Source organism: Callithrix jacchus, chromosome 1, assembly GCF_049354715.1.
Source record: "Callithrix jacchus isolate 240 chromosome 1, calJac240_pri, whole genome shotgun sequence".
Classification (NCBI taxonomy): domain Eukaryota; kingdom Metazoa; phylum Chordata; class Mammalia; order Primates; family Cebidae; genus Callithrix; species Callithrix jacchus.
Window position 1 is genome coordinate 128,486,235 of NC_133502.1, and position 144,179 is coordinate 128,630,413.

A 144,179-nucleotide genomic window follows, 5' to 3' on the forward strand; every position below is an offset into this window, starting at 1 on the left:
TTTTTTGCAAAGCTAAGCAATTAGATAGAACATATTTCCAAAGAATGCAAACCACGAAGGTGGCTTGCTTCCAAGTAACTACATCATTTTCCTGTAATGCCATCCCAGTTTGTTTCCTCATGCATGCTTGATGATTCTCCTCACTATGGATCTTTTTGGACTTCTAGATTTTGACTCCTCAACTTAGCAAATTATCTTTATTGGCATTTTTCTAATTTGCATATCATAAGGCATTATGTAATCATTGTAAGGCAAATACTCTGTTACTCACTGATATAAACTGAGAATCTGAAGGTTTTCTAGACTATTTAAGGGCTTCTGCTTTTGTTGGATACATGCAGATTATGTGCCTGCTCTGAGTGTAAACTGCCACTAATTGGCAATATCTTAAAAAAAAAATACACCTGCCCAGATACTTACTCAAATACTCAGATTGACTAATGAACTTATAATGAACTTTCTTACCATTCACCAACTGGGCTTTACTCTCAAGGACATAAGAAGTACAGTCTTTACATCTGGGAAATATTAGTAGTTCTTAACAGTAAAAATACATGACCATATATGTAGTTCATGGGCAAAACCCTAACTCCCTTTAAACTAAAATTTTCTTCATCTAAGAATAATACCTAACCATACTTATGAAACTGAACCATGCATTCAAGAAACTTAGGTAACATCTAATGTGTCCTCTATAAAGTCTTCCCCAGCTACACAACAGATGGATCTTGCTTACTCACACTCCTATTAGATTTCCTGAAGTTTGGCTACTTGAGCACCACTTTCACAATTTTTGTCATATTCCTTGACTATAAACATCTTAATGTCTTATTTGAATTAATTTTTTAAACATTAAAACAAACTTACTTTTAAAAGGAGATACTATGTATTTTTCTAATATATAGCATTAAATAAATACACAAAATATTTATAAATAAATAAGAATATCATCTAAGTTTCAGTGAAAACTGAAAATTCTTTGGTTTTAATGGTTTTGTTTTGTTTTACAAGACAGGGTCTTGCTATGTTAATCAGGCTGGCCTAAATTCCTGGGATGCAGCCATCCTCCTGCCCCAGCCTCCAGAGTAGCTGGGATTATAAGTGTGTGCTACTGTTCCTGGCTTTAATGTGGTTTTAAGACAAGTGGTGATTCAATAGGAAATCCATTGTAGTGGATCCTCTCAGCCTGCCCACATTTCTGCTTCTGCATTCCTAGATGAGATAGCTGAAAGGACATGGTCTCAACACACAAATCTATCATTCTAGCTGCTACAAATATAACAGAAAACGATGAAAATTCTACAAATTAAAACAGCATAGCCAGGCTTAGAAAAAAAATATTTTAATTTTTTAAAAATTTTAATTATTTCAAAAGCAAACTTTTGTAGGAATGAAAGGAAAGAAGGAGGGTTGAGCAGAATTTATAAACCATATCTTAGAACTTTTACTTTGGCATAGCCAGGCTTAGAATAAAATATTTTAATTTTAAAAAAATTTTAATGATCTCAAAAGCAAACTTTTGTAGGAATGAAAGGAAAGAGGGAGGGTTGAGAAGAATTTATAAACCATATCTTAGAACTTTTCCTTGCATAGCTTCTTACCATTCTCAAAGCAGTTTTATATATTTTACCTGTTTTGAATTTCATAACAAGCCAATATGAGTCATAGAATAATTATCATTGTATTCTAGGCTTTTAAATAGAGTAAGAGAAGCAGGACCTTTCCTCAATATAAAACTAAAATACCACATTTCTTCTGTTTTTGACTGGAATTAATTAGCAAATAAGTGATTCAGTTTGGCTGAGAACAAAGGTTATCTACCTTCTACCTAGACTCTGCTGTTTCTCACATTTAAGTTAGACAAAAACAATATAAAGCAGTAGGACATGGAAATAAATTTAAATACAATTACTTTAAAAAACATTTTTTTAACAAATTGTCTTCCAATTTGCTTACATAGTTTTCACAGCTGTATTTTGCTTTCCCTCTTTTCTTTCTAATATATGATATAAACTCTCCTGCTATTACCCCCAATTGACAAATAATAAAACAGATTAAATAATCTGTCCCAATTCATGCACAGGGCCAGAAAATGGCAGAACTGGGACTAGAACCCAGATCTTTGTGCATTTCATTCTGACACCCTATTATACCACACTACCTCATAAAGGAAAAGATATCTCAATTTTTTAAATCTGCAAGAATAAGTAATAGCTCAATTTATGATCCTTTAGTTTACAGAAAGACTTATCACAGTAAGAGTCACAAAAATTTTGAAAATTCCCCTTCTGCATTAATTAGACCTAGTCTGTAGCCCAAAGGAGCTCATATATCATTTACAATTTGACAAAAATCCCAGAGAAGGAAGACTATTTAGAGACAAAGGGTTTGGGTTAACATCAAGTCAATCACACACACAAAAAAAACTAAAACATTTTAAAAATTATAATATGGGCCAATGGAGAAAAAAATCATTGAAGTTAAAAACTCTGCAGAAACATATCACCATCACCTCATACATGGTGCAGTGAGTACTCCTGTGGATAGTTATAAGGCTGTTTATGTAAGAAACCTCAGAGTATGAAGCACAATTACAAAGCCTTGTTCCAGTTTTCCATAAGCACAGATACAGTGGGAAAGCAGGCTGCATTGACGACCACGACCAAGTTTTATATTGGGAATTGTACAAGATTTTAAAAAATCTGCCCGCTGACTAAGGACAGTATAGTTTTTGTTGTTGTTTGTTTTTAAGCTGGAGTCTTGCTCTGTCACCCAGGCTGAAGTGCAGTGGTATGATCTCAGCTCACCCAACCTCCCCTGGCTCAAGTCATTCTCCTGCCTTAGCCTCCCAAGTAGCTAAGATTACAGGCACATGTCAATGCACCTGGCTAATTTTTGTATTTTTAGTTGAGACAAGGGTTTCACCACGTCTGCCAGGCTTGTCTCGAACTCCTGACCTCAGGTGATCCACCTGTCTCACCTCCCAAAGTGTCGAGATTACAGGCGTGAGCCACCCCGCCCAGCCTCAAACTACAGTTCTTTGTCAAGCTGGATGAGAATCAATAGGAGGATTCTAATTAAAAATGAAGATTCTTGTCTCATACATCTCAGCCAAGATGTATTAAATCAGAATGTCTAGGGAATGGTTTGGGAATCTGCATTTCTAAACAAGCTCTTTAGGTGGCTGATAATACAACAATGAAGTTTAAAAACCACTGACTTCGAGAAGTTACTGGACACTTTAGAATATTAATTTTTAGTCTCTTACACTGATGTTCCCAAGTTTTAGGGATTTGGGTTTCTCTCCGCAAACACTGTTCACTTGGAATCGAAAAAGAAGCTTCAGGTGTTTAGTAATTAGAGTAAAACATATTCAGATGCGGAGGATTGTGCTTAGCAAGTAATGTTCATTTCCACACATGGAACCCTCTCATCAACTATGCTGGGGTCAAGAAGTCACTGGATATTTCTGTAACTGATGTAGGTGAGGGTATATGGAACTCTGCAAAAGGCAAAAAAAGCCCAAATAAACTCATGAAACAAGTTTTTAAAATTAAGTCATAGGTAAAATAAATAAATAAACCAGTTCTTGTAATAAACTGTATGTCCTGGCCAATTGACTCTGCAACAAATTATCTTTACTATCAAGATAAAGAAGGAATAAGGCACTATGAATCTCAATTTTCAGCTAGAGCTGTTTTGTGAGTTCTTTAAATTCTTCATAGGCAAGATCAGCTTGTACAACGATGTCTTTAAATGAATTATCCTTATATAAAGAGATGCTTATAAAAGTTGTAGACTAAAACTACCTCACTTTTGTGCTATACATTTTTGTTAAATTAACAGAATTATGTGCCAGGGGTTTCACCAATCACATTTGTAATGTGAAAAATATAAGTATTTGACATCTCTTTTGCATCAGAGTAGAGTTTCAAAAATATGTACTGAGAGCCTATGTGTCACACTCTACGGATGCAGTGGTTTTCCCTAACAAGGTCCCTGACCCTCAAGAAGCTTATATAGTAGTATGTGAGAAATGACACTAAACAAGTAAACAAATATGTTTCAGGGAGCACTAATGTTTCTGAAAAAAACATTATCAGAGTAATGGGATAAAGGATGACTGGAGTGCTGAGGATTTTAGATAGCATGGTTACAGAAGGCTTCTCTGAGGAGATAATGTCCTCACTAAGATTAATATACTCAAAAAAGGCATGAAATAATGGTATAATGTGATCTTTCTAATCCTCTAGGGTTAGTGGCTATTGTTCTGTATGTTCATTTCTAGCTAGTAACCTCAAGAATTAAAAGAACAAAACAAGGTGTTAAATATAGAAGCCAACAAGATTGAAACAATACATCTATATACACTTTAGATTAGGAAAGTACCTAATGCTACTTACAGTACTTAATTGTCATATTGGCTTTCAAATGATGCATTTAAATCAATTATCCTTATACAAACAGATGCTTATAAACATTGTAGATTTAAATTGCCACACTTTTGTGTTATACATTTTTGTTAAATTAGCAGCTTAGTTTAATATACTCTAAGAGGCATGAAATGATGGTATAATGTCATCTTTCTATATGTTTTAATTACCTCAGTAATAATAAATAATGACAACTGAGAATAGTGATTGCTATTTTATTTCTTGGAAAAACATTAAAATTAACAAGAAATTTTATTTATTAAAAGCAAATCTTTTTATTAAAACTTCAATGCTTAAAACATATCAAACAGTGTTTACCAAACATTAAAATACAATCATATTTATTGAACATTATTATTCTTTAAAGTGAATATATAAAAACTACTTTTAAAAGAAATCTACAGATAATTAGTAACTCTAGAAACAAAGGAAGATGAGGAATGTGAACTAACCAGGAGAAGAATATGAAATCCTTGACAATTAACTCCTTGATCTCTCCAGATTTCTATGTCTTTACAAAGAATTCCACACTTAGTATAGTTCTGGCATAGGATTTCCACACATTTCATGTAAAACACCTTGTCTCTAACTAAAGAAAGCTTTTTTCTTAGTAGTGAAATAATTAAATTTGTTGAGTGTCTACTAATATGCATATGTCAAGAATTTTAGAGACACTAAATTTTTAGACGTGATAAGAACCATCTGACTAAAGTACTTTATTTCCTTATCTCAAGGATCCTATGGGGTCAGTAGTAGTATTCTCATTTTACATTTGTGTAAACTGTGGCCCAGAGATTAAATGACTTAAGAGCGCATCAGTGATGGGGGGAGATCCAAGATGGCCAAAGAGAAACAGCTCCGGAGTGCAGCTCTCAGCGAGAACAGTGTGGAGGGTGAGTGCTCACTGCATTTCTAAACAAGTTTTCACTGCCCAAAGACCAGGATATTCCCCGGGCCAAAAAGCACCATGAGTTTTCAGCATGGTGGTTTCAGCCAGTGCCATGTTGGAGCCCTGAAATTCACACAAATCTGGGCAGCCATTTCAACAGGCACCTGGAATGCCTGGGAGACAGAGCCGCCCATTCAACTGAAAGGGAGGGGGCTGAGACAGGGAGCCAGGTGATCTGGCTCAGTGGGTAACTCCCCCACAAAACGAGTAATCTGAAATACCCTGGATTGAGAGTTTCACAGCAAGTGCAGCTGGACCCAGGACTGTCCAGCTCAGTGCAGGGAAGGGAGTTTCCCACTGCTGAGGCAGTCCGCCCCTACTGAGGCAGTTCACACAGCAGCTGGGCAGAACCTGTGGCAGCTCAGCAACACCTCTGCTGGCAGACTGTGACTAGACTACTCCGTGTGGGGCAGGACATCTATGAAAAAAGGCAGCAGCACAACTGGAACTTATAAATAAAGCCGACCTTCCTAGGACAGAGCACCTGGGAAAAGAGGCAGTTATGAGGACAGCTGCAGCAGACTTAAAGGTACCTGCTCAGCATCTCTGCATGGAACAGTAGAGCTCCCAGCACAGCACCTGAGCTCTTATAAGGGACAGACTGTCTCCTCAAGCAACTCCCTGACCCGGGTATGCCCAAAGAGATACCTCATAAAGGAGAGCTCAGGCCGATTTCTGGTGGGTAAGCTTTTGGGACAAGGATAGCAGAGGAAGAAACCCATGGCCACCATTGCTGTTCTGCAGCCCCCAGGTGATCCCCAGGTGAGCAGGGTCTGGAGTGGACCTCCAGCGGTCCTGCAGCAGAGGGGCCTGACTGTTAGGAGGAAAACTAAGAAGCAGAAAGAAATAGCTTCAACATCAACAAAAAGGACTTCCACTCTGAGACCCCAGATGAAAGTCACCAACTACAAAGACCACAGGTAGATAAAACCACTAAGATGTGAAGAAACCAGCACAAAAAGGATGAAAATGCCAAAAACCAGTATGCCTCTCCTCCTCCAAAGGATCACAACTCCTCACTAGCTAGGGATTAAAGATGGATGGAGAATGAATCTGATGAACTGAGAAACAGGCTTCAGAAGGTGGGTAATACTTCTCAGAACTAAAAGTACATGTGCTAACCCAATGCAAAGAAACTAAGAACCTAGAAAAAAAGTTTAGATGAGATGCTAACTAAAAGAAACAGCTTAGAGAAGAATATAAACAACTTGATGGAGCTGAAAAACACAGCATGAGAACTTTGTGAAGCATACATAAGCTTCAATAGCTGAATCAACCAACCAGAAGAAAGGATATCAGAGACTGAAGATCAACTCAATGAAATAAAAGAAGGCAAGATCAGAGAAAAAAGAGGAAAAAGAAAATAACAAAGCCTCCAAGAAATACGGGATTATGTGAAAAGACCTATCTAGGTTTGACAGGTGTATCTGAATGTGATGGAGAGAATGAATTCAAGCTGGAAAACACTCTTCAGGATATTATCCAGGAGAACTTCTCCAACCAAGCAAGGCAGGCCAACATTCAAGTCCAGGAAATACAGAGAACACCAGAAAGATATTCCTCAAGAAGATCAACTCTAAGGCACATATCATCAGATTCACCAGGGTTGAAATGAAGGAAAAAATGCTAAGGGCAGTCAGAGAGAAAGGTCGGGTTACCCACAAAGGGAAGCCCATCAGACTCACAGCAGATCTCTCAGCAGAAATGCTACAAGCCAGAAGAGAGTGGGGGCCAATATTCAACATCCTTAAACAAAAGAACTTTCAACCTAGAATTTCATATCCAGCCAAACTAAGCTTCATAAGAGAAGGAGAAAGAAAATCCTTTATGGACAAGCAATTGCTGATAGATTTCATCACCACCAGTCCTGCCTTACAAGAGCTCCTGGAAGAACTAAACGAGGAAACGAACAACCAGTATCAGCCACTCCAAAAATGTACCAAATGTTAAAGACCATCAACACAATGAAGAAAATGTGTCAACTAACAGGCAAAACAGCCAGCTAGCATCAAAATTGCAGGATCAAATTCACATATAACAGTATTAACCTTAAATGTAAATGGAATAAATGCCCCAATCAAAAAGACACAGACTGTCCAATTGGATACAAAGTCAAAATCTATCTGTGTGCTGTATTCAGGAAACCCAAGTCAGGTGCCAGGACACACATAGGCTCAAAATAAAGGGATGGAGGAAGATTTATCAAGCAAATGGAGAGTAAAACAAAGCAGGAGTTGCAATCCTAGTCTCCAATCAAATGGACTTTAAACAAACAAAGATCAAAAGAGACAAAGAAGGATATTACATAATGGTAAAAGGATCAATGTATCAAGAAGAACTAGCGATCCTTAATATATATGCACCCAATACAGGAGCACCCGGGTATTTAGAGCAAGTTCTTAATGACCTACAAAAAGGCTTAGAGTCCCACACAATAATAGCGGGAGACGTTAACACTCCACTGTCAATATTAGATTAGTGAGACAGAAAATTAACAAGGATATCCAGAACTTGAACTCCGATCTGGACCAAGCAGACCTAATAGACATCTACAAAAATCTCCACCCCCAAATCCACAGAATATACATTCTTCTCAGCACTGCATGGTATCTACTCCAAATTGACCACATAATTGGAAGTAAATCACTCCTCAGCAAATGCAAAAGAACGGAAATCGTAACTGTCTCTCAGATCACAGTGCACTCAAATTAGAATCCAGGATTAAGAAATTAACTCAGAACCACACAACTTTATGGAAACGAAACAACTGGATGTCGACTGGATAAACAATGAAATGAAGGCAGAAATAAAGATGTTCTTTGAAACCAATGAGAATGAAGACACAACGTACTGGAATCTCTGGGACACATTTAAAGCAGTCTCTACGGGAAAATATATAGCAGTAAGTGCCCACCAGAGAAGGGAGGAAAGATCCAAAATCGACACCCTATCATCAAAATTGAAAGATCTAGAGGAACAAGATCAAAAAAAAACCTCAAAAGCTAGCAGAAGACAAGAAATAACTATGATCAGATCAGAACTGATGGAGATAGAGACACACAATAAAAAATCATCAAAAAATCAATAAATCCAGGAGCTGGTTTTTTGAAAAGATCAACAAAATAGACAGACCGCTAGCCAGATTAACAAAAAAGAAAAGGGAGAAGAATCAAATAGATGCAATACAAAATGACAAAGGGGATATCACCACTGACTCCACAGGAATTCAAACCATCATCAGAGAATATTACAAACAACTCTATGCAGATAAACTAGTAAACCTGGAAGAAATAAATAGATTCCTGGACACTTGTGTCCTCCCAAGCCTAAACCAGGAAGAAGTTGAAACCATGAATAGACCAGTAACAAGATCTGATGTTGAGGCAGCAATTAAGAGCCTACCACACGCCAAAAGCCCAGGTCCAGATGGGTTCACAGCCAAATTCTACCAGACACACAAAAAGGAACTGTTACCATTCCTTCTGAAACTATTCCAAATAATCCAAAAAGAAGGAATCCTTCCCAATTCATTTTATGAGACCAACATCATTCTGATACCAAAACTCGGCAGAGGCTCAACAAGAAAAGAACACTTCAGGCCAATATCCATGATGAAAATAGATGCAAAAATCTTTAATAAAATACTGGCAAACCGATTGCAACAGCACATCAAAAAGCTTATCCACCATGATCAAGTAGAATTCATCCTGGGGATGCAAGGCTGGTTCAATATACACAAGTCTATATAAATAATTCACCACATAAACAGAACCAAAAACTAAAACCACATGATTATCAATTGACGCAGAGAAGGCCTATGACAAAATTCAACAGCCCTTTATGATAAAAACTCTCAATAAACTAGTTATTGATGAAACATATCTCAAAATAATAAAAGCTATTTACGACAAACCAACAGCCAATATCATACTGAATGGGCAAATATTGGAAGCATTCCCTTTGAAATCTGGCACTAGACAAGGATGCCCTCTCTCACCACTCCTATTCAACATAGCACTGGAAGTTCTAGCTAGAGCAATAAGGCAAGAAAAAGAAATAAAGGGTATTCAAATAGGAAAGGAGGAAGCCAAATTGTCTCTATTTGCAGATGACATGATAGTATATCTAGAAGACCCCATTGTCTCAGCCCGAAAACTCCTGAAACTGATAAGCAACTTCAGCAAAGTCTCAGGATACAAAACCAATGTGCAATAATCACAAGCATTCCTAAACACCAATAACAGACTTAAAGAGAGCCAAATCAAGAACGAACTGCCATTCACAATTGCTACAAAGAGAATAAAATACCTAGAAATACAACTAACAAGGAACGTAAAGGACCTTTTCAGGCAGAATGACAAACCACTGCTCAATGAAATAAGAGAGGACACAAACAGATGGAGAAATATTCCATGTTCATGGTTAGGAAGAATCAATATCGTGAAAATGGCCATACTGCCCAAAGTAATTTACAGATTCAACGCTATCCCCATCAAGCTACTAATGACCTTCTTCACAGAACTGGAAAAAACCACCTTAAACTTCATATGGAACCAAAAGAGAGTCCGCATAATTCTAAGCAAAAAGAACACCGCAGAAGGCAACATACTACCGGACTTCAAACTATACTGCAAGGCTACAGTAATCAAAACAGCATGGTACTGGTACCAAAACAGAGATGTAGACCAATGGAACAGAACAGAGGCATCGGAGGCAACACAACATATCTACAACCATACAATCTTTGATAACCCTGACAAAAACAAGCAATGGGGAAAGGATTCCCTGTTTAATAAATGGTGTTAGGAAAACTGGCTAGCCATGTGCAGAAAGCAGAAACTAGACCCCCTCCTGACACCTTACACTAAAATTAACTCCAGATGGATTAAAGACTTAAACATAAGACCCAACACCATAAAAACCCTAGAAGAAAATCTAGGCAAAACCATCCAGGACATAGGAGTAGGCAAAGACTTCATGACCAAAACACCAAAAGCATTGGCAACAAAAGCCAAAATAGACAAATGGGACCTAATCAAACTCCACAGCTTCTGCATGGCAAAAGAAACAGTCATTAGAGTGAATCGGCAACCAACAGAATGGGAAAAAAATTTTGCAGTTTACCCATCTGACAAAGGGCTGATATCCAGAATTTACAAAGAACTCAAACAGATTTACAAGAAAAACCCAAACAAGCCCATTCAAAAGTGGGCAAAGGATATGAACAGACACTTTAAAAAAGAAGACATATATCAGGCCAACAAACATATGAAAAAATGCTCATCCTCACTGGTCATTAGAGAAATGTAAATCAAAACTACATTGAGATACCATCTCACGCCAGTTAGAATGGCAATCATTAAAAAATCTGGAGACAACAGATGCTGGAGAGGATGTGGAGAAATAGGAACACTTACACTGCTGGTGGGAGTGTAAATTAGTTCAACCATTGTGGAAGACAGTGTGGCGATTACTCAAGGACCTAGAAATAGAAATTCCATTTGATCCAGCAATCCCATTACTGGGTATATATCCGACCGACTGTAAATCGTTCTACTATAAGGACACATGCACATGAATGTTCATTGCAGCACTGTTTACAATAGCAAAGACCTGGAACCAACCCAAATGTCCATTGATGATAGACTGGACTGGGAAAATGTGGCACATATATACCATGAAATATTATGCAGCAATCAAAAATGATGAGTTCGTGTCCTTTGTAAGGACATGGATGATCCTGGAGAACATCATTCTCAGCAAACTGACACAAGAACAGAAAATGAAATACCACATGTTCTCACTCATAGGCGGGTGATGAACAACGAGAACACATGGACACAGGGAGGGGAGCACTACACACTGGGGTCTGTTGGGGGGAATAGGGGAGGGACAGCAGGGGGAGAAGTTGGGGAGAAATAGCATGGGGAGAAATGCCAGATATAGGTAAAAAAGAGGAAGGCAGCAACTCACACTGCCACGTGTGTACCTATGCAACTATCTTGCATGTTCTTCACATGTACCCCAAAACCTAAAATGCAATTTAAAAAAAAGGTGATTGGAGTGCTGGAGTGTTTTAGATAGCATGGTTATAGAAGGCTTCTCTGAGGAGACGATGTCCTCATTGAGGTCCAAATGATGAATGAAAGGTAGGAAAGTTAAGAGGGAAGAATATTCTAGGTGTGCCCAAGGAACAGCCTTACAGGCCAATGTGGCTAGCATGGAATGAATTCATGGTAGGACTCAATGTATAGCAGGACAGGAGGTCAGGGAGGCGAGAAAGGCCATGTCATGGAAATCCACATCCAAGGAAGGGCTCAGGTACATAGCAATACACGAAGGACTGGCATACAGGTGGCTATGGCTGCTGTCAGACAGGAAAGATGGCAATATGTTGGCATAGCAGGTTCCCAGTTCAACAGCTATGCCAGCATCTTGCCTCCTCTCCAGTTCCAAGTTATAGGAGCAATACTATGTCTCTTCAGTGTTTTACTTTTCCAAAATTTTTCCTTTCACCTGAAGGAGGGAAAACACATTCATTAATTAAAAGCACAAACTTATTTCTGAACATAACAACAGAGTTTTCCTTAGAGTGTCCACTTTTGAAGATGTAGTTAGGCACAGGAAGTTTGTGGCTAGTTTAATTTTTTAATGGTCTTTGATCTAAAATGGACCCTGAGAATGTTTTTGGACTGCTTGTGAAACGACGGGGGGGAAATTCTGACAAAAATTTTAAGTCAATAATGTCTAAAGTTGATGAGAGTTAATTATAGGCTATTACCACCATATTTATAGTCCACAGAATATCCCAGTGACTCTCAGTACAATTTTATTTTTACTCTAATAACTTTACTTGGTCAAATTCTGCCACTCAGATATACTTAAACAATAACAAACTGTGGCTCAGCAGTGTGTAGTTAGTTCACTGCTTTCTGTGCTCTTAAATAAAATGTTATTTTTGTTTTTTTTTAAGATAGTCTTGCTCCATGTCTAAGATAGAGTGCAATGGTGCGACCATAGCTCACTGTAGCCTCAACCTCCGAGGCTCAAGCAATCCTCCTGCCCTAGCCTCCCAAGCAACTGGGACTACAGGTGTGTGCCACCACTCCTGAATTTTTTGTTTGTTTTGTATTCTAATAGAGACAAGGTCTCACTATGTTGCCCGAGCTGGTTTCAAACCCCTAAACCTAAGCCATCCTCCTGCCTCCGTCTCCCAAAGTGTTGAGATTACAGGCATGAGCTACCATGCCATGCCAAAAATAATCCTCTTTTGAGCCAAAAATTCCCTGCTAGAAACTTATTCCATAAGTACATTTGCAAAAGAACCACTCAGTTATATGTCCAAGGATATTAACTGCAACACTCTTTTTAATAGTAAAATATTAGAGACAACTTGAACACTCATCAATATGATTGATACAGGCTAAATAAATAATATAATTATACAACAGAGTATTTTGTGGTCCTTATAAAACATTAAGAGATAAGAATAATGACATTAGTATGATAACTTTTGTGCAAGCAAAAATGTATACATAGACACATACCTACCTGCTGGGGGGTAGACATAGACATTTTTTTCTAAAAGGATAAATGAATGATTATTTTAAATAAAATAATCGGACAGGATTTAAATTGTTTGTGTTCCTCTTTATATGTCTCTATTTGAAAACCAGTAATATGTATTATTTACCCCAAATAGAGTGTAAAGTGAACCTATATAGATAAAACATTTAGTTATATAGTGCTACCAAGGTATAGATAAGGAAGAAGCATACTCTCTTAAATATGATTCTAATATCAATTGCCTTTGCCAGAAACAGAAGTCCAGCATAACCTAAGCCTGGTACTGAGTGTACACATAAGCAGTCACTCACACATATACAATATGTGGTATCTGTTTGTCATAAGGGCAGGAACTTAAGAGTGTTCTATTGCACAAGAGCCTGTAACATCTTGTCCTGGGCCTAGGTAACTGGTGGAAGAGGTACTAATTGACTTCCTAGGATACAATTCAACTTCATTGCATAATCTATTCATGTAAGGGTATTTAGGAGTTTGGGAATCATTAAGTACAGAGCATTGAATCAAAATTAACGGCAAATGCAATACAGATTAGGTAACAAAATACTGAATTAAGAAGATTTAACTTAATAAAGCTTCTCCAATAAACTCATTCTTTTTAAAAACATTACTAATATCTGATATTCATAATTGAGAGGCAGGTAAAGACTGTATCATATTAGAATATATATGCTACATATTCAAAAACAGTAATTTCTTGTGACTATTTTTAGATCCATTTTGCACATAAAAATTTCAGATTCAAGGCCATGCATGGTTTTGAATATATCTCAGCACTTTTGAAGGCCAAGGTGAGAGGGTCACTTGAGGCCAGGAGTTCAAGACCAGCATGAGCAACATAGCAAGATTTCATCTCTACTAAAAATAAAAATAAATTACCCAGGTATGGTGGCATGCACCTATAGTCCCAGCTACTTGGGAGGCTGAGACAGGAGGATTGCTTAAGCACAGGAGTTTGAGGCTGTAGTAAGCTATGACTGCAGTATTGTACTCCATCATGGGTGATAGAGCAAGGCTGTATCTAAAAAAAAATTCAGATTCACTTTGTAAGAAAATTGAATAATGGCAATTATCTGATTTACCCATCAGATGTAGCAAATACTTGAATATTTAAAAGGAGTTAGAAAACTTACTTTTTAGGTTATCAAATAATTTCTCAATGTATAATTTAAAAGTCTAGAGAAAGACTGTACTCTATTGAAGAAACTGATGCTGTTGAAACTTGGGTCCATTTTTTAATTTCTCTGATGTATCCTGTGAATCATGGCTTCCAGCAGGTCACTGGTAAAACACACACCCTCACCATATATACCTCAAACAAATTACTTGCAAAAATCTAGCCTAACCAGGAAATGTTACAATGGGAAAACAAACAAACAAAATATATATACTGGATTATACCTCTTAGCAGTTAAGGTTAAACCTCGAAAAATGCTGACCAAAAAAAAAATGCCCTGGAGAGAAGGCAGGGCCTATTAATAATTTTTTCCTAAAAGAAGAAAATTTCTTTTATGTTTTAAACCTTTAGTAACGAACAAAATAAAGTTCAAAGGCTAGGATTCTTCAAATTATTCTAACTTTAAATTCATTTAGAATTAATAATCTGAGCTTCTAATTAACTGATATAAAACTATTCTGGCAGCAAATCTAGCATGTTCCAGACATGTGAATGGCAGGGGGCTGTTACCTATACCAGCCCCAATTAATACATGGACATAAAGAATAAGAACTTAACCAAATAACTGGAAAAAAACAGTGTTAATAACACTCACTGTGTCTTTTCAGAGCTGAAATGCCATCTACTTAATGCCTCATTTTAAAAAATGCATTTTCTAAAAATGGGTTGGGGTAGGGGTTGATTATATATAAAAAGCGAGAATGTCCTATTTTTCAAGTATAGTTTTATGAAAAAATTTGTGGTCCAATCAAGAACATAACTGTGGGGAAAAAATAACATTCACTGAATGTGTTGGTATTGCCTTCGGGAATAGACAATTTAATAGGATGTGCTCAAAGCTACTCCCTAAATTGATAGAAGCCATATGTGTCTCTGTCCTACATCTAGGGAGAAGGAGTTTGCAAGAAAGAAAGCAGTACAATTATATATACATATATTCAAATTATATACATATATACATATATATGTTCAAATGAATAAATATACCCTTATAAATTGGCAAAGACAACATTATAGCCACTGGAGGGACTCAAAACCTATGGAGAGCCCCATGTATTAATGCCATTCATTGTGCACTTGGTCACCATCTATATCGTACACAAATGTATCAATGAGGGGAAAGATTATTACTATAAAAATATTTTTTATTTATTTGTGCTTAAACAGTCATCTATAGTATTGTTGATGAGAAATACTGAAAGAATTGCAGATACTTTTAGAGTTTAAAAAAGTCAACTTACAGGAATGGCTAAGAAAAGGAATTCATAAAATCAAAGATTTTAAAAGTATCTTTACATTAGCAGCCTTGTATATGTATACATGTGTGTATACACAAATATAACATATGTAATTTTAATTTTATAAACTTTCATGGATGAAAAAGACCAATGACAAAATATAATGCTTTTAAATTTAGGAATACTAATAAAACACAACTGAATATCCATAACAGGCATCAGCAATGATCCCCAGGTTGCAACTACAAAGTACAGAAAAACTGAAAAAAAGAGTTAAGTTTTTATTCTCTGCCGCACCAGCCCTGTCTTGCCTGCTGGAAGACCTCACACACTCTTCTATCTGCCTATCCAACTCCCTGCACTCCCCATATACAGACACACCACAGTACGTACACCAGGCTTGTCCTCCCACAAAATGTCCCATTTCCCAAAATTCCACTCCACTACCCTTCTAAACTCCCTTTTCCTCTTCAACATATGTTGTCTATAGGAATGAGGAAGAGGAAATCTACCCTTTCATTATAGGAATTCAAGACAAACTACAAACTGTTAATAAGCTTAAGCATCCAAAAAAATCCCAATTTTTTAAGATGAGTATTATACTAAATTAGTAATTAGTAGAAAATGTGGAAGATATTTTGAATTGAGAGGTCTCTATTCTATAACCCCTTGCCAAAAATCAGCCAAAATTAAAACATTTCCTATTTTCCCAAATTCATAAAAACGCACTGAAAGGAGAAGGTGAGGGCAGGAGGGGAGAAGTAACCATCTTTTTTGAGTAAGCAGTATATACTTTTACTTTTTTCCCTACTTAATGCTCAGAAAAAATGGCAGTGGTAGATATTATTATTGCCTATTTATAAATGACTAAGCTGAGGCTGAGAAAGCTTAATTATCTCAAGTAAACAGCCCAAAGTCACCAACCTACTAATAATTCCATTAGTTTCATATTTGTTGGTCTTTTATTATATGCCAGGTGTCATGCTGAAGACAGGGCCTTTATCCATGATGGGTTTCCATTTGGGAGTTGGGAAAAGGTTAAACCCTTAAGACAGTATGTATTTCCACATAATTTGGTAAATTCTATGATCAAGTTATACACAAATGATAATAAGAACAAATATAGCATTATGATGCATTACAATGATGGCTCAATTCTTCCTGGATCCAAATCCTGGCCATTTGACTTTGCAGTACATATTCTGACTCTTGAGTCAGCTACACAATTTGTCTTGGTCAGCTTGTGATGTGAGCAAGGTATGTACAAACAGCTTAAAAAGCAATGGTGAGACTAGGCATGCCTGCTCTCTTCTTGATCCTTTGTCATCAATATGAGAGCATACCCAGACTACCTCTTGAAGAATAAGGCACAAAGAACATAGCCAAATCTCCCTAGTTATTCCCCAGCCAATGCCTATCTAGATCAGCCAAAAGCAAGTCAACTCCAACATGTGAGCAAAGCCAACCAAAATTAATAGAGCTGCTTAGATGACCCACTCCAGCTGTGTAAGTAGTAAACACTGCTGAACTTATTTGAGTTTTTTTTATTTGCTATACAGTATTACTGTAGAAAATAACTGATATAATGATTAAAACCATGTGCTTTGGATTTAGGCTAAGCAGGTCAAAATTATCATTAAAACAGCAAACAGGCGTGTATGTTCAAGTCACCCATTTCATTATATTTCAGTTTTTTCTGCACTGTGCTGATAAATCATAGGATTTCAATGAATATTTATAGATAAATGAGTAAACACTAAGAATCGCTTTGCTAGACTAAATGTTCCTTAAGGGTAGGAGGAAAGTCTTAGTTACCTCTGCATGCCCAGCATACACTTTGATGACAGGAACTTACAGAGACATCAGTCAGTACTGGTTGAATGAGAAAATACTATGTAGTTGGGTTATCTTACTAAAGGGCTTTAAGGAAGCCAAACAACAAGATTTGTGTTTGACAAGATTCCTTTGGCTGCTCTGGAGGGGTAAATGAACAATAGGGGCCAGAATGGATGCACAGAAACCATCTAGGAGCCACCAAGGCTGCCTGTGCAGAGATGGTATAAGGTTGGATTAGAAAAAAAAAAAAGCACATGGATTCAAGATATATTTGGGAAGCAGAAGAGAAAATTTGCTTGAGGCTTGAGGGCTTAAGAAAATGAAGAACCAAGAAAAAACAAAACAAAACAGTTTTCTGCTCTGTGACCCTACATGAGCAGTGGTGACTTTCACTAATAGGGAATTCAAAAACACAACAAATACTTTAAACATGCAGACTCATACTTAGAGAGACTCTGAGTTAATTCTAGTCTAAGGCCACCATTAGGAAAATCTATTCAGAGAATCTGTGACATCTATTTATTTGAAGAATGATGTTCCTGGAACAATAAAATCATACCCTTTTGCACTAGAAAGTTCATTTGTCTTGCGTGGCTGAAGTGACCTGAAGGAAGGCTGTGCTGAACCTTTGCTAGATGGCAAAATACAGCCCCACTGTGGAAACATCTTGAACTTTACTGAACCTTCTAAGGAAACTAAGCCTAAGAAGGAAAGAGGATATATATGACTAATTTAAAAACATCAGAGACTAAGGATAAATTCTTTCCTGCTTCATGATTTGCCACAACCCCCAAAATTGAATGAGACTTTAGAACACATACCTTATTACATTAGTTAATTCAAATGTTTATGCTCTACTAGAGCCATTTTTAAATTTACATATGAACATTCTACTTTCTCTGGATTTCATGGCCATGGACTGCCACCCAAATCCTAGTTAGACACCTTAAAAATGTGTGCTGTTGACCTTAAAGGAACTAGGGTGGTGAAAGAGTAGGGACAGATCCATGAAAACCCACCAACACTTCTAGAAAGAAACTAAAGCATTCTGAATGTGGGTGAGCAACATTTTCATGTGTGAAAATGTAGAGAATTTGGGACCATTATGAGTAACAGGAGGAACTCAGTGACTTACCAGTATTTATATGGTACTTTCTAAGGCCCAGGCAAGCAGTTTTTCATCAAAAAAGGACATTTCAAAAGGACTTTTTCATCACTGTATAGCCACCACACACAAGGATTTAGTACAGTGCTGCTTTAGTTTAAAAGATGGTGCTCCTCCAACATTTATGTTGAGACAATCCCCAATGCAACAGTATTAGGAGGTGTGGCCTCTGAAAGGTGATTAAGTCATGAGGATTCCACCCTCATGGACAGGATTCACATCCTTATAAAAGGGCTAGGGGTTGAAGGGAGCACTCTCTTGCCCTTCCACCTTCTGATTATGTGACTACACAGTGTCTATAGTCTCAGGAGGAGGCAACAAAAAGATGCCATCTTGGAAGTGGAGACCTGGCCCTCAGCAAACACCAAATCTGCCAGTGCCTTGATCTCCCTACTCCAGAACTATGAAAAATAAATTTCTCTTCTTTACAAATTACCTAGCTGTGGTATTTTGTTATAGCAGTACAAATGGACTATAACAAAAAATATTTGCAATTGTTGATGTACATATTAAATTCATATCGTATATCCTCCAAAGTCAGAACCAAAAGGAAGATGTATTTAGAATATATTGTCAAGAATTGTACATATATTCTTTTATTAAATCCTATCTCCAAACTGAAAAATTGTTGAGGAACTTTTTTTCCATTTTATAATATATAGCCGAGGAAACTAAATCTCAGAAAGGTTAAGTGATTAGTTCACAATCACACTGCTAGGAAATGTTAGAATTTGAATTCAGCATCTTTCCTCAGAGGCTGCATTCTATCTGTACCCTCAGACTAACTTCCAACATTACCACCATTATTTTCTACTGACCAACAGGGCTTCTCTCTGGGGCTGGAATCATCTCACTACCCTCTGGCACGATACTCCCACTTTGTTCAGACCATTTCTTCTGCCCTTGAAATATTCCTCTAAATGATCATTCTGCTTCATAATCCCCAAAGGAAGTATTCCGAACTCAAGAATAAAAAAAGATTCACCATGTTGATTCACAACAAAACTATAAAAGACTCCAGTCATTTTCCAGTTTTTCAATAAGCTTCAGAATACTGTCGAAACACATAAAATACAAAACATTTATATTATCAGGCTAATGGTTGCCTGTGCTCCAACTAAGACCAAAGTCAGACATAATGCACACGTATCAGAGGCAATTCCCAAGTAATCCAAAAGTCAAAGGCTTCTAGATATTTCCATCACTTACAAGTGGCATTCCCTTAGAATGCTAAGTCTTGAGCCCTTTGCAAGTGTTGTTCCCTAACTCTACAACACTTCCTGAACATGCCACTTGGTCTACCTGGCAAACCAGAATTGATTTTTACAACGATGGTTAGGTAGTGCTCCCTTCTTTCCATGTGTCTCTCTAATTCCACCACACACCTTGATGTGGTCCCTATTCTCATTGTGCACATATCTCTCCCACTAGCTTTTGAGCTCCTTGTGAACATGGACCATATTTTCTTACACTTTTTATCCCAAGGCCAACCAAATAAACTGCACATATGTCAAGCTCAGTAAATGCTGAATGGGCACACTCACGACCTACAGATATTGACACTGTGATTGAAAAACTTCTGGATTCAGGAATGGGTGTGTGTTTATAATATCCAGCCGAACATCAAAGGTCTAGAGAAGCTCCTACAGGCAGATCTTGGAGATACTGTGGGTCTGTTCAGTCCACCACAATAAAGTGAATGTCACAATAAAGCGAGTCACACAAATTTGCTTTCCAGTGCATATTAAAGTGATATTACATTATAGTCTATAAACTGTACACTAGCATGATGTCTAAATAAAAGTACATACCTTATTTTAAAAATGCTGCTAGTGATCAGCCTATTTTAAAAATGCTAACCATCAGTTGAGCCTCCAGCAACTTTTTGTTGGTAGAGTGTCTTACCTTGATCTTGACAGCTACTGACTGATCACCCAGTGGTGGTAGCTGCTGGGGTAACTCTGGCAATTTTTTTTTCTCATTATCTTTTTTTTTTTTAACATTTAAGTTCAGGAGTATATGTGCAGGTTTGCTATTTTGGTAAACCTCTGTCATGGGGGTTTGTTGTACATACTATTTAGTCACCAAAGTATTAAGCCAAGTACCCATTATTTTTCCTGATCTTCTCCCTCCTCCCAACCTTCATTCTCTAGTAAGCCCCAATATCTGTTGTTCCTTTCTATGTGTCCATGTGTTCTCATCATTTAGCTCCCAATTATACATGAAAACACCTGATATTTGGTTTTTTGTTCCTGTGTCAGTTTGCTAAGGATAAATGGCCTCCAGCTCCAGTCATGTTCCTACATGTTCTTTTTTATGGCTACATAGTATTCCAGGGTGTATCTATACCACATTTTCTATGTCAGTCTATGATTGATGAACATTTTGGTTCAATCCATGTCTTTCCTATTGTGAATAGTGCCACAATGAACATACATGTGCATGTGTCTTTATTACAAAATGATTTATATTCCTTTATGACAGAATGATTTATATCCCAGTAATGGGATTGCTGGGTCAAATGGTATTTCTGTTTTTAGGTCTTTGAGGTATCTGTCTTCCAGAATGGTTGAACTAATAATTTACATTCCCACCAACAGTGTATAAGCATTCCTTTTTCTTCACAACCTTGATAGCATCTATTACTTCTTGACTTTTTAATAACAGCCATTCTGACTAGTGTGAGACAGTATCTCACTGTTTTGATTTGCATTTCTCTAATGATCAGTGATGTTCAGCTTTTTTTCATATACCTGTTGGCTGAATGTATGTCTCCTTTTGAAAAGGGTCTGTTCACATTCTTTATTCAGTTTTAAAAAATTTTAAGTTCCAGGGTATATGTGCAGGTTTCTTACATAAATGTGTACCATGGTGGTTTGCTGCACCTATCAACCCATCACCTAAGTACTTAGCTCAGCATGCATTAGCTATTTTTCCTGATTGCTCCCTTTTCCTATCCTCACCTTGACAGGCCCCAGTGTGTGTTGTTCCCCTTCCTGTTTCCACGTGTTCTGATTGTTCAGCTCCCACCTATGAGCGAAATCATGCAGTGTTTGGTCTTCTGTTCCTGTGGTAGTTTGCTAAGGATAATGGCTTCCAATTCCTTCGACGTCCCTGCAAAGGACAGGATCTCGTTCCTTTTTTTTTTTTTGAATTGCATTTTAGGTTTTGGGGTACATGTGAAGAACATGCAAGATAGTTGCATAGGTACACACATGGCAGTGTGATTTGTTGCCTTCCTCTCCTTCACCTATATCTGGCATTTCTCCCCATGCTATCTCTCCCCAATTCCCCACCCCCCGCTGTCCCTCCCCTATTGGATCTCATTCCTTTTTATCCTTGTCCACTTTTTAATGTTTTTTTTCTTGTAAATTTGTTTAAGTTCCTTATAGATGCTAGATATTACATCTTTCTCAGATGCATTGTTTGCAAAATTTTTCTCCTACTCTGTAGATTGTCTGTTTACTCTGTTGACAGTTTCTTTTGCTGCTCAGAAACTCTTTAATTAGATCCCATTTGCCAGTTTTTTCTTTTGTTGAAATTGCTTTTGGTGTCTTCATCATAAGATCTTTCCCCATTCCTATGTCCAGAATAGTATTGCTTAGGTTGTCTTCCAGGATTTTTTAGAGCTTTCCAGTTAAGTCTTTAATCGATTTTTAGGTGATTTTTGTATACGGTACAAGGAAGGGGTCCAGTTCAGTCTTTTGCATATGGCTAGCTAGCTATTCCAGCACCATTTATTGAATAGGGAGTCCATTCCCCACTACTTATTCTTGTTAACTTTGCCAAAGGTGACATAGTTATAGGTGTAAGGCCTTATTTCTGGGCTCTCTACTCTGCTCCAAAGGTCTATGTATCTGTTTTTGTACTAGCACCATGCTATTTTGGTTATTATAGCCCTATAGTACACTTTAAAGTCAGGTAGCATAATACCCTTAGCTTTGTTCTTTTGCTTAGGATTGTCTTGCTTTTTGCAGTTTTTTTGGTTCCATATGATTTTTAAAAGTTTTTTCTAGTTATGTGAAGAATGTCATTGGTAATTTGACAGGAAAAGCATTGAATCTCTAAATTGCTTTGAGCAGTATGGCCATCTTAACAATACTGATTCTTCCTATCAATTGACATGAAATATTTTTCCATTTGTTGAATCTCTGATTTCTTTGAGCAGTGTTTTGTAGTTCTTCTTGTAGAGAGCTTTCACCACCCTGGTTAGCTGTATTCCTAGATATTTTATTCTTTTTGTGGCATTTGTAAATGGGATTGTATTCCTGATTTGACTCTTGGCTTGACTGTTGTTGGTCTAAAGTAATACTAGTGATTTTTGTACCATAATTTTGTATTCTGAGACTCTGAAGTTGTTTATCAGCTGAAGGAGCTTTCAGACCAAGATTATGAGGTATTCTAGATATAGAATCATGCTGTCTGCAAACAGAAAAAATATGCTTGTTAATTTTCTGTCTCAATCTAATATTGACAGTGGGGTGTTAAAGTCTTCCACTATTGTGTGGGAGTCTAAGTCTCTTCATAGGTCACAGGTCTCTATGTCCAAGTCTAAATCTTTTCAGAGGTCATAGGTCTCTAAGGACTTGCTTTATGAATCTGGATGTGCCTCTGTTGGATGCATATATATATTTAGAATAGTTAGGTCTTCTTGCTGAATTGAAGCCTTCATCATTATGTAATACCCTTTATTTAACCTTTGTTGGTTTAAGGTCTGTTTTGTCTAAAATTCAGATTGTTCTGTTTTCTGTTTGTTTGCTAGAGTTTTCTCTGGCTCTTTATTATATGCCTCTTAATTGGGGCATTTCACCTATTTTTTTTTTCTTTTTTTGAGAGGGAGTCTTGCTCTGTCACCCAGGCTAGAGTGCAGTGGTGCAATCTTGGCTCACTGCAACCTCCACCTCCCAGGTTCAAGCAATTCTCCTGCCTCAGCCTCCCAAGTAGCTGGGATTACAGGCACCCACCACCATGCCCAGCTATTTTTTGTATTTTTAGTAGAGACGGGGTTTTACCAAATTGGTCAGGCTGGTCTTGAACTCCCAACCTCGTGATCCACCCACTTCGGCATCCCAAAGTGCTGGGATTACAGATATGAGCCACCACACCTGGCCTTCACCCATTTTAAAAAATATTTTTGGGTTAAGTATTTTTTATTATAATTCTTCTAATTTTTCACTTTTAAGTTCAGAGGAACATGTGCAGGTTTGTTATATAGGTAAATTTATATCATGGGGGTTTCTTGTACAGATTATTTCATCACACAGGTATTAAGCCTAGTACTCATTTGTTATTTTTCCTGATCCTCTATTTCCTCATACCCTCCATCCTCCAACAAGTCCAAGTGTGACTTGCTCCCCTCTATGTGTCCACGTGTTCTCATCATTTGGCTCCAACTTATAAGTGGGAACATGCAGTATCTGGTTTTCTGTTCCTGTGTTAGTTTGCTAAAGACAATGGCCTCCAGGATCATCCATGTCTTTGCAAAGAATACAATCTCATTCTTTTTTATGGCTGCACAGTATATCATAGTGTCTATGTACCACATTTTCTTTAGGCAGTCTGTATGTGCATGTGTCTTTATGGCAGAATTATTTATATTCCTTTGGGTATATAACTGGTAATGCAATTGCTGGCTGAATGGTATTTGGTTTCAGGTCTTTGTGGAATTGGCACAGTCTTCTCCAATGGCTGAATTAATTTATACTCCCACCAACAGTGTATAAGCATTCCTTTGCCTCCACAACCTTGCTAGCATGTTATTTTTTGACCTTTTAATGATAGCCATTCTGATTGATAATTGTATCTCATTGTGGTTTTGATTCGCATTTTTCTAGTGATCAGTGATGTTTAGCTTTTTTTCATATGATTGTTGGCTGCATGTGTGTCTCCTTTTGAAAAATGTCTGTTCATGTCCTCTGGCCACTTTTTAATGTGGTTGTTTTTTTCTTGCAAGTTTGTTTAAGTTCGTTATATAAGCTGGATATCAGACCTTGTCAAATGCATAGTTTACAGAAATTTTCTCCATTCTGCAGGTTGTCTGTTTTCTCCGTTATAGTTTCTTGTGCTGTGCAGAAGCTCTTTCATTTTATTAGATTCCATTTGTTGATTTTTCATTTTGTTGCAATTGCTTTTGGCATCTTTGTCATGAAATCTTTGCCCATGCCTATGTCCTGAATGATGTTGCCTAGGTTGTCTTCCAGGGTTTTTACAGTTTTTGGTTTTATACTTAATCAATCTTAACTTTCTATATAGTATAAGGAAGGAGTCTAGTTTTAATCTTCTGAATATGCATTTAGCCCATGTACATTCAAGATCAGTATGGATATGTGTGGGTTTGATCCTGTCATTGTGATGTTAGCTGGGTATCATGCAAACTTGTTTGTGTGATTACTTTATAGCCTCACTGGCCTGTATACTTCTGTGTGTCTTTGTAGTGGCTGGTAGCAGTCTTTCCATATTTAGAGCTTCCTTCAGAAGCTCTTGTAAGGCAGGTCTCATGGTAATGAATTACATCAGCATTTGCTTGACAGGAAAGGATCTTATTTCTCCTTTGGTTATGAAGCTTGGTTTGACCAGATATGAAATTCTGGGTTAGAATTTTTTTTTTTTTTTAGGAATGTTGAATATTGGCCCCCTATCTCGTTTGGCTTGTAGACTTTCTGCTGAAAGGCCTTCTCTAAGCCTGATGGGCTTCCCTATGTAGGTGACCTGATCTTTCTCTCTAGGTGCTATTAATGTTTATTCTTTTATTTTGACCTTGGAGAATCTGATGATTATGTGTGTTGGTGATGATCTTCTTGTGAAGTATTTTACTAGGGTTCTCTGCATTTCCTGAATTTGAATGTTGGCTTCTCTAGCTAGGTTGGGAGTGTTTGCGTGGATGACACCGTGAAATATGTTTTTCAAGTTGTTTATACTTTCCCCATCTCTTTCAGGGACACCAATGGGTCACAGATTTTGTCGCTTTACACAACTCTGTATTTTTCAGAGGTTTTGTTCATTTATTCCAATTTTTTTTTCTCTATTCTTGTCTGTCTTAATTCAGAAAGCCAGTCTTCAAGCTTTGAGATTCTTTCATCTGCTTGTTCTATTCTGCTATTAATACTTGTGATTGCACTATGAAATTCTTCTAGTATGTCTGTCAGCCCTATCAGGCTGGTTCTGTTCTTTTTTCTTTTCTTTTTTTTTTTTTTTTTGAGACGAAGTTTTGCTCTCTCACCAGGCTGGAGTGTAGTGGTGCAATCTCAGCTTACTGCAACTTCTCTCACCCAGGTTCACATGATTCTCCTTCCTCAGCCTCCCAAGTACATCAGACTACAGGCACACACCACCATGCCCAGCTAATTTTTGTATTTTTAAGAGAGACAAGGCTTCATCATGTTGGCCAAGATAGTCTGGATCTTCTGACCTCATGATCCACCCACCTTGGCTTTCCAAAGTGCTGGGATTACAGGTGTGAGTCACTGCACCTGGCCTGCATGTGTCCTGAAGCCCAATGATCTTTGTTCCCATCAATATTTTGAATTTTATTTCTGTCATTTCAGCTACTCAGCCCAGTTCAGAACACTTGTAGTTGTTTAAAGGAAGGAAAGCACTCTGACTTTTGAGCTGTCAGAGTTCTTATGCTGGTTCTTTCTCATTTTTATGGGCTGGTGTTTCTTGCATCTTTGAAGTCGCTGACTGTTGGATGTTTCTATTTTCCTTTTATCTTATTTGATGATAAAGTTTGTGGTATAAAGTGGATTCAGCCTACTGGTTTGTTTCTGGAAGATTTTAGGGGGCCAACACTCAGCTCCCAACCTCAGGACTGTGTGCTTTTAACTCTGGGGGACTTGTATTGAGCCCTGACTTTCCTCTCCGCCTCCTTGAGGTTAGGAACCGACTGCACTGGGGGTGCTAAGGTGCTCCTGGGCCATTAGTCATGACACTGCAATGGGTGGTATCAGCCAAAGCATTTCATAGTGCAGTGGCAGTGACACCCTTCCTTATTTGCAGATGCCTGCAGCAGTGACAGCGCAGCAGGGTGTATGCTCATCAGCTGCAACAGGGTACCAGTGGGTTCCTGGGTGCCTGCCTCCGTGCAGGTGTGGAGACAGCAGGGTTCAGGAGGTTGGGGGTCCCCAGCTGGTGATTATTGCACATGACTGTGCTGGTGGTGGTATATGGGGGCAGGGTGCTGGTAGGTACAAGTCTGTATGCATTCTCTGTAAACCATATGTAGGGGTGGTTGCTCAGGGCAGAAGAGGGTCTGCTGTTCTCTGTGCCTGTTCCACTTCTGTGACAGTATTGGTGCAAGTGCACCATGCTAGTGGGAGTGGGGTTGGTTTTCCACGTGCCCACCAAGACTCTGACTGCAATGGTGGTCTGTCAGGGAAGGAGGAGCAGAGTGCACTCTCACTGCAGCAGTGGCAGAGCACGGTAGATGCACTCAGGCACCCTGACAGAACAAAGAAGACAAAACCTGCTCCCATACGCATGTGCCCACACAGCTATGTGGGGGGTTGCTATGGGCCCTGGGGAAGCTGCTGTGTGAGAAGGGCATGGGTGGGCTGGTGTGTAGCTACAGGGGCTGCTCTGCTGGAACTCTCCACCAGTCTGGCAGGCTCCGCCAGCGCATAAGATATGATATGGGCCCCCAGGGCTCCCAGGGCTGCCCTGCATGCAGGTATGGCCAGGCTCAGGCCCCAGGAGAGGCCAGCAGACCAAGTGGTGCCCAAACCAGACTGGCACCATCTGATGGACAAGACCACCCTGCAGAGTTCAGGTCCAATAGTTCCCCTAGGGTTAAGGTCTCCTATGGGAGCAAGTCGCGACTAGGGTGATGGGCTTCCCTGGTAGTGGTCTGCTACAGATACTCCCACACCAAGCCCTCTGGTCTCCACTTCAGCTGGCATGATGCTCCTACCACTTTTCTAAGCAGCCAGAGGCCTATAGTGAAACTGGCTTTTTCCTTGCCAGTTCAACTCACCCATTCCCCTGGAGTTGTTAGGGGCCAGGAATGAGTCCCAGCACATGGTTATCCTATGCAGAATTCCAAGCTTCCTCCCACTTCAACCCAGCTTCTGTGTCTTCCCTCCATCTACTCTCGGGGCCTTCCCTCTGAAGAGCTGTTATGAGTGTGCATCAGTGTCTCGGTCCTTCATTGGCAGCTGTTCTACCTGGCTGCATCTGGTTGTCCACTTGCCCTCTCCCTGAAATTTCTTAACTAAGACAGCAATGAAGTTTGCCATATCAATCAACTATCCTTTAAAGAAAGCTTTCTCTACAGCATGTGATCCTATTTAGCATTTTGCCCATAGTAAGATTTCCCTCAAAACTAGTCAATCTTCTCAAACACTATCACTGTTTTATCAACTAACTTTATGGAATATTCTAAATCCTTTACTGTCATTCCAACAATATTCACAGCATCTTCACCAGGAGTTATTCCACCTCAAGAAACTAACTTTCTTGGTCACCTATTAGAATCAACTCCTTATCTATTCAAGTTTTACTATACAATTGCAGCAATTCAGTCACATCTTCAGGCTCTACTTCTAATTCAAAATCACATCTGCAGTTACTTCCTCCACTGAAGTCTTGAACCAATCAAAGTCATCCATAAAAGCTGGAAAAACTTTTCCAAATGCCTGCTAATGTTGGTATTTTGACCCTCCCCCATGACTCCTAAATGTTCTTAATGGCATTTAGAAAGGTAAGTCCTTTCTAGAAGGCTTTCTATTTACTCAACTCAGATCTACCAGAGAAATCAGTATAAATGGCATCTATAGCCTTATAAAATGTAGTTCTTAAATAGTAACAATTGAAAGTCAAAATTAACCAGTGACCCATGGGCTACTGTGTTAGCATCCAGGAAAACAACATTCATCTCTTAGCACATCTCCATCAGAGCGCTTGGGTGATCAGGTACATTATCAATGAGCAGTAGTATTTAAAAAGAAATCTTTTTTTCTAAGCAGCTGGTCTCAACAGTGGGCTTAAAATACTCAGTAAATGATGCATAAACAGATGTGCTGTCATCCAGGAACATTGTTGTTCCAATGATAGAGCACAGGCAGAGTCAATTTAGCATAATGATTAGGGACCCTAGGATTTCTAGAATGGTAAATGAGCACTGGATTCAATTTAAAGTTATCAGCTGTATTAGCCCTATCAAAGACTCACCTTGTCCTTTGAAACTTGGAAATATGGTATTGACTTATCTCTAGCTATGAAAGTCCTAGATGGCATCCTCTTCCAGTAGAAGACTGTTTTGTCTACATTGAAAATCTACTGTTTAGTGTAGCCACCTTCGCCAATTATCTTAGCTATATCTTCTAGATAACTTGCTGTAGCTTCTACTTAAGCACCTGGTGCTTCACCATGCATTTTTACATTAGTCTCCTTAAGGCTCATTAAGCAACCTCTGCTAGCTTCAGACTTTTTTCCTGTAGCTTCCTTACCTCTAAGACTTGATATAGGTGAAGAGAGTTAGGGGCTAGCTCTGGATTAGGGTTTGGCTTAAGGGAATGTTATGGCTGGTTTGATCTGCCATCCAGACCCCTAAAACTTTCCACATATCAGCAATAAAGCTGTTTTGCTTTCTTATCATTCGTGTGTTCACTGGAGTAGCAATTTTAATTTGCTTCAATAACTTTTCCTTTATATTAAAAATCTGATTATTTGGGACAAGAGGCCTAGCTTTCAGTTTATCTTAGTGTTAGAGACGCCTTCTTCACTAAGCTTAATCACTTCTACCTTTTGATTTAAAGTGACAGATATATGTATGACTTTTTCTTCTATTTGAACACTCAAGAGGCCATTTTACGGTTATTAATCGGCTCAATTTCAATATCCTTGTGTCAAAAAATAGGAAGGCCCGAGGAGAGGAAAAAGAGGGAAACGGCTGGTCAGTTGTATAGTGAGAACACACACACATTTGTCAATTAAATTCCCTGTCTTATATGAGTGTGGTTCATGGAAACCAAAACAATTACAATAGTAATAGCAAAGAGTACAGATCCCCATAACAGATATAATAATAATAGTAAAGTATGAAATACTGTGAGAATTAACAAAACGCAACAGAGATACCCAGTGAGCACATGCTATTGGGAAAATGGTTCTGATAAACTTACTGGATGCAAGGTTGCCACAAACCTGCAATTTGTGAAAACCACAGTATCTGTGAGGTACAATAAAGTGAAGCACAATAAAACAAGGAATGCCTGTACATTTATTCACAGCTAAACAAATGTAGCTGTGAATAAATGAACGACGATGGTCAGCACTCACTAGAAAAACTGTGCGAATACATCTCTCTTACTTTGCAAACCACTGTGGCAGGGTATGCTAAACTCTACCCAGGCAGCAGAACCTTCTGTAGAGACTATGGGAGGATATGACACAGAAAAGAAACAAAGCAAAAAATCTCAAGAAGTGAATCCACAAAAAATTAAGGTACCAGAAATGAAAAATGAGAAACCAAGTGGAGACTAGGGATCCTATGGAAATAACATAATGATGACAAATTATTCTGTGTCTAAACCTTTGCGGATTTCTGGTTAGGATTACTTCTAATAGCAATACTTTGTGTGCTCATTCCTTTCTTCTTTTCATCTACTCAGAAATAGTACATCAAATTATTAAGCACAGAATAGTTAAAAATATGTTTAAAATCTAATAAGCTATTTGACAATTCAGGAACATGAAGTTGACCATTATCAATGTAATTACGTTAACCTTGTGCCAACTGAGTCTCCTCCTCCTTCCCATATGTCTCTCTTCATAGCGATTAGAGCTTTCCTTATTTTTTTAGTATGTGACTTACATCTGAGTTTCTCAATTTGTTTTGGCGGAGGGAATCAAAAAGTGAGTTTCTACATCCAATAAAATCTACCACTGAGCTTTTAAATATGATATTAAATTGAGAGGAAGAAAAAAGTGGAGGTGGTTTTGTCACGGCCTTGGAGAGGTTCAATCGGTACCTTGGCAGAGGCTCCCAGGTATCCTGGATTCTTTCCCTACCTTGGGAGTCTTGGCAAAATGCTGTACAGGTGATTCCCCTTAGTGGCTGAACTGGAGAGAGAATTTAAGCCAACTATGAACCTTAGACTGGAGAATAAAGACAAACAGCTATAAATATATAAGGTCTCTACCCCAGATGAATCAAAGTCATCCCATCACTTATAAGTGTCTTCTTAATATTCTGTGATATGGTGGTTTAGAGTAAAAGTTAATGACAGAAGATATATTCTCATCCCAGCCCTTACACATACTTGCACAATGTAAAATAAGCAAATCACTTAATTCACCTGAGTCTTGCTCTTCTATCTACCAAACGGGAAAATAATAACTACTCGATAGGGTTGTTGTGAGACTATAATTATATAAGACTAAACAAAATAATGTGTGTCAAGTTTGCCACAGCAGCAACTAGTAGATCTTCAGTACAACCTAACATGCAATCTATTTTATCCTTTTCCATTCTTTTGAATAATAAATGTTATCAAATAAATGATAATGATTATAAATATGATCATTTAGGACTGGATGTGTATGTCCCCCAAAAGCCATATTTTGAAGCCCTAACCCCCAGTGTAACTATATTTAAAGATGGGACCTCTAAGGAAGTGATTAGGGTTAAATTAGCTCTTAAGGGTGGGACATTGCTCTAATAAGATTGGCAGCCTTATAAGAAGAGACACCAGAGAGCATGTGCTCTCTCTCCTTCCTCATGCACACACTGAAAATAGGCAATGTGAGGACATAGTAAGAAAGTGGTCATCTGCAAACCAGGAAAGTAGAAACCAAATCAGCTGGCACGTTACTTTAGGGCTTTTAGCCTTTGGAACCATGAGAAAATAAATTAATGTTCTTTAAGCCACCCAGTTTATGCTATTTTGTTACAGTATTCTAAACATATGAAGAAAAATTGATGATAATGATAAATGCCTTATTCCAACAAAGGAATAGACTAGATAATGAATGGTAAATTATATTTACTGGATGTTTGCTTTTTGTTTGTTCCTCAATTTTCCCTTGCAGGTCATTTTCGTGTTACTGATGAAGGCATATTGGCAAACTGGGCCCAATCACTGTGTATTTTTGCAGAGGCTATTGTTCTAATTAAAATCTAATTCTCAGAGCCACTAATGATGACAGGATAGTTTTCAGGTCCAAGACTACAAAGCCTCCAGGAAGCACTAAATATTAGAGGGGGTTTCAGGAAGAAATATGTCCTGATCACATCAAGGAGACAGGTAAAAGTGAGAATGCACAGGCTACAGGTAATCTAGGTTGGGAGTGGAGAGGTAGACAGTCTGGAGGAGAGAAAAAAAGTAATAACAAGAACAGTGATGCTGGGTGTTGACAGGGCTGCTGTCTGGGCCACAGTAGCAATCTCATACTCATTCCCATACTGTCATCAATAGCCTTTTATGTTAATCTTTCTACCAGCATTTAGTAATCTGATATAACCAGAAGGAAACAGTGCTTATTCCCCCATACGGTGAGGAAGTCCTGACCTTTGGATTTTTGTTTGTCATAGAATTGAATATATGATCACAAATCTGTTTTTATTACAGTGAAGAGCCATTAACATATTCTTAGTTTGTTTCTGCTTGTATTGAGAGGAATTATCTTTTACCAAGAAGCCCAAAATAAAAACTACTTCCTGACAACAGACATTAAGTGGTTTAATTAACACATGGCATTCTAAGACAAACAAACATGTTACATTTTTACAACAGAAACGGAGAAAAAATATTTTCCTTATTAATTTATAATTAGTTTTCTCTTTTGGAGCTATAACTTCTGTTCGACTCTGAGCAAGAAAAAAAATACTTAAAAAGTAACAGAAAGTTCAATTTGGTTCTACCAGGTTTTATATCCAGAAGAAAATGCAAACTTCCACTGACTACACTGCAAAACATCTACTACTCTAAGGACAATGACAGTTTAAAAGCCTGAAATAAAGAATCAGAGTGGACCATACTTGAAGAAGCTAATAGGTAATAAGGAACTTTCAAACACAATGGGATGGTTAACATAAAATTAAATATGCACAGATTTCATAATTAATATTGGTAAAAAGAAAATGTAAATAAAAAGTAGAACTTACTGATCATTCATTTAAAACATTAGGTAACAAATTATAGAAATGTCTTCACATAATAAATTACAGTTTCATATTTAAACCTTCACAGCATTTATTTATTATAAAAGGAAAATTTATGTTTTTACAAATATTACTCTTTTTAAATTATGCCCAGAAATCCCACTAAAAATTTACTCTGTAACTTAAGATAATTCTACTGAGCTGTTTCAGAAATATTAAAAATATGACCAATCCTAGTTAAAATACATATTTCCCCCAAAAAACTTGTGTTAAGAACTATACTTGTTTTTTGTACAAGCAATGCACAAACACACACAGAAGAAACCACTTCAAGTGTATGACTAGATATCAATGAATGAATCTGGAAAAATATGACTCATCTCCAATCATATATTGTAAGCACAGATATTTGCCTCTCACTAGAGTTTTATTACTCAGATTATTTCTGATATATAAAATGTCTTAAAAACAACATAATTGGGAGTAATTTAGTCGCAATTTTCATGTCATAAAATCAGAATCCAACCCTTCTTCAACACATGAAGCTTACTTTTCATTTACTCCTAAATTCACGATCAGTGACCAGAGGGCTGAGATGGAATTGCTGAGAGTACAAGCTGCTGCCTGGGGTTGGAAGTAAGCAAACTATTCTCCTTTCTGTGAATACTAATACTTGCTATAACTCTGCCAGAACAGGGGTTCTCAGCCCTTGCTGCTCCCTAGAACCTTTTCAGCTTTTCAAACCTACTGACACTTGGACCCCTACAGCACAGCTTAACAAATTAGAATCTCTAGAAATAGGGCCTGAGCATTGGTGTATTTATAAAAGCTTCCCACAGAATTCCAATGTGCTGCTGGGGAAGAGACCACACATATATAAGGCTTTGAGATGGATGGACCTTACATTTGGTCAGCTTATTATTGTTAACAAGCTGGTGAACCAATAGTGTTGAGTAGAGGAAAAATGGAAATTGGTAACTACTGGAGAAGGCTCTATCTGTAGATAAAGGAAGATGGATTCTATAGTCAGGAGACTGTAAGTCCTGGGCATGACTTCATCACCAGAAAGCTGTATGACTTCAGGTAGATCATCTGAGTCTCTGGGGTACAGAACTTTAGGAGAAGGGAGGGCGGAGGACTTACCACTCCCAACCAAGCAGCTATACCTGTGCTTGTTTTATTTATGTTAGGCTTCTGAAGGAAACTTCACTTCATGAAAGAATTCTGTGGCCAAAACCAGTCTGAATACAGCTGATCTAGATGTTCTTTAAGGTCCCTTCTGAAATAATTTTACAACATCCAATGAATATAAGGAATTGGCCCAGCAGGCGTAGGTAGAAAAGAACTTAATCACAGTGATGCTTGCTCTCTGCAGTTACTCTTCCCACTGCTTGGATAAAAGCAGGAAGCTTTTATCCAAGGTGCATCTACAAACCCAGTGGCTCTTCCCTCTCCTTGTATTTGCCAGGTACTCAATCCATGTGATTTTTCCCTCTTAACACTGCACCTGACTACACTCTCTTACAGGTCAATTCTGATTACCTATAAAGTAAATATCAACTCACATTGAGATTATAGTGTATATTTGAGGTTCTAAAACTCTTTTCTGGAGAAAAACCTTCACTATAAAATAAAGAGGCTAAATGTGTGCCAGCTCTCTGTTGAGTTTACTCATCTAAATGAACCCTCTACCATGTGAAGCTAACTTGCACAGGACAACAGAAACAGATTCCCCAGTCCTCCGACTTCCCGTCAGGGCCAGCAAGGAGGAGCCCTGATAGGAAATGAGACGGCAGGGGAAACGGGAAGCTGGGATATCCATTTTCTGGGCTTGCTCCTGGTGGCTTGCTCCTGCCATAGATTGACTGTGACCTTCAACTGAAATTCTGCATTCTTCTCAAAGTGGCTGAGTCCTTGCAGGTTGCAGGAACCACTCCCCCCATCACATTTATGCCTACTGGTGAAAACCATCTAGACTTTTATAAGGGTTGCTCATACTCTACTCTTTACTTTTAAATAGTTCCTTTATTGAACCTTCCATGAATTATCCTAATTTGAATGAACTGTTTTCTGATAGACTCCTGACATATATTTGTTAATCAAAGATTTTTACATCTATATTTAAAGAAATAATGAGATGCACACACACACAATTTCAGAGGTATTATTATTTTGGCCAGATATATCACAATCAGGACTAACTGGAAATGATGCCACCTGTACCACCTGCTATGTGCCCTTAGCTTACTGTATAGTCAGCAGTCCAGGAGATGGAGAGGGGGAAAACACATGATACGACTGTTTTCCCATCAATATGGAAATATTAAGTATTTTAACAACCAGTGCGGCTAAACTGGCTGAAAGTTAGTCAATCCTACAAATAATAATGCTTATGCAGAATGATTTATAACAGCCATCAGAACTTGAAAATATGCATTTTCAATAATAAATTATAGCATATAATTTATATATCCATAAAGGTCCATATTATAGAATGCAATGAAGCATTAAAAATACGTCTTGGACAAATATTTACTAATTTGCAGAGATAATTACAAACTACTTGGCAAAAAGCAGAGCAGTTACAAAATATCAAAGGCTGTACAATCTCAATTTTATTTAAATATATGTATACATATATTCATATCTTTATGTAAATAGACTGAGGAGCTATATCAAAATACAATGTTTATGAGTGGTGGGATAACAATTTTCTTATTTACAAATATATGTTTCCCAAAATTTCTGCCACTACACTGATTTATTTTATAGTACAAATAAGATAACATTTCTTTTTTTAAGTGGAACACAGTAAAAAAAAAGTTGTTACATTTAAACTGAATCTTAAAGATCTCTTAGTTACTGTGGTAAAGCATTTTCACTTCATCAGAACAAAGATTTACTACTTAACCCTGATATATCAGGGAATAGAGAACCGAGACAAACTTCATGTAGTTCAGCATCACGGACCTGACAATCAAGTGGAGATGGTTGTCAGACTGAAAAATAATGTATAACTATGATACAAGCAAAAAACAGAACTATCTAAAGATACAAAAATACAGGGAAAATACACAATTTTTTTTTCTGGAAGGAGGTCTGGAAAGCTTCACAGAGGAAGTGATGATTGAGCAGGATTTTGAAGGCTAAACAGGGGTTCAAAAACCAGATATGGCAGGATGAAGCTTTTCTAGGAAAGAAACACCCCCATGCAAATGTTCTCAGGCATGAAACAGCCAGGAACTAAACAGAATTAGCTCTGCTGTCTTTCTCCTAAAATAGAAAGTTCCAAGGATCTTGACTTTGACTGGAGGAATACACATTTATGAAAAACACACTATGTGACAAAAACTGAGCCAGTGTTTTTTTTGTTTTATTGTGTTTTGTTTTTAATGGAGGAAATGAGAAAACTGAGGCTCAGGTAATTAAGGGCTCTCTTAGACATTCCTAAAATTTACACCCTGATGGGTGGTTATCTACATAGTATTCTCAAGTATAGATGCCATATTTTTCTATTTATCATATTCTATTAGTTGTTCTCATTAGATGGAAAGGATTAAGATGAATTACTGGTTTTCAAGGTTTTGGATTTACCTACTAGAGCACTTCCTCATTGCCATAGGATTTAAATATTAACTCATGCTGATACCTGTTCAACATGTATGTACGTGTAGGGGTGGGTGGGTTTAGGTGCACGTAGAAATGGAATATTGCAAAACTATCAGTGGTATGGTGAGCAATTAATCAGGAAATAATTTGTGCTATACTGGAATAATCACCTTAAAAGTAAACCTTCAATAAAAGCAAATCTTTTAGAAGTTTAATATGGGAATTAAATTACTTTAAAATTATAGAATGTTTTAAACATTTTTTTTTGAGACAGTCTTGCTCTGTCACCCAGGCTGGAGTGCAGTGGCACAATCTCAGCTCACTGCAACCTCCATCTCCTGGGTTCAAGTGACTCTCCTGCCTCAGCCTCCTGCCTAGCTGGAACTACAGGTGCATGTCACCACGTCCAGCTAATATTTTGTATTTTTAGTAGAGACGGGGTTTCACTGTGTTAGCCAGGATGATTTTGATCTCCTGACCTCATGATCCGCCTGCCTTGGCATCCCAAAGTGCTGGGATTACAGGTGTGAGCCACCGCACCCAGCCAGAATGTTTTAAACTTTTACTAAATACTTGTATTTATTGTTTTGAAAATATTTTTCAATGGTAGACATTTTCAGTCATCTATTTTCGTTACAATGCGTTGATTCTTGGATTTTTTTTGCTACTTCTCAAGTTTAGTATGAAAACCGTAATTTTTAATTTTCTGGTTGGGTTTAATTATGACAATGTCAGTAATATAGTCTAGCTGTGTCCCCACCCAAATCTCATCTAGAATTCCCATGTGTTGGGGGAAGGACTTGGTGGGAGGTAACTGAATCAGGGGGGCAGATGTTTCCCATGCTGTTCTTGTGATTGTGAGTAAGTCTCAAGAGATCTGATGGTTTTAAAAAGGGGAGTTTCGCTGCACAAGCTCTCTTCTCTTGTCTGCCATATCAGTTGTGCCTTTCACTTTCCACCATGATTGTGAGGCTTCCCTAGCCACATGGAATTTTAAGTGCATTAAACCTCTTTCTTTTGTAAATCATCCAGTCTCAAGTATGCCCTTATCTTAAGTATCATGAATCTGGTAAGGTTATTCATTTTTCAATGATAAAGAATTTACCACTTCAGATGAACTCACCTGGTTTTCCTTTTTTTTTTTTTTTTTTTAATTTCAATAGCTTTTAGGGTACAAGTGGTTTTTGGTTACAGTGATGAATTGTACAGTGGTGAAGTGTGAGATTTTAATGCTCTGTCACAAGAGTAGAATATTGTACCAGATACATATTTTTTCAATCCCTCGCCCCCCACTGCCTCCCTTTCCCTCCTGAGCCTCCAAAGTCCATTATACCACTCTGTATGCCATTGTGTACAAACAGATTAGTTCTCTAAGTGAGAATATGCAATATTTGATTTTCCATTTCTGAGTTATTTCACATAGAATAATGGCCTTAAAATTCATCCATGTTGCTGCAAAAGACATTATTTCATTTTTTTAAGGCTGAGTAGTATTCCATGGTGTATATATATCATATTGAAAATGTAATTCTTTAATAACATGTCTATGTGAGACAAAAATCTACAAATGTTTAATGCAGATATCAGGTCAAGTATCATTTCTAAAGTCTCCGGAATAGTACAGAAATCAAATTAAACCCAGTACATTTTTTTTCACCTATTTTATTTGGCCATGAATTTAATTGGCCAAACAATAAATTCAGTTTTTCTTCAGCATGAACCAAATTACTTTCTTAGAGCATTTTACTTTACTGCACTTACATTTCTGTTTTTAAAGCCCAGGCATCCTATTAAGAATATGTTAGGATGGCTCAATTTTATACCACTTGAATTTAGTGGGTTACACATTATGAAATGGCAAGCTGAGCTGAGTTCCTTTAAAGTCTTAAAAGTAAATTAACATTCACCAAGCACTTTGAGAATAAAATATGTCAAGTGCTAACTATTCTTAAAATAAAAATAAAATCATAGGAAGCTGCCATTCTATAAATTTTTGAAATCTTTATTTTTTATTTTATTATTTATTTATTTATTTATATTTAATTATCTTTTTGAGATGGAGTCTCACTCTGCTGCCCAGGCTGGAGTACAGTGGTGTGATCTTGGCTCACTACAACCTCTGGCTCCCGCATTCAAATGGGATTCTCCTGACTCAGCCTCCCAACCAGCTGGGATTATAGGCACCCGCCACCATGCCCAGCTAATTTTTGTATTTTTAGTAGAGATGGGGTTTCACTATGTTGGCAAGGCTGGTCTCAAACTCTTGACCTCGTGATCTGCTTGCCTCGGCCTCCCAAAGTGCTGGGATTACAGGCATGAGCTACTGCACCTGGCATCCTTATTTTTTTAATCTACTATTCCCCAAAGTCAGGAGGCAGTGTATATGTACAAATATTGTCTGTATTTTCTTTCAAGTAAATGCAAAGCCAAGCAAACAAAAAACGAATGCCCTTTTCACACCACTTTTTGCTCTCCACGACTTTTAGGTCATAAGTGCATATAAGCATAGATGAAAAAACAAGTACACTTATTTCACACCACATTTTTGTCTCCACAACTTTTAGGCCCTAAGTATATCATGCATGTTTTAAATGCATGAAAAAAGCACTGCCTTTAAAAGCAATGAGATAAAAAATGGACCAGATAGGCTTGAAGTCCCAACTCTGAATCTCAATGCCCTTTGACAGTGACCACAAGTCCAATATAAATCCGGGAGAGGTGGACTACATCCTCTAAGCAGATTCTACCCAGTTTCAATACTATCCGTGCTACCCAAAATAACCGAGCATTGGAAATCAGCTCATTTATTCTATCATCAAAAAGTAAGATTCAGATTGACAATGGAAATTTGATTAATTTTACAATTAATTTATTAACAATTTCAAAAACTTTAAATAGTAAATCTCTCAAAAAACAAACTGATGGTAGATTTAGTAATGAGAAGTTAAGTCTAAGAATTTAGAAGAACCAAAAATACTGGCAAACTGACTGCAACAGCACATCAAATAGCTTATCCATCACGATCAAGTAGGCTTCAACCCGAGGATGCAAGGCTGGTTCAATACACAAGTCTATAAACATTATTCACCACATAAACAGAACCAAAGACAAAAACAAAATGATTATCTCAATAGATGCAGAGAAGGCCTTTGATGAAATTCAACAGCCTTTATGCTAAAAACTCTCAATAAACTAGGTATTGATGAAACGTATCTCAAAATAATAAAAGCTATTTATGACAAACCCACAGCCAATATCATACTGAATGGGCAAAAACTGGAAGCACTCCCTTTGAAATCTGGCACTAGAGAAGAATGTGCTCTGTCATCACTCCTATTCAATCTACTATTAAATTCTAGCCAGAGCTATCATGCAAAAAAAAAAAGAAATAAAGGTATTCAATTAGGAAAGGAGGAAGTCAAATTGTCTCTATTTGCAGACGACATGATTTTATATTTAGAAGACCCCATCATCTCAGCCCAAATCTCCTGAAATTGATAAGCAACTTCAGCAAAGCCTCAGGATACAAAATCAGTGAGCAGAAATCACAAGCATTCCTACATACCAATAACAGACTTAAAGAGAGCCAAATCAAGAGCACTGCCATTCACAATTGCTATAAAGAGAATAAAATACCTAGGAATACATCTAACAAAGGATGTAAATAACCCCTTCAAGGAGAACTACAAACCACTGCTCAACGAAATAAGACAGGACACAAACAGATGGAGAAACATTCCATGTTCATGGTTAGGAAGAATCAATATCGTGAAAATGGCCATAGTGCCCAAAGTAATTTACAGATTCAATGCTATCCCCATCAAGTTACCAATGACCTTCTTCACAGAACTGGAAAAAACCACCTTAAACTTCATATGGAACCAAAAGAGAGCCCGCATAGCCAAGTTATTTCTAAGAAAAAAGAACAAAGCTGGAGGCATCACACTACCAGACTTCAAACTACACTACAAGGCTACAGTAATCAAAATAGCATGGTACGTGTACCAAAACAGAGATATAGATCAATGGAACAGAACAGAGGCCTCAGAAGCATATACAACCATCTGATATTTGACAAACCTGACAAAAACAAGCAATGGGGAAAGGATTCCATTTAATAAATGGGTGTTGGGAAAACTGGCTAGCCATGTGTAGAAAGCAGAAATTGAACCTCTTCCTGACACCTTACACTAAAATTAACTCCAGATGGATTAAAAACCTAAGCATAAGACGTAATACCATAAAAACACTAGGAGAAAACCTAGGCAAAACCATGCAGGACATAGGCAAGGACTTCATGACTAAAACACCAAAAGGATGGCGACAAAAGCCAAAATAGACAAATGGGACCTAATCAAACTCCACAGCTTCTGCATAGCAAAAGAAACAACCATCAAAGTGAACAGGCAACCAACAGAATGGGAGAAAATTTTTGCAATCTACCTATCTGAGAAAGGGCTAATATCCAGAATCTACAAAGAACTAAAACAGATGAAGAAAAAAACAAACATGCCCATTCAAAAGTGGGCGAAGGATATGAACAGACACTTCAGCACTGTTTACAATAGCAAAGACCTGGAATCAACCCAAATGCCCATTGATAATAGACTGGATTGGAAAAATGTGGCACATATACACCATGGAATATTATGCAGCAATCAGAAATGATGAGTTCGTGTCGTTTGTAGGGACATGGATGAATCTGGAGAACATCATCCTCAGCAAACTGACACAAGAACAGAAAATGAAACACCGCATATTCTCACTCATAGGTGGGTGATGAAAAATGAGAACACATGGACACAGAAAGGGGAGTACTAAACACTGGGGTCTATTGGGGGGAAAAGGGGAGGGCCAGTGGGAGGGGGAGGTGGGGAGGGATAGCCTGGGGAGAAATGCCAAATGTGGGTGAAGGGGAGAAGAAAAGCAAAGCACACTTCCATGTGTGTACCTACGCAACTGTCTTGCATGCTCTGCTCATGTACCCCAAAACCTATAATCCAATAAAAAATTAAAAAAAAAAAAAAGACATATATGAGGCCAAAAAACATATGAAAAAATGCTCATCATCACTGGTTATTAGAGAAATGCAAATCAAAACTACATTGAGATACCATCTCACGCCAGTTAGAATGGCAATCATTAAAAAAATCTGGAGACAACAGATGCTGGAGTGGATATGGAGAAATAGGAACACTCTTACACTGTTGGTGGGAGTGTAAATTAGTTCACCCACTGTGGAGGACTGTGGCGATTCCTCAAGGACCTAGAAATACAAATTCCATTTGACCCAGCAATCTCATTACTGGGTATCTACCCCAAGGATTATAAATCATTCTATTATAAGGACACATGGACACGAATGTTCACTGCAGCATTGTTCACAATAGCAAAGACTTGGAACCAACCCAAATGCCCGTCGATGGTAAACTGGACAGGGAAAATGTGGCACATATACACCATGGAATACCATGCAGCCATAAAAATATGATGAGTTGGTGTCCTTTGTAGGGACATGAATGAACCTGGAAACCATCATTCTCAGCAACTGATACAAGAACAGAAAATCAAACACTGCATGTTCTAACTCATACGCGGGTGTTGAACAATGTGAACACAGGACACAGGGAGGGGAGCATCACACATTGGGGTCTTTGGGGGGAAACTGGTGGGGGGAAAGCAGGGGGTGGGGAGTTGGGGAGGGATAACATGGGGAGAAATGCCAGCTATAGGTGATGGGGAGGAAGGTAGCAAACCACATTGCCATGTACGTACCTATGCAACAATCTTGCATGTTCTTCACATGTTCCCCAAAACCTAAATGCAATAAAATATATACATTAAAGACATTCCTTCAAGATGGCGCTGTAGGAGCAGCTCAGGATTGCAGCTACCAGTGAAAGCGCGGAGGGTGAGTGGACGCTGTATTTCCAGATGGATCTTTATTGCCCACAGACCAAGAGATTCCCAGGTGGAGGAGACCCACGGGTCGCCAGAATGGCTGTTTTGGCTGGCGTGGCTGTTTTGGCCGGCGCCGCAGTGCAGCGGCTCTCTGTACAAAATACACTGGTCTGGTTGCCCTGTTAAATTGGCAATTCGAAATCCAGGAAGGCAGATTAGCCCATTCATCTGATTAAACGGGACTGAAACATAAAGCAGGCCAGGAGATTCTCGGGCAGCCAGGTTGTTTCAGCTGGTGCAGTGGGTCGCTGCACGGAAAATCACACAGATCCTGGCACCCTTTCAAGCAGGCGACTGGAACACCTGGGAGAGAATCAACCGTTCAACACACACAAAAAAAGGGGCTCTGAGGCAGGGAGCCAGGTGATCAGGCTCAGTGGGTCCCACGCCCACAAAAACAAACAAACAGCAATTGGAAATGCTCGGGGTTGACAGTTTCATGGCAAGCATAGCTAAAACCAGGATGGCCCAGCTCTGTGGGGGAGGGGCATCCACCATTACCGAGGCACTCCACCCCTACGAAGTTAGTCTGCCATTGCTGACGCAGCCTGCCATTGCTGAGGCAACCCACCATAACAGAGAGATTCCGCCATTACAGAGGCCGGCCAACATTGCTGAGGCAGTTCTAACCACAACCACATAAACGGGACTTCAGGGAAATACACACGGCAGCAGGGCGGAGCAAGCAGCAGGGCGGAACCCAGAGCAGAGGCTCAGCAAAGCCTCTACAGACAGTGACTAGGCTGCCCCCTTGCTGGGCAGGACAGCCCGGTGGAGGTGGGGGGAAGGCAGCAATGCAATGGATACCATAAATAAAGCCCTAACCCCCCAGGACAGAGCACCTGGGGAAAAAGCGGGGGTTTATGAGTTCTGCTGCAGCAGACTTAAACGTACCTTCCTAGCAGCTTGGAATGAACAATGGAGCTCACAGCTCAGCACTTGAGCTCCTATAAAAAACAGACTGTCTCCTCAAGCAGCTCCCTGACCCCCATATATCCAAAGAGTCACCTCACAAGGAACTGATCAGACTGACATTTGGTGGGCATCATTCTGGGACTAAGATAACAGAAGAAGAAACTGGTAGCAACCCTTACTGTTCTGCAGCGGCTGCAGGTGACACCCAGGCAAGCAGAGCCTGGAGTGGACCTCAGCAGTCCTAGAGCAGAGGGGCCAGTCTGTTAGAAGGAAAACTAAGAAACATAAATACCTTCATCATCAACAATCTGGACGTCCACTCAGAGACCCATTTAGAAAATCAGCAACTACAGAGATGACAGGTGGATAAACCCACAAAGATGAAAAGAAACCAGTGCAAAAAGGAGAAAAACACCCAAAACCAGAACACCTCGCCTCCTACAAGGGATCACAACTCCTCACCAGTAAGGGAACAAAGCTGGACGGAGAACGAGTGTGATGAAATGATGGAATCAGACTTTAGAAGGTGGGTAATGAGAAACTTCTGTGAGCTAAAAGAACATGTTCTAAGTCAATGCAAAGAAACTAAGATCCTTGAAAAAAGATTTGATGAAATGATAACAAGAATGGACAACTTAAAGAGGAATATGAGTGAATTGATGGAGCTGAAAAACACAACACGAGAAATTTGCGAAGCATGCACAAGTTTCAACAGCCGAATTGACCAAGCAGAAGAAAGGATATCAGAGGTCGAAGATCAACTCAACGAAATAAAACGAGAAGGCAAGATTAGAGAAAAAAGCGCAAAACAGAATGAGCAAAGTCTCCAAGAAATGTGGGACTATGTGAAGAGACCTAATCTACATTTGATAGGTGTACATGAATGTGATGAAGAGAATGAATCAAAGCTGGAAAACACTCTTCAGGATATTATCCAGGAAAACTTCCCCAACATAGCAAGGCAGGCCAATATTCAAATCCAGGAAATACAGAGAACACCACAAAGATATTCCGCAAGAAGAGCAACCACAAGGCACATAATCGTCAGATTGACCAGGGTTGAAATGAAGAAAATGCTACAAACAGCCAGAGAGAAAGGTCGGGTTACCCACAAAGGGAAGCCCATCAGACTCACAGGAGATCTCTTGGCAGAAACCCTACAAGCCAGAAGAGAGTGGGGGCCAATATTCAACATCTGTAAAGAAAAGAACTTTCAACCCAGAATTTCATATCCAGCCAAACTAAGCTTCATACTTGAAGGAAAAATAAAATCCTTTGCAAACAAGCAAGTACTCACAGATTTTGTCACCACTAGGCCTGCTTTACAAGACATCCTGAAAGAGGCACTAAACATAGAAAGGAACAACCAGTACCAGCCACTCCAAAAACATACCAAATGCTAAAAAGCATCAACAAAATGAAGAATCTACATCAACTAATGGGCAAAACAGCCAGTTAGCATCAAAATGGCAGTATCAAATTCACACATAACAATATTAACCCTAAATGTAAATGGGCTAAATGCACCAATCAAAAGACACAGACTGGCAAATTGGCTAAAAAGCCAAAACCCATCGGTGTGCTGTATCCAGGAAACCCATCTCAGAGGCAAGGATACGCAAAGGCTCAAAATAAAGGGATGGAAGTAGATTTACCAAGCAAATGGAGAGCAAAAAAAAAAGCAAGAATTGCAATTCTCATCTCTGATAAAATAGAATTTAAAGCAACAAAGATCAAAAGAAACAAAGAAGGACATTACATAATGGTAAAAGGATCGATACAACAAGAAGAGCTAACAATCCTAAATATATATGGACCCAATACAGGAGCACCCAGATATATAAGACAATTTCTTAATGACTTAAAAAGAGACATAGACTCCCACACAATAATAGTGGGAGACTTTACCACTCCACTGTCAATATTAGACAGATTAACCAGACAGAAAATTAACAAGGATATCCAGGACTTGAGCTCAAACCTGGAACAAGCAAACCTGATAGACATTTACAAAACTCTCCACCCCAAATCCACAGGATATACATTCTTCCCAGCACCACATCACACCTACTCTAAAATTGACCATATAATTGGAAGTAAAGCACTCCTCAGCAAATGCAAAACAAAAGAAATCATAATAACAGTCTCTCAGACCACAGTGCAATCAAGTTAGAACTCAGAATTCAGAAACTAACTCAGAACCGCACAGCTTCATGGAAACTGAACAACTGGCTCTTGAATGTTGACTGAATAAACAATAAAATGAAGGCAGAAATAAGTTCTTCAAAACCAACGAGAATGAAGACACAACATACCAGAATCCCTGGGACACATTTAAAGTAGTCTCTATAGGAAAATATATAGCAATAAGTGCCCACATGAGAAGAGTGGAGACATCCAAAATTGACACCCTCTTGTCAAAATTGAAAGAGCTAGAGGAGCAAAATCAAAAAAACTCAAATACTAGCAGAAGACAAGAAATAACTAAGATCAGAGCAGAAATGAAGGAGATAGAGACACGAAAAACCCTTCGAAAAATCAATAAATCCAAGAGCTGGTTTTTTGAAAAGATCAACAAAATAGACAGACCACTAGCCAGATTAATAAAAAAAAAAAAAAGGAGATTCAAATAGATGCAATTAAAAAATGATAAAGGGGAAATCACCACAGATTCCACAGAAATTCAAACCATCATCAGAGAATATTACAAACAACTCTATGCAGATAAACTAGTAAACCTGGAAGAAATGGATAAATTCCTGGACACTTGTGTCCTCCCAAGCCTACACCAGGAAAAAGTCGAAACTATGAATAGACCAATAACAAGGTCAGAAGTCGAGGCAGCAATTAAGAGCCTAGCACACAAAAAAGTCCAGGTCCAGATGGGTTCACAGCCGAATTCTACCAGACACACAAAGAGGAACTGTTACCATACCTCCTGAAACTATTCCAAATAATCCAAAAAGAGGGAATCCTTCCCAAATCATTTTATGAGACCAACATCATCCTGTTACCAAAACCCAGCAGAGACTCAACAAGAAAAGAAAACTTCAGGCCAATATCCATGATGAACATAGATGCAAAAATCTTCAATAAAATACTGGCAAGCCGATTGCAACAGCACATCAAAAAGCTTATCCACCATGATCAAGTAGGATTCATCCCAGGGATGCAAGGCTGGTTCAACATATGCAAGTCGATAAACCTAATTCACCACATAAACAGAACTAAAAACAAAAATCGCATGATTATCTCAATTGATGTAGAGAAGGCATTTAACAAAATTCAACAGCCCTTTATGCTAAAAAACCTCAATAAACTCGGTACTGATGGAACGTATCTCAAAATAATAAAAGCTATTTATGACAAACCAACAGCCAATATCATACTGAATGGGCAAAAACTGGAAGCATTCCCTTTGAAATCTGGCACTAGGCAAGGATGCCCTCTCTCACCACTCCTATTCAATATAGTACTGGATGTTCTAGCCAGAGCAATCAGGCAAGAAAAAGAAATAAAGGGCATTGCAACAGGAAAAAAAGAAGCCAAATTGTCTCTATTTGCAAACGACATGATAGTATATCTAGAAGACCCCATCATCTCAGCCCAAAAATTCCTGAAACTGATAAGCAACTTCAGCAAAGTCTCAGGATACAAAATCAATGTGCAAAAATCACAAGCATTCCTATACACCAATAGCAGACTTAAGGAGAGCCAAATCAAGAATGAACTGCCATTCACAATTGCTACAAAAAGAATAAAATACCTAGGAATACAACTCCCAAGGAACGTAAAGACCTCTTCAAGCAGAACTACAAACCACTGCTCAACGAAATAAGACAGGACACAAACAGATGGAGAAACATTCCATGTTCATGATTAGGAAGAATCAATATCATAAAAATGGCCATATTGCCCAAAGTAATTTACAGATTCAATGCTATCCCCATCAAGCTACCAATGACCTTCTTCACAGAACTGGAAAAAACCACCTTAAACTTCATATGGAACCAAAAGAGAGCCCGCATAGCCAAGTCAATTCTAAGCAAAAAGAACACAGTAGGAGGCATCACACTACCAGACTTCAAACTATACTACAAGGCTAGAGTAATCAAAACAGCATGATACTGGTACCAAAACAGAGATATAGACCAATGGAACAGAACAGAGGCAACGGAGGCAACACAACATATCTACAACCATACAATTCTTGACAAACCTGACAAAAACAAGCAATGGGGAAAGGATTCCGTTTAATAAATGGTGTTGGGAAAACTGGCTAGCCATGTGCAGAAAGTAGAAACTGGACCCCTTTCTGACACCTTACACTAAAATTAACTCCAGATGGATTAAAGACTTAAACATAAGACCTGGCACCATAAAAACCCTAGAAGAAAATCTAGGCAAAACCATCCAGGACATAGGAGTAGGCAAGGACTTCATGAACAAAACACCAAAAGCATTGGCAACAAAAGCCAAAATAGACAAATGGGACCTAATCAAACTCCACAGCTTCTGCATGGCAAAAGAAACAGTCATTAGAGTGAATCGGCAACCAACAGAATGGGAAAAAATTTTTGCAGTTTACCCATCTGACAAAGGGCTGATATCCAGAATTTACAAAGAACTAAAACAGATTTACAAGAAAAAAAAACCAAACAAGCCCATTCAAAAGTGGGCAAAGGATATAAACAGCACTTTACAAAAGAAGACATACATCAGTCCAACAAACATGAAAAAATGCTCACCATCACTGGTCATTAGAGAGATGCAAATCAAAACCACATTGAGATACCATCTCATGCCAGTTAGAATGGCAATCATTAAAAAATCTGGAGACAGCAGATGCTGGAGAGGTTGTGGTGAAATAGGAACACTTTTACACTGTTGGTGGGAGTGTACATTAGTTCAACTATTGTGGAAGACAGTGTGGCGATTCCTCAAGGACCTAGAAATAGAAATTGCTTTTGAACCAGCAATCTCATTACTGGGTATATATCCAAAGGACTATAAATCAGTCTACTATAAGGACACATGCACATGAATGTTCCTTGCAGCACTGTTTACAATAGCAAAGACCTGGAACCAACCCAAATGCCCATCGATGATAGACTGGACTGGGAAAATATAGCACATATGCACCACGGAATATTATCCAGCAATCAAAAACGATGAGTTCGTGTCCTTTGTAGGGACATGGATGAATCTGGAGAACATCATTCTCAGCAAACTGACACAAGAACAGAAAATGAAATACCGCATTTTCTCACTCATAGGCGGGTGATGAACAATGGGAACACATGGACACAGGGAGGGGAACACTACACACTGGGGTCTGTTGAGGGGAATAGGGGAGGGACAGCAGTGGGGGGAGCTGGGGAGGGATATCCTGGGGACAAATGCCAGATGTGGGTGAAGGGGAGGAAGGCAGCAAATCACACTGCTACGTGTGTACCTATGCAACCATCTTGCATGTTCTTCACATGTACCCCAAAATCTAAAAAGCAATAAAAAATAAAATAAAATAAAAATAAAGATAAATAATAATAATAAAATAAAATATATACATTAAAAAAAATTTAGAAGAACCTAGTGATTTCCTTGCTGGAAATTATAAACCATGATTAAGCCTAAGATTAGATGCGCCCCCCACACCACCATTATTTATGCATACTAATAAGCATTCATACTGTATGGCTTTTCCTCAAAGCACTTTTTTTTTTTTTTTTTAACATTTTCAAGTGAATACACACTATTTGTATATGGGGGTTGGGGAACCTGAAGACAAAGTTACAAACATTGTGGAGACAACACATCAGAAAACTCTCTAGACAACCACTTAGGGGCATGACTTCTGGAGACAAATGACATTTAATACATCAAATCCTTGACATGCTTTTTATTTAGTAATTTTATTAGCATAATATGCCTATCAAGAAAAGAAGAAACTGAATTGTTTAAATTTTCCCTCACTGTGAAAATGAAGGTCAAAAAATTTTGTAAATATTTTAAAAGATGAGCCAACAGATTTAAAATAAATTCGCACATTATTATTTTTTAGTAGGTCTATTTAAAGGATAATTTTGATTTTTGCATACTGTTATTAATGTAGTGTTTTCTGTATCTTGCAGGGTATTCCTAAATTTATAATCTTGGTTCCAAAGATTTAATGAAACCTCACTGCTTCTAACAATCTGAGAAAAATAATATTAACAGTATACAGGCAGAACACAGCTGGCTAAATTAAGTCAATAAAAATTTTAAAAGCATTTACTACTTTAGGACCCACAACTGCAGTATTTTGCCAGTAAATCTGTAAAGATTTCATAATATATGTATGAAAAGATCATGCTTCTGTATTAGTAACCCTTAAAAGGTAAAATTAAATATCCATAAATTTCAATAATTTAAAACATTGCAGTTTAAAATTGAGAAAAGTATTCCCAAGTCCAGGAAGAAAATAAAATTGCATTTTCCGTGTTACTGAAAAATCATTTGTGTTATTCCTAAATTAGTAATCCCTACAATTTGAACTGTGGTGATAAAGTGTTCCACAATATGCAAGGTGGCAATTTCAAAACCTTTCCCTGAAGTCAGTATTCTCATGTCTTTTCAACTTGTAACTAACCAAGCAGAAAACTTTCATATTAAAAGTCCACAAAGCTATGAATGGTTAGACAGATTAATGACAACCTACAGAGGAATGGAACAGAAAATACACATCAAAATCATTCAGGGATCGAGAGCGGCAAACTCTTAAAATTAATTAAAGAAATCATGGTGTGGCATATTTCACTTAGGCAAGCAAGGTCATTCCTGAGTTGGTCCTTCTCAGTAAGCCAAATGAATGAATGCTCTTTAAAAGTGTCCATTAACTGACATGCCTTTTCCTGGCTGTTTTTATAAAGTACATGCCATAACAGGTACTTGTTTGGACAAAGATAACATCTCTTCGGGTTCACGTGCAAGTATGGCTTGTCATCTGGCACTTTGCGAATTATTTCTCAAAAAGAAGCCCTGCTTTCAGCAATTCTTGAGGAAACAGAAAAGGGATCTCCCTACAGCCACTGATTTTAGGAGGTAGGTATTAAAAGTGTCAGGAACAGAGCATCTATTTATGCTCATGTTCTAATTGGTAGTATAGTTACCATCCAAGCCAACTGGAAGCTGAAAATTCTTCAAGATAATATGTTAGAAGGAAAGTTAACAGGGACACTGTAGATCACAATCATTGAAGAAAGAATCATAGAGTCATAGGGTATGAAAATTCAGATGGAACCTTTATTAAACCAGACAGGATAGTCTAATAGCCTTATTGAACCAATTCAGAGAAGTATAAAAACAAGTCTTTAGTGAGACTTCTTACCCTACAAGAAATACAAAATCAAGAATAAAGATCAAGTAATAAAATAGGGTTTGCAATTCCTAACCATTCACAGTGGACATGCTTCCAATACCTGCTATATACATACATTTTTACTATGCTTAATTCTGTTTCTACAAATTCTGTGTGTATATGATCACCTGGTTATGCAGTAAAAAGGCATCATTCTAAAGTGGTCTGGTCTGTATTGAAAAGTGTGCCTAGGTTTCTAAATAGTTGGATCTTTTGCCTCCCACCATAACTGACTATAATTATTAACTATCCTAGACAAACTATAAAGACTCTAATAAAAGTAGACTCAAAGGATAAATATATCACATATTGAAGAATGCTACTAGAATGAATATATCATTCTATATTTTGAATTAATAGGGCTCAAACTATGAAATGTGTCACATAATTTCAGAAAAAGCAAAAGAGTTTGAATGTATAAAGAAAGGAGTAGGAGTTCATATAGCCACTAGATTCACAATTTTTACATGAACTATCGTAGATAGTTTTACATCATGACCTGGTACACAATACATACATCACTAAAACAAAACTTTAGACATTGCTATATGCAATACTCTATGATATTTCTCTATTTCTATTTCACTTCTTAAGTAAATCTCATGGTGACCCACAAAACTGATTTCATGATACACTAATGAATCAGATCCATATTTTGAAAGACTATCAAATTCTGTTGCTCATGGCATATTAATAAATCCCAGCATTCTTTCCACCAAGTTCAGCCAAGCTTCAAAACCTATTTCAAACTAGCATTCCAAGCAGCAACTATCAGTTATAGTTGAAACGCAGTCACTACCTAAGTTTTAAGAGGACAGGGTACAGGGATAGAGTAGGTATTTTTATTATTTTGTGCTCTTTGTACCCCGTGTTTGCAGAGCATCCAGAACACAGTGGGCACTCAAATATCCACTGAGAGTTGAATCAGTAAATAGCCACTAAGAAGAACAGAGGGTAAGCTTTGGTTTCTGAAGGCCCTCTGTAGCTTCGTGTCCTCCCTCCTTTGGCTACTTTGCTATCTTTAAACATAAAGCTTTCAAAATTCAATCACTCTGAGTACTCTAGGTACACTCCCTGCTCTCCAAACTCCACCTTTTAATAAGAGTTACCTGCACTAGGCTACTTGATGGTGTCTCTGTTTTTTCAAAGACAATTAATTTACACTTAAGGAATTACCAAGAAATATTACAAATCATGATAGAGTCCCTTGATAACTGTAAGGAAGGACCTGCTGAAACATGGACTGGATATTAATGCATATATTTTCTCATTTCAACCCTTCAACAATATAATCAGTTTCATAACATCACACCAGTTTACTGGTGGGAAATCAAACACTTAGAAAAAAGAAGTGAGGTTACATTATTAGCAAATACTTGGCAAACCCAGGATTTGAAACTAGGCATTTTATTGCTCTTTATTATACCTCATCTGCTCCTAAAATGGCATATAAATTACAAAGAAACAATGACCAGAAGCCTCACACCCATTTGAAGTGTATGAACTTAACAAGTTATCATTCTGGGAAAATAAAACCCTCTAACTTAGTAATATACTTCATCACACAACTTTACTTTTTCTTTGCCAAATCTTTGTGAGTTATTCATTGCTGGGTATGTTTTTCTTGGCAGTTGTTAATCTTGGCTCAAACATAAGTTCTTACTGTAGAGTAATTCCAGATATGTTAAGTCCTCTATTATGCAGAGAAAAAACAAGACTCTCCTTCGTGTGTATGTGTGTGTTGTGCGTGTGTGTTTATATCGGTCAAGTCCAACAGGAAATAAAAAATGGAAACAATATAAACTGGGTGTGTTTGCATCGGGCAGTTAAAAGACTTGGAAGGCAGAATCAACAATTTTAGCCTTCTGGCTCTCAGCAGTAGTGTAAGGAAATGGAGCGGAAAAGAACAGTATGGGTCAAGTTAAACTCACATCCACCCCCACACATGTGTATGCTGCTTGACGTAGTCACAAAACCTGCAATGTGTAATTTGCCCAATCATGACCATGAGTCACTGTAAAAGCTACTACGAAGGCAGTTCAAAAAAAGCATATTCTTGTTATAACTTTAGTTCTCAACCATGAGCAATTTAGGGGACATTTGGCAATGCCTGGAGATATTTTTGGCTGACACTACTGGGTAAAAGTCAAGGATGCTGCAAAACATCCTAAAATGCACAGGACAGCCCCACGTAACAATAAATTATATGGGCCAAATTTCAATAGTACCAAGGTTGAGAAACCCTGGTTTACAGTGCAACACTATTTCTTGGACAGCACAACTACTATACTCCAGCTGCCTCTCTGATCCTGTCTCCTCATCTGTAAAATAAAGTTATAGTGCCTGCTTCATTGTGTTGTTATGAGGATTAAATGAGTCTGATTTATGTAAAGTATTTAAAACCATGCCTATGACATAAGTAGGTGCTAAATAAATGTCACTGTTATCATCACCAGCACTGTCATCATCAAACATCTACATGTTACCACCATGTAGAGCAGAATTTCCCAAAGCATGCCCCTTTATCAGGTGAATTCTTGGGGTGAAAAAAGATTCTATGGTCAAATAAACTTGGAAAATGGTGGGTTAAAATCAGACAGGTTTCTTTGCTGTGGAAATTCTTGGAGTCTCTATTAAACAAAAAATATAGGACATGCAGAATTTTACAACTGATCTCACCAAAGAATCCAATGTAGAATCTTGCAGGACTGAGCATGCTTTTAGGGAAAGGCTGGTGTGGTGAAAGGGCATATATTAAGAATTATTCAGGATTCAGCTCGAGTTTATCACTTATTTGCCATGAGGCTAGGTAAGTCCCTTGACCTTCCTTGTCTTCAGTGAACCTTGGCTTCAGTGATCGCCATCACTCACACAGACACACATACACACACACACACACACACACACACACACACACACACACACACACACATTTGGCCCTTCTAGATCAGAAAGTCTCCACCTCTCTGATGTTCCTGTTTGTAGCATATCACTACAGACCTCAAAGACATGCATTGTCAGATGGCAAGAATGCCAGGGTCAAGCAAAATAAAGAGCTATGACAATTCCTGGGATGATTTTGCTCCCCAAATTCCTATTACAAAGGAAGCTCAAATATGCAATGTGGGAAATCAAGATGAACATGATATAGAAACTAGCTTTATCTGTTGTGGTTTTACAAATGCAGTGTAACTTTTTAAACAGAAAGCAGAGCTAGCAAAGAACAATATGGAAGCAATTTTTTAAAGTCTCAGGTACTTAAAGCGTACACAAGTATAATCTCCTCAATTATCTTTCAGGTACTCAATAAAATCAGCAGAGAATATGGCAAGAAAGAATTGCTACTTCATGAAACTAAAACTCTTACTTGGGGAGAAAAATGCACATATATTAGGCATCCACTGAGTGCTCTGACAGAGGTTTCAATAAAGGCCAGTGGGAGCAGAGTCATCTCAGGTATTGTCATTTTTGATAAGTCAAATGAACAACAGCAAAATACAAAATAAAATTTAAAATTTGAATATAAACATATCTTTTGTTTGGGTTTCCAAGTAAGCATTTTATACCATCTTATTGTTCAGCCATCATCAACAGGTGCCAGGAAGGTATTTAAACTGGAGGGTATGTGTACTATTTGCCATTCACTCTGCTCTTCATCCCTCTGAGTGCACTGGTAGAGTTTGGCCTGAATCTTCTATGTCTGACAGGGATGTAATTTTCTGGGGTACAAAGTGAAAAGCGTATGCCTCATATTGTCAAGGACATGATTTCTTCATATTACCTTAAGATACTTTAAATTGTATAACTGGAATCTTTTGCTTTGGAAGAATCATGTAGGTTATCCTTTCTTTTAATACCATTAAAGTCCATACGCGTTTCATGATTGCACAGCATACGTAATGTTGGGGTCAGGGAGGGAGAAACCAAGATGTACGCTAAGACTCTTCTAACCTCAGCAATATTCTTAACCAAGGTTCTGCTTAGATTGAACAGGCCGTAGTAACTGATAAGCAACATCTGCTCATTTCCTCATTGTTCGTTCACTCTTATACATGACTGTGCATAAACTAATGTCATTTTCTAGGACTCCACAGGTTCCACTAACTCTATTTCTGATGACAAACTTGTTCGTTTTGTTTTTTTTCTTTTGATGCCTTATGTTTCAGATGAATTCAAATCTATGTAGTCCCTGTTTTTCATTTTCAGACATAAGAAGAGACAATGGTTTTCTCTTTTCAAAATGCTTTAGGATATTCTTTTGACCAGAATCTCTTTCAAAATGTTGAGGTCTGGTTGTCTTTGGTGGTGTCCCAGAATGCTGTTTTACATCATCCTGCTCTTAACCTATCAACCCATACACAAGCTTTGCTTTCCTAGAATATAACCACTCTGTTCTGGTGAGCCTCAAAAGAAAAATCCTGATTTTCAAAATCTAAAGCTTTTATTACTTTTGCTATTTAAAACCAATTTTCCATTATAAAATTTATTGTTTATGTTTTTACTTTTTTATATAAATGTGTCTAGTTTTGACTTTAATCTTTTTTGCTTTGACCTTTGAAATTATTCTGTTATCAATTTTTTGCTATTGAAGCTACTTTGGTTTCTTTGCATTTTAATCATTGTTCTGTTTCATCTGCAAACTGGCTCCATTCACTGTTTAGCACTCCCTTTTGGCTCTTTTATTGTATCCCTATGCTGAATTTCAGACACTGCAAAATTTGAGCCCCGAAAAGGGCCTTTGCATTTACCCTATTCGGGGGTGCAGGGTCATTAACCACCACAAGATAAAAACTGGTTCCAACTTCCTTTGCCATCTGGGATAGAAAGCAGTGGGAAGCCCTGAGGGGGAAGGCAGACTAGTGCTAAAGGGAAAGCACAGGTCCAGCAGTGCTTCACCTGGATATGAATGTGTTTATGTGTATGGGATGGTTGTGTCCTCCCATGAGTTCCCACAAGTCCCCTAGAAGAGTTACAGTAACAGCAGTTATGTGAAACTTAGTAAGGAGAACTTTAAGATGGATCACATTTTAAAAAGTCTTAGGCAGCCCCCAAACTGGGTCCTCACTTTACACACTGATAGCCCAGGCAACTCACCCAAAGACACAAGGGAGTAAACACTAGAGATTCAGCATGCAAACCCAGATTCCTTCCTCTAATACTGGAACCAGCAAAGAACCATACCCACCTTATTCTTTGACTTTTACTTTTCCTCTTGTGGATTAAGTTCCATGAAATCTTGTTTCAATACATATCTTAATTATGGCTGGCTCTGAGAGTTGTCTCTCAAGACCTTTATATCCACAGACAAGATCCATATATCCACACCAAAGATCAGGTGTGATAATAATGAAGAGAGAATTATCATTTTTAATGGTAAGCTACCCATACTTGTTACTATACTTCACAAGCACATACCAGAACTTTCTTATTTTTGAGACAGAGTCTTGCACTGTCACCCAGGCTGTAGTGCAGTGGCATTATCTCGGCTCACTGCAGTCTCTGCCTCCTGGGTTCAAGCACTTCTCATGCCTCATCCTCCTAAGTAGCTGGGACTACAGGTGTGCGCCATCACGCCCAGCTAATTTTTTTGTATTTTTAGTAGAGACAGGGTTTCACCATGTGGCCAGGATGGTCTTGATCTCCTGACCTCGTGATCTGCCCGCCTCAGCCTCCCAAAGTGCTGGGATTACAGGTGTGAGTCACTGCACCCGGCCCTTATCAGAACTTTCATAGGCAAAGACATATTATCCTGTTATTCATTACCTCATTCATTGTTTTAAGAAATACTCACCCATCACCAATTTTGGGTTAGGTGCCTCAAAGTCTATACCTATATTCCAATTCCAGTGTCATGGATCTATAAACAATTATCTACATGGTCTTTTAGAATGGTCTTCAGAGAAAATTTACAAACCATCTAAAATATCAGACTTAGTACTTTAAAGACACTAGTTACTTCTTTGGTCATAAACATTAATTACTACCTATACCATCTGCGTCTTTTGCCAGACTTAGACATGAAGAACTTTGAACTAGTTCTCAAAATTAAAAATAAAATATGTGCTATAGCTGAAGACATTCAAAATGCTACACAAATGACTCCCAAACAGGTTTCAAGAAGAGTTCCACAAATATTCTGCTTTATGAATGTGATATATAACAAAGTAATCAAGAGCAGAGACAAAGAAATAGGACAGACATGGGTTGGAGTCCCGGTATTATATTTATTAGCTGTCTGACCCCTTTAATCTCACTAGACCAGCTTTCTTGTTTGTAAAATAGGAACAATCATGGCTCCTAGATGGGAGAGTAATTTGAAGTTTATCTGCAGTAATATACGTAAAGCATAGAACCCAGGAAATGATCAACAGAAAGTGCTATCATTGTTATCATTGCTCTGACAATTAGAAGAGTTGGATGCAATTTACTTTAATATTTACTTTGAACAAAAGATTTGGATGAAGCTGATAACCTGGCAGTTTTGGAAAACAGTTTTGTGTTAGTTCTAGTTAATATTTTAGAAATGTTCTGAAATAAAAGTAGATGATAATCAATTCTGTGGCTGCATTTATATTTTAATATTTTATTTCCATGTATATTTTAATATTTCCAGTAAAAATTATAGCTTAGTTAATAGAACTATCTAACACAGAGTAACTTGCCCATTCTTCTGAAATATGTAGTCTTATTATTTCTACTTCAATAAATTTTGCAAAACAAAAAGACCACCAACACTTATTAACATAATGAACTCTATCTTCAAAAGGAAGATTTACTTTTGAAATAAATCTGTTTTGTAAAGTATTCTTAACTGGGCTACGCTATAATTAGCTCTCCATTTTTATTCGTTTCCTTTTGACAATGTGTTAATTTATAAAAGGAAATATAGAACATTAGCTTTGACCAATTGCTAAATACATTTATTTCAAAGTGAAACTGAATCTTTCAAATGTTTTGATCATCTTTGTCAGTCCATAAGATTTATGGCTATTTCTCCAGAACTTGAAAACCTCTTAGCAACAACAATAAAAATTATATTCAAGATTTATTATTCAAAAAACAATCTAGTTGGGTAGTCTTTTATATTTCTTTCTATTACCTTTCCATATAGTCTTCTTTTGTCTACAAAAAATATTTTCAGTCATTCCTGGTTATTGAAAGAAAATACCTTCTGGCTCATATTACTTAATATTTAATAACATTAATACGTCATTAAATATTTCCTTATATAAAACTAGAAACTTGTTTCCAGAGATCAAAAAGTTATGATAAAATTCTAATTGTTCGATTACTAGAAGCAATTAGAAAACTACTTAACAAATATCAGTCCAGGTACTGACCTGTAATTTTTACTTTGAATTGCAATTCAAACTACTGTTTTTCATGACCTCCACTCAATTTGCATGAACATATTCATTTGAAAAGTGAATTAATGTTGCAGTTTTCATTCTGGTAAAAGATCCTAATCCCAATTCCAAAGCATATGTAAACCTAAAATGTTATCATTATTAATGTGCTAGGAAACATGCAACAATGATATAAAATTACTAAACTTCAGCTGCAAGCAGGGGTTTGTGTGTTTCTTTTCAAATTTAATCCACTTCCACTCTCACTTATAAAAGGAAATGAGTTTTGAATCATGGCACAGAATATGAAGAGAAAATGTCAAGTGACAATATTACCAGTTAATTACTTGAAAACCCATTCTAGTTAAAAGCTAGTTACATCCTAATTTAAAAGGCTTAATTTACTTTAGGTGGGTTTTACTTTAGAGAGCTCACACTTTTAGTGCTTTAGTCCACTGCTTCTTATTCGAAATTTTGTATTTAGTTAATGAAGTTGAGATAATCAGTAAAATGTTTGATCAGTGAGGTTTAAAGAAGGAAAAAATTACCAAAACTTCACAGGATTATCATCCAATAATGACTTTACAACTGGAATTTCTACTCCAACATGTGCTATCATTAAAAAATCTCAAGTTATTTTAGATAGTAATATCTTAACAGTTTGACTTTTGAGGAAATCAATCCTTTGCTTGCATTTGAACCTTGAACTCTTAAATAGTTTTACCTCCCATACTGGAAGTTTCTGGAGCCAGACTTTCTGAGATGATTTCTTTATCTTATTTTATACATATCCAATTTACTAACATGGCCCAAGTCCACCTGAAATTTGGCAGTGATAAGACCTCCGTTGTCAGATTACACTGTTTTTTAGATGAAGTTCTCTTTCCTTTCCTGCCTCTCTCCTCAGAATCACAATTACCTTTAAGCAAAGAACCTAGATTTAAAATACAAAGAAGAAAATCCAACAGAGAATTACCTAAGAACTGAAAGAACTTTTCTGTAACCAATGCTATACCTTCTTGGTCACTTTAATATTTCCATCTTATTGTATTTTTCCCCTCTTCCAAATTGTAGGAGTACTCTATAGAAGAAAATCATGCACAAAACAAGAACTACAATGCGAACTCTTAATAATTCAAAATAAGTGGAAAACTTAATAGATTCTTGAGCCACAGTCCCCTACATGCTATCTACCCGGGAGGATTTACAATCAAATTATAATCTTTTTTTTCTTTTTTCTAATTAGGTTGAAAGTAGTATGAATAAGGCTACTGCCTATACACAAATGGCACTAATTTTCCCATTTGGGTCTGAGTCTTTTAACTTTAACTGCTATGCCCCTGGCAAGGAAGTAAAGCTGAATTGGACAAGAGTAAAACATTTCGTGGGTTTGATTTGCTGCGGATCTTAAAGTTGGCTTTACAAATGGCAGAGAAGGGGACTCCCTTCACTACTGCTAACTCACAAGAATCAATGTAAAAGGACTGTGGGGAATTAAGACTCAGAACTTCTTTATTGGCTCTGATTCATGTGGACACAGGCTTAACCGACAGAACTATGATAAACCCATGTAGCAGATTTTATTAATTTTCTCTATACAGTCTTTCATCTCTCAGTAGTCGATCCTTTGTGAGAGGCAGCACAATTATAGAAATGGAAACTGGGACACAAACTGCTTAGCATAAATGTTTCCAAGGCAAATAAATATGGCATTTTTCCCCTGCTAAAATTTTTATTAATTATTATTTTACTCAAAAATCAGTGCTATTTGGACCTTGCCCTTAAACGAAAATTACTTAATCAATTTTTATAACACATTTAATTAGAAATTGGCTTCTAAATTAATGCTGACTAGCTTGGAAGCTGGTATTTAGACAAAATAGAGTAAGTTTTGTATTTGATACAGCCATGATTAAGGATTTTCAGACGAGATTCATTTTTTTCCTGTTGTCTGTTGTATATTAGAACAACCAATAACTACATTCTATCAAAAAATTCAATTACACAATAAGGCAGAAACTTCTAAGAGGTCTGAAAGTAAGTTTTGTTACCAGACTCTTTTTACTTCCCTCCCTATTGCAAACCAGCACACATATATATACTATAATTATGCTTGAATTTTTCCCCTTCATCTCGACTCTTCCCAAAATTATTTTAATAATTTCCTGAACTCCCCTCTCACATAAGATGTGGAGAAAAAAAGCCTCAGTATCGACAAATATAGCAAGCACTTATATTGTACAAATAAAATAACTGACTTTCTAAACACTTATTCATATTTAAAAAGATGACATAGTTAAGAAGCTGCCAGTGAAACTAGTTTATAATACAAAGATCAAATTTCACTGTTTTTTAGTTCAGAGTGACCTACTCGAGATTCAACAAAAGTCTTTTTTTCCTTATTTCTATAAAAATTTCTGAAACACTTGGGATATTAATTCTAAGGAAATAGTCATGACATCAATAAACTGTTCAAGCCTAAGTACCAATTCTTTTCTTGATTCATTTTATGATTAAAAGGCCTATCAAAAACATCACTCTCTAAGAATCTTATCATTATACGTATTTTAAAGTGTCTTCAAAAAGCCATTTTATTTTAAAGCTGAATTTCATTCCTCAAATATTAATAATCTGGGATTGCATCTATTGCCTTTTTACAGTTAAAATTTGTTCAGAGATCCCTCATGTTTATATGCCAAAGCTACCTATATAAACCCAATGAAGAAAAACTATGGCAATTATATGAAAAATTTAATGACATCTGTCATTAAATGTCAACATTTCAAGTAAAACATGTCTTACTAAAACCTATTACTGAAGAAAAGAATTGTTAAAATACATGAATTAAAGTATTTTTAATTATCCCAAATAGGTACCCACTAAATTTAAGTACAGCTTAGGTTTCTAGGCAAACCAAGTTGACTTTTTTTTTTGGTCTGAGAAAAACATGGTATGTGGAAAAATTCTATTTTATTTAGTTCAATACTGTTCATTTGAACATATGAAATTTATAAGTATTCAATCTCCCTGAAAGCATAAAAATATAATACACAATTTTATACTACCTTCTAATTTTACTTCCTTAAGCATTTGTTATAGGTTCTAGAATAGCTATCTAGCTATTGAACTGTACAAAAAAGTGATCCTCCAATTTCTTTTCACTTCTAAAAAGATGCTTAAATATAAAATAAAGAATTTTTATATCTCCCTTATTTAAAATTCGAAAAAGGGCCAACAATCCACATTACAGGTCACTTTGTCTCTGTTATACACTTTTCAAAATTTATAAGACCGAAAAATTATAAAATTTCAAAATCCTGTACTTTCTTAAAAAGCCTGATTTCTCTCCACACTCATCTACCATCTAAGCAATATTCACATGTACAATAAAGTTAGTAATATGGTATAAACAGAAAATAAACACTTTAAGCTGATAATTCCATAAAGTCTAATAATTCTATTAAAATAAATACAAGTCAAAATTTTCTATTTTAGGGCCCAAAATTCAACTTGAAATATTTTTTACATGCTAAGGTTAAAGCGGTTGCCCAATATTCATGATGCTCTGTCTCAAGTTAAGGAAAAAAAAGGGAAAAGAGGGACTATAGTTCTTTGAGTGACTTAAACCACTGCTTTTTTTACTTTGTTGCCTTAAAATCAAAATAAAGTTCTCACCTAAAGATTAACCTCTGAAAACAATAAAAAATAACCAGGATTGAACTTTAAAAAAATAACTGAAAAGTCAATCACCACACAATACTCGACGACAAATAAACCTAGACTTGGCTGTCATTTTTAAATCCAATTTTTACAAATCCAAGCAAAATTTATTCAAAATAAAATGCAAAATACAATATTGTTTCAATTTTGGCCCACAAGAAAAACACTTCAATGCAGAGGCAATATACTCCAGCGAAATAGGAACACTTTCCTAATTCCACTTCAAAGTTGCCACGATTTCAATAAGGAAGTTGAAAGGCCCGATTCCAGAAACTAGAGGTTCCCGGAAAGTGAGAAGCGTCTGGCTACCGCCTCAGTTCCAAACCAGGTATAGGTCTTGAGCCGTCATTCTTACTCCTATTACCACTAGTGCAAGGACAAAAAGCGGTCTCCATTAAGCGATGACTTTTGCCTAAGGTTTCCTAAACGCTCCCGGCAAATCCGAGCTAAGAGAACGTTTCCGTTGTGTTTTTTTAATGACTGCCATTGTCTCGCTAGAGAATCGGAGGCTCTTTCAGGAGAAGTACTGTTGGAAAAATCGGGATTTTACAAAGCATCATTTTCTCAGCTGTACAGGGCAAAAACAAACTTTAATCCTACTAGGTATGGTCTAAACCACAAGCGTAAATTCTCTCTTAAGAGGATGAAACTAAGTTTCAAAGTGACAGGAATTTTAGATGGCAGTCTGAAAGCGCTCTCCTTCCTCACGGTTTAGGAGCAGAGAGCGGACCCGTGACTTCGGACATCGACCGAGGACGACGACTGGAGATCTGGGCAAGAGGAGTCGGCGGTTCCGCGAAGGGCCGAGGGCGGCCGGCACTTCGGGATTCGCCCGACCCCGCCGCAGCATCCTCGTTTGGGCGCTGCAGGCGCTGGCGGTCCTGGGACCCAGGCGCCGACTGCCACGTGCCCAGGCCCCGAAGCCTCCTCAACTCCGCGAGTTACTCGCCCCCTACCCGCTCGCAGCGCAGCCGGACCGAGGCTCTCCCAGCTTACCTGAGGGTCCGAGTAGGACGGCAGAGGCGCCACCCGGTCTCGCTCAGGCGCCCAAGCAGGGGCCTCTTCCCGCCCCCGCCCCCGGCCCCCGAGACCGGGCGGCTCTCGGAACACTGCCTCCCAGCTCCGGCCCAGGACCAGGCGGTCCCGCAGCCGGCTCTGGCGCCGCGGCCAGGGACGCGCGTCTTTTTCCTCCAGGCGCCGGACGTGGAACCTGCGCGCCCCTGGCTGCGTCCCAAGTTATGCGCAGGTCGAAGCTGCTCACGAACCTGCACCAAGGAGGCCGCCCGGTTTCCCAAGCCCTAGCCCCCGGGAGGGGCGCGCGGGAGTGAACATTCCCGCACCTTCGCCCCATCCACACCTGCCGCCACCAGGGTCTCCTGCGCCGCGGCTCCGCCCTGGCTCCGCCCCTCACCGCCCCCCTCCCCCCGTTCCTGCTCCCTCTCCAGCCGCCGCCGCCGCCGCGGAAAGGAGGGGGAGGGAAGAGGCTCCTGGACAGGTCTGCGGGAACCGCCGCGCGGGGCCTCCTCCCTCCGGCCAGGACGGGACCCAGGTTTCTCCACCCCAACACAGCTCCCGAGTGCCGGAATTTAGTGTGGGGAGCGGCGACCACTACGCTTGCTTTAGGCACAATAGCCCTTTGCAGGTGGGAGTGTCTCTCAGAGTCAAAGCTAAGGGAGAGAGTCTGAGCTTGCCTATGTACTCTCTGAATGCAAACTTAGCAAATTGAACAGCGGAAGTTCCTCCTAGGCCGGACCCTTGCTCTTCTAGGGGTCTTCTAGAAACGTGACGGCTATCACAGGCCGCGTGGTATAACTGGCATTTGGAAAACGGGGGTGTCTTTCCATCTGGAGTGGCCTCTCTCCTTTACTCAACCCTGCTTGTGCTTCGACGCCTGTATCAGACGCCACCTCTACCAAGAAATTTTTCCAGGTACCCACCTGCGGCCAGATTTGATTTCGCCCTTTTTTGGACAGCCTGGGTGTTCTGAACCTTTCCACTGGCGCTTACCGTGTATGAGAGAGCCTTGGGAAATGCATGGATCATCGTTAGTTTTACTGTACTACGTGGGTTCGTATTCAGTACTGGAGCATACAAGCACAGATATTTGTGCTTTCACAATACTTTTCACTTGGGTTTGAATTCCTTAAACATAAAGATTATAGTAAGTTGCCCATCTCTGGAGGTAAATACTGAGGGATACATGGCAAGGTAATTCGACCAGATGACCTAGCCAGAGGTTGTGGCTGTCCTGCTCAGCTGTGTCCTCTGCAAGCCCAGCTTGGTAGCCTTTCACCTGGATTTCAAAGGGGAAATTATATTTCTCTCTGTGAATGCAATTAAATTTTTCAAAGGTCAGGCTAGTTACCACCAAAAAATATTCTATGAGTTGGAGGGCGGGGGCGGGAGGGTCCAAGCAAGGTTCATAGCGGTATTTTACTAATGATGAGGTAAATATATCTCTACATAAATGGTCATTTGTTCAACCAAAATGAAAAATATTTATCAAATATTCCCTAATAAGTTGGTACTCATTTCCTTAGCTACTTTAGAAAACATATGTCAAATATAATTGGTTATATAAATTGTATTTACATCAAGATTTTAGCCCAAGGACTATAAGAAAGATTAAAATTTAAAATTTTCTGCATAAGATATGGTTAAATAAAACATTTGTTTACTATTTCCTATATCTAAGTGTATGCTTTGAGTTGAGAGGTGAGTAGTGTTTAATGGTTAATAGTGTCATGTAAATGACAGCTAGGAATCACTACAGTTAGCTTAGAACAGGTTGTATTTATGAACTCCATTTTAAAGAACTGAGAAATCTCAAACTATATGACTACCTTGACCAAGAAATAAAAAAACTAAAATCAAACAGGTTCTTGCTATTAAAATTTCTAAAAATTTTGAAAAATGAATTTTTAAAATTAACAGTCATAGTATTTTTAAAAAGCAAATATTTTAAAATCATGAAAAATGTACCTTAATATGTAAAAAAGTGAACTTCAGAAAGAGCTAAGGGCTTTTAAAAAATGTGGTTAGTTAAACCTATTCATAGAAAACGCAAAAGCATTCTTTGAAGTGAAAAAAAAATACTCTAAATTTATTATGGAAAGTATAGTATCATTGAACTCAAATAGCTATTTTAAACATCATAATTCTGTGAGTAACAAGAAAAAAAAAGCTTTCCTTATATGTGAGTCCCACTAGGCAAGACTTTGTCCAAAGTCCAACAGAAAAAAATATTGAACAAACAAACATAGGTGTCGCATTTGTGGAACATACATACAGAAGGCCAAAATAATATTATAGAAAAAATTAATTGCATAGCCAAAATTATATATTATAATATGATGAACAGCAAAGAACCAAAGAAGGGATAATTCACCACAAATAGTAAATAGACAAACAAAAACTGTCTTAAGCGCATAGTATCTTTTAGACTTCAGCTGAGGCAAACAAGCTGTTTGGTTCAAGACAAATACACATAATATCACAGTAAACCCAGAGCTATTAGAATACAGCCATCAAAGGCCCACATTGAAAAACATACAGGCATCTGTAGCTTAAACTATCAAAGGGGCTTGCCCAAGGTACTTCACATAAAACTTTTGTTCCATGACAGCATCATCTGGAATTTGAGAATTTCCTCATCAACCTTTACCTGCAGGGAAAAGATGAACCACTACTCATTTTCTAGTTGTACCCTAAAATGAATAAATAAGTGAAAATTTCTACCAGCATTTAAATTATTTCTAAATATATAACTTACAAAGGGTAATTTATTGTTTTAGTGATTAATAATTTCTGTACCATAAAACTTGTTCTGTGTTACTTGTCACATCTTTATACATTCACTGGCAACCAAGGACATTCAGAAGAGAGTGCAATAGAATATTTTATTTAAAGTTTATATATATGTATTTAAGATATATACATATATATATGATGCACACACACACACACACACACACAAAGTACAGGACAAATGGGAATAGAAAAGCCAAAACAATCTTTTTCCAAAATAAAGATTTATAATAATTATAAAACAAATTATTGACAGAAAATATACAAAATGTGCTTTTTGTTTCATTTTTAGTTTACTTATTTAGAAATGTTTAGCAAACCCAATCTGGTGATTATTATTAGTATTATTTTTGAACACTGAAGTAGTGCAAGAAGCATAGGAAATAATTTCTTAGAGGCCTTTTTGGCATTTTTGGTTTTAAGCATTTATGTGTAAGTTAGCAGATAATTTCAGTTTAAGTGATTTATCTCTGATGACATTCACAAGTATTTTAATGTCTCTTTATAGTAGACATGTTATATAGAAAAACTTCATATGTAAAAAGTTTATATAGAAAAACTTGCTAAAAAGTTTTTTTATAGTTCTTTATAAAAGACAACACAATAGTTATCTATGCAAATGTTATCTGTTAAAATTGGATGGTGGGTGTAGGAATATCTGACATTGTTTTGAAATGTTTCATAATAAAGAATGAAAGTTGAAATAAGAATATATAACAAAGGTAAAGGAAACATTGAAATTACTTTAAAACTACTTGTGATTCCCCATTTATCCTTATACAACCTTTAGCACTTTAAAGTATTCAGATGGATTATCTTTCATTCGTAGGCATTTTTTTTTTTCTTTTTTTTTTGTAGCTGCAGTCTCATGCCTGCTACTTTTGAGTAATGGAGTTCTCACTGTGAAGAGAGAGGTGAGAAGGAAGCATTTCTGTTACATGTAGCAAGGTGAAAAATAATATTTCTAAAAGAGACAGTGTCATGCTTTTCAAAATAAATATTGTAGGTAAAACAGGAACAAGCTGAAAATGTTACATGACATTGTAACTTTATTCCATGCTAAGATTAGAATGTTATTTTGCTTGGTAGTATTGTTTTCTTTAAACATTTAGTCAGAAACACACATTTTATTTCACCTAACTTTCATAAAGTAGAAATAGTAAAAGAAATATTTAAATTATTTTTAAAAACTGAATATGAAAATTTTAGTCATATGCAATTTTATTCCTGGTATGATTTTTTTATAAGAACATTTGGAGAAAGCCATAGTTTTCTCTTAAAAATGAAATGACATAGTATTTGATTGTACAAATTTTGGTGTACATAAATTTATTGAATGCTAAATCAGTTTCCAGAATGTTTCAACCTTGCCCATTCAGCCCTCATTTTAGGAACTGTCATGAAGCTTTTCTTAATTGAAAATACAATCAACAATACTAGCTGCTAAAATAAATAATAAATAATTAAAAACCTCATGAGTTGTTAACATAAAGAAAGCTAATCTCTGACTCAGAAATAAGCCTTTCTTATCAATGGTTTTGTTCACCTTTGAATCATCCACATGTTGAAGAATCAAAGGATTTCAGAGGTAGCTATGAGGGAGAGTGGTGGTTCTCAACTCCAACACACTAGGATGGTATGGATATATCTACGTAGACAGGCTTCCAAATGATTATTAGGTTGTGACAGTACAATTTTTAATTCTTGCTGAGTATGATTTTATCTCTTGCTCCTCTCTTGAAAGAAAGTGAAAGCAATGGCTTTTAACAACCTTAAGTTTGCTCTAATACAAAGAGATAAATTATTTACACTCAGTACTTGTAACCTACCTCACAACTTACAGAGATACACAAAATGTTAAGTACCACGAAAGTAGATAGGGAAATATTTAATACCAAACCCTCATCACTGTTAGTTTTATTCTAAGGAAAAAAGTCTTTACTCCCTTACCCAACAATCTGATGATGGCTTCCTCATTGTGTGGGTTTAGGCTTTAGCCGAGTGGTGAGATGGAGTATGGAAAGGATGTATCTGACAGGAATCTGGGAGGGGCTGCTCTAAAGTGCTTTGTAGTAGACAGATAGGATTGGACCTACTACTAGGGTCTTACTGCTCAGTGAGTATACGCCATAGACCATCAGCATCAACAAGACCGTTTAAAATGCAAATTCCTAGGTGACAACCCAGACCTATTAAATCAGAATCTGCATTTTAAGAAGAGAGAGAAAGAAACGACTTAGAGAAAACAAAAAAGTAAAGAAAACACTGGTCTCTCTCAAAGGTAACAGGTCAGCTATGGAAGAGTTCTGTCACCCTAAATGCCAGCCAGCCATTCTTTACTCAAAATACGTTGGACTTATTTCTTCAAGGAATCATTTATTAGATAAAAAGAGAAAAGTAAAGAAATTATGAACTCTGTTTTGACCCATTTTGAACAATGGTCAGGTACTTCCATCTAGAAAAGAAAGCTCTGGGACATTCTGCTTAAAGTAAAGGACTCTTGTCATTAGGCTAGCACACTAAATTAGAATGCAGTAGTGTTATTTTAGAGTGGTACAAGACATGTGTCAGTCATCCCCCTTTTTTGTCATTGTAGTGAGTGCAGTGGAAAACATATTTAGGCTTTGGAATGCAGGGCATCTCATTTTTACTCTCCTCTCTCTTCCTTAAATTTCCAAAATTTTTGTCCTTCACTTTGCATACCAGTAAAAATAGTAAAGAATGCTGTAATGCATACCTCCTATGGTACTCTAAAAAGTAAACAAAATAGGCCGGGCGCGGTGGCTCACGCCTATTATCCCAGCACTTTGGGAGGCTGAAACGGGTGGATCACGAAGTCAAGAGATCGAGACCATCCTGGTTAACATGGTGAAACCCCGTCTCTACTAAAAATACAAAAATTAGCTGAGCATGGTGGTGCATGCCTGTAGTCCCAGCTACTCAGGAGGCTGAGGCAGGAGAATTGCTTGAACCCAGGAGATGGAGGTTGCAGTGAGCCGAGATCACACCATCGCACTCCAGCCTGGGAAACAAGAGCGAAACTCAGTCTCAAAAAAAAAGTAAACAAAATAATATTTATAAATTGACTAGCAGAATGGAGGGCACACCATTTATATTTAAAAGGAGACGGGGAGAGAGAGAGACACACACCAGTTCCATTTCCTTTCCTCTGTAATGGTATTGCTGCACACCTAGTGTGTTCAGTACTGTATAGAACACATCAAAGACCATCAGATGTCTTTGGGCTGTGGTTTTAAGGCTGAAAAAGCCAGCAATGTTTGGAACCACATCAAGGATTCCAATCCATTCCCACTCCCCATCCGATGAATGACTAGTCAAAAAGCCATGCCACTGTGCGTGTTGGATACAAGAAAAAACAAGTTTACAGTAAGGGAACCTGGCATACTTCTTCAATCCCTGACCAGCTAGGGAAAGAGCTAAAATCAAAGAATGTCCAATTGAGACCCAAACTGTGAATGTGTCCGTGTGTGTGTTAAAGAAAAAAATGCAGATTATCATTATGGCCACTACTGAAACTACCTGAAATGAGAACTAGCAGTCATAAGGGATACATGTTGATATATCTAATAGATATCTAATATACTGAACTAGGAGGCATTTATGTGGCTAGGATATGTGAGAGGGTCCTTTTCTCCCTGCTGGTTTTTTTGTTTGTTTGTTTTGTAAATCTCTTGTGTCTGAGACTTGCACAGATATGTTCTTACAGTGAGACTTTCTCCCTGGGGAAGTTTTCCCAGATATAGCCCCCACCTCACTCCTCTCATGCTCAGTTGCTTTGTTTCCTGTTTTCCCATAATTAAAACAACAGCAACAACAACTCTGCAATAACCTTTGCATTGCATCTCCTCTGCTAGCCTTTCATCGGCAAGCAACTTGCTTTATTTTTCTTTGTTTTGTTAGTCTGATTCATTTCCAAACACATGGCATGCCCTTGAAAAATGCAGAAATGAATACTGTGATCCAACATTTGCATTTATCAGACTTGGTATCCCACATGAGGTGTTCCATGAAAAAAAAATTGAGAGAGAGATGTTCAAGAAATCTTGGGCTTAAAAAAGTTAAACTAGTTTTAAAACTAGTGATTCCTCAGACCCATTAATAGGCTGACATGCGTTGTATTTCTCAAACATTTTTGGCCATCAAAACCCACTCCCACATTTTTTGGAGTTGAGCAGGACACAGTTTGCAAAAACAAAACTAGCCCTAGTACAAACAAAAGCAGTCCACACATTCAGCAATGGTTCTTTAATGCTTTCTAAATTGCAGACTGTAATACCATTTTGACAAAACAGAAATCTCCGTGTAACCAAAAGATTAACAATTACTAGATTTTTAACAATATTTAATTCAATGGCATCCCAGTACAATGAAATAATTTAGACACTCCCCGATAGTATATTGTAACAGGATTTCACCTGGGTTGGTTGAGAATCTGACTAATGTTATTTTACCCAAAGTAAGTCAACACGAAGGGCAAAAAAAGGGAAATATTTGGCACATGATTTTTTCAGACAATGGTATCAGCATAGAAAACTCAGTAATTACAACTCTAAACAGGTACCCTATATTTTTCAAAGGGCTTTCTCTAGCATTCCAGGAAGATGGTTTGGATGAGGGATAGTAAATGAGAAAAGTGAGTGTATGAGTCAAATTCCTGCAGGTGGTGATCTTTTTTATACCAGGTTTTCCTCCTGCTTCTTTTCTACCTTCCCTGCCTCTCCTGCCTTCCTCTGTTTTTATTTCTCCTCCTCTTATACTCTTCAGACCACAACTTTTACCCCCTTTTGTCACATCAGGGCTAGTACAATGCTAAACCAACCCTCATTATAGTAAAGATAATATTAAAAATACATCACAGCTAGGATGGTACAGATACTGGTCACCTAGAGCTGAGGGCAGCCAGAGCTCTTGAGTGAGGTCTAGAAAACTCACTGATCTATCAGAAGCTAACCTATCAGAGCTGAATCAAAGAAAAAGAATGTCCCAGGTAAGGGGCCAGGGAGATAAGAGGGGCACTGGAGGGGCCATGGGGCATTAGCTGTTTATATAGAGTTCTATCAATACAGATATACATCAATATATACAGAACTGTACTAATATTTTACAAACCTGGTCATACCAGTGCATGTCAGATGTATGTCACCCTTAGATTCAGTAACTTTTTGCTAAATCCCTCCCATGTGCTTGGCATTATGATAGGCCCTAAAGACAGGTCCAAGAGCAAGATTCGTATCCTAGTATCAAACAAATTATCTAAATTGTTGAACATTAGGTGACCAAGAGGTAAATCTAGATGAAGTAGTGATTCTTTTTCTGTTTATTTAACTTAAACATCAATCCTAGTCTGAAATTAGGTTTTAGACAATGAGTGAAAAGGAAAAGTAAAGGAAAAAGAGGTTAAACTAGGGAATGGCAGTAAAAGAAAACCTTGCTTAGGACAAGCAGAAATGCTGTGACATCATTGGCATATTTTGACTCCTCTTTGTCTTTCGAAGGCATTTTCTCACTTTCAGAACTGTCTTTGTTAAACACTTTCATAGCCATGTTTTTATTGAATATTTAATTTACATAACCATGGAAATCATGGGGAAATTGTTTCTTGAACTCGTCTTTAATTTAAAAGGTGGAATAATAATATAGGAGAGTGTCTTTCCTATTCAGGGTATTAAAAAATAATGAATTTGTATCCTGTTTGCTTTGAAGTAATGAAAAGTTATTGCTTATATAAAACATGGTTATTTGAAAATTTATTTTCATCATTTGAAATATACTTTGAAACTCAACCCATATCACTCTGGCAAGTTTCAAAAGGCAAAGCTCCTCACTGAGTTCCTTTTTCCAGTTTCAAGCTCCATTCACATGTAAGCCTCACAAAAATGCTATCAGCTGTAATCAAAATCTCCATTTTAGTAAGGAAATTGAAGTTCAGCTAAGTTACGTAGTTGACAAATAAACATGGCATGTAGCAAAATCACCATTTGACTCCAGCTCATAAGGCTCTAAGTCAAGGAACTATTAAGTCAATCTTTCCTAACAAATTAATTGAATTTCCTTAAAGTCTCTTACATCGCCATGTAAAGTACCATCTCACATAACTGCCAATTGAAAAACTCACCAGAAGAAGAAAATTGAGATTCAATACACAAATGACCAATTTGCTATGTAACTGTTAGGTTACAAGCCACCGTTCACCTGAGTATGTTTTAAAGTTGAAACAAACCTAATATACATAAAACAAATGTCAAAGCTCCTTTGGCTAGTATAATCCATATATATTGTATTTCTCAAATCAAAATAAACTTTTATTGTCTATCGTGAATTCAAAGCAATTGAGTCTTTTTCATCCAAAACAATACAATGTGAAAACTTAACACAAGGCTACCTTGTTTGCTTGCTTGAGTTTCTCTTAAGAATCAGTACTAAATTTATAAATATATGTATACACTCATAGGTTAAAAAGTGGACTCTTTGAGAGGGGATTCAAGATGGCGCAGTAAGAACAACTCAGGATTGCAGCTCTCAGTGAACGTGCAAAGGGTGAGTCAAAGTTGCATTTCCAGACAGATCTTTGTTGCCCACAGAACGGGGAAATTCCCAGGTGTAGGAGAAACACGGGATGCCAGCACAGCTGTTTTGGTTGGTGCAGCCCCTTTGGCTGGTGCTGCAGCACAGTGGCACTCCGCAACACTCTGCACAAAACATACTGGTCCAGGTGCCCTGTTAAACCGGCAATCTGAGATTTGGGAGGGCAGATTAGCATATCCATCTGATTAAATGGGACTTGGACAGTGAGCCAGACCAGGGGATTCCTGGGAAGTGGCGTTTGAGCCAGCGCAGTGGGTCGCTGCACGGGAAATCACACAGATCCCGGTGCGCTAACAGCAGGTGACTGAAACACCTGGAAGAGAGCCAACCATTCAACTTAGAAAATAATTTTTAAAAAAGGCGCTCTGAGGCAGGGAGCTAGGTGAGCAGGCTTGGTGGGTTTCACCCCCACAGGAACAAACAAAACAGCAATTCGAAATGCTGTTTTGTGGAGAGTTTCACTGCGGGCACAGCTGAACCCAGGACGGTGCAGCTCGGTGGGGGAGGGGCATCCGCCATTACTGAGGCAATCTGCCCTTACTGAGGTACACTCCCATTGCTGAGGCAGCCTTCTGTTGCCAAGGCAACCCGCCATAACAGAGAGACTCCGATGCAGGGCAGAGGCCATGGCAGCAGGGCGGAGCCCGCAGCTGTAGGGCGGAGCCTGCAGCAACAGGGTGGACCCCACGCCAGCAGGACAGAGCCTCGGCAGGGAAATAGTGACTAGACTGCCTCCTAACTGGGCAGGACAGAGCAATGGACACTCATAAAGAAAGCCCCAACTCCCCGAGACAGAGCATCTGAGGTAAAAAAGGGGTTATATGAGTTCTGCTGCAGCAGACTTAAACACAGCAGCCTAACAGCCCTGAATGAACAATGGAGCTCACAGCTCAGCACTTGAGCTCTTAAAAAGTACAGACCATCTCCTCAAGCAGTTCCCTGACCCCTGTATATCCAGAGTCACCTCAAAAAGGACTGATCAGACTGACATTTGGCGGGCATCATTCTGGGACAAAGATAGCAGAAGAAGAAACTGGTTGCATTCCTCACTGTTCTGTAGCTGCTACAGGTGTACCCCAGAAAAGCAGGGCCTGGAGTGGACCTCAGCAGTCATACAGAGGAGGGGCTAGACTGGTAGAAGGAAAACCAAGTAACAGAAATACCTCATTATCAACAATCTGGGCATCCACTCAGAGACCCAATCAAAAAGTCAGCAACTACTCAGACGACAGGTGGATGAATCCACAAAGATGGGAAGAAACCAGCACAAAAAGGAGGAAACACCCAAAACCAGAACACCTCGCCTCCTACAAAGGACCAAAACTCCTCACCAGCATGGGAACAAAGTTGGATGGAGAATGACTGTGATGAAATGATGGAATTAGACTTCAGAAGGTGGGTAATGAGAAACTTCTGTGAGCTAAAAGAGCATGTTCTAAATCAATGCAAAGACACTAAGAACCTTGAAAAAAAGATTCGAGGAATTGATAAAAAGAATGGATAACTTAGAGAGGAATATGAATGAACTGAAGGAGCTGAAAAACACAACACGAGAACTCCGCGAAGCATGCACAAGTTTCAACAGCCGAATTGACCAAGCAGAAGAAAGGATATCAGAGGTCAAGGATCAACTCAATGAAATAAAACAAGAAGGCAAGATTAGAGAAAAAGCATAAAAAGGAATGAACAAAGTCTCCAAGAAATATGGGACTATGTGAAAAGACCTAATCTACATATGATAGGTGTATCTGAATGTGACGAGGAAAATGAATCCAAGCTGAAAAATACTCTTCAGGATATTATCCAGGAAAATTTCCCCAACCTAGCAAGACAGGCCAATATTTAAGTCCAGGAAATACAGAGAACACCACAAAGATACTCCGCAAGAAGAGCAACCCCAAGGCACATAATCATCAGATTCACCAGGGTTGAAATGAAGGAGAAAATACTAAGGGCAGCCAGAGAGAAAGGTCAGGCCACCCACAAAGGGAAGCCCATCAGACTCACAGAAGATCTCTTGGCAGAAACTCTACAAGCCAGAAGACAGTGGGGGCCAATATTCAACATCCTTAAAGAAAAGAACTTTCAACCCAGAATTACATATCCAGCCAAACTGAGCTTCATAAGTGAAGAAAAAATAAAATCCTTTGTGAACAAGCAAGTTCTCAGAGATTTTGTCACCACCAGGCCTGCTTTACAAGAGGTCCTGAAAGAGGCACTACACATAGAAAGAAACAACCAGTACCAGCCATTCCAAAAACACACTAAATGCTAAAGAGCATCAACAAAATGAAGAATCTACATCAACTAATGGGCAAAACAGCCAGCTAGCATCAAAATGGCAGTATCAAATTCACACATAACAGTATTAACCCTAAATATAAATGGGCTAAATACACCAATCAAAAGACACAGACTGGAAAATTGGATAAAAAAAACAAAATCCATCAGTGTGCTGTAACCAGGAAACCCATCTCACATGCAAGGATACACAAAGGCTCAAAATAAAGGGATGGAGGAAGATTTACCAAGCAAATGGACAGCAAAAAAAAGCAGAAGTTGCAATTCACATCACTGATAAAATAGACTTTATCTTTTTTATGTTTAAAGCAAAAAATATCAAAAGAGACAAAGAAGGTCATTACATAATGGTAAAAGGATCTATACAACAAGAAGAGCTAGTGATCCTAAATATAAATTGACCCAATACAGGAGCACCCTGATATATACAGCAAGTTCTTAATGACTTACAAAGAGACTTAGACTCCCACACAATAATAGCAGGAGATTTTTAACACTCTACTGTCAATATTAAACAGATCAACCAGACAGAAAATTAACAAGGATATCAAGGGCTTGAACTCAGACCTGGAACAGGCAAACCTGATAGGCATTACAGAACTCTCCACCCCAAATCCACAGAATATACATTCTTCTCAGCACTACATCATACCTACTCTAAAATTCACCACATAATTGGAAGTAAAGCACTCCTCAGCAAATGCAAAACAACAGAAATTATAACAAACGGTCTCGCAGACCATAGTGCAATCAAGTTAGAACTCAGAATTCAGAAACTAACTCAGAACTGCACAGCATTATGGAAACTGACCAACTGGCTCTTGAATGTTGACTGGATAAACAATGAAATGAAGGCAGAAATAAAGAAGTTCTTCGAAACCAACGAGAATGAAGACACAACATACCAGAATCTCTGGGACACATTTAAAGCAGTCTCTAGAGGAAAATACATAGCAATAAGAACACACATGAGAAGAATGGAAAGATTCGAAATTGACACACTATTGTCAAAATGGAAAGAGCTAGAGGAGCAAGATAAAAAAATCTCAAAACCTAGCAGAAGACAAGAAATAACTAAAATCAGAGCAGAACTGAAGGAGATAGAGACACGAATAACCCTTCAAAAAATCAATAAATTCAAGAGCTGGTTTTTTGAAAAGATCAACAAAATAGACAGACCACTGGCCAGAATGATAAAAAAGAAAAGAGAGAACAACTAAATAGATGCAATAAAAAATGATAAAGGGGAAATCACCACAGATTCCACAGAAATTCAAACCATCATCAAAGAATATTACAAACAACTCTATGCACACAAACTAGTAAACCTGGAAGAAATGGATAAATTCCTGGACATTTGTGTCCTCCCAAGCCTAAACCAGGAGGAAGCCGAAACTATGAATAGACCAATAGGAAGGTCTGACATCGAGGCAGCAATTAATAGCCTACCACACAAAAAAAGCCCAGGTCCAGATGGCTTCACTGCCGAATTCTACCAGACACACAAAGAGGAGCTGGTACCATTCCTTCTGAAACTATTCCAAATAATCCAAAAAGAGGGAATCCTTCCCAAATCATTTTATGGGACCAACATCATCCTGTTACCAAAATGTGGCAGAGACCCAAGAAGAAAAGAAAACTTCAGGCCAATATCCATGATGAACATAGATGCAAAAATCTTCAATAAAATACTGGCAAGCCGATTGCAACCGCACATCATAAAACTTATCCATCATGATCAAGTAGGATTCATCCCAGGGATGCAAGGCTGGTTCAACATACACAAGTCTATAAACGTAATTCACCACATAAACAGAACCAAAAACAAAAACCACATGATTATCTCAATTGACGCAGAGAAGGCATTTGACAAAATTCAACAGCCCTTTATGCTAAAAACCCTTGATAAACTGGGTATTGATGGAACATATCTCAAAGTAATAAAAGCTATTTACAACAAACCAACAGCCAATATCATACTGAATGGGCAAAAACTGGAAGCATTCCCTTTGAAATGCAGCACTAGACAATGATGCCTGCTTTCACCACTCCTATTCAATATAGTACTGGAAGTTCTAGCCAGAGCAATCAGGCAAGAAAAAGAAATAAAGGGTATTCAAATAGGAAAGGAGGAAGCCAAATTGTCTCTATTTGCAGACGACATGATAGTATACCTAGAAGACCCCATCGTCTCAGCCCAAAAACTCCTGAAACTGATAAGCAACTTCAGCAAAGTCTTAGGATACAAAATCAACGTGCAAAAATCAAGCGTTCCTATACACCAATAACAGACTTAAAGAGAGCCAAATTAAGAACAAACTGCCATTCACAATTGCTACAAAGAGAATCAAATACCTAGGAATACAACTCACAAGGAACATAAGGGACCTCTTCAAGGAAAACTACAAACCACTGCTCAACGAAATAAGAGAGGACACAAACAGATGGAGAAACATTCCATGTTCATGGTTAGGAAGAATTAATATCTTGAAAATGGCTATACTGCCCAAAGTAATTTACAGAGTCAGCGCTATCCCCATCAAGCTACCATTGACTTACTTCACAGAACTGGAAAAAACCACCACTTTTTGCTTCATATGGAACCAAAAGAGAGCCCGCATAGCCAGGTCAATTCTAAGCAAAAAGAACGCAGTAGGGGGCATCACACTACCGGATTTCAAACTATACTACAAGGCTACAGTAATCAAAACAGCATGGTACTGGTACCAAAACAGAGATATAGACCAATGGAACAGAACAGAGGCATCGGAGGCAACACAACATATTTACAACCATACAATCTTTGATAAACCTGACAAAAACAAGCAATGGGGAAAGGATTCCCTGTTTAATAAATGGTGTTGGGAAAACTGGCTAGCCATGTGCAGAAAGCAGAAACTGGACCCCTTCCTGACAGCTTAAACTAAAATTAACTCCAAATGGATTAAAGACTTAAACATAAGACCTGGCACCATAAAAACCCTAGAAGAAAATCTAGGCAAAACCATCCAGGACATAGGAGTAGGCAAAGACTTCATGACCAAAACACCAAAAGCATTGGCAACAAAAGCCAAAATAGACAAATGGGACCTAATCAAACTCCACAGCTTCTGCATGGCAAAAGAAACAGTCACCAGAGTGAATTGGCAGCCAACAGGATGGAAAAACATTTTTGTAGTTTACTCATCTGACAATGGGCTGATATTCAGAATTTACAAAGAACTCAAACAGATTTACAGGAACAAAACAAACAAGCCCATTCAAAAATGGGCAAAGGACATGAACAGACACTTTACAAAAGAAGACATACATGAGGCCAACAAACATATGAAAAAATGCTCCTCATCACTGGTCATTAGAGAGATGCAAATCAAAACCACATTGAGATACTATCTCACGCCAGTTAGAATGGCGGTCATTAAAAAATCTGGAGACAACAGATGCTGGAGAGGATGTGGAGAAATAGGAACTCTTTTACACTGTTGGTGGGAGTGTAAATTATTTCAACCATTGTGGAAGACAGTGTGGCAATTCCTCAAAGCCTTAGAAATAGAAATTCCATTTGACCCAGCAATCCCATTACTGGGTATATATCCAATGGACTATAAATCATTCTACTATAAGGACACATGTACACGAATGTTCATTGCAGCACTGTTTACAATAGCAAAGACCTGGAACCAACACAAATAACCATCGATGATAGACTGGATTGGGGAAATGTGGCACATATACACCATGGAATATTATGCAGCAATCAAAAACGATGAATTCATGTCGTTTGTAGGGACATGGATGAATCTGGAGAACATCAGTCTCAGCAAACTGACACAAGAACAGAAAACAAAATACCGCATATTCTGACTCATAGGTGGGTGATGAAAAATGAGAACACATGGACACAGGGAAGGGAGTACTAAACACTGGGGTCTATTGGGGGGAATAGGGGAGGGACAGCAGGTGGGGAGCTGGGGAGGGATAGCCTGGGGAGAAATGCCAAATGTGGGTGAAGGGGAGGAAGGCAGCAGAACACACTGCCATGTGTGTACCTATGCAACTGTCTTGCATGTTCTGCACATGTACCCCAAAACCTAAAATGCAATAAAAAAAATTTTTTTTAAAGTGGACTCTTTGCCAAGCAGGCTGAGTCTCTTTCCTCCACAACATTGTTTCTTTAGCCTTTTCCCCTCCCCTGCAGATTACTTTGGACAATATCCTTAAATATGATGAAAGCTTTATATGTGAAAATAAAAGCAGTATATAAAAAACAGAAAATGAAAACTTTTATGAGAATGAACAAAGATAAAGATAAAAATCTATGTGCATATATATGTATATGTGTTAATACACGGTTTGTATAGCAGTCATACAGTTTGTACTCTAGCATAAAAAGATAGATCTAAGAAGATAATATGGGCAAATAGTAGGAACAGCACGACCATTGAAATTTATAAAATAACGAAAGCTAGAGACTTGTTCTCTGAATCCTGGAATCCATGAAATTATAAAAAACAATAGAAGAAACTGTTTGTGGGTAAAATCAGGAATGAATATACAAGTGTGATAATAATTATAATATGTAAAATTTACCAGTGTTCAAAGAATAATTTATGTTAAGCATAATTTAACTCTTCTCAAATGCTAAATACCATAGAGGTGTCATTTTGACAATTGAATATTTTGATACCATACATGGGCATAAGTGCTTATTAATGAGTTCTAGTTAACAAAATACTGAATAAATGCACTTTTACTGAATACTATGCATTTATTGTGGTTTTTAAGACATATGGGAAGATGATTTTTTTTGCACATAAGGTTGTAAACTCTTGAAAGCTTAAACAATGCGATAAGTGCAGCCTGGAAAATGACATAAATTCAAAAGTAATTTAGTTTGATTCATAAAGTGAGCTCTAATGGAACCTAGAAATATTTGGGGGAGATTTGTAGCTTTAAGAATAACAACAGAGGAAACATTAAGAAGCAAAGCACAAGGCTGATAGTATCCACTAGTTTCTAACATTTCTTATTTTCTTGTAATTAAGCTCTTGAGATTATATATATAGTAATCTGATTATGTATAAATACTCATCATGCTTCCAGCATAATTTAGGAGAAAACTGGATATATATTCATTAACTTATATGCATTTCTAGAGGAACAATTTTTCTGTTTTAGTCCATGTTAATATTTGTGAAGAGAAAGGATGAGAGATTTTGAAATGAAAGCTATTTTCTAACCAAATTAGTTTTAGTTTTCTCATTTAAATGCATCTGAGTAATAAAAATATGAAAGTCATTATTGAAACACAGTGGTTAGTGTTTTTTATTTTTAAAAAATATCTTGGAATTAATATGTTAAAGCTTTGCTCAAATTGGGTTAAATCACTGATTTTATATTAGTCCACTAACTCCTAACACATTCTTCACTTGTTAAGATGCTGCTCTCTCTGGCATTTAAGAGAAGTAAGGCTTACTAAATTAATATGACATCATTCTTTTTCTCCACTGGTGTACAACTTCTGGTTTCCTAAGTGCATTCTCAGAAATGTGTTCTTTTCATCCTTTGCTTTGTCAGATTATTTTAAACAAAATCTTTTAAGACACATTTACAGTACAAGTTCAACGTTAAAGACCTTTAAGGGGTTATCCCAGAAAACTGGAGATGGAACGGGCCCAAGCAGGCTATCTAAAGGCCAGACTCTTGCCAAATGAATTACCTCTATAGAGAACAATGCCATTTTTTATTTCTTTGTATATTTAGATAATTAAGATATCTTTTTCATTTTCTTGTCTGCTGTTCAGTTAACTTTTAGCAAATATAATTGAAATATTACTTCACATTTGTTCTTCATGCATACATTCTTCCTGTTGTTTCTGGAGAAGTAAACCTTTTGCTGATACAAAATGAGCAAATAAGAGGATTACTTAGCTTTTCAATGACAAAGTAAGAGAATGGAAGAAAACCCAAGAAGTGGACTGAGAAATAGAAAGGCAAACCTGTTCAAATGGTATTGTGTTTCACATTATGTTGTTCAGTATTTATCTTTTTACCACCACTAACACTCAAGGCTCCCTCCCACCTCCACCAAAAAATATCAGGAATGTAAAATATTTTCCTTTAGAAAACCAGAATTTAAAAGATAGAAACAAGCACAGTACTGCCAGCAGTAAGGGGTGAGATTATTCCGTAGGAACATGAGAGATGGTCAGGGCCAGAGGAATGAACTTTGTTTAGAGCCATACATAAAGTAAAAGGGAAAGGATATGATAATAAAATGAAACATCATTGAAAGTGGAATGGAGAAGAATAGGAGAGTGGTGCTCAGTTGGTGGACCATATAGAACCCCAGAGATGAGAACAATTCATTAGTAATTCATTACTCACGGGATATCTAATATGTATCCTGCCTTCTACCAAACACTGGCTAAGAATACAAAAATGTAAGCTAGAATCCCACAATAATTTTGCTTCTAGGTGGGGAACACACTTAACTAGGTAAACAATGGTTAATATTCTCTTTTGTGTTAAAGATCTTAAGAATAAGAGATTGCCAGGCGTGGAGGCTCACACTTGTAATCCCACCACTTTGGGAGGCTGAGGCAGGCAGATCACTTGAGATCGGGAGTTCGAGACCAGCCTGACCAACATGGACAAACCCTGTCTCTACTAAAAATACAAAATCATCTGGGTGTGGTGGTGCATGCCTGTAATCACAGCTACTCGGGAGGATGAGGCAGGAGAATCACTTGAACCCGGGAGGCGTAGGTTGCAGTGAGCTGAGATTGTGCCATTGCATCCTAGCCTGGGCAACAAGAGCAAAACTCTGTCTCAAAATAAATAGAATGAGAGAGTTGGGTGGAGTGAGCAAAGAAGACTGGCAACCTTTGCTAGAAGGTTAGGTTTCTATTCAGCTTTGCCCTTGGACACCTCTCTCTGTCACTGGTGAAACCGCTCCCTTAGCATTTGGGCCTGTGTCATAACAGAAAGTGATTTCTCTGTAATAACTTATTTTAGAAGGTGATTTCAAGGACAAAAATCAATGTAGCTTACAGCATAATTAGATTGCTAGCTGTTACAAAATTCTCTTTGTAATTTCTTTTATAGCTTTTCTTTTTGTTCACTGTAGCAGGAGACAATACAGAGAAAGATGCCTTGAATATAAAAATACACCATGGTACAAAACTATTCGCTAACAAATTTGGTTTACTTAACTATGGAATCAAGTCAGGAAAATTGAACTGAGAGAAATCATAGAAATGGTTTTATCTAACTTTCTCATTTTACAGATGAGAAAATAAAGTCTAATGAAATGTACCAACTTACTTATAGTCACATAACTCATTACTGATTAAAACCCCATGTCTACAGATTCCATATTCTTACCTTTATGCCACACTGTTTCTCCTTACAGTATTTTCCTATTTAAAATGACACTTTACATATTAATAACCTATAAATTGGGACATTTCGGGTTATGTTATGGTAGAAAGTGCTTAACTTGGAGCCAGCCAGCCTTGAACTGGAATCACGTTCAGCTCCGCTACTAAGTAGCTATAGAACTTTGACAACTTGATTATTCATTCACAACTTGTACTTATAATAGCTCTTACGATATCTTAGATACTTTTTTAAGTGCTGGGAAAGCAGCAAACAAAAACTTACATTTTTGTTAAGGGACAATGACAAACGTAACTAAATATTTACTGTGTCAAGTGTGATACATCTAGGAAGAAAAATAAAGCTGGATGAGGGGTCAGAGAATGACAGAAAGTTTTATAAAAGGTATTAGGAAAAGTCTATGATAATAATAGCTAATGTTTATGGAGTTCTCAGTATGTCCTGAATACTTTACATGTACTTGCCTTTAATCTTCACATTATCCTATGAAATAGGTCCTATTAATATCTCACCTTTAACAGATGAGAAAATGAATGCCCTTAGGGGTTAAGGACCTTGCCCAATATCATCCAGCTGGTAAGCAGTAGAGCCAGTAGGTCTGTCCCCAGAGTGTCCTCTAAGCACTATTTCATGCTGCTTTTCTGCTTAAAATAGGTAGCAATGGAGCAGAGGGTTCTCTGAGCTGCAGTTTCCCTGCCTATAACAGCTCATTTGAGAACTGTTAGTTGAACTATATATTTAAAACATAGCTCTGTGTCTGTCACAAAGTAGGTTTTATAAGTCAGAATTTTTGGCTGCAATTTACAGAAACCCAACTGAAGATATCCTAATAAAAAATTTTAAATATATTGTTTCATATCGGCAAATTGCATGGACAGGCGTAGAGTGAACCTCAGAAATAACTAAGGCCAAGGACTCAAATGCTCAAATGGAGACTTCTCTCTTCATCTCTGTCTGTGTGTTGACTTCATTCTTTCCTGCTACAGAATGACTTTCTCCTTGTGATGGAAAGTATGGTTGCAGACTGCAGGTTTATATTCTTTCAGATTCTAACAGCTAATTAACAAGCCCTTGCTGTAGTTAAAAGCTTCACCCTGACTACCTGTACTCACTCTCAAAAGTAATCTTCACAACAACTCTGTGCAGTTGGTACATCTGTTATGTCCATTATCAGATGAGGAAATTGAGGCACAGACATGTAATTAATTTATCCAAAGCTACCAAATAGAAAGGGTCACAAACATAGGTAGTCTATTCCAAGGATAGTACTTTTAAATCAACATATTCTGCTTGGTCTGAATTTTAAAATTAAATGAATTAAATTAAATTAAGGAGGAAAAACACAGTATGGATGTACTGGGGACAGAATTTATACCACCAGCTCCAGCCAGACCACTCTTCAGAACTATAACCTTTGATTGACACCTTGTGGGCTACACTTAGCCTGTCTCCTGTTCTCTGCACATCCTATTTTACCCATTCTAGAACTCTTCAATCTCTGCATTTGCTTTCTCTCTTCATTTTGGTACCTCTGCTGGACCCCTGCTTAATGAATGAATCATCCTTTCTACCTTTGAGACTACTGCTTAAATCATTTTATCTACCTTTAAAGTTAGTGCTTAAATCAGTAATTAGATGAAGCTTCTTATGTACTATCAGTCAGTATGTTTTATATTTTACTTCTTAATATAAAAGAATTACATGGTGTAGATAAAAGGAATCAATTTCCTAAGATGGGAGGAAAGGAAGATGGGATACAACAGTCCTAATGCTCTAGTGAAAGCATCTGGGGATGGAAGGGACAAGTTAAATCCAAAGAGTTGGGGCATTTGTTTCCAGAAAATCTTTGAGACTTGCACAATTTTAGTCTTTCTGATTCCTTTTTGACTTCACTTCACCTTGAATTGCCTTTAATTTTTCATTTGCCAAAAATGTGAAACAGTAGTCCACTTTGGCAAAGTAAGTTTGCAGAAGCATGACCAACAAAGGCTCAGAAATGAGTGTTGGGAAGAAGAGAAACAATTGATTTTTATAGGAATTCTGCAGAATTGGAGGCCATATATATAATAGGAGAGCTCCCCTTTACTTTGTGACTGCCAGACAGTTCAAATTTAGAATTCTTTATTACTCTCCCAGCAAATCTAATAGTCTATAACACTGAGTTTGTTTTCCTCATAAAATAAACTGTCAAAATTATTTTATGGCAGTCATCAATATGAATGCAATAAATGGAAAATTTTTAAAAATTGATGACCAAATATATAATTCAATACACTCTAACTCTTCGAATGATGATCAGTAGTATAGACTCTCACATCTTGTCTGTGACACACCTGTAAAGCAAAAACAGACCAGGCAAGTGGCTATCCACATGATAGCATACAGGCAATAGTATGGGAAGTTAGCACATCACAGGATGCTTTCCGAGGATCCATTAGATGCTGAGCTCCTTGGGAGTAGAAGTGTTGTGTTATCCATTTCTGTATTCTCAATGATGATCATAGTGCCTATCACATAGTAGCTTGTTCTATACAGCTTGTTGAATGGCTTGCTTCTGCTAAGACACAGTAAGGAAATAAGAGAGTAAGGGGAGGATGGTCCAAGTTCAAAGAACCTGAATTGATGAATGGGTGAAAAGGCAAGGCTAGAAAGTGATAGAAAATGAGACTTGAGGTTCACACTTAAAGAGGTTAGGAGAGCTAAGTAAGCCAAGGTGGCATTTGGAGTGCATGAAAACCGTGGCTTAGATGGGACAAAAAGATTCCTCCTCTGCAGAGCCTGGATGCTGATTTGGAGGAGACCCACACAAAGGGGCTGGACACTAGCTTAAGACAGTAGGTTGTTTGCTTGGATGTTTGTTTTCACCAGCTCGAAGCTGGTGGATTTAAAATGACTTCATGAAAAGAATCGTATGACACCATAAAAAAGAATATGGAAAAATAATGTATGAAGTTGTTGAACCCAATTCTCCATTCTCATTACTCCTGTATACTGATCAGCTGCAGGATCAGTATTTAACCTGGAGCTAGTCCCCATCATGATAACTATCATGTTGATGTTGGTGACAATGAAGATGACAACAATAATGCTGACAACAGCTAACACTTATTGAGCACATATTATATACCTGATACTGTTCAATATCATTTAACTTTCATATTATTTCATTTAATTCTTTTAAAACTATGAGTTAAATACCAATTAATATCTATTTTTATTTTTTATTGTACTTTAGGTTCTCAGGTACATGTGCAGATCATGCAGGATTGTTGCAGGGGTACATACATGGCAAGGTGGTTTGCTGCCTTCATCCCCCCATCACCTATATCTGGTATATTTTACATAGAAGAACACTAAGGCACAAAGAGATTAACTTGCTCAAGTTTGCACAGCTAGTAAGTGGAGAATTTGGGCAGTCCGACTAAAAAGTCTATGATTTTAGTCCTCATGCTATGATTTTTCATTTAAGCTTAGACACAGGTGGGATTTGAGAGTAGTGTTGGCGACTGAAGTTGAGTTCCTAGACTGCCTGTGTTAAGTCCTGGGCAGGTATCCATCCCATTCTTCTCTGCTTCCAGATCCCTTCCACTTTTGCTTTGTCTGTAGAAGTACGTTTTCTTAAATCCCTTTCATCACTATCATGATGAGCTTATTTCAACAATTGTAAAAAAAACTAATGGAAAATTGAGGACATATAGAAAATCTAAATGCTGACTTGGGATGACATGATAAGAAACTTGTTAATTTTCTTAGGAGTGAATTGTATGTAGGAAAATGTCTTCCTATTTTACAGATGCACACTAAAGCATTTAAGGGCTGAGGTAATGGCATCTGGAGCTTACTTTAAAATAATTGAGCAAAGAGATAGTAGCCGAAGGAAATACGATAAAATGATCATTATTAAGGCTAGGTGATCAATATGTGGGGCTTTATTACAATATTCTCTCTACTTTGAAACATATTTGAAATTTTTAATAGCACAGTTAAAATCAATGTAATATTATGTGTTTCCTAATTCTGACACTGTCATATTTTACCTTTTTTTTTTTTCTTGTGACACAGGGTCTTTCTTGCTCTGTTGCCCAGGCTGGAATACAGTCACATAATTACTGCTTACTAAAGCCTTGACTTTCCAGGATCCGGGAGTCCTGCTACTTCAACCTTCCAAGTAGCTGTAACTATAGGCACATGCCACGATACCAGGCTAATTTTTGTATATTTCTGTAGAGTTGCAGTTTCCCTATGTTGCCTAAGCTTGGTCTCAAACTCCTGGACCCAAGCAATTCTCCCACCTCGGCCTTTCCCAATTCTTAAAGCAAAAAAAGAGTACAAGGTTTCCTGATATTAACCATCTCTGAACATCGTTTGTTTTTATTGTACCCACTTCTCTCATAACGAAAAAAAAATGTGTGAAGGGTATTTATCTGTCCATAGCAGTAGATTACAATGTTTTATGCTGAACTAAGTGCACAGGTGATGGGCAAATATATGAAACTATCAAATATATAACTGTCTCTACCTCTTCTTAGAAGCTTGTAGACTTGAAGTAAGCAACCTAACCACTCTAGGCTTTTTCTGGAAAAGGGGACGTAATTGGATATACTTTCAGGCTATTGTTAGAATTTAGGACATAATGCATACAAATCACTCCGGTCATTGCCTGAAACATAGTGAGTACCCAATAAACATCATAGCACCTAAAAAACATAAATATCTTTTAACAGCAGTCAAAAATAAAACATTTGCATTCTACTTCACAAGGAATTTCCACACTGTAGTTGGGAAACAAATCACCCTTAATAAGGTTAAGCTGTACAGTACAGCTCAGTTTTCATCTTGCGCATCTCAAACAGAAGCATCATGTGGATCTTTCTCTCAAATCAAATGGAAGTTGTTTTTCTTTCCACAACAATATGAATTCCCTTGATTAGAGAGTAAGAAGGTCATTGGACAATTTCTGAACTGTGAATAAGCAAATACAAAGAGAATGAAAAAAGCTGGGTTTGTTGAACAGGCATTGCTCATTCCAGACTGATGACACAACTTTGGGTTAAGGATAGTGAAGAGAAAGAGAGCAGTTGCACTGACATTTCAACACATTCCCTTAGCCATGGTCATTAACACTAGCCTTCTGGATTCAGGGAACTGCCCTCTTTCTGCTGAGGACATTCATTTCAAAGGTGTGCCTTTAAGTGAATTGAAAAGGACCCTGAAGAGAAAGCCTGCCTTTCATGTCTCCTCTCTCTCTCTTCAGTGAATTTGGACGCAGGGCTTTCATCTTCTCATCGCCCAGCTTAGGTCCCCTTTTGTTTTGCGGTGCCTGTTAGGTTGCTTTGTTTTGGTTTCTCTGGGAGGCCTGCCAACCCTAGCCTCAGAAAAGGTTGGAAATGATGAGATCAAATGTTTTGAGACAGTGTTACATTTCCTTTTCTCCCCCAAGCTTTTCTTTGGTTAGCTCTATGCCTCCTGTTGTCTAAATCTTCTCTTTCTTATGTAGTGTCTCTAGACCAAAAAGATCGCTAAGTCACAGAATCATATACTTTGAGGTAATTTTAAGAGTAATGAAACAGCTACCCAACAGAAAAATCCCCTTGACAATAACTCCAGCCTATGCTTATGTTCCAATATGTGACTTGCACACACTTCATACAGGGGAGTTCATTACACCAATACTAGTTTTTAAATGTAGTTTTTAGAACATTCTTCCTTATGCTTTTAGAACTGTAATTAATCTTAATTCTAGTTAATGGAGTTAAACAGAAGGAATTCTATCCTGTCCTCTCCCACCTGTCTTCTCTTTTTCATATTTAGAATCCAATTTTCTAAACATTAAACATTATGTTGAAATAAAGATATAGAAGGGAAAGGTGATCACAAAAACATACAGACAGGCCTTACATAATTGATTTCTTCATTCAAAAAATAGTTCAAAGTATGAGCCAGGGGGATTCTAAGTTTTGAAATGGGTAGGAACTTGATCTATTGAAGGAATCTAAACAAGAGCTGTGTGACTAGACTTTTGAGCCAGGGAGGGCCTTTCAAGATGAAGCTGAGTTTTATGGATGTATGGACATTTTAAAAAAAATAATAAAAAACCAGGGAGGAGTTTTAAGCAACAATGTCATAGGGTTTCAAGACGTTTTACCATTATGGCTACCCTCTTCTGGACAGACTGTAGTTATTCATCATTCTGTTTCAGGTGCACAGCACTAACCATACCATCCAGACAGGGTCTGGGGACTCCACAGTGGGCTGAGCCATCACCTCCTTTGTTCTGGACAAAGAATTGGATTGATGCATCCTAATAATGTATTTGCTTGGGTGGTTACTTTGTCATTCCGTGTTGTGTCATATAGATCTTGTTGTCAACTAAAATCAATACCTGGTTTGGGTTGGATTTTTAACCCTAGATATGCTATGCAGAAGCTGGACCACAAAGGAAACTCATGTCAACTTGAGGTGTCCAGGATTAAATTCCTCTTCTCTTTCTGATTCTAATCAGCCTATATGTTGAGAGTTTTGCTTTTGTTCTGGTTTTTCTCTTTTCTTCTATAATTTTTTTCTAATGTTGAAAGCAAACTTGGAAAATACAGAAAAATAAAGCAAAGCAAGTAAAAATAATAATTCAAATAAGCATAGATAACCATTGTTATCACTGCTATTGACATCTTTCATTAAGTATCATTTTCTGTGGTTGAGATCATACTCTCATGTAGTTTTATATAGCCTGTTTTATAACTATCATTATTGGGTCACAAGAATTTATTTTCCAGCATTATTAAATGGTTTTCATATGTGCTTCTTATCTGAGGACATTTAAATTTCTTAGTTTTTTACTTTATAAAATAATTTTCAAAGAATACCTTTATATTTAAATATTTGCTTGCATTTCAGAGTATTTCCTCGAGTAGAACTCTAGAAACATATTTAAAGCTTCTTTGATACATATTTATAAACTGCTTTGCAAAACTTGTTGGCTAATTTACACTTCTACCTGTATTGTGCATTATAAATAATAAAATAAAAAAACAACTTTGCTGCTTATTTGGAGAAAATAACATTTCATTATTGTCCTCACTTTTGTTTTTAATTTTCAGTGATGTGAAAGATTTTAAAGTGTTTAAGCCATTTATCTTTCTTTTTTGTTAACTGTCAGTTCTCATATTTTCTTATGCATGATAGTCTCACTGATTTTCTTCTAAATTTATATAATCCTTTTGTATAGAAAGATTTTAGTCTTTATTTTGTCATAACTTATAAATATTCCAATCTGTTTGGAATTTTAATATTGTTTGTGATTTTTGAAAATTACAAACAAGTCATAAAAGTTCAGATTATTATACGTAAATTATTTGACCTCTACTGTAGAAAAAATAAAGAGATTTCTGTGCCTGATGTACTTTTTCTTTCAGTTTGACATGAGCTTAAAAACGAAAGTGGAAAAGAAAAAAAGTTCTCATGGATTTCATCCTAAATAAATCTTACATAATTCTTCTTAAATGCATTTTCTGTAATAAAAAGGGCTCACAAATATAATTGGAGGTGTGAGTTGGGGCCTGCAAAGGCTGAATTCCAAGTCTTGTTTTAATATTGTGCATGTGTGTGTGTGTCTATGTGTGTGTGTGTGTGTGTGTGTATTTTGTTAAATGGAGTCTGGAGAGGAAATTAAGACTCATATAATTCTTTCTTTTCTGGTGCATGACAACTTTTCAGCCACTGCCAAATAATGTTAACTTGTTATAACATTTATTTAAATTTTATTCTTAAACAAATTCTCCTTAGCAAGGACTTTGGGACCAAGCAGTTCTGAACCATCTGTAAAGTGGGAATAATCATACTAGTCTTGTAGTGCTTTTGTCCAACTCATAACAAAGCAAAGGTAAAACACTGAGCCAGTACTGGCACACAGGAGACACTCGGTCATGCCAGACTCTACTTCACCTCACTCACCTGTGTCAGGCCATGAAAGGCTTTGTAGTTCCTGAGAAATAATATCCAAGAATCTGAATGCAAGCATCCCACATTGGTGTTAACCTCAGTAGCATGCCAGACAGATATATGAATGAAAAAAATATATAATGACTGAATTTTTATATTATTCATTTATCCAACAAATATTCTTGAAAATCAAATTGTGAAAGACACTGATCATACAGAAAAGATTAAAACTTTCTTCCTGCATTAATAAATTGGTACCGGAACCCTTTGAGTAAACGTTCAGAAATATTTATCTAGTTAATTTTATCACTAGGTCTAGCTTTGCCTGTTGTGCTGCTCCAATACTAAATTTCTCTGGAAACAAGGAATAATCACATTTAGTACTGAGGTATGGATGAAATAAACCCTACAAATGTGCTATGTAATAATCCAATTGAATCAGAGAAAATAATGTATTTACTGAGCCAACAAAGTATAGAGACAAGGGTGCTTACAACACACAATAGTACCACTCAATGACAAAAGGAATGGTGTATGTATGATGTTGATGAAATATTTCAAAAAAAGAACATTCATATAACAAGAGTAAGCCATTTGTTCCTGGAGGAATTGCTAATTCAGCTTTCTCAAACTAGGCAGATTACTGACCACTTAACTCTGGAGAATATTCCAGTTTCTTGAAGCAAAACTGCTTCTAATAGTAAGTAAAAGGAACCTTCACAAATTTGCTTCAATGGTCTTATAATTCATATTTTTTCTTGTACAATTGTTTTTTATATTTAAAATGTGTGTTTTTAAAGCTTTGCAAAATTAAGAAATTTGATTTTGGAAAAGAGTGGCAAAAGAGAAAATTATCTCTCACCTACTTGATTTGTTTTACTTAGTAGAACAGGAATATTTTATGATCTACAAACTGTCAACTGCCAAAAGTGGAAGTAACTGAGTCTTTTTTAAAAAGGTAATTATTTTCATAGACTAGGCAAAAATCCTAATTTGAAGAGTTCTCACAAGAGAACCAGGTAGCTCTTACTTATCTCAATTCATGCATGACTAATCTTTCTTTGGGATCCTCATGTCAGAATTTAGATTATTTTTGTTAATTATTTCCAAAAGTAGACCTTACTCAGGCACATTAAATCATTTCCATGGGATGCTCTTTATTCCTAAAGAAACCAACCACTTAAACATCAGATGAGTGTTTGGCGTTTCCAAATTATGGTACCGCTATTCTATTTAAAACTACATCTTAAGTGAACTGTGGAACACCAGTTCACTTTTCTTACCAGCATGGTTTACCTTCTCAGGTTCCCCTCTTTTCTCATCTGGTTATGTACTAACTTTCTGTGAACTATTTGTCATGCCTGAATGGGTGAACAATCATTGGTAAAAGTCATCTTTCCACTTTATAAGTCTTGGCTATCTATACGATCAAGCAGAATAGAAAAATTAAAAAGAAAAGGATGGAAAAGAAAATAAAAGAAGAAAAGAAGAGACAAAATTGAAAAAAAAATGAAGAAAAGCAAAAAGAAATCTTAGGGTTATCTAGATGTCTTTCGATTAATGTGTATATTTTCTGAATCTTTTGTCCTCCATCACTGCCCCAGTAAATTAATTTTCTCTCAAGACAAGATTGTAGGAAGTTTAAAAATGAAACCTAGAAAGTGACCGAAATCTTATCCTGGCATCTTTTGAGCATAGGCAACATGAGGTGTTTCATTGCTGGATCATTGTTTTACAGGTAAAAGCCAAAGTACACAGTTGGACAAAGCATCTCATGAACAATACTGATTATGTCTTTAAGGCAATTACCACTCCTTAGATTGTTCATTGTGACAGGAATCATTATAATTTTCTGCCCCACCTTTTCCAATCACTCGTGTACCTCCCAACATGCACACATATCTGGAGGATCATACACTTGATTTAGACTTATAATGTGTATATAGAAGTGCTTGGTACAATCAGAATTCTGCTCAATTACTTGGTCTGGGGGGAAAACCCCACTGGAAATGATCTAGAGGACGATTATGAAATTTGAAATTGTTCTAAAGTGTAGCTGTAATTTGATTGATGTAAATAGTTTGCTTATAACAGTTTATTAAATACCTTTTACTTTTGACCTTTCTCCTTCTGTTCCCTCAGTTTTGAGCTTATTCTAAAAAGTATGGAAAAGAATACCAACTATTCTTCCTTTTAATTCACATCTTCTCTCCCTGATGATTTGAAATTCATGACAATGGCAGGCATTTTTAAGAATAAAGAGTAAAAGTGAAAAATAGAAAAGTCAAAAATGTTGCAGAAACTAAATTTTAAAAACTAAAAGCATTCACTTTATTTGCCTGATATCACTATGGGGATTTTTTTTTTAACACTGTCTTGTTCTGTCACCCAGACTGGAGTGCAGTGTTGCCATCAAGGCTCAATGCAGCCCTGACCTCCCAGGCTCAAGCAATCCTCCCACTTCAGCTTTCCAAGTAGCTGGGACCATAGGTGCATACCTCGATGCCTGGCTAATTTTTTGCAGAGAAAAGCTGTCCCTGCATTGCCCAGGATGGTCTCAAACTCCTGGCCTCAAGCTATCCTCCCCTAACCCCTCCCCAAAGTGTTTCCATTCAGGCATGAGCCACTGCATCTGGCCCAGGGATAATTTTCATAATGTTCATAGGATTGCTTTTTGCATTTTTGTTTTGTTGTTGTGTTTTGGTACTGCATGCACTCTTTTTTTGGTGTGTTGTGTTTTGTTTTGCTTTGCTTCCCAGAAGATTATAAGAAGAGGTGTCTAAGAACACCTTTGAGTTAATGAATTTAATTTTAGTTCTCTCTTACCATGTTATTATACTTCCTTTAGTTCACCAGATAACCCAGGAATATATTTTATTAAGTTATTTGAAAATTTTAACAACTTATTAGAAAGCAGAAAAACAGAATATGAAACAAAAGCAAAATTTCCCAGTGATAGAATTATACTAGAACACACGTGTTTTGTACATCGTTTTGCTACCATTATTTAGTTTATATTTTTCACATACACTAATTTATATTATACTTGTCATGCATTGGACTACACTGGACACAGACTGAGATCTCCTAAACCAATAATCTGAAGTTTCTCAGAGGAGAGCGTAAAATCAAATGTGTTCATATAAACTTAAAAACCTCTGGCTTGGACTTTATTCTCTAGATTCTGGAGGGAAAGTTCACATTTGTTCTCTGCAACCTTGTTTATGTCTCTGTTTCTGTTGTTCATACTTCTGATATGGGGTGTTGTGTGTGTGTTGTGTATGGTTTCAGTTGCTGCTAACTTAAAAAGGATTTCAAATGTGCATGACGGAGAGAGATAACAGTGTTTAATTAGGGGTAACTATAAAGCAGTCACCAACAATTGTCAGTGCAGTTTGAAAGGTTAGTCATTACCAGGGACATCCTTCAATACTGGATTTTATAAAGAAAAAGCAATCCACAAATGTAAATAAAACTGTAAGCGTCACAAAAACATGACGAAACCATTAGGAAATGTTATTCTCTTTCATTTATTTCTTACTGCTTTGAAAGTAGCGCCATTTTGTTTTATAACCATAAGCCTTTCTTATTAAGTCTGGGTTTTCTTTCTTTAAGTTTCTCCCTTTTCCTAAGCTATGGTGTGCCATGGAGCCTCAAGTGAGAAGACAAACTCTAGAGATGTGAGATAAAAAGGAATAGCTTCTTCTGTGTATGTGCACTAGTACATTTCAAAATAAATGTTTGAACAAGTCCACAAAATCTGAGCCAACACTGAATAAAGAAAAAAAAAGAGTGCATGTAGTACCAAAAAAATCAATTACACACACACACTTGGATTCTTGGAGTTTCTTTGGTTGCCTTTCTGCCATGAAAATTGTTGGCATTATTTTCTGTGAAAACCACATCATATCACAGATCGGATATCTATGATTTCAAATGTTAGCATTTATACATAAGACATTGGATTGGGTACATTTTAAACATAAATAGTATGCAATACCGTCCAGAGAACAACTAAATTCCCCTCCTAATTGTATTAGATAACAGCATCAATAATGATTGAGCCTTAATAGTTCATTGCAACTGAGAGTTGATTTCTATACAAAATCCATAGACATACTTACCTACACTGCAGCAGGTGGTAAAAAATAGTGGTTAAGAATTCAGACCCTGAATTTAGACTGCCTGAGTTCAAATCTTGACTCTGCACTTGGGGCTATCTGGCCTTGAGCAAGTTGCTTAACCTCTCTTTACCTCAGTTTTCTCATCTATAGGACAGCAATATCAATATCACCTATTTCAAAGGATTATTGTGAGGATTAAATGAGTGAACACATGCAAGATGCTTAAAACTGTACCTGGTACATAGAGGGATTCAGTGAATATTAACTGTTGTTTTTATTTAAACAATCTCTACAGTGCTGAGGAACTTAAACTGTATGCTGTTTCTTAGGAGGGAAATAATGGCTGGGTAGTACTACATATTTTGATTTTCTGCTTCACTCCTATCCTAATTGTCTTCAAGTCTCAGTCTAGCCCAATTTAGTCTATAGCTCCTATTATTTAGAAAAAGAAATTAAAGGCTGTTGGCTGAGGACACACTTAACTTTGCAGAGCTGGATTCTCGATGTTGTAGCCATTCCAGATCTGGTCTTCCACTTCCCTGATTTGCCTAGTGTGGACTTTGTTTACTAATTTTTTTTTGGACAGAATCTTGCTGTGTTGCCAAGGCTGTCTCCAACTCTTGGGCCCCACAGATCCCCCTGGCTTAGCTTCCAGAGTAGCAGGAACTACAGATATGTGCCACCACGCCCAATGTTCCAGTTTTTTAATATGAAATTTTAACCACATACATTGATTAGCTATTTGGCAACTGAATCCTCCTCTTTTTGTTTGCTTTGTCTGTCTGCCAACATAATGATTTCTGGTTTGTTCCAACCCTTGTATTCAGCTTCCTTGTATTTAGAACTCTAGCCCCTCTTTGTGCAAAGACCTTCCATACATACCTTTTTTCCTTCAGCGTTGCTTCCACTTCCTCCAGCCCCTTGCTCTGGGCTGATAGGGGAAAGAGGCCTTAGAACACATAGGCTTAGTAGCTTAATCTTCAAATGCAATGAGAGGAACTCTTTAGTTCATAAAGGCTGCAGAACGTAGCAGTGATTCATATATTTTAGTGTACAACAGAATCACTTGAAAAGGCGACAAGTATGTTTAAGATGCAAATTTCTGGAACTCTTTTCTCTGAGTTTCTGATTGATTAAGTCTTGAATGGAGCTGATAAATCTGCATTTTAACCCACTTGCTGCATGATTCTGACATGCGCAGTCCAAGAACCATAATTTGAGAGACACTTAACTTGACAAATTCAAAATAAGAGCCCTTGAATATACAGTTGTGTACATTGGTCTCTTCTATGAACTCCCTTCTCGTATTTTGGAAAGCATCGTGCATCAGGCCACCTAATAGTGCCTAAAAATTAACTTAAAAAAAGGAGGAGCTGTGTGAAGATAGCATTTTCCCCAGAGTCAGAGATATTTTATGACTCTAGATCCTTACAGCAACCAGTTTGGTGGCTAGTGGGTTTCATTCATCCATGTCTTGGCTTTGAGGAGACAGAGAGAAGCCAACATTTTCTCAAAACTATTCTTCTACATTATTTTTTTCTAGATTTATCTGTAACTTACCCCTTTTTGAAGACTATGCATCCAAAACATTTAAGAGTAAAATGAAACTATTCTCTAAGCTTTAACTTTTGAGTCAAGTTTTTACTCCAGTGTTGTTGGGTTTCTTTTCTTCTCCTCATTTAAGCATCCTCACATCTACATGCCTGTGTTCAAATCTCATGTCACCACCACCAACTTCAAGCCAGAGGCTAATAAAGAAAAACCCAGACTTCACTGTGCAACGCTGAGTAATGCCTGGGTCCACCGTCCCTGGGCTCAGTGTACCACTGTAGCGCAGCCAACCCTGGCCTATTCTGGAAGTAGCTCAGACCTAGCCTCATGCCTGCAGGTAGCCCCAAGTGCAGAATCAGGGTTTGAACTCAGGCAATCTAAATTTAGAGTCTAAGTTCTTGACAGACCCTAAAACTTCTCTCTCCGAGGGTTTAAACTATACTGGCAACACTGAAACCCATTCTTCCTACCTGCTTTCTCTGTTTTGACAGTTTTTCCATTTCACAAAACAGTCATGTGTCGAGTGTCTGTAATTTGCTGGAGCCTGGCTATGTGCTAGAAAAGGAAAGACAGGTCTCTGTCCTCCAGTTCATCAGCTCCTAGTGAAGCCAGAAAAATAAATGACTACAATGCAATCTGACTCACCATAACTGAGGATGCATCAAGTGAACAGAAATACTCTCCCCTACCGGCCTATATTAACAAAATCCTTGGAGTTTCTGGGGCTCCCAAGATTGGAAGTACTGCAGTCACCCAAGCTCTCTTTCCTCAAGATTCAGGATCTGGAACACCAATGCATTCTCAGTGCCTGACCCGATGGCAATATCTTTCAAGTTCTTCCTTTACCATTCACTAAACTTAAAAAGCCCTTTAAGGTCTTCCATCAGTGGGAAGCCTTTCTCCTTCTTTTGAAACTTCACAATACTCTACCTCATCATCCCTGTGGTACTTACCAAAGTTTACCTTGTAGCATGGCTAGTAAAATACATGCTTTCTCTCCTGTCCAGGTTAGAAATTCCAAGAGGGCATGGGCTGAGCTCTACACAGTGGCTTGCACAGACCACTGTGCTTACTTGATGGATCAACAAAGGAAACACCTTCTGACAAAATATCCTGAACATAAAGTATCAGAGTTTGCCCTGATCTGAAGCATTATGTGTTGGTTTTAGATAATGCAATCTCCTATCTCTGGCCTTGGGGAAAAAAACAAAAACAAAAAACCTCCAAAATTCTGTGATTATTTTAGCAGATCCAAGGAGCTTTATCCACCCATAATATGCCAAAAGACAAAAATCACATATTCTAATTATTCCATGTTTATATTTTAGTAAATTCCCTGTTTACAAAAATTGATGTGAAATTGTGAAGCCTAAGTTTTGTAGTTTATTGAGAAAAAGACACAATAACAACAGTAGCAGTAGAACCATTTCCAAAACTGCCAAATTAAAGTGCTTTACCTTGACCTTGAAGACAAAGTGAAAAATTGGGTTAAAAATATTGAATATAGCATATTTACTTGATTGCTAATACAGTAATTCTTGACAATTGTAAAATAATAAAAGGGAAGAAAAATTAGCATTTATGTAGAACACTTCACCATGTGCTTGATTTTGCAAATTGCTTTTATGTAGATTATCCATTTAATACCTACAGACACTGAGTGACATTGGCATTATTAACTCTATTTTACAGATCAGAAGCTGGGACTCAGAAAGTCTAACTAACTTGGACAAGGTTACTTGTTTAGTGTGTGGTGGAACCAGACTACAAATCCAGTTCTATCTAACTCTAAGTCCCATACTTTTTAATTATGCTAGTTGTGTATCAGAGATTAGCTGAGCCTCCAAATTTAGGTATCATGGATATCTTACTTTAATATATTTTTAATGTATTATAAGTAAAATTAATTATTTACTCTGCAGATGTAATCTTTTAGTCATTACATTATTTTTCAAAGTTTTAATGTATTATAACATGCAGGTTTGGAATGAAAGTGTATAAATGCACTAAATGGCCTTGGAATGCAATATGAGAGATTAGATTTAGAACCTGGGAAAATCCTTGAAGTTATCTTCCTAACTTAAAAACACTGAATTATGGTTTGGAAACTTTCTGGAAAGTGTGTGTCAAGCTGCTGATACCTGTTTTCCTAATAAAGAGTTGATGGGATGGGAGGAAAATACATTTAGATTCTTTATTTAGTAATTCCTTTTTCTAACATTTGGCTCTTTTAGGTGTAAAATGGAGAAAAAGGAATAGTATTTACTTCATGCAGATGTAAAATGATATGATACATATAAAGTGCTTACGAAAATGTCAAAATACGTGAATGTCTGAATACATGTGAATAATTTAATTATCTTTAAAGCACAAATATTCATTCAGCAAATATTTATTGAGCACCTGAAAGTGTCCAGTAATATTACAGGCACCATAAATACAACAATGAGTGAGATAAACAAGATTGTTGACCAATGAAAATGTTGACAACAAAAATTTTATTTAAGAGTAAGTGTATTGTCATTGCAGTAGCATCTACAGAGTGCATTATTGCCAAGTACTTGCCCATCAGTCACACAAGTAAAAATTATTATCTCCATTTACGGATGAAGAAACTGAGGCTCAGAATGAATAAATGACTTGGCCAAGGCCAAAGAGCTACTGACTAAGGGATTCAGGATTTAATATATGGTGATTAGTTCCAAAGCCTGTATTTCTTCCACTATACCCCAAATATTTATAGTCAGGTCCTTAGCGCAAGTATTTCCACCTATTATTTTCTGTATTCACAGAATGAGTTTTTTGGGGGGGAGGGGTATAGTGATATTTGCAGTGGCGTAAGTAGCCTGCAATTAGTTAGGGTTAAGGAAACAATACAGTATGCATACCACCTCTCTCTCTCCAATTCTTTCATTATTTCACTTAATCAACAAACATGATTTTTCATGTTCCAGGCTCTATTTTAGGCTCTGGGGATGTAATTTTGAACAAGTTATAGTTTCTATCCTCATGGAACATACATTCTAGTGGGGACATACATACAATTGTCTAGTGGAGACAATTGACAGAAAAGAATAAACAAATACGTAAAATAATTAAACATTGTTAAAAATCCTGTAAAGGACTCAAACAATGAACTGATATATAGGATAATGAGAAGATATTAACCTGAGAGAGCATGGTCAGAAGCGCCTCACTGAGATGATAATATCAAAGCCCAGATCCGAGGTTGAGAATGCACTAATCACAGGGAGGATGGGAGAGTGAGTTTTGTTACAGGATTCAGAAATGACATGTTCCAAGAACCCAGTATGTCTTTGGATTCCAGGAACCAAAAGAAGCTGACAAGTATGGCCAGAACTGCAGTGTAATATCCTGAAGGACAGTTGTTGGTCCTAGTCAGTTTATTAGCTCAAGCTTATCACATTCTTACTTCAACCTCATCTCCCTGTTCCAAGAATTACCATCCCACTTTTTCCAGATGCTGCCCCTTATTCTTCCATTTGAAGAGATTCTCAAATCTCTTGAGAAATAGGGTATAGAATTCGGACTTTGATCATGCTTTCCATTTTCAGATGTGTCAGCCAGGATCCCAGGAGAAAACAGAATTTCTCTCAGATGTTTTGAGTGAAGCAATATTAAAGAAAGGATCATTTAAAGAGAAATAGACAAAGTTAAGGAATCCAACAAGCAACACTGGGAAATCATTCCATGGGTAGGCCTATGGCAATATTGGAGCTTAATGAGAACTGAAGCCGTTAAGGAGTGGCTATTTGACTGGATCTATAATCAACAGAGGAAAGGAACTAGAATCACAGCACCAAAGTGAGGCAACAGGAAACACCCTCTCCTTGGTCTCCTCCTGGTATCTCCCATTGGCTTAACCCAAGTGGAAGCCAAATGGCATGAGAGTGATACAATCCACAGAGGTCAATGTCCATCACAGCACTTTTGTGGCAGGAGCACTGACATCACAGCACCAAAGCAGAGAGCCAGTAGGGAAGAAATACCCTTATCTCCTTTTTCCCTCCAATATATTGCCCATACCTCCCACTGGCTAAACCCAACTATAAACCAGCCTTGAAGGGAGCCTGTGGAGTGCAGCTTGCAAGAATCAGTTTCCAGACACAAAGAGTAGAGGACAGACTGGTAGAGAACAGACAGAAAGAAAAGCAGAAAGAGAATAGCCAACAGAATAGATAACAGAAAACTCATGCTTTCTAAAACTATTTATTGCTACTAACTACAGGTCAATATAGGAGGTGACCATAGTTAATGGAGGGGAAATTCCAAAGTTCTAAGAAGACAGAGCAATCTTAAGTCATAAAAATCATGAATATTTGTTAGAATGAAAAAAGAAGTGGAGTGTGATCTTTCATAGTTTCTCCTATCTTTATTTCCTCCTATCTTCGTTTTTTTTTTTCATAGTTTCTCCTATATACTCATGTGTAATCTATTTTCCTCTTTCATAAGAGATGAGGACTTTGGTCTCTTCAATAGCCCAGTGCCCAGAGATCACAGTGAGTGGTAGTTAGCTTGAAGCATAGACTAAAGTAGGTTATTTGACATCTCACTGGAAACTGGAGGCTGAGCATTTCTAGCTCCAATGGTTGCTCTATTTACAAATATCTTCTTTCGAAAAAAGTAGGGGAGACCCACTGGGTGGCTATGTGGCAAAGACATATTTTTCTTATTTTTCAGTTTGCCTTGATTTTTAGTGATGACAAATACCCTGTGTGCACTAAAAATGATCTTTGATATTTCTTCTTTCACACCAGAGGGGGTTTACTGATGCCAGATTGAAATCATTTGTAAAGTAGTTACCTATGTTTAGTTAAGATCTGATCATGCCAAGCCATAGACTGCTATGTCATGCATATAAGGCTGACTTCAGACAGGGATATAGTTTGGTATCTCTTGAGTTCTGATTAAGTCTAACACTTTAAATAATGTATAAGATACAGGGAATCTAGATCATGCTAATGTAAGAACAAATTAAAGATTGGACTAATTAAGTATGACTATTCAAAAAACCATCAGACTCTTAATGGAAGAACAGTGTACTTGAAAACAATAATCTTTGCTCTAGTCTTTGCTCTCCTACTTATTCATGTCATTGTGGAGACCTCAGTTTACTCACTTTAATCTCTACTTTCTTAAGTGATAATGATATGACATGAGACTTCTATTAGCCGTATCACATCATGTCTCTCTGAATATGTATTATTTATTTAAATAAACGAAGCTGAGAGTTGAAAATAACAATGTTCAAACACATGTGAAAATATTGCAGGAAGATTGCTGACTTGTTCCATTCCTAGAAGAGGAGAAAGAAAAGAGGATGAAATAAAGGGTGAAACCAAATATTTATAAGACATCTGATATGTGAAGACACTGCTAAGTTTGCTATATACATTAGTTCTAATACAAACTTTACATAATAATTATTATTGTCCTTTACTTCACAGATAAGAAAACTAAGACTAAGGAAATGTTGCTATTGTTCACCTTTCTTTAGTAATCTTTTTTGAAAGAGTAGTCTACATTCACTGTGTTCACTACTCACTCAGTTCTTACTTGCAGCCTGCCTTCAACTCTCACCAAGATGCAAAACTTCTCGTTTAACCTTTTCAGGATTTGTTAGAATTGACCCTGTGCTCTTTCTGGAAACCCTCTTCTGTTTCTGACACCTGACTTTCCTGATTTAACTTTTATTCTAGCAGCTGTAATTTTTACACACCATGTAGCTAAAACAAAGATGAAAATATTATTTCATTCCAAATGAATTTAGTGACTCCCGTGCCCACTAATGATAAAATACTTAAATTTATCAGAGGCTTTTCTAGATTAAAATACATTTCTCTGATTTTTGCCTTCTTCATTCTCATTTCCTTCTCCCTAGACTGGGGAGCTCAGGGGGACTTACCTTTGCTGCTCATATTGGAGAGAATGTCTCGGCTGAAATTTACTTTTGATGACGTGTCTGTTTCCCTCTTTGTGCAAGTGCATGATGATTGCTTTTGGAAACTCAGCGGCCTGCTTCTGCTGACTCACTCCTACCTCAGGGTGGCTGGCACTATGATCCTTTCAGACTTAGTCACATCCTCCTTGCATTCACGGCTTTTGCTGGCCACCCTGCAGTTTCTGCAAAAGGCTCTCCTGGCCTCATTTTATTCTTTAGTAACTCGTCATTTTGACCCATCATCTTTTGTGGTAACCCCTTGCAGGAAGACTATGTCTCAACTCTCAGCTATTTCTGGTGTTTCATTAGACATACAAAACATTTTTGGATCTGATATATCTCAGGGAAATTCAAGTGGGCTGGGAGGTATGTGGAGAAAGTGTGGAGAGGCTATCTCAACCCACTTTACTCCTCTATCTGCCCTGAAAATATATTTTCTTTCCTCCAACTCCATGTTGGCAGGAGACCCTCGAGAACACTATCTCCTTTCACAGTTTGAAAAAGGAATATAAAACTCCTTGGTTTTCAGTCTCCAAACCCATCTGCTTATCTCCATCTCCCAACCAGATTTTCACTTTGAGACCAGTGCTCCCATCAACATCCAATCATATTGCTCGAGTTTGCTATTCCTCTCCAGGTTTCTCCCACAGCCCAAAAAAGAATTCTTACTTCTTTCTATCTATGGTGCAAATCTGCTCCTGAACGATCATGGATTGTCACAGTTCTATAGTTTAGAGAAGAAAATACCGAGTTTACCAAACTCTTAGCCTTGGTAGGAGGTGGAAGGAGGCTTTAAAAAACAAAAAGAAAAAGGTTTTTCATTCAAAGTTGTCACTATCACTGGCTTTCAAAAGCTTCTTTTGAAACTCAAACAGAATAATCTGACTCTTTTCATGCTGAGATTTTTTTTCCGTTTATTCTTTGTTTCCTGAATACATTAAGTCTTCACGTCAGGGTTTACAGTCAACTACATATAAAAAGGAAGTGGTAATAACGAGAAACATAAATTGGATAATGTTTCAAAATATTATTTTTCTAGATTGATCTTGGACTCTTCTTTTCTAGTTTATTTTTGTTCTCCCACACTGTCAGTGTTAGTGTTAATCAGGACATTGTCTGAACAGCTCCTGTTCTTCCTATTTTATTTTTAGTGTCTAAGTATATATAGTTTTACATCTGTAATTCTTAAATTTTTTGAGGTCATGTACCCTTCTGACATTCTGTGGTACCCTTTTTTCTTCTTCAAAAAGACCCTTAAGCATATACATATAGTTTTCATTATTTGAAGGGGTTCATGGAGTTTCTTAAGCCTATTAGTAAAACCAAGGGGAACATAACTACCTGGGTGAAGTCCACCTGTCCATATTGTTCATTGCTATATTCCCAGAGCCTAAAAAAGCACTGGCCAAAGAGCAGGTACCCAGAATCAATTCTTTATTTGAATAAAAACAATATCTTCAACCCTTATACTCTCTTGAATTCTAGCCCATTTTACCAACTGCTATTCGTATGTGACATCATAATCTTAAATTCAATACATCCACACTAAAAGTATTGTCCTTTTGTTCCCTTTTCAATCAGTGGATTTTGCTTTCCTCAGAGTTATTCTGACTTTAGCTTCAGCATTTTTGACTCCTGCTCCTCTCTAGATGCTTTAAATTCTAGCTTTCAAGGCCTGCTCATTCTCTCTCTCAATTTTTCAGTCTGTTGCCATATATGAAAGTGGTACTTTGAGGTGTCTATCTAGCTAAAAATGACCCATTACCTTCAAGCCTTTACTCGCATGTTGGGTTTCAGAGAGTCAGGTCTTATCCCCTGCTCCATGTCCCTAGTTCACTGGGCACCTGATCTAAGCTGGGCCAATCACATTCCACAGTTAGAAATTTGATTTTGAGATTAAAAATTTTAATTTACTCTAGGTAATTTCTTTATATGGAATATACAAAAACTATAGCGCTCTGAGACATCCACCTCTAACCCATGTGAATGAATAATAGAAAAAGCAAATATGCTAATTAAAATAAAAAGGAATAAAACAGTTATTCAGAGAGAATTGGGAGCCAGCAACTCAGAATCTTGAGAAGTCTTCCAGGTTCCTGACTTCCCAGCACCAGATTCATTTCTATTCCTAATGTCTGGCTGTATTCCTGCCCTTGGAAGCTATAGGATGCCTCTTTTTCTTCCCATTTTTTTTGTATATGGTAAAATACACATAAAATTTACCATCTTAGCCATATTTAAACACATAGTTCAGTGGATTTAAATACATTCATAATGTTATATATCCATCGCCACCATCCATCATTATATTCTCGTTGTTTTGTAACACTGAAACTCTATACCCATTAAATAATACCTCCCCATTTCCCCTACCCCCAGCCCCAGCAACCACCATTTTACTTTCTGTCTCTGTGAATTTGACTACTCTAAGTACTTTACCTAGGTAGGATCATAGAGTATTTGTCTTTTTGTGATTGGATTATTTCACTTAGCATAACACGCTCAAGTTTATTTATGTTGCAGCATATATTAGAATTTCCTTCCTTTTTATGCTGAATAATATTCTATTATGTGTATACATATATCACACTTTGTTTATCTTTTCATCACTTGAATTGGTTTCACATTTTACCTATTGTGAATAATGCTTTTATGAACATTAATGTGCAAATATCTCTTCAAGACCTTGTTTTCAGTTCTTTTAAGTTGACCCAGAAATGGAATTGCTGACGTTTTTAATTTTGTGAGGAACCACCATACTGTTTTCTACAGTGGCTGGACCATTTCACATTCTCATAAAAAATGCGTGAGGGTTCTGATTTCTCCACATTCTCACCAATGCTTGTTGTTCTCTCTCTCTTTTTAAAAAATAGTAGCCATCCTAATGAAGTGATATCTCATTATTGTTTTAATTTGCATTTCTTAATAGTTAGTGATATTGAGCATCTTTTTATGTACTTTTTGGCCATTTGTATATCTTCCTCGGAGAAATGTCTATTCAAGTCTTTTGCCCATTTTTGAATTGTATTGTTGTTGAGTTTTAAGAGTTCTTTAAATATTATGGTTAGTAGTCCCTTATCCCTTATCAGATATATGATTTGCAAACATTTTCTCTTACTTTATAGGTTGCTTTTTTATCCTGTTGGCATTGTCCTTTGATGGACAAAATTTTTAATTTTTATGCAGTACAATTTCTTTATTCTTTATTTTGTTGCTGGTATCTTTGGTGTCATATTTAAAAACGCATAGCCAAATGCAATGTTGCGAAGATTTTGCCTTATGTTGTTTCTTTTAAGAGTTTCATAGTTTTCAGTCTTTGGTTCATTTTGAGTTAATTTTGGCATATGCTGTTAGGTAAGTTTCCAGCTTCATTTTTTTTTATGTGCACATCCAGTTTTCACAGTACTATTTGTTGAAAGGAATTTCAACAAATTGAATGGCTTCACATTTATGTCAAAAATCATTTGGCCATATACATAAGTGTTTATTTCTGAGTTCTCTGTTCTATTTCATTGGTGTGTATATCAGTCTTTATGCAAGTATCACATTGTTTTGAATACTATAGCTTTGTGGTAAGTTTTAAAATTAGGAAATGTGAGTCAGCCAGCTTTGTTCTTTTTTAAAATCATTTTTTCTGTATGGAGTAGGACACCTCCTTTTTATTCATATATATTTTTAAGAAATATTTCTTTGTTTGCTTTCCCTAGCTTGTGGCTTTCTCATTTATGGAGACATGCATTAAAATGGAATCTGTCCTGGCTGCCTTTCAGTTAAAGCAAGATAATAGATGCTATATTTTATTTTGAGCAGTTTAGAGATGGACCTGTCATGTCTGTAAACGATTGACACAACTTTTGAACTCTTATTCACATGAAGCTACAAAAGAGCTGAAAAGTCTATAGAATAGAAGGCAAGAAATAATTTATGAGAGGGTTTTAGGGGGGAATGGAGACTCCAATTTCTTAACTTTGGAAATCTTAGTTTCTAACACTAAGCCTGGGGAAGGAAGCCTCAGTGGAACCTGGCTATATGTTTATTTAAAAGGTGACCTCATTCATGAAAAAAGTCTGCAGAGCACTATGTTGAGGGGAGATCAAGAGCATACAGACAAAGAGGCACTGCTGTGTCAAGAGCATATGGCCTAGTTGCAGCTCAAGCACAAATTTTGTGCTTCAAATTTCTGGCAATTGCTGACCTCTCTTATTCTCCCTCTCTTTTTCAACTTAATATGTTATGGTCATTGAAACCATAACATATTTAGTTATTATATGAAGGCTAGGATATGAAGACCTGGTTTTTGCCAGTGAGTTGGCTCCACCATCCAGCCAAGATATCTTTATGGGAAGACTTGAGGAAGGTGTGACATTATTCTTATCTTCTGTTAAAATAACCCCTGGTCAGAAGTTAGCTGTATGGTCACGCCTATCTCAAGGGAGGCTGGGAATACTGACTTTATCTGGGCTGCTGTTTGATCAGCTCATACTACAGAGTTCTCTTGCTAATAAAAGAAGGGGAGAACAGATACTGAGAGCACATGGAAATCTCATCCACAATTCCTTTACTAATTCAATTTATCCTACATTCTATTTGTGTTCCTCTATTCTTGCTAAAGAGCAATTATATCATTTCACCTATGTTCTTAAAAGTTTCAATGATCTCCAATTAATTACTGAATAAAGTTCCAACTCAGCTACCCTTAAAAAAGTAATTCTAGTGCTTTATTAGGCAAATATAGAAGAACCTTAATTATCCCATTATTGAACATTGATGTTTCTTTTGCTATTATGGGCAATGTTGCATTAATATCTTTATAGCTAATACCATTGTGTTAGTTACCTCTAGAGGACATTTAAAAATTTTTACTCATAATTCCACATAGTACTGAACATACAGCACAAGATACATGTGTGTTAAATATTTGGTCAGTAAAAAAATGAACTAACAAATCAAGCAAGTTCTAATAGTTGTTTCCCAAGGTCTTCAGGCATACAATTTTTAAATGTACATGCTACTAGGATTATATAAGGAGAAAAAAATGATTAAAGTCTTTATAAAATAATATTCTGCATTTTTGAATTGTTTTTCCTCTCTCCTTTATTTTTAATCTACTCATAAGGGAACAATTGTCAGACTTGAAGTGTGATTCTGCATATTCTTGTATCATCCCTGGTACAATGAATCCTGAAGACATCAAAAATAATGCAGGAGGAAAGAGAAACAAGAGCATTAAAAAACCTGCATAATTATATTTAATTGTGTTGGTTCAAGTAATTCCAACTGCTATAATGACAACAAAAACCCAATGCTATTGGTGTAAAACAAAATAAAACTTTATTTCTTACTCATGTAATAGTTTAATGCTGGTCTTCTTGTTTGGGGAGAAGAAGAGGGTTCAGTTGGTAGTAAATGGCTATACTGGTGGAGGCTGTGTTGTCCTCAACAAGTGGCTTCCAGGGTTATCCTGGATGCAAATATCTAATTGGAAGAAAGAGAAAAAGGACCAGTAAAGAAAGCACACTTAATTCTTAGTAACCTTAATCTATTAATAGCAGTGAGTAATTACATGGGTCTATTTAGATAAAAGGGAGGCTGAAAACATGTAGCCCCTTGCCACGTGGCCTCTTCACAGCAGCAACCCTACCCCAAAGAAAGGAGCACAAATCTTTGGAGGGAGGCCATCTGCTTTTCCCACATCAGCATTAGCTGAATAATTTTTTTAAAAGTCTGTAAGTCTAAACAGATAGTATATATGTGAAGAGGTAGGGAAGTAGAGGGGTGTACTTCTTTGTCCCCTCATACTGCATCTGTCCGCACCAAAATGGTGCTGATACATTCTTTGTTTCCTTTAAAATTTACAAAGATTCTCAAGAAAAGCCTCTGTCATCTATTTAATACTTAGGTTAAAAATAAATAAAGTCATAGATCACAGAAGAACTTAAAATTCTTAAATTTGAGGGTCATCCCTGTAAAATGAAGTGTCTGAGCTTTTGAATTGCACAGACTTAGGCTTAAGCTCCAGCTGGCCCACTCCTACATATGTGTTTTTGTTGCAAATGATTTAATGACTTTCAGCCTCAATTTGCTCATCTGTAAAATAGAAATCAGCATTTGACTGTCATGAGACAACAAATCTAAAATGATTGGTTTCAGCTTGTTTTGTCTTATTAAAAAGGACTTGATTCCATCCTGACTGGATGTGCTAGGTGATCTTACACAATGTTGAAGAATTTATTTCCTATTTCACTCTACCATATTCATTCTATAACTGCCTCATTGCTTTATTATTTCATCTTCCCTAATAATGAACCTAGTAGTTCATTCTGTTCATTTCATTAACCCCTTTAGTTTAATGCCAACTTTATCTTGCTCTTCTTTCAGAACTTTGATTGTCTGAGTTTGCTTTTATCTCCATTTAAGCCAAATTTACTCATGATGTTTTCTGAGTAATTCTCCTATCAACTTAACCTAGATCCTAGAATTCCCTTTCTTATGGTCACCCTTCTTGAATTTCCCTGTTGGTTTTATAAAGCAAATCAATAGATACCTATTCTCTTCCTCTTATTAAATCCAACAATCCCTGAAACAATTGTTTTACTCTCTGTCCTATCCTGTTCCTAGGCTTCTCTCCTATAGTCTAAAGAGAATCACTTGCTAGACTGTACACATCAAACTCTTACTCTGCATAGTTTATAATGTGAGAAATTCATTGAAAGCTCTCCTTGCATGTCTCTCTGGAAAATGTGATTTTTTACTCAGACCATGATGCCGTGATCTTGGCGTCAAAGTGGACTGATGTAATATCGACTTTGACACCATTATCTTTTCTGATTGCTTTACAATGTAGGTAAATACCAGCATTGCTGTCATGAACATGAAACAAGTCCCAGACTTTGGCCAGCTTTTCCCTTCTCTCTGTGCTCCTCTTTTTCTTTCTTTCTTTCATTCACAAGCTGCAGTGGACAGAGAATACGCCTCAGAATGTGGACTGCACTGACCATTATCCTAGGCTTGCCCAGGTACTCTTCACTTCCACCTCTTAGCATCTTTGCCTCAAACCATTACATGTTTCAAATAGAATGAATGGGAAGTGAGGTCACTGCAGGTATAAATGTGTATGGTAGACACATGCTGTTATTTTTGGCTAACCTGCAATCAAACTCCCATTTCATTTTGAGTAACTCCCTTTCCACATATATGTGTCTTAGTAAGAGCTGAAAACACAGGCTTAGAGGTTTCTTCTCTAAACAACCACCTGGCAGCTTGGGCAAGTGACTGAGGCCTGATTTATCACATGCTTCTGCCTGGGACTTTAGATTTTGAAGGATCTCAAAACCTGCAAGATAATCACTAATTTGATCAGTAACGTTAATAGAATAGTGGTGGCAATAACTGCTGCTGGCTACAAGAATCCAGAGGCTGTAAGTGCCAGCGCCAATTCCCTAACTAGCCTCTTCATTTGCCTTGACATCTCAAGATGTAGGCAAGAGTGCTCATTTCCAGTGCACTTACATTTTACCAACATTAGGTCTAACAATGTAACATCCAACGATGCCTTATTTTATGAGATTAAAGATGATTAAAAACCATCTTTCTAATGAGCATAGCAACCTGTAAGCAAACCTTTATATGGTCCCTGGAAGCTTTCTGACTTGAGTTAGACTAAAAACATTAAAGTGAGTCTTCATTGCCAAGGATGGATCAGAACTTTCAATTTTTATTTTCTGCGCTCTCGTTTTCTTCTGTTCAAAAAACCTGTAACTATTTTAAAGGACTCTGAAGTTATCTTAGTAAACTGAACGTCAAAGGGATCTCATCAATTTATATTGAGGAGCTTCATAAGAAAGAAGCTCTGATTCCAATGTTGCTGTCAAGAATGTGTTTTCCACATCATACATCGCCTGCCTGATCTCACTACCGAGAACAGATTAATTATTCTGACCTCGGCTCACTGCAACATCCGCCTCCCAGGTTCAAGTACTTCTCCTGCCTCAGCCTCCTGAGTAGCTGGTACCACAGGCATGCACCACCGTACCCAGCTAATTTTTTCCCCCATATTTTTAGTAGAGATGGGGTCTCCCCATGTTGGCCGGGCTGGTCTCGAACTTCTGACCTCAAGCGATCTGCCTGCCTTGGCCTCCCAAAGTGCTGGGATTATAGGTATGAGCCACCACACCTGGCCACATTTCATATACCCATTGTGAATCTCCTGTTATGCATTAGGGAAAAGTCAGAACATAATTAAATACATATAATAAAATAATCCAAAAGAGTTTACAGGTAATCTTGTAAAAATATATCTGACAAGATCAAATGATATAATTTCAGTCATAGTTAAATAAAATAAAAAATGCATATAAAATTTAAGATAATGAGAGGTTTTGAGACTGGCTAAATTTTTACATCTTTATTGCTACCATTGCATAAAAATGCAATATTAAATAATAGCTAAGAAATAGTAAAATTTTATAGTTTAAATATTGATTTTGCTTTTGTAGCTATTTTCATACATTTCTTTGGTTCTAATTTATATGACAATTATTGTAGTTTATTTTAAACAGGAAATTATATTTTAAGAAGGCTCTTAGAAAGACCAATATAGGTTGAAGTATCATTTGATTATGTCCAGAACCCAAACATTTTTTTCCCTATCTGAATACATTTCCATTTTAACATTGACAGCAACAAGAAAAGGCCCTTGAAATCTGCCTTTGTTGGAATATTGGCTCTTAGCTGAAGGTACTCTTAGGTAAGGGACATTACTCACAGACAAATATGAACAGCAACAAAAGTAGGTTCCACAAAATGTATGACAAATATAGAAAGATTTTCCTGCCTTGCCAAAGTATCCATTTCACCTGGCCCATACCTCTCTCTGACTTTAGCTCCAGGGTAACTGGATGTCTGCAGAGAAGAAAGAAGGTCTTTAGCAGACAACTAAATTCCCAGCTCACATTCTCAGAGATGTCACCTAAATACTCCACCAGTATTTAGGATGAATCCTGGCTAGATAAACATTTTAACGTATTATTACCACATTCTTGCCATTGGATCAGTTAATGTCTCTGAGTTCTCAGTCTTCAAGGAATATAGTACCTGCCATTACAGTTAATTGAAAAAATTAAACTAGCTAATTGTGAAAGAAGCTGGCTCAGAATAGGACTCCGAAATTGTAGTTATTATTATTAACTGCCTCCTACTTAGGAGGAGACAGATTATAATACATCCTCCTGTGTTCTAATTTTCTGCCCAGAGTGGAGCAAATAACTTTTTGAAAAGAAAAGTCATCTTTCAAGCAAGCAGACCAAAGCCAATGGCAAGAAAAGAAAGGGTTGGGAGTTTAATATGAAGAGACTGACTGTTATAAGAGGGAAGTTAGCTTTCTGGGGATGCAAGGGACAATATTTCTGTAGATTTTAAATAGCATTCCTTTAGTTCTTGAAGTGACTTTGGCTCTTTACAGAACACCACGTAAGCACTGTTTGCTATCCCGACTGTATCCATTTTAAATTTATGCTCTGCCTTGCTTGGTAACTCATTTGAGAGGTGCTATTGGCTGAAAATAGCATCGAGTCTGCCCTATTCCTGCCTAATAGGAGTGGAGAGGAACTAAGTCCTGAGCAGGGAAGGCAGTAGTGACAGCGGGAGGTTTGTCCTGCTGTTTATAAAATGTTAAAAATATGGTCCTGCAAGAATTGCCTGCGGAGAACTCGAAACACATTTGCTGAGTAGCAACAGTATTTAAAGTGTCCAGTACCCATCCAAAGGGTTGCCATTTCATCAAAGGGGCCACTTCATACAGATACGTGTGAGACCGTCAACTGAGAAAGACAGCAAGTTCATTTACTTATGAATTTTATTAATTGTAGAATGCCCTAAATGCTCAACATTCATCCTTCAAATCTTACTAAGGAAGCTACTCAAAATCTTCTGACTCTGACTACACCCACCCAGCAACATCTTTTGCAGTTTATAAATTATCTATTCTACTATCTCTTCTACTTGAATAGGAGCTCCTGGAGAACACAGTTTCTCTTTGCATTTTTCTATCTGTAGTGTCTAGCACATATTAAATGTTTAATAAATGTGAGTTAATTGAATTAAGCAGCCTGCCTATTGTGAAGTCCAGCACATTCAGTGTTAGAAATGTTTTAGCATCATGTTTCCCCCTAGATTTGCTTACCAGAATCTTAAATTTAGAGGAGCTTAAAATGAAAATTAAAAACATCAAGTCTGACCAACAAACATTACACATGATGGTCCTGAGAGGCAGAGAGGTTAAACAAATTACCTAAGTTCATAGCTCTGACCAATGGCCAAGGCAGAACTGGAACTAATTCTCTCACTCTTCATTTTATAATTTCAGAAAACATGTAGTAAATTACTTTAAAACTAGAAAACCCTCTCTCTGTTAGTGTTTTTGTTGGTCATCTGTGGCAACTAAAGTTTCAGTGGGATTTCATCTCATTTTGGGAATTCAGGAGACCAGTACCCTAATCTCCAGCACTTTGGGAGGCTAAGGCAGGCAGATCATGAAGTCAGGAGTTCAAGATCAGCCTGGCCAACATAGTGAAAACCCGTCTCTACTAAAAATACAAATATTATCCAGGTGTGGTAGCATGCACCTGTAACAGTCCCAACTACTTGGGAGGCTGAGGCAGGAGAATAGCTTGACCTGGGGATCGGAGGTTGCAGTAAGCCAAGACCACCCTATTGCATTCCAGCCTGAGTGACAGAGCAAGGCTCCATATCGCAGCACTGTTTACAATAGCAAATACCTGGAATCAACCCAAATGCCCATTGATGATAGACTGGATTGGAAAAATGTGGCACATATACACCATGGAATATTATGCAGCAATCAGAAATGATGAGTTTGTGTCATTTGTAGGGACATGGATGAATCTGGAGAACATCATTCTCAGCAAACTGACACAAGAACAGAAAATGAAACACCGCATATTCTCACTCATAGGCGGGTGATGAAAAATGAGAACACATGGACACAGGGAGGGGAGTACTAAACACTGGGGTCTATTGGGGGGAAAAGGGGAGGGCCAGTGGGAGGGGGAGGTGGGGAGGGATAGCCTGGGGAGAAATGCCAAATGTGGGTGAAGGGGAGAAAGGAAGCAAAACACACTGCCTTGTGTGTACCTACGCAACTGTCTTGCATGTTCTGCTCATGTACCCCAAAACCTAAAATGCAATAAAAAATTTAAAAAAAAAGAAAAAAATTCCCTTTCCAAAAAGAAAATAAAACTTCTTCCAAATGATCTCATTTTTGTTTTTCAACATTCATTTTTTTTGTCAAAAACAAAAGTTTTTGAAAACAATATGTAAACTAATGTCACTTTATCCTCTCTTTTTTGGTTAGTTTTATCTCAAAAGTAGAGTATACCCACCACTGCCGTAACAAAATATTAAAGTTTTCAAATAAAATATTAAAACATGTTTGTGATAGAGCTTGAAAATGAGATATTTTGTTTGGCTTTTCCTAAGCAGAAATGGTTTTTATCAATTTTACAAAGCAAAGTCATAAACATCATTTAAAACTGCGGTCATCTATATTAGGATTTGAATTCTTATACAAAGGTGAAAAAAGTATTTCTATTTCCATAGTATTTTTTTCCACAGATCTTCAGCTTAGAAATAATTCTTTTAGAATTAGGTCTGTTCTTAAAATGTAGCACATAAATTACAAACTTTAAATAGAATTGACTTATGACAAAATGATAATAATAACCAGTATCTGTGTTGAAGATTTACTATTCAAGCATGGTTCAAAACCCTGAAAGTCAGACTCTTTCTTTTTCTTCATCCTGATGTAAATATCACCCATGAACCAAGGCCATCCTGATCATGACTGTCCTTTGTGAGTGCTTCCTCACTCACTCCAAGCCTTCGGTTTTCACTGTGCCTCTTTGCTCCTTCATAGAATGTGTTGAAATCTGGAGTTGTAACTTTTTTCTTTAATGCTCTATAATTACTGCTTGAAAATTCGTAATATGTGATATTTAAGGCTCTGAAAGTCATGCAGTTAAAAAAGTTTTAAACTTTGTTTAAAAAGTTGATAAACTGTGTGGAGCAAGCTTATTAGATGACAGAAATCTCTCTCATTTGTGTATAATTTGGAGAAATGAAAGAAATGTAGAAAAGTTATAAGGATAATATAATAAATACCCATATTTACACTATCCAGAATTAACTGTTGTTAATGTTTTGTCATAGTTGCTTGCTGCCAGTGTTATATAAGAAATTAAAAGTTGCAGATATATATAAATATCTCTTATTATAACCCACTGAGGCTCGTTCCTCTCCCCACTTCCCAGAAACTATTGCCAAAATGAGTTTTGAATGTGCACTTCCAAATGTGTTTTTATACTTTTATATACATGTAGTAGTATCCATATACTGTCAACATTTTGTGCTTTTAAATTTACAGAAATAAATATATAATTTTTGCCAACATTATTATTTTTAGATACATTTATGATGATTTTTACTAGTATAGGCAGCCATGGCATTATGCTATAATTTATTTCTTACCTACAGGTGGACATTGAGTCAGTCACCAAGTTTTTGCTGATTAAAAAATATGTTGCAATGGACATGTCTCTATATAACATATAGATCAAGAATGTTTTCATTTTTGTTTTTAAGAAATGTACCCAAGTGGAGCTATTGGGTCATAGCATGCACACATTTTAAATTTTACTGTATATTCATTAAATTGTTCTTCAGTGTAGCTTTCACAATTTAAACCTGTGCCAGCAGTGTGTGAGAGTACCACTTGCTGAATCTCTGTACCAACATCTGTATCTCATATTCTTTATTGCAACTATTAGGTGAAAGTGGTATCTCATTGTGGTTTTAATTTCTATTTCCCTAGTTATGTGCAAAATTGAATTATATACAGACCCTAACTATTTTAAGATTTTAGTTCCTGGAGAAGGCTAAGTTGGATAGCCAAACTATTTCTGGCTTCCTTCTCCCAGCATATGATATATTTTGCACCTGCCCAGTCTTTGGCACAGAGAAGGCATTGATTCATCTTAGCTGAGTGAATTAATAATGAAAATGTAATAAGTAAATTGGGCAAGGATCAGTTAACAAGTTACATTAATGACTTCTACATTTTTACATTTATTATTTATCATAAATATTTATGATAATATATTGATAACTAATATTACTGAGGATACACATATTTTTTAAAACATGTAATTGTTACATTTCTTCAAACACTTGTTAAACACTTTTTGAATACTTTCCTTTGTTAGGCAAGTAGATTTTTTAGAGTTTGATGATGATAATCAACATTTAATACTATTTATCTTGTGCATCTATTAAGAAAGCCCCTTTTTTGTCCATGGACAATACTTAAGCCCCTTTTTCCATATGGTCTCACATTATTAATTAAGGAAATATTCCTAATTTAGTCTCTAAATTGAGATAACAGTGCTTAACTTAGAAGGACTTGACCACATGTTTTTGTTTTCCAAAATGTTTTTGTCTCCTTTTCAATTTAAAAATTACACACACTATTTATGCTCATTATAACAAGTCAAGTGCTATAGGAGGATATTAACAACTTTATTCATTTAATTTAAATATATTTGCTGAGGCCCCACTGTATTCCAATCAATCTGATAAAGCAGGTGGATATAATGAAGTGGATAAGCAGGAAATAGAAAAATAACATTCACTCATTCCACAAACACTGCTATACATCAGAGATTAAATTATGCCCCAAGGACACCAAAGAGAGTATGACACCATGCCTGCTTTTCAGGAACTTGCTGCTTGGTGAAAACATAAAGACAATACAAAATGATCTCTACTGGAAAGAATAAAGCACATGGTCTCTCTAGAGATTCTAGGGAAATTGAGGGATTCTTTGCTGGTTAAGGCTGAGGTAATGCAGGCCAAAGCACCAGCATAGTGAAATGTCTACACAACTGAGTGGGATTATCAAGGAAGATGACACAGACGGTAGATGTAAATAAAGTCAAAGGTTAGAGCCAGGGTGGAAAATCTCTCTGAGGAGGTCAGAGACTGGGAAGGCACAGAACCGGGAGAGATGAGCTTGAGATACATAACAGTAGTGAGTTCAGCCAGAAGCTGTGGCCAGTGTAAGAGTGACCACGGTCTGTTTTTATGTGGTGTCAGCTGTGGAATGTGGAACCAGGACTGGTCATTAAAGAAGCCCAGTAGGACCACACAGATTGAAGGCAAGAGCACATGAAGTTTGTTTCATAAAAAATGAGTAGTAATCTGCCAGGCAAACAAAGTGAAGGAGGGGCAGAATTGGCCAATGTATTGAATGCTTCAGAGAAACTGGAGGTTACAAAGCATAGGTAGGGGCACGTGTAATCTGAGTCTCATGGCAGGGCATGGTGAGGGGTTTAGAGGCTATCACGTGGCTTAAAGTGAAGAGAGAACATGATTTGAGTTATGTGTAAAAATTTTACAGGAGAATACTGAGGAAGATAATAAAACAGCCAAACAAGAGAAGATGGCTAGAAACAAGGCAGGAGAGAGAGAGGAGAGGTTGAGGAGTTCAGAAATATGTCAGGATGCAGGGAAAATAACAACATGTCAACTATTTCCTTTTTTTTTTTCTCTCAACTAGCCAACTGCAGAGAAAATGCAAGGAGAGTGGAATCAAAAATTTCTTGCTCACCTTTATACAGTTTCATTATTTTTTAGAGAATATAACTAGAGAATTTAAAAAATACAATATAAGAAGCATTTTTCTTGCAGTTGCAGCTGAAGGCAAGCAGGATATAATCACAGGAAAATACAAACTTAGGGCAAAGGAAAATTTCAAGCCTTTAACAGAGAATGTATCGTCATTGTTTGCTGATCAAGAAATTATTTTCCAACAAATTGGCATTGATTTTCAATGAGGCTATAAGCCTGATAATTGTTTAAATGTGCTTGCATATTTTATGTTCTGTTAGATACGTTGATATGTTAATTTGTTAATCTACTGGTGGATAAATAAGCAAAATGATGAAATAATAAATTCCAGCTCTTATAACCTGAATTTCAAGTCCTAACCTGGAAGCATTTTCCCAATCTACAAATTATGATAGAAATATGATCTAATGTCTTCCCTTAGAAATACAATTTTAAATTGCCTTTAAAGAAATCATTAATTCTATACTATGTTCCTGGCTTCAATAAGAAAATCATTTCCTCAATCTTTCTTTCACTGAATCTAGACTACTTCTCTCTCTGATCTGTTTCATTTTCCAAAAAGTTCTTTTAAGACATCAAATGCCCACATGTGTATTTCTTCTTTCCCTTCAGCAGCTGCATTCTCTGCCACATATTTACATAATCTGGTGGCCAGCTCATCAGTCCATTCCTCTCATGTGGAAATCACTGAAGTGCAAAGCCCTCTCCGGGTGGCACTGCACTAATTATTTGTACGACATGGCTTGAGGAGCCATGCTTGCTCCGGATTCATTTTGAACTTATCAAGGAAGGATGTGGATGACATCAGAAAAGGATTTTACAAGACTCTGTCTAGACTGCCAAAACAATCTGTGGTGGGAGAAAATTGCGTAAATATGGGCTACCAGGAAACAGTCATTTTTCTTTTCCCCTCCTTGTGGTCCTTTTTTGGTGTGGGACAGAGTGCAGCCTGGGCTGGCAATTCTGTAAATTATACTCTTTGAATCATGTAATAATAACTCAAGGACCAGAATGATTTAATGCCATATGGTAAGTGAATGTGGGAATCATCTCAGACCAAATAAATAAATAGAAGAAGCAAGTGACTTTGAGCTCGTTTTAACTTATATGTTTCTTCTAAATGTCTTAGCTTTATCCAAGGTTTTGGGGGCATTAGCCAGACAGACACTACAAGGCTAAATAATAAATGGACAAGCAAGGATCCAGTTTTTCTGCTTTGGATGGAAGACAGGGCCCAGAACCAACCCATGGGTATCTATGAAAGTCTCCTTCCCTGTACCCTAACTACTCAGGGTCTGGCAGAGTCCCATATTAGCTAAATTGTGGAGGGAAGTCCACAATAGCTACCATGTGCCAAACAATGCACTGTTTTCCATAACGCTAAGATCCAACTCTTAAAAAGGATAACTTTGTGAGTTTTCATCATTGAGTTTCCTTTTTAATTCTTGAACTCAGAAATGATCACAAAAAAATGGAAATAGATGCACTCCTTGAAGTGTTAAACCTGTGCTATGGGTGACATTTGTTTCTATTTTAAACAAAACTTGGAACACAAGAAAAAGATTCAGAGTTATATGGAACTGAATCTAAAATCCTGACAAGTGTTGCTTTTTCTTCCTGCTTTTCCCTTTTCTGGGTTCCTATTCCATCTTCGGCAGAAATTCTCTTTCCCTCCCTTACAGACCACCATATACCTTCTACCACCATGCTGCCTTAGATCACACAAATATGTTCAAAACTGGCCTATTTGGGGACCAAATTTTTCAAGGATTGTTGAAGATTCCTGAACATTTAGACTAAGGTGTAAATGACCAATTATGCTCCATAATGAATCATTTGAAAAAGTAGTGGCTTAAAGCAACAACCATTTAAAAAAATATTTTATGATTTTCTGGTTTGGCTAGGACCTGCATGGCTACTCTACTGGCCTCACTTGGGATTTCTTATGAGGTTATAGTCAGATGGCATTTGGGTTGCAGATGGGACCTGGTGGTTGGCACGTTGACACTCCTCCACAGGTCTTTCTACCTGGCTTCAAATCTTCCAGAGCCCCTCTTTCCATCAGGTTGGCCTAAACTTTGTACCTGGTGGCTCATGGCTCCAACAATAAGGAAGTGAAAGATTACAGGCCTTCTTTTTTTTAAATTTTTTTTTTATTGCATTTTAGGTTTTGGGGTACATGTGCAGAATGTGCAAGACAGTTGCATAGGTACACACATGGCAGTGTGTTTGGCTTCCTTTCTCCCCTTCACGCGCATTTGTCATTTTTCCCCAGGCTATCCCTCCCCAGCTCCCCGTCCCCCGCTGGCCCTCCCCTTTTCCCCACTATAGACCCCAGTGTTTAGTACTCCTCTCCCTGTGTCCATGTGTTCTCATTTTTCATCACCCTCCTATGAGTGAGAATATGCGGTATTTCATTTTCTATTCTTGTGTCAGTTTGCTGAGAATGATGTTCTCCAGATTCATCCATGTCCCTCAAACAACACGAACTCATCATTTCTGATTGCTGCATAATATTCCATAGTGTATATGTGCCACATTTTCCCAATCCAGTCTATCATTGATGGGCATTTGGGTTGGTTCCAGGTCTTTGCTATTGTAAACAGTGCTGCAATGAACATTCGTGTGCATGTGTCCTTATAGTAGAACGATTTATAGTCCTTTGGATATATACCCAGTAATGGGATTGCTGGGTCAAATGGAATTTCTATTTCTAAGGCCTTGAGGAATCACCACACTGCCTTCTTAATGCCTGAGCTTAGACGTCTCAGCACGTTAGTTTCTTTCTAACCCAGCTTGAATTGAAGAGATAAGGACATAAGCTCTATCTCTTGGTGGTTGGAATAGCATGTGTGCACATGGAAAGACAGAATTATTTGAGGCCAACCTTAAAGAGTACTACCTAGGCATCTTTATATTGGGAAAAGAAAGAAAAAAGAGAAGGAAGGAAGGAAGGGAAGGAAGGAGGGAGGGAGGGAAAGGGAAGGAGGGAAGGAGGGAGAGAGAGAAGAAAGAAAGAAAGAAGAAAGAAAGAGAGAGAAAGAAAGAAGAAAGAAACAAAGAGAAAAAGACAAACTGTCACAGAAGTCATGCCTTAAAGGAGTGAGTCTCTACTGTTGGATATTTTAGGTAACATGACTATATTGTAAAAGAGATGATTTGGAGAACCATTTTAGCTCAAATGGTACTGTGAGGGAACATTTTACATTGACTGGAGTAAACCTATTCTGGTCACACTTTCACATCTCTCCTGAGAGTCACATAACCTCTACCTTCCCCATCAGACATGTTTAGGCTCAGCCTTAACATATGGAGAATTGGAGCAGACCACCTAACCTGTACACAGCATAGTCCCCTCCTACCCAGTACAGACCCTCAGAGAATCTGTGAGCTGGGCAGGAGGTAGAGGGTTAGAGTGTAAGTAAGCAAGGGCAATATTTGTGTCTGTAAAGGCTTAGGAAAGCATGTGGATGGATGGGTAACAGTGTACAGCTGCAGTTTAAAGGGAAGTTGGCTTTAGAAATCCAATGATCCAGTCTCAGTTCTGTTGTTTGCTAGCAATGTGACTTATGACAAATCACTGGGGTTCTTGAACCTCCAGTTTCCTCAACTGGGTAATGCAGAGGTCTGTTGGATCAAAAATGAAGGGAGATGCATGTGTAAAATTACTTTGTTAACTCTAAAGTGCTTTGCAAATGCAAAATTACAAAAGCATAAGATGGGATGTCATAGAAGATAAACTATAAATTTAAAAAATTATTTTTAAAAGTAAAAACGTATTTTTCTAGTTCATGACATATTAAAAGAAAAATAACAAGAAACAAGTGCAGTGAAGCTGAAAGAAATTAATGAGCACATAAACCACAAAGATGGCCCATAATGAATCTATTCAATCTAAAAGCACACTTTACATTGCTCTATAGTTGAATTTACACACCTGGTTTACTCTGGAAATTGGTAGACATTTAAAAAGTTTTAGTTAACTAGTTATATTTGCAATTCCTCTATAATTGTATTTAAAGCAGAGATGATTTATCAAGAGCAGAAGTTAGTCCATTATTTAAATTCCCACAGGTGTTTGCCTTTCACATTCTAGGACAATTAGCTGACTTGCATTTGTTTGGGACTTGCAGTAACGTTACAGTTAGCATTCATAGGATGTCATCAAAAACAAAAGAGTCATAGGGAAAATTGTTTTATATAGAGCAGTTAACCTTTGTCATGACTTAGATGGTTCGACTCTAATTGTAAGGCCAAAGGTAGTGAGGAATGGAGACGGGGAGAACAAAAGAGAAGAAGCTATTTCCTCCTGCCTTTAGTACAGGGTTCAAAGAGTATGTCTGCACAATATTCTAGGGCCAACACTGACATATGAGTTTTCATGTGCATATGGAGTGAGAAGCTGACTGAGCATGTGCCTGCAGCTCTGAGTGGGTTTTCTCTTGCCTTCTTGTTGAAATACAAAATGCTGGATTCACTAATAGAGAATGACTCATTTATGGAGACTCCCTTGAAACTCAAGACTCCAAGAATCTGTATGTGGTCTTCAAGAAGACCAAAACAGGTCCATGACAGAGCAAGGTTGATGGAGCACTTGCCAGCAGCCAACTGCACAGGAATTAAAATGGTACAACTGGCAAAAAGTAGCACTGACACAGTGGATTCAGACTGTGAGTTGGTCCTACTTTTACTCAAATTGACATTGATATTGATATCTCTGAACAAATGGGAATATCAAGATGACTCAGGTATATATTTAATGCCCTGCTCTTGGCATGTAATATGAGGTCAATCTTTAGAAATCTTTCTCATTCATGTTTGTAAATCTGGGAGATATCACCTGAAAAGCTAAGACAGGCTGGTTCAAAGAAACTGAAAGAGCAGGATCCATAAGATACAGGATGAGCTGGCTTGGCTTTGGGAATAGAGAAAATTCCTTGTAAAATTTGACTTAAGAATATAGTATTTGAATTTTATGCAGACAGTAAACTCAATTTTGACTTGCAGTAGTGAAGCCCACAAATATGTCATCCTTAGATTCAAAGAACAGATGCATGAACTTGTAGAATAATACTTTTTAAAAAAATCACTCATTTTTTACACAGAGTCCTGGAATGGGAATATGTTCAAATGTATTCATTATATAAGAATTTACTGGTACCACCTACCCTGTTTGAGGGTCAGTTATCACCTAAAATTTAAAGAGGGGTTATTGGAAAGAGAAAGGGACACAGTTGTTTGAGGACATGCCTTTTGAGCCCCTTATGCTATAATTAAATTAAATAAGATGATATGAAGGGGAAAACTGGTGCGATGGACAGTGGAAAAAGACAGAACAGGCTCTGACCTTTAGTGTCCCGATGTAAACTCCATTAAGTATGTCATGCTCTTGGTAAACTTTATGGCATCATGGCTGTATTGAGATGCAGCACTCTATTTTGAAAAGCAGAACTGTTGAGTCAGTAACCACAGTGATTTGTATAGGTAGAGTTCAGGGTACAGGAAGCCAGTCTATATCAATAATGCCAGAAGGTCTCCATCCAAAGGTGACTGACTTAGCACTCTTCAGTTGAGTGCAGCATTTAATTAATCTTTTTTTTTTGACCTATGAATTTATCTTTTTTTTCTGCAAGATATCTCAGGACATGTTATAAACACAGTGATTTGGTACTTTTATTTTTGCTGGCCTTCTTAAGAAACTAGTTCCAGAGGAGATAGAAGGAGGTAGGAAATAATACATATATAATGTGATAAATATATATGAGGTTTTATACATATATGTATTCTATATATTTGTGTGTGATCACACATACACACCTTTGTGTATAGTCTAAAGCAGCTCTACATGAAACCAAAATGATTCAGTCAAATTAGTTTGACATCATTATTGGCAAAATCATCCTTTGCTGGCGACCGTTTTTAAATTGGCATTTTTTTGTGGGAGCAGACTAAGTGTATTTTAAGGGTGGAAAAGAACAATGCTGAGTAAAAGAGGTTTAATTTTTTCTGTCACACTTCTTAGTTTCAATTTACACTGCCCAATTTCAACTTAGAATTCTGGGATTAACCCCCAATTCTCACTTACTCTTGTAAATAGTTCCTAGAGTTGTTTCATATATATCCTGTATCTGGATTAGGGGTTGTTTGTTTGTTTCTAAACTCTAGAGTAAAGAGAAATGGGAAGGAAAAGTGTGCCTGATTAAAGATAATGTGTAATATAATAATTTTGGGGTGCTATTGGAAACTAGCAGTGAGCTGTAGGACAAAAGCGCTGGAGTTGGAGTCAAGAGGCTTCGATTCCTGTCCAGACTCTGCTTTTACTTAAATAATCTTTAGCACATTGGTTAGCCCCTTGGGGGTCTACATGTTCTAACCTGTAAAATGAGAGGGTTGGATTGAGTCATCATTACAGTCAACTTCAGCTTTTATATTCTGTGATTCTCTTCATGACATGAAGGTTGAAAATGTAGCAAAGCCCTAAACATAAAAAGTGTCAAGTCATTGTTTCTAATAACATAATCTGATTTCACTACAGAGTTAATCCAACAGTTTGAGGTCTTGCTAAATAATTTTAAATGTTTGAGAAATATTCAATTGACTAGAAAGTGGATGATTTTAGGTTGACTATCCTATTAGTCTATAAAGAACTTTAAAATATATGTGGTAAGAAATATCACAATGGGGATCAGTTTACTTAGTCCAATTTTTCTTTCTCTGATATTAGCTTCAACTGTCATTTCATGGTAAACCATCAATGTTGACAATGCTGAAGACTTCCAAAGCTTAGAGATTGTCCTTAAATGTCCATAATATTGCCCTAATAATATGGTTTGAATGTGTCTCTGAAAATTCATATGTTGGAAACTTAATCTTTAATGTAACAATGCAAAAAGACCAGCCTAATAACAGATACTGGGTCATGAGGGTGAAGCCTTTATGAATGGATTAATGTAGTTATCATAAAAGTGGATCATTTATCATAAAAGTGGATCAGTTATCATGAGAACTGGTTGTTATAAAAGCAAGGCTGGCTTCTCATGCTCTCTCTCATCCCTGCTGTCTTGCCCTCCACTCTTCTACCATGAGATGACACTCACTAGTTACCAGCACCATGCTCTTGGACTTCCCAGACTCCAGAACCATAAGTCTAATTAACTTTTCTTTACAAATTATCCACTCTGTGGCATTCTGTTAGAGAAGTAGAAAGTGGACTTGGACATATAACAATAAAGTTTTTATACTTCAAGGTATCCAAACACTTTCTACACTTAATTTTGGGGGGGAAAAAAACTAAAATAGTATATACTTTTCTTAGCAAATTAAGACCAAGATTCCTTTATTTTCCCAAACTTGATTTTATTTCTAAGCACCAAATCTATATTGTTGGTGGAAGATCTCTAGTTGAAAATCTCTGTGATGATGTAAATATAATTTCATTATCTTTCTGGCAAGATCTGTTCCCCTTTTAGGGTTTCCTATCTTGGTTGATGGCGATGTTCACCAGTCATCCAAGACAAAACCTGGCAGTCATCTCTGACACATATTTCTATCCCACACACAATATTCAGTTGTTTTAAGAAATAGAAAATTAGGAATATTTACTCTATTTTGTTTCTCCTCCTCCTCTCCTCCTTATTCTTCATATGTCTTTTTTCTTTGATGGTAAACCATTCTCTTATTATTTTCTTTGCAATGAGTGGAAATTTCCAAGTACAAGACAAAGTCCAGTTAAAGAATTTCACATGAAATTTTATTCCATCTAATACTGTATCCCCCCAAATAATTACATATTATCTACATAAAAATGTGGAAACTTTACTGAGGAATCTTTTAATTGTCCTAGTTTTCCTATGTTCCTAAGCCTGGAATTAATATGGCTTATTTAAGATTGGGGCAAATACCTTTCCCATTTTCCCCTGTGGACAATTTAATTAGCCTTTGCCCAGAGGAAACCCACTAGGCCTTAATCAATGGGACAAGCTTTTATATAGTATATGCTAAATCAGTGGTTCTCAAAGTATTGTCTCTAGACCAGCATATTTTTGTGTATCACCCCTGATCTATCAAATAAAAAACTCTGGACATACACATAGCAGTCAGTTTTAACAAGCCCTCCAGGTGATTTTGATATATCCTAGTCTAAGACCACTGCCCTAAGACCAAACAACTGCAGACACAGACTTTATGTAAATATTATTAAATTTTAAGCCCAGATAACAATTTATGAGCAAGGATACTATTACCTCAGAACTATCTTGTTAAAACTCATAGTCAACTGTAATAATGAATAATATTATTAGTAATCTCTAATTCTTAAGAAAGGAAAAAGTCTTGGTGGGGCAGGTATAAATCTTAAAAGATTTGTTCCCCCAAAAATGAGACTGACTTTTTTTTTTTGTAAATTCTATCACAGAATCATTTCTTATAACTGTTTGTACCGTTATTTGTATTTGTATTTCTTCATTATCATTTGCAAAGTCTATTTAGTAGTCTCCTAAGTGTTCACAGTTAGTCACCCTTTACATGGTTATCTATATTTCTAAAATATGGCAAATCATGTTACTCCATCTCTTCAACATTGTCTTATACAAGTAATATTTCCTGTTTTTTTTTCTTTCTTTCTTTTTCACTTGTCTTACCGCTACTTACATCTCTGTGCTCTGGGGTTTCAAACCTTCTTTCTGTGTTCTCTAGCTCAGTCACATTAGACTATTCCACACTGCTCAAACATCCACTTTCTTCAGTAACTTTGTGCCTCTACTGATTTTGTCCTGTAAATTAAAATTTTATAGCTTCCACTGTGATACCTTCTCTGATTTTTTTCATCAGAATAAATTGTCAGAGGCATGTGAACCAGAGCAAGTCCATCTTTAACAGGGGCTGGGTAAAATGGGGCTGATACCTACAGGGCTGTATTTCCAGATGGTTAAGGCATTATAAGTCACAGGATGAGATAGGATGTTGGCACAAGATACAGGTTATAAAGACTTTGCTGATAGAACAGTTTGCAGTAAAAAAAATAAAAAGCCTGCTAAAGCCCACTGAAACCAAGATGGTAACGAGAGTGATCTCTTGTCATCCTCACTTCAGCACTCCCACCAGCTCCATGACAGTTTATCTCAACGCCCTGGCAATGTCAAGAAATTATGTTATAAGTCCTAAAACAGGAGGCATGAATAATTCACCCCTTGTTTAGCATATAATCAAGAAATAACCATAAAAATTGGCACCCAGCATCCCTCAGGGCTGCTCTGTCTATGGAGTAGCCATTCTTTCATTCCTTTACTTAATAAACTTACTTTCTCTTTATCCTGCAGACTCACACTAAATCCTTTCTTGCATGAGATCCAAGAACCCTCTCTTGGGGTCTGGATCCGAGCCTCTTTCTGTAATTCTAGTTCTGGGATTAACTTAACACTGTATGTGTACTATCCATTTTAATCTTTATAACAACCACATAAACCAATTCTCATAAGCTCCATTTTAAAGATAAGGAAGATGAGGTTTCAAGAGTTTCAGTATCTCACCCAGGTTCAAACTGATAAAAAATAGTGGAGACATGATTATCATTCACACTTATTTGTGACTCAGGAACTGATTCTCTCCTGACTTGTCATGATGTGCCTCCATCTAACCTTTATTTCAATACCTCAAATTATAGTCACATATGTGACTGTTTCTTCCATAAATTGCTTAAAGGAAGATATTATTCACTCTAGATGCCTGTTGCCACTACAATGCATTACATATGTAAATTTTCAGTGTTTGTTGTAATAAAATTAAATCAAATTCCTTTCCAGCCATTTTCAACTGAGATGTTTTTCATCTGTTGTAACCTCTAACTCTGATTCTTTTGGTAGAGATACTCATTAATTTAATCACCACATGAAGGGTGAGTGAATCAATGCTGATGCTGGTAAATTTTTCACTTTTTACTTCTGCAATGCTGACAAGGCTGCTGATGTATGACAAACATGTTGGCTCAGCTCAGATTTAATAAACCAAATTGTTTGTACATGCTAATGTAATAGATGACCCTTTTTGTTCTTACAGAAATTGCAAGTTGATTATTAATTATAAATGCCCTAGGACTATGTGCTTTTGGCAAGCTACAAGTTCTTCCTTGCCTAAGGTTTTCTTTACTTTTCAGAATGGAAAACGAAGAAATGGGCCATATTTGTATCCAGGGAAGGATGAAGTTGCAAACCAAGCTATGGTTTTGAGAATTTAATTACTATGGTTAATCTGCTTAAAAGTGACTAAAACCAAATAAGTGGCTCAAATTTTTGCTTCATAGATTCTTTATAGATGTAAAATATGTTGACCCTACAGATCAACACATTTTGGCCTTAATAGTGGAGTGGCAATTGGCTTTGCTCTACACCTGTATAATCCTCATTTTGCTTGATCTCCTCAGGAACTATACAGCATCAGCACATTTCCCCAACTCTCAGCTGTCAAATTAGCATCTCCAACTTCCCTGTCTACACAAGTTTATCGGATTACTGGAGTCCTGATTGGCTACATCCTGACACAAGTGCTTTCTTTAAATATCACCTCCCCTTCCTTTTTACTGATTTTTCTTGGGTTACGTCTTTGAACTTACTTGTTCTTTCAAAGGACTCAGTAGGCTGCATGGTTTCAAAGCAGATATGAGGGCTAAAAAGACTCAGCAAACTTACACTCTAAGAGCAAAGTCCAAAGAGTCAGAGGGAAAAAGAAGGAAGAATTAAGATAGTTCCAAGAGAGGCCACTATGGAAATGAACTATTGATCTTTCTGTAGAGACAAAGCATGATCTGGGAGGTATAAGGAGAAGAAAATTAAGTTGACTGTTATCTATTTTAAGAGGTCCAAACCAAATGATCATAGCAAAGCATTTCATTGAATTTTTTGAATTTCCATTGGTTGTTGCAAAAATGTATTGAATGTCATTAAAACAATTCTTATTCATCTAATTCAACTGAGTTGTTCAACCTTCATTTAGTTTTTCAGCATAGCAGAGGAAATATGAGAATGACCAAAATCTTATTTATTTTTACTGTCTTAATTGCTTTCTACAATTCACTCCAGAAAGCCCCACCCAACTGAATTTCCTGTACTTCATCTATTTTCACAAGTTTCTCTTTCTGACCTTATTCTTTCACTCATCTTTTCCTCTCCACCTCTTTTCAAATTTCAAAGAGGTGGTGGTTGGGGCATAGCCAGGTTTGGGCAATAGGCTTGGGGCAGGAAGGTGTGGTTAGGGTGGAGGTGGTAAGAAGGCATTCTAGCTCTTTTATTTTTGCATTTCAGGTCTTGGTAAAATGCAGTCTTTGTACATGTGGGTGTTTTTCTATGATGTGCAAGTATGCACAACTCTATTCTCTCAAATGAGTAACTATGAGTATGCCAATCTTGAAATAGCCTATGAATTTATATTACCTACAAAGAAAATTGTGCACTCATAGGCAATTTCACATGGTGCTCAACTTTCCAAATAATGTGAACAACCAAATTATTTCACAAAAAGGAATAATTAGGAAGGTTGATTTTTTAATTTCATTTTTATTTTGAGTAGGAATAATCATATTGTCAGTAAGTCATTTTTTTTTAAAAAAAATCATCACTCTGAATAGATAAATATCTTCATAGGCACAAGCCAAATTTAATTCAACATTATTGTGGCAATATCAACATAATAAACTATTAATTTATCAACAAAAGAAGATAATTTAGTTTTATACAGGGAATTTCTGAGAACATGTGCCCAGAAATCTTTATAGAAAGATGTTTCATGAACAGTTTATGATTTTGGCATTATGTGTTTAGAAACGATGCTCTGTAGTAAAACTATATAGAGACAGAATGAGGCCTTAGAGACCACCTAGTACTATCTGTCAGTTTAGAGAAAGAAATTCTATAGCTCCTAATTGAGTAACTCCAGGTCATTACCCTCATTATATGTAGGGGCAGGATCTGATTATTCTGCACCTTCCATCAAGCCAAACTGACTTTTTTTTTTGAGACAGAATCTGGCTCTGTTACCCAGGCTGGTGTACAGTGGTGTGACCTCAGCTCACTGCAACCTCCTCCTCCAGGGTTCAAGTGATTCTCCTGTATCACGCTCCAGAGTAGCTGGGATTGCAGGCATCTGCCACCACACCCTGCTAATTGTTGTGTTTTTAGTAGAGATGAAGTTTCATCATGCTACCAAGCAGGTCTCGAACTCCTGACCTCAAGTGACTTGCCCCACTCGGCCTCCCAAAATGCTGGGATTTCAGTCATGAACAACTGCGCCCAGCCCCAAACTGCCTTTTAAGTTTCCTTTTCAACCTAGGATGTTACAATCTTGAGCAAACTCTGTCAGGACCGTAAGTGTTGAAAAAATTAAAACACTCTTGAGTTTTTTAACATTGTAAAGACTAGTGTAGATGGCACAAATGTTTATTGAGACTTAAGTTCAATCAGATATAGTTATACTTTGATATTAATGTCCACATATTTATTTGTCTTCTGCCAAATAATTATGTTATGGTTATAGCCATTTAAGAAAATCTCAATGCAATGGAAATAGACATTTATAATATGTGGTGAAATTTGGGAAAATTCTGATTCCCAAATGCATTATGAATGACTCATGAACAGTGTAAAAGAAGCTTAATTTCAGCTATTTTCCCCCTTATTTAGGAACTCACTTAAATTTCATTACAAATAGAAAAGTCAGTATTAAGTTGAATTTTCCATAGAAGTAGATTTGTAATGGAAAAAGAAAATAGGAGCAACAAACAAACTCCGTATGAAATTTAGAAGGCTGGTTGGAAAAGCCCTTGACTAATCCTCAGGAGAGGATCAATTCCATCCTTATTTTACTGAATGATGTGTAATTATTCTCGTCCTTAGATTTCAACTGAAAATTTCTTTTCTTCTTAAGTTCTTAAATCTGCCTTTAGTTATTTGACACACTATTTTTGAGGTAAACACATGTGAAGTATACTCGGGGATAAAAAACAGAAATTATTTTCCCCATCAATTCTGTCGATTTGTGTGCATAGATCTGCATAAATTACCTTTCTGAACTTTTCTGATGCAATTTTAAAAACAACCTTCTTTTGAAATATTTTTTTTCCCATTACGTCTCATCCAATTTTCATTTTTTCTAAGTTTTCCAATGATATAATTCTTTCATATACTTTTTTTTTTTTATTTTGCTTTGTCATCCAGGCTGGAGTGTAGTGGCAAAATTATAGCTCACTGCAGCCTCCAACTCCTGGGCTCAAGTGATTCTCCCATTTCAACCTCTAGAATAGATGTAACTTCAGGTACTGGTTACCACACCTGGCTTAGTTTTTCCAATGACATCAGAGAAGAGAGAGGAAAAACAGAAAGTGAAACAGACAGACAGACTTGGGAATATACATAAAGGTTATTGTTTTTGTTGGTTTGTTTCTGATCAGTGTTAACATCAAAAGTGATAAGCCATATTGGTAGCATATACCCTTGATGTGACTAGAATAGTGCTCTACCTCTGTTGACTTTTTTCCAAAAATACATAATCCCCACCTAATTATGAGAAAACCATCAGCCAAATCTTAATGAAAGGGAGTTCTATAAAATGCCTGACTATAATCCTCAAAACTGCCAAGGTCATTGAAAATTAGGAAAGTCAGAGAAACTAACAATCAACAGGAGCCTATGGAAATATAACTGTTAAATGTAATGTGGTATCCTGGAAAGGAACTTGGAACAGAAAAAGAATACCAGGAAACAATGAGAAGGCCTTGATAAAAGATGGACTTTAGTTAATAAAAGTTATTAATATTTGTTTATGAATTGTGACAAATGCACCATACTAACATGAGATCTTAATAATAGGGGAAATTGGATGTGAGTACATGGGAACTCTCTGAGCTGTCTTTCAACAACTCTATAAATCTGAAACTGCTCCAAAATGTACAGCTTACTTTCTATGAGAAGCATTAGTGTCCCTTTGTAGAGGAAGAGGAGTGAGGAGGGCATTCCAGCAGAAGTTACAGCCTATGCAAAGGCACCCTAGATATCATCCACCCCATGGCTCCTCCCCTTCCATTTCACCTTTGAAGGAATCTAGACCCAGAGTCCTCAATATCCTATTCCTTAGCTCCCTCCATTCCAATGCAAACGGATCATCGAAAGAACAATGGAGTTGGAGATAGAAATCTGGGTTTCAGTTCTGTTTCTCCCACTTCCCTAACTATAAGACCTTGAGCAAAGTGCTTATAGTCTTTAAGCAAGGTTTTTAAACAATAGAACTAACAACTCTTGCTTAATTAGCAAGACTGTTGCAAGCATCAAAAGGGAAAACATGTGAAAACATAGGTGAAAGCTGTGATTATTTCCGTTGCCCACATCCTAACTGCTCTATCCATCCCGCTCCTGCTCAAAACCCAGAGACAACTTTAAGCTACACCCCTGGGCTCTGCAGGATCTGGGGAGGAAAGCTCATCTTAAGTTCCCAGATTAAAGGCCTATCTAACAGGTAGTTGGCTATGTTTCTTTCCCAATCAGCCTCAGAGTGAGGCTGCAGCAGATAAAATGGTAGCAGGAGCAATGAGGAATAATGAATTTGGTTCTAGGCTTCATTTGTTTGCACCTGCTAGCCAAGGAGATGATTATACTAGAAGGATTTGATGTAAGCACAAGTCAGAAAACCAGGGTTCAAAACACATCCACCATCCTTTGCCACATCAATTAATATCTGTATATTTCAGTTTCTCATCCAAAAAATGTGAATTATATTTTCTACTCTGCGTATGTCCCTTAATACCCTAAATTTATTTTAGAAAATACCACATATCAAAATTACCCCTTGACCATTGTCTCTAAAATAAGATTATAATTTCCTTCATATCATAAAATAGTTATTGTTTGTAGTTACACGCTCAGTATTTGGTGTATATTAGATATTAAGCAAATGACTTGTAAATTTAAAATTGGAAATTCTATGTCAGATTTCACATCCATGACTAACTCCATTACCTCATATAACCTTTAAATCACTCAGGGGTGGGGGGTGGGGTGAATTAATAATTCATTTTACAGCTGAGGTTCTCAGAAGTGACCAAGTACATGCTTCCACCCCAGGCCTGGCTCTTGCAAATCTGAATACCCATGTCTGGAATGCTCTGCTCTCAGACATCATAGCAGTTCACTCTCGCCTCTTACAAGTTTTTTTTTTTTTTTTTTTTAATGAAAAAGCTATAGAATTTATTGAAATTTAAAATGTCTGAACTAAAAAGTGAGCTATATCATATTCTTGGTTTTTACTGAAATGTCAGTTTCTCCTTGAGGGCTTCTCTAACCAATCTATGTAAAATTTCAAATCTTATTCTTACCCCCAACTCCCTCTTTCAAAGCCTACTTTACTTTTGCCTATAGCAATTACTATATTTTGTCTATAGCAATATTTTTGTATATAGCAATTTATATTTTGTCTATAGCAATTATTATACTCCAATTTCCTCACTTTCTTTTTTTTGAAAAGAAAGAGAGAAAGAAAGAAAAAAATGGAATGAAGAAGAGGAAAAAAGAGGAAGAGGAGGAGGGAGAGAGAACAGGAGTGTTGCTTAATTGCCCAGGGTAGAATGCAGTCTAAAAATGGGTATTGAAAACCTCCCTTATACCATCAGTTGTGCTTAATAATGGCCAACCAATATTTCATTTAAACCTGTGAGTAGGTGTGATGTGGTACTGATAAAAATGCATATCTTGTGTGTGTAAAGTGGAGAGTTCTATAAATGTTTATTAAGTTTACTTGTTCCAGATCTGAGTTCAAGTCCAGGATATCCTTATTAATTTTAATCTCATTGATCTATCTAATATTGATGTTGAAATCTCCCACTACTACTGTGTGGAAGTCCAAGTCTCTTTACAAGTCTTACGTGTCCTGTATTGGGTGGGTATACATCCAGGATCGTCAGCTCTTGTTGTGTTGATCCTTTTACCATTATGTCCTCTTTTGATCTTTGTTGCTTTAAAATAAATTCCATCAGAGGTGAGAATTGCAATCTCTGCTTTTTATTTATTTATTGCTCTCCATTTGGTTGACAAATCTTTCTCCATCCATTTGTTTTGACTCTTTATGTCTCCTTGCATGTAAGATGGGTCTGGATGCAGCATACTGATGGGTTTTGGCTGTATCTTTTGATTGGGGGATTTAGTCAATTTAAATTTAAAATTATTGCCATTTGATGTTAGCTGGCTATTTTGCCCATTAGTTGATATAAATTCTTCATTATGTTGATACTCTTTACTTTTTGGTATATTTTTAGAAAGGCTAATACTGGTTGTTCCTTTCTATGTGTAATGCTTTTTTCAGAAGCTCTTGTAAAGCAGGCCTGGTGGTAATGAAATCTGAGTACTTGCTTATTCACAAAAGATTTTATTTTTCCTTCAATTGTAAAGCTTAGCTTGGCTGGATGTGAAATTCTGGGTTGAAAGTTCTTTTCTTTAAGGATGTTAAATATTGGTCCCCACTCTCTTCTGGCTTGTAGGGTTTCTGCTGAGAGATCTGCTGTGAGTCTGATAGGCTTCCCTTTGTGGGTAACCTGACCTTTCTTTCTGGCTGCCCTTAGTATTTTTCTCCTTCATTTCAACCCTGGTGAATCTGACGATTATGTGCCTTGGGGTTGCTCTTCTTGAGGAATATCTTTGTTGTTCTCTATATTACCTGGAGTTGAATATTGTTCTTCCTTGCTAGGTTGGGAAAGTTTTCCTGAATAATATCCTGAAGAGTATTTTCCAGCTTGGATTCATTCTCTATGTGGCATTCAGGTACACCTATCAAACGTAGATTAGGTCTTTTCACATAGTCCCAGATTTCTTGGAGACTTTGCTCATTCCTTTTTATCCTTTTTACTCTATTCTTGTCTTCTCGTTTTATTTCATTAAGTTGGTCTTCAACCTCTGATATCCTTTCTTCTGCTTGATCAATTTGGCTGTTAAAACTTGTGCATACTTTGAAGTTCTCGTGTTGTATTTTTAAACTCCATTAATTCACTTATATTCCTCTCTATATTATCTATTCTTGTTAGCATTTCATCAAACCTTTTTTCAAAGTTCTTAGTTTCTTTGCATTGGGTTAGAACAAGTTCCTTCAACTCCTAGATGTTTCTTATCATCCACCTTCTGAAGCCTGACTCTGTTAATGAAACACAGTGTTTCTCCACTTTCTAACGACTACTTTTAAATTTTGTTTATGACTGCCTTCCCACTTCCCCTTTATATACATACAGTAGCATGTAAGCATCATCAGGCCAGGAATTTTTTCCTGTTTTGTTTACAGATCTTAGAAGATATTCAGTTCTATCATTTTATATCAAGAAGGTTGTCTACAGTGAACAAGATATTTTTAAATAAAGTGATCTCATATCTTTGTTGAGTTTTGTTGATATGATTGTTGTTTTATTTGTTTTAATGTCACTTAGATTCCTTTGTTAGAGATTAAGAATACTACTTGGAATTTAAAAGCTCTTGTATCCCCTGAATAAAATTTTAGCTCTCCAGGCTGAGTCATGGAGAAAGAATTAAAATAAAACCAGGGAAATTTCTTTATTATATCTTTAAAGAATCAATTGCTTACAAAGTTCCATTTATGCTAAGAATACACACACACACACACACACACACACACACACACACTGAAAATGTGGGGGTGGAATAATTTTAAATCTCAAAAGATTAATGACAGTGAACTGGGACCTGAAGGTTTGAAGGATGATTAGAAAAAGAATTATTTTCTCCACAGGTCTTTCTTCTTTTGAGTGTGTTAGCTAAGGATTTTATTTACTTACTTCCTTTTTGTGCACAAAATTACACAATTTTGTAATTTTGTTACATGCATAGATGCATATTGGTCAAGTCAGGATTTTGGAGGGATTCTTCACCTAAATAACATACATTGTACCCAGTAATTAATTTCTTATTCTGAACCCTCAACTTGTGTTTGGTATTCTAAGGTAAAAGCAAGTAAGCCTTGGTGAACCAAAGAAATTGTTAGCTGTAAATGTATCATGAAACAATTTATGTTCTTTTTTAATGATTTTGCATTCTAATGTTTCTTAGAAGTGTTCTCGTAAAGGGCTAATGTATCCACAGGCTGTTATCTTATTGGTCAATGCAAAGTATTGACTTTCTATTTTACTTTTGTCCATAGTACTTCAAACTTATCTTTTCATATTCATGAACTTGAGCCCATTTTGGAGGATTTCAAATAATTTGATGCATTTTAATATACCATTCAACTAAATTGCTTGAGTTTTTGTTTGTGTATATATGTTCCTGAAGGTGGTTCTATTTAAATTATTAAACTGTTATAACTTAAATTTTTAAAACTTATACAAAAGTGCTTTAAATTTCTGTGCTGTGATAGACTAGTTTTCTTTAAATTCTAACTTTATTCATATGACTCTTTCAAGTGCAGAATGGGAATGATTTAAGAAAAGCTTAGAGCATAGGCCAGTTGTTCTCATATTTAGAATCACACAGAAATCTTGTAAAAATGGAGATTCCTTCTGAAGTCCTATTAGACTATAAGCTCCACATGATTAAGGATTTGTCCATTTTGTTCACTGCAGTATCCTTGGCACCTACAGGGCCTGGCACGTAACAGGGGCTAAACAAATAATGGTGAATAAATGAGTAAGAATCTAGTTTGAAGATATCATGGGAACTTGCACCTTTAAAATTCCCCTTAGTGATTCTGTTGTAGGGGATCCTCCTGACCAATCACAACGGAGAAACCTTAACTTATATTTTCCAATTATTCATCATTGTATAGATGTCATCACTAATGTGGGATTCTTCACTACTTAATGGTTGTGCTACTTTCCTCACGTTCCTTTCCAGACATTTTAATCGCTAAATATAAAACATAGAGAAAACTTAAATGTCAGCTTAAAAAACTATCATAAAGCAAAAAATTGTGTAACCATTACCCAAGTCAAGAAATAGAAAGTTGCCACTCTTTAGAAGCCCCATCTTGTGATCCCTGCTTTCATGATATCCTCTTTTTCACTTAAGAGAATCACAACATTGACTTTTCTGATATTCAAATATCTGTTTCCTTTACTGTTTTCCCATCTAAACATATATCCCTAAACACAATAGTTTAGTTTTGTTTATATATAAGTAGAATCATACAGTTTATATTATTTTGTGTCTGACATTTTTTTTACTCAATGTGTGTCTGAGCAATTCATCCAGGTTGCTGTGAATGTCTGTGTTTGTTAATTTTCTTCCTGTTTGTCCATTCCAGTGTGCAAAAGGGTTAATCCAAATGACCTTGTCATCATTACTACAAGTGGAAGTCAGATTGAGTTTCCTGACCTTTCCATCAGCAAGGAAGAGCATAAATATAAACATAGGTGATTTAGGTATATATACACCATATAAGCATGGCATATATACATCTTCTATTTAAGAGAGCATACCCAGTAAAGAAGTTGCATATATCAAGTAATGATTTCATCAATTTGCGTTAATCAAAGTATATAAATTTACTACTCAGAGCCTACAAGTGAATTGAATGGATAAAGGCTCTCTGCCTCTTACACTTTGGGTCACAGAGCCCAGGGAGAGTGTAGAGCCTAATGGAGAGGGTGGGTTTTAGAGTCAGGCTACCTGGGCTTGATCACTGCTTCATTTACCATCTCTGTGCCCAGGGGCTACTTACTTACTCTTCCCTACTTAGTTTTCTAATCTATAAAAAAAAGGATTTTAATAATAGTTACTTCGTAGGATTACTTCAGTAATTAAAAAAAATTAGTGTCTGAGCAGCACTTGATTGATATTGGGTACTTACCACGTGATAGTCCTGCCTCTAAAGACTTCTAAGAGCCTTATGTGTAATTAATTCATTTAACACTCCCTTAACTGAGAGTTCCACAAATGATATGTGGGAAATGCAAAGGTATAAAAGACTAATACAACATGAGGTCTGGGTTTCCAAGATCAAATACATTTTATTCTAATTCTAATGTGTATTTTAAAATAGCACAGAACAACCCCTAAAAGAGAGTTCTGAAAGGTATTTAAAACCTAAAATGCAATAAAAAAATAATAAAATAAAAAAGACATGCTTGTGAGGAATGCTATTTTTAATGTCTTTACTTTTTAATGAACAGTGACTCACTACATTAATAAAATTGTCTCTTTCTCCAGTTGTTTCCTGAAAACAAAGAAGGCTTGGGTTATAAAGCAGAGTTATGCAAGATTAAGAGCTTCTTGATCTTATTCTGGAAAACTATACATTGTAAGTCCAGAGGAACATATTAATGAGGAAATGAACCTCAAATGAGAATATGATAATATGAAAAAGATTTTAGTTATAATAATGATTAACATTTGTTAGTTGCTCACGTTTGTTTGGTAACAGTAGGCACTGAAGTAAATACCTGTGATGAGATGATGTTTTGAGATAGTAATTTTTGTTTTCCTCTGTATGTCTTGCTTTTCTTTCACCTAATTTAATTAGAAAGTCATAGCAGGAGGAGAAATATGGGTCAGGGGAGTGAAGGATCTCAGCAGTAACCAGTGTGACCTCACATACCCCTCCCTCCTTCTCAAACAACTGGCTGTTGTCTGAGAGTCTGGAACTCTGCTATCCAATACATTAGCCATGAGCCAAATGTGCTACTTAGCATGTGAAATGTGACTAGTCTGAATTGTAATGTGTTACATAAAATACACATCAGCCTTCAATCACTTCAAACAAAACAATTAATGTAAAGCTCTTCATTAATTTTTGATATTGATTATATGTTGAAATAGTCATATTTAAATATATTAAATTAAATAAAATATATCCTCAAAATTAAATTCATGTGTTTCTTCTAAGTTTTTAAAATGTGGTTTCTAGAAAATTTGAAGTTACACATACAACTTACATTATATATCTGTTAAGAGCAGTGGTCTAGAACCTGGAACAACTCTGAGAGTAGAGAGACAGTCTACAAAGGGCTCAGATTAATTTACAGCAGGTGGAGTGGGAGGTTTAAAAACAAACCAAATTGAGTTATTAAAATAAATTTCCATTGCACAAACCTGATCTTACTTAATTTTTATGATAACCCTAAGAAAATATTACCTCTATTTTGAAATTAAAGAAACTAAAACTTGGTTTAGGGAGTACACTAAACCAAAATCACACAGCCAAGTACTAAGTTGAAGCCAGGAAGTCTGCCTCCAAGTCCATATTTTTAAGCACCATGCACTACTGCTACTCCAGAATATAATGCCTGCATAAGATGATTATAAAAATTGGTATACTGAGCATGTGTGATATATAAAAATTGGTACACTGAGCATATGTGATATACCTTTTCTTCTTAAAAGAACAAATAAAATTTAACTTCTCCAAGATAACGCAACACATGTCCCTAACTCTGAGAGACAGAATGAGAAGATTCAAATTCTGCATCCAAAGCAGTGTCTAGGTGCTTTCAGGTTCCATTCTCAAAGTACAGAAACTAACGTATATACAGGAATATATCATTCTTATGTTATGTTTGTATGGTTTCCAACAGTTTGCAAAACTTTGAGATAAATTTATGCCATTTATGTGACAAAACTTGCACATAAATGATTTCTTTAATGAAACATGGAAACTGGGAAAGCCGGAACGACTTGCAGAAGGTCTAACAACTCGTTAGGCTTATTCAGACCAGCTCTCTTGCCATTGCGCCACATGATTTTCCATAACACCGCCTGTAGAAAATTAGCAAAAGGAGGGCAAGGATATAATTTAGGAAGCTGGAGAGAGAGAGAGAGAGAGAGAGAGAGAGAGAGAGAGAGAGAGAGAGAGAGAGAGAGAGAGAGGGATTGGATTTGGGGAACTGAATTAAAAGAAGAGGCACCATGGAAGGGGAGAACAGATAAATTTGACAGATACTAGAAAGCAGATTGCACATGATTTGGTGCCTTATAATTTTTGTGATGGTAATTTTGTTTGTCAACTTGGGTGGGCCATGGGATGCCCAGATACTTGGTTAAACATTATTTCTAAGTGTGTCTTTGAGAGCGTCCTGGATAAAATTAGCATTTGAGTCCATAGACTGAGTAAAGCAGGTTGCCCAACCCAATATGTGTGGCCATCATCCAATCCACTGAGGGTTTAAATAGAACCAAACTGTGGAGAAACAAAGAATTCTTTATCCTTGCTGTCTTCAACCTGAGACATTGTTTTTCCCCTTAATTCAGACCCGACCTTATATCATCAGCCCTCCTGGTTTTCAAGCCTTTGGATTAGGACTGGCACTATACCACTGGCTCCCCTGGTGTCTAGCCTGCTGGTGGCAGACTGTAGGACTTTTCGGCCTCTGTATTAGTCCAATTTCATGCTGCTGATAAAGACATATCCAAGATTGGGTAGAAAAAGAGGTTTAATGGGACATACAGTTCCACATTACTGGGAGGCCTCAGAATCATGGTGGGAACCAAAAGGCAAATCTTACATGGCTGTGGTAAGACAAAATGAGGAAGCTGCAAAAGCAGAAACCCCTGATAAAACCATCAGATCTTGTGAAACTAAATCACTACCATGAGAAAAGTATGGGGGAAACCGACCCAATGATACAAATTATCTCCCACCAGGTCCCTCACACAACATGTGGGAATTACGGGAGTACAATTCAAGATGAGATTTGGGTAGGGACACAGAGCCAAACCATATCATCTTTCCCTTGGCCCCTCCAAATCTCATGTCCTCACATTTTAAAACCAATATTGCCTTTCTGAAAGCCCCCAAAAGTTGTACCTCATTTCAGCATAACCCAAAAGTCCATAGTTCAAAGGCTCATCTGTGACAAAGCAAGTCCCTTCTGCCTATGAGCCTGAAAAATTAAAAACAAGCTAGTTACTTCCTAGATACATGGGGGTATAGGCATTGGGTAAGTACTGCTGCTCTAAATGGGAGAAATTGACCAAAACAAAGGGGTTACAGGGACCGTGCAAATCCCAGATCCAGCAGGGCAGTCAACTTTTAAAGCTCCAAAATGATATTTGACTCAATGTCTTACATTCAGGTTACACTGATGGAAGACGTTGGTTCCCATGGTCTTGGGCAGCTCTGCCCCTGTGGCTTTGCAGGATACAGCCTTCCTCCTAGCTGCTTTCTTGGGCTGGTGTAGAGCATCTGTGGCTTTTTCAAGAGAATGGTGCAAACTCTCAATGGATTTACCATTCTGGTGTCTGGAGGATGGTTGTTCTCTTTTCACAGCTCCACTAGGCAGTGCCTAGTAGGGACTCTGTGTGGGGTCTTCAACCCCACATTCTCCTTCTGTGCTGCCCTAGCAGAGGTTCTCCATGAGTGCGCTGCTCCTGCACCATAATTCTGCCTGGTTCTCCAGGCATTACCATACATCCTCTGAAATCTAGACAGACGTTCCCAAGACTCAATTCTTGACTTCTGTACACTGGCAGGCTCAACACCACATGGAAGCTGTCAATGCTTGAAGGTTGCACCCTCTGAAGTCACAGCCCCAGCTTTACATTGGCCTCTTTCAGCCACAGCTAGAGCTGCTGGAATGCAGAGCACCAAGTTTCTAGACTGCACATAGCACAGAGACCCTGGGCCTGGCCCATGAAACCATTTTCTCCTAGGCCTCTGGCCTGTGATGGGGTTGGGGGCAGTTGCTGTGAAAACCTCTGACATGCCCTGGAGACATTTTCCCCATTGTCTTGGGGATTAACATTAGGCTCCATGCTACTTATGCAACTTTCTGCAGCCAGCTTGAATTTCTTCTCAGAAAACGGGGTTTTCTTTTCTATTGCATTGTCAGTACTGCTCTGCTTCCCTTTTAAAACTGAATACATTTAACAGCACCCAATTCACATCTTGAATGCTGTGACACTTAGAAATTTCTTCCTCTAGATACTCTAAATCATTTCTTTCAAGTTTAAGGTTTCACAAATCTCTACGGCAGGGGCAAAATGCCACCAGCCTCTTTGCTAAAACATAACAAGAATCACCTTTGCCCCCGTTCCCAAGAAGTTCATCATCTCCATCTAAGACCACCTCAGCCTGGACCTTATTGTCCATATCACTGTCAACCTTTTGGTCAAAGCCATTCAACAAGACTCTAGTAAGTTCCAGACTTTCCCACATTTTCCTGTCTGCCTCTGAGCCCTCTAAACTGTTCCAACCTTTGCCTGTTACCCAGTTCCAAAGTCACTTCCACATTTTCAAGTATCTTTTCAGCAACACTCTACTCTACTGGTACCAGTTTACTGTATTAGTCAATTTTAAGGCTGCTGATAAAGACATACCCAAGACTGTGAAGCAAAAGAGGTTTAATTGGACTTACAGTTCCACCTGGCTGGGAAGCCTCAGAATAATGATGGAAGGCAAAAGGCACTTCTTACATGGCTGAAGCAAGAGAAGATGAGAAAGATACAAAATCAGAAATCCCTAATAAAGCCATCAGATCTCATGAGACTGAATCACTACTATGAGAACAGTATGGGGATGATTCAAATTTTCTCCCACCAGGTCCCTCCACAACACATGGGAATTATGAGAGTACAATTTGAGATGAGATTTGGGTGGGGACAGAAAGCCAAACCATATCAAACTCCATAATCATGTGAACCAATTCCTTATAATGAATCCAATAAATTATCTATCTATAACTTTTGAATACACCTGACTTAATTTTTACTATAACCCCAGATGATTGATTGATTGATAGATAGACAGAGAGACATCTGGAAACTCACTGGAGGAAAAACAAAACACTATAAAACCCTAGATGGATTGATATTAGTAAGAGGGCTTTGGCAAACAGCCTTCATTACAAGGCTTTATCCCTTCCCAATTATGCTAAGAATACAGTGGGCTTCCAGTTGTATCAATAAGAGAAAAAAGAGAGAAGGAGAGGCAATGATGACTCCCAGGTCTGGCACCATGAGGTGTTAGGGAGTGTTAGTCATTGACCAATATCTGTACTGCAAAGGTTAAAAAAATAAATAAATAAATTTCCACCTTTCAGATGATAATAGCTTTCCAACCCCCCACCCCAACTTGTTAGGAAGCACAAATTCATCAAAGCTATAACTGGTTTTCAAATTCAGAGACATGTATATTTAGTTCTTTTTATCTGAGTGGGTTTGGCCCTTGATGCATAATTTTCTTATCTATGTTGAGTTGATGAGACTGAATAACTGAGGGGTTAAGTTTTGGTATAAGTTGCATGTTAGCTGTACTAAACATTTGAGAGAAAAAAACATAATAAAATCCTGGATGGGTTCATGTCAGTAAAAGTGAGCACGTAGAGAGGCTGGGTAAAAGCAAACATTACAAGATTTTATCCCGTCCCTTCCTAATTATGCTGAGAATACAACAGGATTCCAGACATATTGTGGGGGACAAGATAACAAAGGCTTTTATTTAACTCACTACCTCCAAGTCCCATTTTCAAACTGTACACTTGACTTCATTTAGAAGATCAAATACTAAAGCCTTGAAACACACACATACATACTCACAAGTACACACATACACATTATAGGTATGTAAGAAAGAAGTGGCTACTTAGGCTGCTGAAAGGAGCTTGGTCAGCTCCTGACTTTCAAGGAGGTCATTTGTGGATTTCTTTATTCCCTTTTTCTTCTGCTAATGGTTTCCTTTAATGTTATCTTCCCTTTGAAGATTTATCTGTTTGATAGAGACTCCAAAGAAAGTAACGAGGAAAATGAGATACTAACAATATTTCTCAGCTGATTTTAAAAAGATTTATAAGGCAGCAAATTGTCCCTGGCAACTATATACAATTTGCAAGCATTCGAAGGACCCAGAAACCTTTTCATGACAGAAGCTACACAATATTCACTAGCTCTTCCTGTGTCAATGCTGTCTGGTAAAATAGAGTTATTGGAAATTAGAACATGCAGCCCGAATAAACACAGACCCAGTTAAGGAACACAGTTTATTTATAATATGCCCGAAATTCTATTAGAGGTTACAACTTTGAGCCTCTAGAGATGAAAGTCAAAATAAAAAAAGGAGTTGCAAATTTTTAATAGCTATGAAACTGGTCTTCAAAAAAAATCTTACACTAATGTCCAATAGTATAAATCTAGTACAAGTTGAAAGCTGGGATAGGCCCCTGACCAATTCTATTTGTTCCTTGCAGTGTCCTGAAACAAATTCATGGGACTATTAGACTTTCATAGAGAAAGTCTGAAAACTGTTTGAAAATCACTCCTTCAGACAATGTATAGAAGACATCATAAACTTATTCATGGTTAGTGATGCTTGACATTTTGAAGTGTTTATTATGAGAATGGTGCTAAATGCATATGTTTTGCATTCTTTACATAATCCATTAGTAATGTATGTGGAAGAAAACATTTTTAATAGATACTATCATGTGTTCAGTTGGTAAATAAAATCTTTTAAAATTATTGCCTATGCCAACCGATGAGGATTTTGGTGGATTAGTGTCTCATGATAAAATTATTTACAGGCATCCACTTCTGGCAATATGACAGCTATAGATCCTGAAATCCTGCAGATACAAAACATCTGGGGATGTGGGGTATGAGAACACACACATACAGACATAGACACACAGACTTTTGAATCAATGAAAGATAATGGAAAAGGTAAGAATCATTTGAGGCTAAGAACAAAGCAAAACAAACCAGTCCATGAAGGAAAATGAGTACTGAAACTGCCACATCCCTTAAGTACATGTATAGAACTCTGTGACCAAGAGGTTCCACACGTGGAAGTTCGCAGGAAGGAGGGGACTGTGTTCTAAGGCATGGGGTTGTTACAGGCTACACGGCCTAGAGTCTTACCCACATAAAGCCAAGATGAGGAAGTGTATTTCTTTGTAAAAATCAATTGTTACATTTTCAGGAATTTTGCCAGCTGAATGACTTCATAGATGTGGCTTTAAATAAGCCATAGTAAGAGTAGTTACTCCACAGAAATCCACATAGGCTATAAAGTAGGGTACCCTTTTCTTGTCAGACAGTAATTCGCTAAATCTTTACTAGTACATCACTGGCAACTTTAATAAGAAGAAACATAGCTGAAATTAAATGAAAATTTCCACAGAGAGGAAAATAGAAAACAAAAATATCTGTGAGTTCTAAGTTCTGGGTAGAGGTGAAAGAAAAGAAAAGAAAACCACAAACCTTTCTCTGAGATTTCAAATCTATTTTTGGCTCTCAAACTATTTATTCCTGAATACATAGAATTTGCATGGTTAAAAAACTCCATATTTCTCAGAAGCTTTCTTTATTCTTTATTTTTCTATGACTAAGTTATTTTGGAGAGATAGCCTTTGAGTGCTGTCAAAATTGAAGGTTAAATTTCAAGTTAGAGTCTAGAGTTGGGACCCTTTCTACCATGTGAGGCTACAGTGAGGATGCACCATTTATGAACTGTGGAAGCAGACCCTCACCAGACATCAAATCTGCCAGCATCTTGGTCTTGGGCTTCCCAGCCTCTAGAACTCCCTTAGAGTCAGAATATTGGTTGCTGGCATGCACTCATTCCCATTGTGCTGGGAAATACTCAGATGGCAGAGTGGGAAACTCCACCCATTCCTGCCTCTCATACTGTCATAGCCAAGAAAGCCAGTATGCTGGAGCTTCCAGCACAACAGTCTTAATTCTGCCTGAATTTGCTGAAGACTGTAACCTCCTGTTGTCCTGGAAACAGCCAGATATCAGGGCAGGACACTCATCTACCACCATCTCTGGTAGCCAGATAGGCCACACCTGCTACCACTTCAAGTTCAGTGGTCCCACTTCTGTCTTAACTCTGTGCAGCCCCATTTTACAGCAGGAAACACTTGGACAGCATATTTAAGCCGAGCCAGCAAGAATATGACCTGTGTGCTATCTGTGGTCCCTGCCAGAGGGAACCCATGAATCAGAACACCCCCTCAAAAAAGAAACATGGGCACATAGCTAAAAGATGAAATAGCCATTTTAAGAAAGAACTGAGCTGAATTGTCATAGCTGAAAGAACTCACTTTAAGAATTTCATAATACAATCACAAGTACTAACAGCAAAAGTGACCAAGCTGAGGACAAAATCTCAGCACTCAAAGGCTGTCTCTCCAAAATAACTTATTCAGAGAAAAATAAGGGAAGAATAAAGAAAACTTCTGAGAAACATGAAATTATGTAAAAAGACCAAATCTATGACTCAATGGCATCCCTGAAAGATAGGGAGAGAAAGCAAGCAACTTGGAAAACACATTTGAGGATACCACTTCCCCAACCTCACTAGATGGGACAACATTCAAATCCATGAAATGCAGAGAAAGCTTGCAAGATACTTATGCAAGATAATTATCCTCAAAACACATATTCATCAGAATGAAATAAA

The 144,179-nt window shown here is 37.3% G+C and overlaps 1 protein-coding gene and 1 long non-coding RNA gene across 2 annotated transcripts in view; one reads left to right on the forward strand and one right to left on the reverse strand.

The window, feature by feature from the left end:
• Positions 1-5,271: 5,271 nt before the first annotated feature.
• Positions 5,272-74,332, forward strand: LOC144578693 (uncharacterized). The gene is made up of 3 exons (XM_078345886.1): positions 5,272-5,326; positions 62,068-63,356; positions 71,707-74,332. Exons 1-2 carry the CDS (start codon positions 5,272-5,274, stop codon positions 62,727-62,729), a joined length of 717 nt encoding a protein of 238 aa, XP_078202012.1. The 3' UTR covers positions 62,730-63,356; positions 71,707-74,332.
• Positions 74,333-134,811: 60,479 nt separating this feature from the next.
• LOC128932213 (uncharacterized) overlaps positions 134,812-144,179 on the reverse strand; it is a 10,218-nt gene continuing 850 nt past the window's right edge. Inside the window, exons 2-3 of the long non-coding RNA XR_008481773.2 lie at positions 140,137-140,198; positions 134,812-138,663 (exon numbers count right to left, since the gene is read on the reverse strand). This is a non-coding gene — a long non-coding RNA (uncharacterized LOC128932213). The remainder of the gene's footprint in view (positions 138,664-140,136; positions 140,199-144,179) is intronic.

Excerpts from the sequence above, each read along its gene's own strand:
- LOC144578693 (XM_078345886.1), top strand. The coding sequence starts at position 5,272 with ATGGCCAAAGAGAAACAGCTCCGGAGTGCAGCTCTCAGCGAGAACAGT. Across the intron at positions 5,327-62,067 it reads CAGCGAGAACAGTGTGGAGG|AGGATGAAACTAAGTTTCAA; the intron begins GTGAGTGCTCAC and ends TTCTCTCTTAAG.